This window comes from Diceros bicornis, chromosome 28, assembly GCF_020826845.1.
Source record: "Diceros bicornis minor isolate mBicDic1 chromosome 28, mDicBic1.mat.cur, whole genome shotgun sequence".
NCBI lineage: Eukaryota > Metazoa > Chordata > Mammalia > Perissodactyla > Rhinocerotidae > Diceros > Diceros bicornis.
Window position 1 is genome coordinate 18,697,146 of NC_080767.1, and position 144,179 is coordinate 18,841,324.

A 144,179-nucleotide genomic window follows, 5' to 3' on the forward strand; every position below is an offset into this window, starting at 1 on the left:
AACAATTTTGCATCTAAACTCTATATGATATTTCTTAAGATTTTAGATGTTAAAGTATCCTTTCAAAAACCAGTAGTGAAGTTTGAACTAATCATTGTCATCTTTTCCTAATTAAAATTCTTTCTCTTGACTTTATAATTTCCGTTAAAAACCAAGTAGGCAGTTCCCTCTTTTACCAACAGATGGCAAGTTCAAGGCCAAGAAATCAGTTGAATAAAAGAGAAGTTACCTAAGTGGAAATGCTGGCTAAACTAAGCAATGAGAAGGGAACGGTTGTAGAATTCTCCACTTCACATGATGATGTTGTAGGTTGAATGGGTGCATGGCTAGGCAGAAGAGTGTGATGAGAAGAAATCTAGTTGTTCTTTTGACCAAGCCTTTTAAGCTGGCTCCAAGTTCTGCTCTTTAGTTTTGTGGGATCAGAAAATCACACACCAACTTAGCTTTCAATACGCTCATCTACAAACCCAAGAGTCAGTTTATTCATTTTACAGTGGATGGACATTGCAGAAGGTTTAATAAATGTTCTCTCTCCATTTAGCTAACCAGTCGGAAAGCCTGAATGTAAACAGAATCATGATTGGTGACCTTGAAGTCTGAGCCAGAAGAGAGTTTTAATATCTAATGACGTTTGAGATCAGATCATTGATTTCTAGTCGGGATGTGTCTGCTGAACAAACTCAGCATTCAAGTTGGCTGGAGAGGCAATTGGACAAAGCTGAGTGCACTCCTCCTTGTTGTTTTATACTTGATCACTCAGGTTTTACTCAGGTGGTCAGGTTTTCATGCAGACCACCTTCCTTTTCTTTCCTCACATGTATAAATAGCATTTGTTCTGCAGCAGCATTAAACAGTAATTATAATCGAACCATGACCGAGATGGCATTCTCATTCCGTAATAGAAAAAGCTCATCGGATCCCCATTTGCAAGTGATTTTCCATAATTTAATTCTCAAAATGTCACCTTCCTTCTTAGTCTAATCTATATAAAACCTGGCACCCTGGTGATCCAGTTTCAGCGTGAAGTCACGTTCAAAGAAACACAGACTAGAAGGCAAAAGTCCAAAATCCTTACTGGAGTCTTGGAGAACATCAAAGGGGATTCATTTTCCGAGCCACCGTAAAATATCTTAAGATTCTCTCTCTCTGAGCTTCTGGTCTTCCTATCTCAGCCCCTTTGTTTTTAAACTCTTGGACTTCAAAACTATCCCCAAGCCCTTTCAGTTCTTGTTTCTTCATGCCTTCTCTCCTTTCCTCAATTTTTGATTTTCCCCCTGTCTACCACATCCCCATTCCCTTTCCGAGTGCAAGCTATTTAAACAGTCTGGTTCGGGCAGTTTTTCAGCAATCTGCCCCTTTCTCTGGTTCTGCGTGGCAAAAGCCTAGGGACCAGCTGGCTCAAAGTCACTTAAAGTCTTGTGTGAAGGAGAGGGACGCACAATTCCCTTGAGCTCACAACAGGAGGTGTCAACGCAAAATTATCTTTATCTAGAAGTATCCGGAGAAAAGATTGCTACATTTAAAATTGAACGTATTTTCTTTTTTTCCCCTCTCATCTAAATTCTAGGGTATCTTGATGGCAACAGTGCTTTGAGTAGGTCTTCTGGTTCCTTCCCACTGCTGCGCCTTGGGGCTCTAAGTAGCAGCCCCCATCAGAATGGGCCTCGGTGGAGGAAAGGAAATACCATAACTCTGCTTCTTACTGCCCTCCTTGCTCAGCCTCGTCCCCTCTCTCGCTGTTTCTTGCAGACTCGGTTAGGAGCCCACCCCCAGCCACCACCTTGCATTTCCCAATGTCTGGGTTGCAGCACAGGTAGCAGGAGAGGAGAAGAGAGAGTCTGCCTGAAGGGTGGACATAGGCTTCCTAACTACATTTAATGCCTCTCTTCCCATCATACTTATTAACCGCCTTTGAACAGTATGCTCTATTCGGTATGGGTGCTCCTTACTATGCTGAGTTTGCAGTTTCATAATGTTGCAATACTTCCAGAAAATCCTTGCCAGGAAAATATATAATTTACAGAAAGACATGAAAGTGGCTTGCTCGGCCTCCCAGATAGTGGAGGGATCCGGAAATCTTCCTAATGGATTGAGATCATTTCATTCCAGATGTCTCTGGAGGCCCATTCCCCCTGAATGGTTTGCTACTGTCAGCTCATTATGCTTTCTCTGGAATTTCCACTTCCCCCAGCTTTCTCCCCAGAATGAGCTTTCCATGATTCTTTCCCAGAATTAGCTTTTTCAACTCTTTTCTTATATGCATAGCAATAATGGTCTATTCCTTATGGGCTAAGGTCTTCAACAGAAAGACACTTCTGGTTTTATGGACTGATGGCTAATGGGTTTTCAATGATATATTTTACTGCCATTGAAATCATGAGTGCAAATTCATAATGCATTTGAGTGAGGGGTATGGACAAACAGAAATATGATCAGAGAAGAGCAAGTATCTCATTCAGAGATACTTCCTTAGCATCTATTACATGTCTTCATCAGGTAATGCTCTAGGCTTTAGAGATGCGTCAGCCAAGATCCTTGTCCTTGAGGAGCCTATAGTTTGGTAGAGGGAGAAGATGTGTAAACAGTTAAGTGTATGAAGTGCTAAAGTGCTCAAGGTACTAATATAGAAAGATCCACAGCCTTTGGAGGAAGGAAAAAGGGAGGGGGTGATGAGTTCTATTTGGAGGGAGCAGAAAAGCCTTCTGTATTTGTCAGTACTCTGAGTTGCAAGTGACAGAAACACCGTTCAACCAAGCTTAAGCAGAAGGGAGATTTATTAGTGTATATAATTTCGGAAGCCCGGGGATGGTTCTGGCTTCATGCATAACTAGATGTGGGACTGGATGTCATGAGGATCCTTCTTGCTCTATCTTTCAGCTCTGCTTCTCTCTGTGTGTTGACCTCTCTCCAACATGGATGCATTTCTTCCATGTGGCTTGGAAAATTTGCCACTCAGATTTACATCATCCCAGCTTACCCTTAGTGGAAAGAGAGCTTTTCTTTCCTGGTATTCATTTGTCTATCCCTAGAAATGTCTCTGATTGGGCTTGCTTGGGTTGTTTAGCCACCCCTTGGACCGATCGCTATTGCAGCGAGATAAGGTAGTATGATTGGCCTAACCTGTGTCACTCGCAAGTCCTGATGGCAGGGATGAGCCGGGCTATATGTGACTACCCATGACTGGCATTCCCACCAGCGCCATTTACAGTGAGGGTAGCTGGGTTCTCTGAAAGAGGGAAGACTGGGCAGATGATTTGGCTTCATTGATATTTAGGCTGTGTCGTCAAAGAGGCGTCATTTTTTGTCAGATGGAGCAGTGAGGGAAATCCATTATTGTTAGAAGAAGAAGTAAGGGCAAAACCAGGAAGACATGAACCACGCTGGCAGGTCAGGAAACTGCAATTTATTTGTTGAGGTTGCAACATATGGTTGAGGGTTCATGGCTTGAGATGAAGCTGTGAGATAGAGAAGGGCCTCATTGGCCGTGCTAAGGAACTTGGTATTTGCACAGTAGGCAATGGGAGACGTTATGAGATTTTAGGCAAGGGATAGAGATAGTCAGATTTCCATTTCAGAATATCACTGTGGCAGCAGTACAGAGGGTGACTTGCTCAGAGCCAAGACTCAGGGGAGGAAGACTAGTGAAGAAACCACGGCAGTAATCCAGATGGAAGTGGGGTATAAACAGTTAAGTGCTGAAGAATGCTAATGATACTAATCTAGAATAGTCTACATGTGCAGTGGGGAGATAAAGGAGGAAGTATTAAGGTAGTAATAAATGTTATAATGGAGAAGCAGAAGATGTGGAAAATGATAAGCAGAATCAACAGGACTTAGTCTTTCAAGAAAGTGAAGTGTCTAGGATAACTGAGATTTCTGACTTGAGCCGTGTCATTTGCTGAGATGAGGAGTACAGAAGGAGCAGATGTGAGAGTTGGGGAGGTGGGATGGCCAAGATGATGATCTCAAGGGCTGAGTTTGAGGGACTGGATATGAACAGTTGGATATGGGAATCTGGAGCTCAGAGGAGAGATCTAGGCTGAAAATATAGATCTGCGATTTATTAGCTTGTAGGTTGTATAGTTGGTGAGAGCAAAGGAAATCATGGAGGCTGAGTGTCTGGAGTGAGAAGAGGGCCCAAGAGGTAGTGGTTTAGAGGTCTAGGAAGCCAGGTGAGGAGCACAGCTTGGACCTCAGCAGTCCAAGCAAGCAAGTGTCGGGAACCCAATGGTGCCCTGCTCCAGCCTGCTGTACCTTGACTCATATCTAATTCTGTACAGAGGCTGATTGCACATCTTGCCTCTTGTCCAGTTAGGAGCGACATCAGGACCTAACCCCATCACTGTGGAGGGGACTCAACTCATCAAAGAATCCTGTAACAGCCATAGATGCACAAAGGGTCCTTGTGATGGGGCCGAGCCCAGAGTCTTCATCAGACACAATGTAGATATGAACATGCTGATGCTGATGCCCTGTTGCAGATGTTAACAACTGTTTGGTTTCAAGCTCTAACCCAATAAGGAGTTTCCTCAGGGAAAGTATGAATACAGCACAAATGGGGAAGCACTGCTTTCCCACTATGCCCCTTTCCTGCACCTGCACTCTCTGGTCTGTGTGGCTCAAAACCAAGACATCACCTTGCCTCACCCCCTAGATCCTATTAGTCATGAGCCTGCCTCATCAATTCTGGCTCTTATATTTGTCCTTTTGTTTCCATTCCCATCAGACAGCTCTAAGCTAGCATGGGCTTGTTAGTTCATCCATCCTCACCTCACCCCAGGGTGAATGTAGCATCCTCCTAAGACACTTAATGGTCTTTTCATCCAAAGGTCAGCAAACTATGACCATGGGCCAAATCTGGCCCACTACCTGTGTTTGTAAATAAAGGTTTACTAGAACACAGCCACACTCAGTCATTTTTGTATTGTCTGAGGCTGTTTTTGCACTGCAATGGCAGCGTTGAGTAGTTGCAACAGAGACTGTATGTCCCACAAAAACCAAAGTGTTTACTATCTGGCCCTTTAAGGAGAAGTATCACGACTCCTATTAATCCATCCTATACACCAGTGCCAGATTAATGTTCCTAAAGTACCATTTCACCATATCACTTTCTCACTTAGAACCCTACAATGACATTACATGGTTTGTATAATAAAATCCAAACCTCTTGGCCTGGCATTCAAGGCCCTCAATGGTCTAGTCCTAGCCAATCTTTTGAATCATTGATCTCTATTCCTAAGGCAACCTCTGCACCCCAGTTATATTTCCTTTCTCATTGTCCCTGGAATATGAAATATATTTCTAACCTGGCTCACACAGTTCCCTTTGCATGGAATGTGCTGCCCATTAATCTCTATCTACCTAATTCCTACCCATTCTTAAAGAAGTAACTTAAAACCGGCGTCTTTCGTGATCATGTCTGTTCACAGTGACCACCAATGAGTCTACTGCTCGATCATGTAAGGGTTCACTGCCTGTAGCATCTGGTAATATGTCTTCTGTTCAAGGCATGGTTCACCAATGTGATGGTGGGCAACTCTGGAGGGAGGGCTTCTATATGAACAGAGGCACAGAGATGGGAAAGCCTAGGAAAGGTTTGCAAATGACCAGATGTGCAATTAGAACACTGTCTGTGTCCATTCAGCCTTCTATAACGAAATACCGTAGACTGGGTGGCTTAGAAACAACAGAAATTTATTTCTCACAGCTCTGGAGGCTGGGAAGTCCAAGATCAAGGTGCCAGCAGATTCGGTATCTGGTGCGGGCCTGCTTCCTGGCTCATAGATGGCCTTCTCGCTGTGTCCTCACATGGTGGAAGAGGTGAAAGAGCTCGCTGGGGTTTCTTTTTTGTGTGTGAGGAAGATTAGCCCTGAGCTAACATCTGTTGCCAGTCTTCCTCTTTTTTTTTTTTTTTTTTGCTGAGGAAAATTGGCCCTGGGCTAATCCATGCCCATCTTCCTCTACTTTATATGGGACGCCGCCACAGCATGGCTTGACAAGCAGTGCGTTTGTTTGGCACCTACTATCCCAACCTGCAAACCCCGGGCTGCCGATGCGGAGCACATGAACTTGACTGCTACACCACCAGGTTGGCCCAGGGGGTCTCTTTTATAAGGACACTAATCCCATTTATGAGGGCTCCACCCTCAGGACCTAATCACCTCCCAAAGGTCTCCCCTCCTAATACCATCACCTTGGGGATTAGGTTTCAACATTGGAATTTTGGGGGGACACAAACATTCAGTCTATAGCAAGCACATAGCACTCAGTTAACATTGTTGGAAGTACTGAATCATCAGCATCTCGTATCCGTGACATACTGTATCTTGGTTCTGGATTTAAATGCAGGACAACTAAGTATCTTGATAGTCATTGGGAATGAATGATAAAGTCCAGTCAACCTACTCTTGAGAAATCCTAGAATAGAGATAGTGGCTGGTTCTGGAGGTCCTTGCCTCATCATATGGTACCTCTGAGATCCTGGATAGGGGGCTCTCCTCTCTGAGTCTCACTTTTCCCATCTACTGTCATATATAGTATGTTCTTGGACATACTCTGGGATTAAGCAGCATCAATGATGCACCATTGATTGGAGTTCTTTGGTAAATGGTAAGTTCCTAAAATTTTGGACCTCACTTTGGCAGAGACGTTATGTCCCTGACTTGGATATTATGTCCCAGTGGCTTGAGATTATAAGCTAATATTTCTTAAAAGTCTATGCATTGCACACAAGAACTTGGATATAACACAAATTATTACTATGTTGATTTGAATAGCAGTAGTGCAAGCACATCCACAGACACGTAGCAACTACGTAAAATAAAAGCTTCCTTTAACACAGAGCACAGCAGCTGGCCTTCTATGTTATTGTCTTCTCCAGGATTTGGTTGTTGTTTTATAAAATGCCATTATGTCTTGTCTAACAAGTTTCTCCCTGCATCTGTGAGTAAAGGAAAATAATTCAGTGCAGTAAATGGCTCAGTACCACCCACTCTCCTATGTGCATTTTGGAAACAAAACATTGAACAAGTTTGCTATCATAAGAGAAGGCCTTTCTATTCTTAAATTAATCACATTTATATGATGTTTGTTGTCTGCATTTGAGAAGTATGGAGAAGAAAAGTATGAAGTGTGCACGCCAGTGGAAAGGTTATGCTGTGAATATGAGGGAAACGCATCCCTTTAAAACCAGTTTTCAGGCATGACCTAGAAGTAAACATGTGGCAATAAGAATAATAGCAAATAACATTTATTGAGTGTTTACTATGCACCACGCACTGTTCTAGGTCCTTTCCATGTATCATCTCGTTTAATCCATGCCCCAATCATATGGTACAATTATTACCTCCTCTTGATGCAAGAGGTTGGATCCAGGCAGACCAACTCCAGACTTCATATCCGCCATGACCTCAGTGAGCCCCACCCACATGCAGTGCTCTCTCAAAGCCCAGTTTAAGCAAGACCACCCATCTAATCTGCATTGTTTGGAATGTCTAACTGAACGATTTGTCTTACAACTTTTGAAATTATGTTGGCTTATTTGTGTATATGACTTTGATAAAAGAAATCTACCGTAGCATTTCCTACTGTTTTATTCTATCATATTTGCAGTTAATGACAACCTCTGTCTTCGATTGAGACATTTTTTATTCTTTGTCTCCAAATTAACACCGCACAGAACATGACTCTGTGTGTGTATGTGTGTGTGTGTCTGTGTGTGTGTGTGTAGAAACCGCCTTTTCTCCTGGATTAAATTGTTGCAGCTTGGCTGAGTGAGGAGAATTTCTCCCACTCACCGAGCCCACAGCAGACATGTTAGGAGAATGAAGCTGCTCGCAACACACCCCAAGACGGAGGGACAGGTGACACTGCGTGTGTGCCCAGCGTCTCTGGAAGTGTCTCTACAGATGTGTGCTGCTGCTGCTGCTTCCTGCCTTAAAATTCCTGGAGCCAACACCCACCCACTCTTATAGCCTCTCTCTCTTTATTTTCAAGGAAAAAAGAAAGAGACAGACTGAAATAGAAGGCAAGCGACAGGAGCTTGACGAGCAGATACTTCTGCTGCAGCATTCCAAGGTAAGCGGCTGATCCCACGAACCTGTTCCATTATTAGACATGCAGATCACACTCCAGAGAGATGGGCAGAGCCTGCCCTGGCATGAAGGCGCTGCCGCTGACTGAACCAGCCCTTTTTCATTCAGTCAGGAAACCATCTCTTGGCTTTCCTTGTGAATTTCTCAGATTCAGGGCATTGTTACAGCATTCCAGTTTCTGCAAGCCAGATGAGATTAGAGTGTGCATGTGGACGGGTTTGGGGGGTGGTGTGTGCATGCGAAATGTGGCGGCTATATATAGAAATTGGATGAGAATTTCCACATGGTGGGTGAGGCGGTGTACCGGGGCTGTCTCTCCAGTGCATAGGTGCTGTGTGTTCGTTCACAGCTTCCAATAGATACTTTGAACATAAGGTTCTTTTTTACATTAAAAATATTAATATTTTCTTTTTTGATGTGGAGAAAAGGGAGATAAAAGCAGCATGATGTGATAAAAGAGCAACCTTGTGTATTTCAGGTTACTCATTTGCTTTATTTCTACTTCAACAGTTTTGAAAGTGTTCTATTAGAATGAGCAGCTGGTGGAAAGATGGCATTGAAGTGATTTGACTTGGTTGAGTCTCCATTGCACCATGTTAGAGAGGGGGAGAGAGAGAGAAAGAGAGATGTTTATTTATTTATTTTTCTTTAAAACATAACGCACTTAAGCATCGTAATTGATTACAGCCCGGGAGAAAGGTCTGTCACTGTCACAAGGACTCCCCTGGTTGCAGAATGTTGCTTTGTGCAGGCTCAGGGAATAACGCGACCACGTTCCCGTGGCCAGCCCGGAGCTGCTGTTTCCTTCTACTGCTCCTAGGCTTTTTCAGGAAAGCCTTCTCCTGCTCGCTTCAAGTGGCTGTAACATTGCACATACAGAATTGCATTGCTCAGAGGGCTGGTTGTGAAGGTGGGGCTGTCTTTTAGGGTGATGCTAGGTATGGATTATTTGGATTTTTTTAAGCAAGAAGAACCTTATGGTTGCATTTCCCGTTCTTCTTGGAAGACAGTGTTGTGCTAAATGAATCCTCAAAATGAGAGCCATCAGCAGGCTAGCTACTGATTTCAAATAGCATCATGACCTGACTCTGCTTACCATATTTATCAGTTTGCCGTTAACTTTAACTAGAGAAATGCGTTTAAAAGGAAGAAAAGCAGCATGATACTGAGAATATTGCCTGTTTCTCCCCGCTCATCATGTAAATCCATTCATGGACCTTCCTATGTAGGAGCTTGCAATATATCCCATATGCTGTTTCTCTTTCCTTACAGCATTCCTGAGGGAGGCTTGAGGCTAATGTTAGTATCCTCTTCTTACAGAGAGGGGGGCTTGAAAACACTTAATAGAACCAAGCGAATGTTCAAGGTCAATCTGGATAGAGCTGGGTCTCCGGCTCAGAGTATAGTCAACTCACTCCTTATAGGAAACCAAAATGTACTAAAACCTCAGTGAATTCTTGATTAAAGGTGAACTTGTTAATAAGAGGACTGAAAGAATGAGAGGCTGTTTTTGACTAGAGAGCCTTTCTCCTCTGGAAGCTCAATGTGGTTCTGTGCTTTTGCATTCCTTGAATCAAAAGTCAGGCAATAAACATATGTCAGAAGATCAAGTTACTTTTGTTCCTCTTACCAGTCTGGGTGCCAAATAAGACACCAAGGACTCGATCATTGCTGATGTCCAGTACAGTATTACAACATTCTTTTGACATTGCATCTATCCATTTTTCATCCATCCATCCATCCATCCATCCATCCATCCATCCATCCATGTATTCATCCATCTATCCATGTATCCATCCAATCCACAGAAACAACAGTAAAAACGACTTAGTATTACATGGGGGAGCAGTGAGATTTCTTCAAAGACTTGGAAAGAAGGGAATCAGATAGTTCTTTATGGTTATTGTGCTAACATTCTCACACAGTTGATGAGATTGGCTACCTAAAGGAATGCCCAGCACTTTCATCAAGATAATCTTGGGAGGAAGGACTGGAAGTGATGGCAATTTACTAAGTGGAGACCAATGCATCGTAATTTTTTCTCTCTGGGGAAGGCCTGTGTAGACAGAATGAGGGTGGATCACTAGCCTTGAACAACGAAAAAGGAAAGCTCAGAGGTCCTAAAGGCGATTTATCTGGTACTGTGCTGGAGAGAGACCCCAGCTGTGGGAGGTACCCAGTTTCTATGCTCTGAGGAGGTGGCGTCTGCGGGAAGGCAAGGAGAGTCATCGGGCCTCACCCTTGGCCCAGGTGAAACTTCCCTCATGACTCTGCTTCTCTTTGTTCTGAGTCCAACCTCCTCAAAAGAACTGAGTTATTTTACACTAAGGAAGGTGGTGCCCGACTGAGAGATAGGATCACTTCAGGCACCAGAGAGGAAAATGTTCTACTTTACCTCAGTTAACTGTTGACTGAACTTGAATAGCATGAGTCATCTTCCCTGTGATCATTCAGTTTCGAGCTTGGCAGCCTCACCCCTGGATGGTAGTAAATTCATTGAGGTTATAGTTCTTCTGGGAGCCTTTTGGTGGAGACTCAGCCAGCTTCCACCTGACAGCATGGCAGCCTTGTCCACCCTCGATAATAATCATCATTTTTTTGAGTTTCTAATATGTGCTCTGGTGGTTAAGATTTGGCGCTCTCACCGCCATGGCCTGGGTTTGTTTCCCAGTCAGGGAACCATACCACCCATCTGTCGCTTGTCATACCGTGGCGGCTGCGTGCTGCTGTGCTGCTGAAAGCTATGCCACCGGTATTTCTAATACCAGCAGGGTCACCCACGGTGGACAGGTTTCAGCGGAGCTTCCAGACTAAGACAGAGTAGGAAGAAAGATCTGGCCACCCCCTTCTGAAAAAATTGGCAATGAAAACCCTATGAATAGCAGTGGAGCATTGTCTCAAATAGTGCTGGAAGGTGAGAGGATGGCGCAGACAGACTGGGCAGGGTTCTGCTCTGCTGTACACAGGGTCCCTAGGAGTCGGAATCAACTCCGTGGCACTAACTAAAAAACTTTAAGTACATCCCCTCAATAATGACCACAAAGTAGATATTACTCTCCCTGTCTTACAGGCGAGGAAACAAACTCGTGAGGCAAAGTAATTGACCCAAGAACGTAGAGACTATAAGTGGGGGGGGCCCAGTTAAACCCCTGGGCCATCTGCCTCCATAACCATACTTTCTCCAGGAAACTGTTTTCTTCAAGTGAAATGTTTTCTTTTGAATAATTTGTCTCGAGAGATGCCAATTACTATCATCACTGTCTCTTTTACTCTATGTATATTTTCATGGACTCCAGAAAATTTAGATGGTGTGGAGACATGCCACAGCGATTATTGGTAGTTCCTTGAAGTAGAAAATATTAAGAAATATGTCAGTAATTAATATTTATTTCACCAATTTGCAAAATCCCAAATGCTCTCTAAGAAAAAGAAATACTATTCTCAGTGCAAAGTTAAATGGAAAAGCATTAGAATTAGATTTCATATTTAAGATATAATTCTCATTATCAAATAGTCTATGGATACATTCTCATGCAATGAGATATGAATTATTTAAACAGATTCATTGGTCTCTTGTCAAAGCAAATAAATAGAATGCAAGACAATAGTCTTGATACTTGTATATTTGATTAATATACTTGCTAATTGCAATATTTACGGCTATACAGTAACTCCACAAAATAGAATGCTGTTACTTTATATATGGGTGATAAGCAAATTCTATAATGGAATGAAGGACCGAAGTATGAAATGTTGAAATGTTAGCTGTTACACCCCAGTGATTAGGAACCTTCCGGATACTTTGAAGTCCTGGCCAAATTCAACTCAGATCTCTTTTTACAAGATCCTTAGCTATGTTCAGTATCTTAACTTTGTGATGTAAGAATTTCCGAGAAATGCTCACATATGGGACCAGTAAGCAAATTTAATAGCTGTATTATTTTTGCTGATTATATAAGGAAGGAATGTACGATCATTGCAAGAGTGAAATTTAAAAGTACAGAAAAACATAAAGAAAAAAACATAACTTATATATTCACCACCCAGATATAACCCACATGGGGGTATATCCTTCTATACTTTTTCCCCAATATATTTTTATAGATTAAGATATGTAACTCTTGTTCACAGGCTTCATCAGCTTGTGAGTAAAATGAAATTATATTAACATTAGCACCCAATATACATTAACCCTTACCTCTTTTTTGATTTTTGTATATGGATTCTTTTAAATTCTCATACAAAACTTTATAATATTTATGAAATCATAGCTAATATTCTTTTACTTTGTGATTTCTGACTTTGATATCATCCTTAGAAAGAACATATCCATGTTGAACACTTACCTATGATGTTCTTATACTTCAACACTTTTGTGTGTGTCTGTGTGAGGAAGATCAGCCCTGTGCTAACATCTGCCAATCCTCCTCTTTTTTTTCCTGAGGAAGACTGGCCCTGGGCTAACATCCGTGCCCATCTTCCTCTACTTTATATGGGATGCCGCCACAGCATGGCTTGCCAAGCGGTGCATCGGTGCGCGCCCGGGATCCGAACCTGCGAGCCCCAGGCTGCCGCAGTGGAGCACGCGCACTTACCCCTTGCACCACCGGGCCGGCACCCTCCAACAATTTCAGTCCATCTAGCATTTATTTTCAGGGGCCCGCCCCGTGGCTTAGCAGTTAAGTGTGCGCGCTCCGCTGCTGGCGGCCCGGGTTCGGATCCCGGGCACGCGCCGACGCACCGCTTGTCCGGCCATGCTGAGGCCGCGTCCCACATGCAGCAGCTAGAAGGATCTGCCTCTATGACATACAACTATCTACTGGGGCTTTGGGGGAAAAAATAAATAAATAAATAAATAAAATTATAAAGTAGAGGAAGATGGGCACGGATGTTAGCCCAGGGCCAGTCTTCCTCAGCAAAAAAAGAGGAGGATTGGCAGATGTTAGCACAGGGCTGATCTTCCTCACACACACACACAAAAAAGATAGAATTTATTTTCCTGTAAGGTATGAGGTAGGAATAACTTGACTTTTTACTGATGGTGAGCCAGTTGTCTCAACATGATTTATTGATTAATTCATCCTTTTCCTCACTGATTTAAATGTCTTCTTTATCACATACATATTTCTCATTTATACTTGAGTCCATTTGTGGATTCTTGTTATTCCATTAATCTGCCATTCCTATGCCAATACCATCCTCATTTAATTCCTCTAGCTTTTAAATATATTATAATATTTCCTAAAGCAAGAGCCATCATTATTCTTCTCTTGAAAAATGGCTTGGCTTTTTATTCCATGGAAACAGTTATTTATTTTTACTGCTTTTATTATGTGACTTGTGATAATGTGAGTTTAAAAAAATAAATCAACTATTGTATTATACCAGACAGACTGAATTTAACAGTCCCTTCACCTGTTGGTTGAATTGCCAGAGATTTTCTATTTTATTGGTCTGTTCAAGGTCCCAGCACAGAGTAGGCGCTCAGTACATATTGTCACATGAATCTCTTTGGAACTGTCACATTTATAAATGTTTGTATGACAGAGTCAGTGCTGTCAGAATCAAATTGCGAATACCATATCTTCAATACATAAGCTGCTTTTGAATTATTTATTCGTGAGCAGGGAACCTTGACTAGAGTTTTCTTCTAATCCAAGCTATAAAAATTGTCACTATATTTTAAAAAACCACAGCCTTTTCTTTCAAGAAGACTGAATGAAAAAAAAAATCAAAGACTGAATTGTGACCCTGTGAGATATTTATTGTCAGCCCACCAAGGTCATTTGCTGAATACCCTGAGGGTGTCAAGATTCTTGTTGCAAAGATATTACAGTGTCTCTCACTATTGAACCTTTAGCACTAATTTTAGAATTTTCGGTTATTCGTATGTGCGTACGGCCAATTTCAAGTTTAAAAATATTGGACAGACGGGCAGGGAACATTAGAGTAAAGGAACTTTACGTCTTATCCTTTTTCCCATCGTGGCTCCCCTGGCTGTGTAAACAGAGCTTGAGTCTTGGGTTGGCTTCTGTCTATGTGAAGTAAATCAGGGAACAAAACCTCAAAACCAAACCAAGACCTCATTGGGAGTCAATGGGGAGGAAAGAAAGTGTTCCAGGGAAGGGAAAGGAGAATGGAGCAGGGAGGCTCCATAGAGTGTTTGTGAACACAAACACAACTATTGCCCTACCCTGCATTTAACCCATTTTCTATTAGAAAATTGAATTTAGCCGGATTCCAACCATCATCCACTAGGGCAGCCAATGTCAGCTTCAGCCAGATCACAGGTGAATGAAAGATTTGGAGTAAAAAGTAAAATCATAAAAGTATAAGAAAAAATGACAGGTAAATATTTTTATAGTCTAAGGATGAAGAAGTCTTATCTAAGTATAATAACAAAGCCAGAACTATAAAGAGATTGCTAGGTACGACTTTATAAAAATTATAAATGACCAGAAAAAATGTGGAGACTTACTGATTCATCTCTCACTTCCCACTCTCCCCCACCCATCCCAGAAGCTTCTCACTGTTTACCTGGATCACCTGGGAAAGTTGCTTAACCTCAGTTACCTTGTCTGTAGATCTAAGAGTTTTGATTAATCACATTGTACACTTTAAATATATGCAATTTTACTTGTCAATTTATACCTCAATAAGGCTGGAAAAAGTTTGATTCGATGATCTCTCAGATCTTTTTAGCTTTAATAGTCTTAAGATTTTATATTTGCTAAAATACAGGGCAAGTGCATGGTTTTTGATCATTCATTCGCTCAACAGGTATTTATGATCGCTAACTACAACCTTACGTGTTAGTGTCTGTGGACGAATAAAAGATAGAGCACCTGTGGGGCCAGCCTGGTGGTGTAGTCGTTAAGTTCGCGTGCTCTGCTTCAGTGGCCCGGGGTTTGCAGGTTTGGATCCTGGGCACAGACCTACACACCGCTTACGGAGTTATGCTGTGGCGGCATCCCACATATAAAGTAGAGGAAGATGGGCACGGATGTTAGCTCAGGGCTAATCTTCCTCACCAAAAAAAAAAAAAAAAAGATACAGCACCTGACTATAATGGACTCAGGGATAAGTGAGAGAGAGATCATCAATATGGGACTCACTGTTGGAGAAGCTGGAAAATAGTTATCCATGTTAGGGAGTAGGTCAGTGGTGCCTGATGATTCTGTAAGTCCTATTTGAGAAAAAAATGATTCTTGAGTGATCTTAGGCAGAAGCAGGATAGCAGAGCACACCATTTGGCTTCAAATCTCGGATCCACACCTTACTGGATGTGTGACCATGGATAAGTTATTTCATATTAGCACCTACCTCTTATCCTGCATCCCCATCTCAGGAGCAGTGGTACCCATCCATTGCCTACATGCCAGGCACTGTGCCAGGCCCTGAAGACACAGCTTGGGAAGTCCCTATGCTCACTGAGCCACCGCTCCTGAGATGGAGATGCAGGAGGAGAGGCAGGTTTGCGGGAGGATGAGGAGTTCTTTTTGGATCAGTGTGTTTGGCCAGCGAGTAGGAAAGCTCATGCATATTCTTCAGGCATTTGGGTAGTCACAGGTTCTCATGCAGTACTACTCAAATTGTGGTCCTCGGACCAGCAGCATCAACGACAGCACCACCTGGGAGCTTGATAAAATTCAGATTCCCAGGCTCTGCACTGGACTCACAGAATCAACCTCTCTGTGGATGGGGCCCTGGAATCGGTCTTAGCAAGCGCTCCTAGTGATCTTGGTGCCTACTGAAGTTTGAGAAGCTCTGTTCTAGTTTTGTTTTCCAAAGCTGGACGGGCCCATAGAGCAAGAAGCAGATTTTCTTTAGGAGCTCCCTCCATCCTGCCTTTCAGGGGCCCCTGCCAAGGCTGTTTGTCCAGCTGCCAGCTCTCCATCTCTTCTTTCCTTGTCTCAGCGCTTCACTGTTGCATCTACTTGACACCTGTGAAGTTTTGACAGTTCTTAGCACCTGTAAGCCATGATACATTTATTTGATAGATGTTATTTGGACAATAAAGACATAAAAAAAGAAAACTCTTTAGTTTTCGCTTCTGCTGAGCTCTGCTTGTCACACAATTCTGAAACACTCAGGCAGCCGTTGGGAAACCTGTGTTTTGAGGAGTGTGTGTGATCAGTGCACACAAGTGCGTTGTATTCCAAGACCCTAACACAGTTGATCCTCAGAGACAGCACGAGGGATCCGGAGTAGATTCAAGAAGCCTTGGGAGGCAAATGTATTTGAATTGGTGGTTTCCCCTGACAGCCTCCCATTGGGGCCAAGTGAAAAATCACCTATGCTTTTTTGTTTTCTTAATGTCAAAACACCTTTGTGAAATGGACTTCCCTGAGACCAGGCCTACTGCCTTGTTCTGTTAGATCCTCTCTTCCCGACTGCAGTTGTTGGGGATGTTGTTGGTGATGTCACTGCTGTATCCAGAGGAGACACAGCTGGGGGCACATGTGCTTTCAGGGTTTATGGTCACGAGGCTGCTTTTGTTGGAGGTACTGACCGATGGTGGTGGTTCAGTCAGCCAGAAATGAGGGGACCCTTCTCTTGGGGGCAGGCAGCACTGTATGAAGAACGTTCCCAAGAGCAGCCACTTCCTCGCATCTCAAGAAGCCCTGGCTGCAGGGCATCCCTGCTGGGGCAGAGGAAACCAGGACTGTCGGCGGCTGCCTTTCCAGAAGGGTCCACACACAAGACCAAAGTTGTCAGCATATTCATCTCCCAAAATCCAGTAAGGTTTTTACCTTCAGTGGGTTGAACTAGGTTAATGTCAAACATTGCAGCACAGGAGGCACTCTGAAACTGTGACACCCCCTCCCAAGTAATTAGAAGGGAAGAAAATCGAGAATTTTCCAATTCACCTATTTACTCATTCATTCACTGGAACTGGACTGGGTGTGACGATGAGATGCAAAGGTGAATACGGGAAAGTCCTAGCCTTTGAGGAGCTACGAGTCTAAAGGGGGGACAATAGATAGAAAAAGAAATAATTTGAGGACAGTATGAAAGTGCTCTAGAGAATGTTCTCTGCCATAGGAGACAGAGCAGAATGCCACTGAACCTGCCAGCAGAAGTGGAGGAAGGCTTCTCAGGTGGCATTTTACCTGCTCTTGCTCAGGTGAAAGGAGCAGAGGCCAAGGGAACAGGATAAATAACAATAATAAACATTTCTAGAACATTAAGTATGGATCCAGAACTTTTAGTGTATGAACTCATTTAATCCTCATAACAACCCTCTGAGATGGGCACTGTTGTTGTGTCCATTTTACAGATGTGGAAACTGAGGCCCAGTGGGGCTAAGGAGCCTGTCCAAGGTCACATAGCTAGTAAATGGCAGACTGGCTTCAGGCTGTTAACCACTGTTCAACACGGTCTCGCAATATGCGAGCATGATCTCTCTGCGGAATTTTGAGTGGCTTGAGTGGAGAACAGTGGTTCTGAATTTTTTTTTCTTCTATAGCCCACTTAGGAAGAGCAACCAATTTGCCCCACCCATTCCCATTTTCCAATAGAGAAAACATCTTGATGGTAAAGCTTTGGAGAATTTAGTGGTTTGCCAGGACTGCCGTAACAAATATCTTAGACTGGGTGGCTTAAACAACAGAAATTTATGTTGTCCCAGTTCCAGAGACCAGAAGTCCCAGGTCAAGGTGTCAGCAGGGTTGGTTTCTTCTGAGACCTCTCTCCTTGGCTTGTAGATGGCTGTCTTCCTCAAGTGTCTTTACATGGTATTCTTTCTGTGTGTGTCTGTGTCCTAATTTCCTCTTCTAATGACACTGATCACATTGGATTAGAGCCCCTCCTACTGACTTCATTTAACCTTAATTACCTCTTTAAAGACCCTGTTTCCAAATACAGTCACATTCTGAGATACTGGGCATTAAGACTTCAACATATGGATTTTGGGGGGAACACAATTCAGCCCATACGAGAGAGCAACCAACATAAACAAGTTTTACTGTGAGCTCTTACACATGATTTTATGTTATTAAACAATGCCCTATACATTTTTAAGTACTTTTTCTTTTTTGGTGAGGAAGATTGGCCCTGAGCTAACATCTGTGCCAATCATCCTCAGTTTTGTATGTGGGAAGCTGCCACAGCGTGGCTTGATGAGTGGTGTGTATGTCCACGCATGGGATCCGAACCTATGAACCCCAGACCGCCAAAGCAGAGTGTGCCAACTTAACCACTATGCCACGGGGCTGGCCCCCTTTTTCAGGTATTTTTTTACACTTTCCTGGGTGGTAGTTACAAACTAATTATATGTAACACATTTACAGGCAACGTGTTACCAATGACGTGTAACCATTTAAGCATATTGGCTCGAGGGGGTGGTTCCTGTCTACAATCACTTCAGCAGAACAGTTAGGAATTACTTATGTATGAACAACCTCGTGTCTTTAATTAATGGAAAGCTACAGGTCAAGTGCTATAAATATGCCTTTCTATGCACTGTAAGAGTAACCAAAGAGATCTCCACCAACAATGATTTATAATTGAAAAGCAAGAATAACACCAGTGAACACCATGGCTACCTGGACACCACACTGATGATGCGTCGCTAACAAGAGGTCCACCCAGAAGTGCAGGAATTCCAGCCATCAGAGCTTGCTCATGCGCATCCAGCAGGGGGTCCACAGTCCTGAATGGCCACTGGGCTTCTCAGTAGAATGGCGAATCAGAACCATTAGTGCACTCTAACTTACTGCTACTAAATGTTAGTCATTTTTAGTAATTCAGTTTATAGGTTTATGATAAGTAGCACTAATCCCACATAAAAATGGGTCTATGGAATTGTGTATGTTTTGCTCATAAGAACAATAGAAAGGAAACTGTAGTGAATATGATTTTGTATCTACAATATTAAAGACATATCCCACTCTCTCATTTCTGTAAATCGTATTTAATTGGCTCCAAGCCATGCATGACTTGGCTCTTAGTCATTATGAGAGTTCCCTTTCCTTTCACCCTGCTCACCCCGCTTAACGAGGTCAAACAACATTCTGACAGTGAGGACGCCAGGGAACCCAGCCCTTACTCTACCTTGCCTGGCTTTGTGGCCGTTATTTCTGTCCTTGCTGGGAGGAACTGGTCATGTGCCCTGCTTCTGGCAGACTGGGCAGTGTGTCCTCTCAGTGGTCCATTCCCATGACCACTGACCTGCCCTAGGGGATGCTCAGCCGTGATGGCCAGGGTCCAGCCTCTGCCGACATCCAGTAGCCGCCGTCTGCCTTCTAGTGTCTATGTAATGGAACCCAAATCAAAAATCCTCGCCCTCACCTTCTTTGCCTTGCTCTTCATTTTAGAAAGTTTCAACATGCCTTTCTCTTGAGCTGTTTTCATTTCCCTTCTCAAAGCAGTGATTGCTTCCACCCAACCATTGACCTGAAACACAAAAACTTTTTATTTCACTCCTCAGTGTATTGCGACACTGGCACAGGTGGCGTGCATGCTTTTAATACCATTTAGAGACCACTGCTGAGGAGGGTTGGGAGTCTTCCAGAGTTTTTAAGAAGCGGCATGACAGATTAATCTTTTAAAAAGAACACTTTAAGATGGACTGGACATTAGGTGTTCTTAGGAAATTTTATAATGGAACGGTAGTTGCATAGAAAAATGTCCTTAGTTTTTAGAGATTCATGCTGAAATATTTATGGATGAAATGTCATGGCACTTGTTATTTAAATGCTTTGGTGAAAAAATATATTGGAAAATATAGCAAAATGCCTATTTAATTGTTAAATCTAGATGAGGTAACAGAGGCATTTATTATACATTTTCCTCTGTTTTTCTGTGTTTTCAAATTTTTTTAATACTAGAAAATGTAAAAATAAATCCGTCTGGTGGCTGGTGGCACTCTGGAGGTTGGGCTGGAGGGACGTAGGGAGCTTGGTGAGGAGGTGAAGGCAGCAATGCAGGTGAACACTGATGAGGGGCGGAGCTAAAACGGCCGCACTGCCACGGAGAGGAGGCTGTGACCTGAAAGGTATCATCTAGTCTGTTTTCTTCGCTCGTTCCCACAGTCCAAAGTGCTTCGGGAAAAATGGCTGCTGCAGGGTATACCCGCTGGAACTGCCGAGGAGGAGGAAGCCAGGAGGCGGCAGTCTGAGGAGGATGAGTTCCGAGTCAAACAACTTGAAGATAACATTCAGAGGTAGGTGGTCTCCAGCCCAGGGCTCCCAGGCTGTGGTTTTACAGTGCAGTAACCACTACTCTCCTCTAGGGGGCCTTTCTCAATGCCATCGCCTTTTTGCAGAGCCTTAGAATTATCTTCCTAAACAGAGTACATTGATTATCATTTAAACTTTTCCAGATACCCAGAGTTATTATTCTGAGTACTAATTATTGTATGGGGCTTTCATACAGTACAGTGATGTCTTCATGGACCAATGAGGTGTTGTAAGCAGCTTATCCCTTCACTAAATGCCCCTTTTAAAATTCTTCTATCAGCTTTTGTCTTTTTCCTCCTTTGGGTCAGGCAACAGCTGTTATTGCTGCTGTAGTAGGTCTGTTTACAAACTTGCTACATTTGATCAATTTGAAATGGGAAAACTGTAGCCAAGCGTCTTGGAATTGAAATGAATTGTATAGAAGTGCTGAATGAGCACACCTGTGGGTTATGAGCCTGTGTGCTAAGAGTTAACTTTGTATTGTCTGCTTTCACTGCTCAGAGGGTGGGTTGCTGCCTTTGTGGTTCTCAACCAGGTTGTGAACATTTCAGTCTGGGAGATAAGTGACCTTCCTGTGACCAGTGGCTGGCCAGGTTCAGACAGGAGCAAAAATGTAGATTTCCCCTTGGGAACTGTAGCCAAGCCAGCTCCCAGGACACCTAGCCAGAGATATGACATGGGGATGAAAGGTGCCAAGTGTGGGTGCCTTAGAACCATATCTCCCCTCCACCCATCCCACCAAATCCTGCCTGAAATCTCACCCTCGGAGCTTCATCTCTCTCACCTGAGGTTATGAGCTCTTTTAAAACACAAAGAGTAAGCGCTAACTTGCTACCGCCATTTGTACACCAGAGTAAATAGAGACTGTGAGAGTACCCAGGGACTCCAGTGGTGTCATCAAAGGGAATAGCAGACCAACTGTAAGTCCCAAAGGCCAATGTCCCTACTTTGCTTGGAACCTGATGTCCCTTAAAGAGTTCTCAGAGCAGCTTGGCTAAACTTTGCTTGTGGGAGAAACTGGCTAAGAAAAAGTTTGTATGGGATATGCGTGTGTGTGTGTGTGGATACATATACATACAAACACACATACATGTGTGCAAATATATACACACATCTGTGTACGCAGACACTTTTTCTTAGAATACAAAAGATGAAGGCTGAACTATTACCAACTATCATGGCATCGGAAGAAGAAAATTTTAATCCTGTAAGTACTGGCATCCAGCTTGTAAGGACAGGTTCCTCTGGGAGCCCAGAAAGAAGGAAAGGTAAAGGACTTCCTGTTGGAAGCCCAGAAGATAGAAATGAGAGGGGGCAGGAGGAAGTCACTCAGGCCTGAACCTCAGGGATTCCCTCTGCTTAGCAGTGGCTCAGCTTGCTGCATCGTAGACAAGAGGAGCAAGCTAAGGATTATTGGAAATATTGACGGTAAATTGGAGAGGAAAAGGCAGCTCTGAGAAATGGTTTTATAGGAATTTTGTTTATAAGTCTCAAAGTGGCAAGTCCATGGTGCTTTGAGCTGCAGTAACAGCTGACACGATTCAGCTTCTCTTTGTCTTGACTCATGTTCAAAGTTCCGGTCATTTCCCTGCCCCTTTATTACATAATCACAACAGATGGGTCTGGCACAAAGCAGAGGCTCCCTAGCTATTTGTTGAATGAAAGAATTGGGACTGAGTGCACCGTACGTCGGGACCCCTGCCTGGCACAGAAAGCCTGGGAGATTACTCTCCAGTCCAACTTGGCAAAATCCTAGGAACCAAGTGGCCTGGGCACAGTCTATTCACAGCAAGAACCGCAGGTCGGGTTCAAAGTGGGCCAGTGTTGTGCTATCGAGGAGTTCCAAGAATTCCAGGATGAGAACACCCCTAACGTGAAGGGAGACAGTATACACCGATGGGCAGAAAATTTTATTTAAAATCGTTTCTTTAAAAACAGGATATCTTTTCTCATTGAGCCTGACATGTGCATTCATTTCATCTAATAGGTGTTATTATAGATGGGAGGCAGAAAGGATTTGGAAAATAGGCTAAAATTAGTTATATGACCTTTTCTGTTTTTCTTAAATGGCATTGGGAAACGTGGTCTTCCAATCAGATTGGCAGCTTCACTCTGGCTTGAACACAAATACATTGTTGTTCTGGCCCATGGGTGGTAACTCTAACCTGTGGGATGAACCATTCCACGTGGAGGGAAAGTCTTATGTCGAGATTCACTTTTGGCTAAAATGACCATCGGAGTGAGGTGTGAGAGTTAGAGAGTTAGGGGCTGGTTTATTATTCGAGTGGGAGTGATCATACTCAGAAAAATAAAGAAAATCTCTTTTTACCTCTTGAGTCAACAGAATGAAGAGCCTACTCATGTATACAGGCAATCTCTTGGAGCCTGTTTAAGAGATAGATATCCAAGCCAGAAGGAAAGAGATCATAACAGCCTAGGGTTGGGGGTAGGGGTGCCTAGGCCTGGATTCAGGGGACATTTCTTTCTACCACAGTCATGGCTTTGCTGGGCATTGGCCATTTGCTGGGAGATGAGCTGTGTTCTCTGGACCTGCTTTTCTGTAGGAGCAGGACTGCCGATGGGCATCGTTTACTCCTCAGGGCCTCCTAGGGAAATGTTTCTTCCTACCCTGCAAGTCAGTGTCTGCTTCCCCTCATCTTACTCGCATCTTCTCTACTACAGCGGCATCTTTAAGCTCCAGTCCCAAGGAAAGAAAAGATCTGTCCTCCCTCCTCCCGTAGAGGATACTCAGTCATCTAAGCCACTTTCCTGGAGTCAAGCATCGTTTAGTTTTCCTTCATAGTCATAGTCGTTGGAACAGCTCTAAAGGCTTATTGTAAACATAAGTGTCCTACAGTGTTACAAGGTCTGTGTGGATTGACTGCCCTGGCTCTGCGAATTTCAGTTAAGTGACTCAAAGCTGTAGGTTAGATAAGTTGCTCTTATTTTCCCTGCACTAATGAGCTAACCATGATGATTTCTTTTTATGGCAAAGGCAGAGGGGCAAGGGGGCTGAGCAGAAACAAGACATAGGCTCAGAACTGCCCCTGAGCCACCAGCCAAAGCAAGTCAGTGGCCACGCCCAAAGCCAAAGGGAGGAAACAGACAGTCAACCTTTAGTGGAAGAAACTTGAGAGTTATGTGGCAAAGGACACAGATTCAGGAAAAGGTGAACACGGGGGCTAATACTTCAGTCTTCCAGAAGCATGATTGTGCAATTGAAAACTGCAAGCATTAGGGGAAACTGACCAGCATTAGGGAAAGTACAGAAAGGCAAATGAATGAGAAAGAAGACAAACCAAAACAACTCAAGGATTCAGAGGGAAAGGAAGAAGAGAATACGAGAAAATAGGGGTGGCTTCGAGATCAAATTCAGAATCTGATCTTTGTATAATAGGAATCCCAGAAACTGTCTACAGATCAGATGCAGCAGAACCACTAAAGACAGGAATTCTAAAGGTAACTTTCTTTGTTTGAAACAAAGCATTAGTCTGCAGATCTTTAGATTTGGGTCCACTAGTCTAAGTCACTCCCCAGCAATAAATTAGATTCTTTTAAAGAGATATATGAGCTGTTTTCAAACTATAAAGTGTGTTAGTACAGTTGTGCCCTGAAGGTATTTTAGTCCTTGTTGACAAACCAAGAGCAGCTTGAAGAATCTGAAGGAGCAATAGACAATAGTAATCAAAGAACAGGGAGAATGCCTACAAGGAAAGAGTAAGGGAAATTTGGGGCATTTAGTTTAGAAGAAGAAAAGATACTGGCAACCTAACTCAGAACTTCAAGTGTGTATAGGATTTAGGCCACATCTTAATTCTTTATGTCTGGGCCATTCCGAATATGATAAAGACTTCAAATAAAGCATGAGAATTTGCATTTAGATGCATGTCTCTTTCCCTAGATATCTTCAAGAAAAAGGAACACAGCCATCTTTCTAATGCTGATTCTAAAATTCTTTAAGTGCCAGTAGCCATACAGGAATTTCCAGGTTTACGGGTGTGTTTTCTACCAAAATGTTATTTGTCAGTTGGTGGTGGTTTGGAACTGAGAATGTTGTCTCTCTTCCAAAACTGTTATATGTGGTGCTTAGATTTTGAGGGCAGCCCACAAGAAGGAAAGGAAGGAAGGGAGGGAGGGAGAGAGGGAGGGAGGAAGAAAAAATGTAACTAGATTATTAAAATCCTGGGCATTAGAATCACCTGGGAAACTTTTTAAAAATACAGATTCCTGGGCCTCTTTCCAGGAAATTTGGATTCAGTGACCCAGGTAAGGAACCCTGGAATTTATGTGGGTATTTATTTATTTATTTTTGTGAGGAAGATTAGCCCTGAGCTAACATCTATTGCAAATCCTCATTTTGCTGAGGAAAATTGGCCCTGGGCTAACATCTGTGCCCATCTTCCTCTGCTTTATATGGGACGCCGCCACAGTATGGCAGTGCGTAGGTGTGTGCCTGGGATCCGAGCCTGCAAACCCCGGGCCGCCAAAGCAGAGCGCGCAAACTTAACCACTACACCACCAGGTGGCCCCTGGAATTTATATTTTTTAAAGAATGCTCCAGATAATTCTTTTGCATGGTCAGGTTCAAGAATGATTGCTGTAAATGGTAAAAACAATAAACCATAAAATGAAATCTCGTTTTGATACCTAGAAACCCCAAGGGAAGTGAGGAAATAAATAGTGTTTATAAGAAAATCGATTTCACATTAATGGATAAAGAAGGACAACCCTGACCATTGATTTCAGACTGATTCTAAGTCTGAGAGCTTTGACTTAAGGAAATTTGAAACCTGCTTTGGGGACTCCTGTAAGTGGGAATAGAGCTGTGTATCTGGCATAGAGCTAAGGTTTTGCCACCACAGGCCTCAGAGTGGAGTGAAATCAAGTTTCATTTGAACTTGATTAGAAGCAGCCTTGGTTTACCAGACTGAAAATGATACAGGTCAGGAAAGCTGGCTACTTTTCCAAAGGCCAGAAAATTCTACTATTTTTCAAAGATTTCTGGCTGAAATTAAGAACACTGTAGCCTTGAAGTGATGACATCAAGGTGGTGGGGAAGGAAGAAGAGAACTGGTCACTACAACGGATAGATTGTCCTTCTTTTGCACAACTTTTTCCTGGGTGACGTCAGGATGGCCAAGTCTATTGGTTATATTCTTGGCTCACTAGAAACGGGAAGTACAATAGGCTAAACAAGGTCAGAATTGTGGAAAGCAAAATTTCTACACCGGTTTCTATTTTTAATTTTCTTGTTTTTTAAATTTCGAATGTCACATCTTCTGTAAGCTTTATTTCCCTTTGGAGTGCCATATTGAAAAAGCCCAAAGGATTGTTCCTAGCCTGGGCCCATTGTCAACCGTTGTCCATGCCTTCACTGTATGTGATGGGTCCCTGGGGGCCACACGCAGGCCTCACGTTGATGCTCTTGGAGATTTTAGACAGCTAGATTTTAGACATTAGCCCTCTCTACTTCATGTCTGCTCCAACCAACAAATCTTGTCATTTGCCTTGTGATTTTCCCACTTAAGATTCTCTTTCTAATTTCATCAGGTTTTATTCAAGTGTTTGAAATATATAGTGTTCTTAACTTTCTTGATTAGTGAGAAATATGGGAAAACTTTGTCCCCCTGACCCCTTGGAATTACCCCAATGAAGATGAGAAATCTCAGGGAGTAGTAAACGAAAATGGAACAAGCTGTTACAAAGCCAGGGTATTGATTCTAGCTCTGGTGATAATTTGCTGTGTGACTTTGTGCAAGTCTCTCAGTCTCTCTGGTCTCCATTTCCTCATCTCTTCAATGAGAGGTCTCTCAAGATCTTCCAGCTCTGGTATCCTGAGATTCTTTAATTTGGGCAGTTGGCTAGAGATCCCTTTTCCGAGCAAATATACCTGTGCAGAGAAATGTCACTGTTGTGGAAGGAAGTGGTTTTGGAGACAGGCCAGAATTGGGGAAAGAAGTTAAGTTCTCAGGAAACAAAAGCTCTGTGTGTGAGTAACTGACTCATCCCAGAGGTGACTGATTCATCTGAACAGCTGTCACTTCTAAAATATGTCACATCAGATATTCATTGAATAAAATATTGAAGTCCTGGTTGCTCACCCAGAGAGGGCCATGCAGCTTTTTCGAAAGAAAATTCAAGATGCAAGTGGACTGCTTCATTTCTGCTTCTGACTTAAGATTCTCAGAGTGCCTCGGGTGGCCTCTGATGGTTCCCAGAATTCACTTAATTTCCACATTCTTAAGAGACTCAAAGCAGAAGACTGGAGCCATCAGGCATCAACATGTGTGTGTTATGGGATTTTTGGCAACCAAGAAGATGACAGGCATCCACAAATAACTGTTCTAGAAAAGGCAACCACAGAAATGTTCATTGGAATCACAAAGGACACTTACTGGGGATTTGTTGTGCTCCTCCTACTTGCTGTTTTTAACTCTGTGATGCTCTGTTCTTTTGTGGGGTGTGGGGCACTCCATATCTGGGCATTCCACATCTGGCCTCGCCCAGCCTCGCTCCGCCCCCGACAGCCACATTCGGCCGCTCAGCCCTGTTCTATTTCCCATTCAGTTTCGTTTCACCAAAATAAAATGATATATACTATCAACTGTATAGTGATATAGCGGTATCACTTCATCATCTAATATACACTGGTCTCTTACTCTGTTCTGGGTACTGACCTAGCCTTATGGCCTCCATTTGATTCATTAATCTTCTCATTTCATCCTCATAACATTCCCATGAGGTAGCGATGATGACGATGATGCCCATCATACAGTTGGGAGAACTGAGGCTTAGGAGGTAAAGTCACTTGCTGCCTCAAATGACCCCATGAATAAGTAAAAAGAGGAAGTATTTGAACTCGGCTCTGCCTAACTCCAGAGCATGTTCTCAAAAATCTCAACAGAAGTTGTTATTTTAGGCTAAAAATTTTTGAACCTGTGATAGTCAGTGAAATCACACTCAAGTTCACCTCATGGAGTAGGTGGATGGACAGGTAACATGCTCCTCCCTCCTTAACCCCCACAAATGCCTCTTCAGGAAGCGGTGTAGCAAATGTGCCCACCCCAGAGGGGCTGGGCTTGTATGCCTTGTGAGTGGTCGTCCTGACTGTGAGGCTGCCCCCTTCAGGTTCTTTCAGGAAGCACAGGTTCCATTTTGGGCTTGGTTCCTTTGTCTCTTTCCGAAGCCCTTTGCTTCTGAGTGCGCTTTCTTGGCTGTATCCAGCCGAAGTGTCTGCTGGAAACAGTATGTGGTTGTGTAAAGGGCTCCCAGCATAGCATACTGATTAGGAACCTGGACCTTAGGGTCTGACTGACCCGGATTTGAGCCCTGGTTCTGCATTTATGAGTTGTTTGATCTTGGACAAGCCATGTCACCTCTCTGGACTTGAGTTTCCTCTCCCGCACACTGGGGATAACAATGCCCACCTTGAAGAGTTGTCGTAATGTGCGGAGACCATGTGCATTTGTGAAGTGCCAAGCACAGTAGGCTGTCAGTAAGTAAGAGTAGTGCTGTTGTTATTGTTTTCTCCTCCATCCTTCTAGAGCAGGGTTTCTCAGAAGCAGCACTATTGACATTTTGGGCTGGATAATTCTTTGTGGTGGGGGTTGTCCTGTGCATTGCAGGATATTTAGCAGAATCCCTGGTCTCTATCCAGTAGATGCCAGCAGCACCACCACCACCCCCAGTCTGACAATCAGAAATATCTCCAAGCATTGCTAAATGTCCCCTGGGGGGCAAAATAGCCCCCAGTTGAGAACCACTGCTCCAAAGCCTGGAGTTGCAGGTTTGATACTGAGATGAAAATCAGCCCATCAAATAGCCACAGAATACAGAATCCTAAAAAGATTTATGAAGATTACATTAATGATTCTTGGTGCAGAATGACCTAAGTGTTTCAGTTGCTTGAAAATATAAGGCTTCTCTCAATCACTGAGCCATAAAAGTCAATTCTGAGTTAAAAAGAAATGGTTGCCTTTTTTTTTTTTTTTGACATCCAATGCTGCACTGATTTTGCAAAGGCAGTGATTTTATGACAGCTCATAAAACCATAGAATCTTAGAGTATGCGTGACTGAGGTGTTGTCGGGATCAACTCCTATCTGAGGCTTGAATTTGCAATGAACCCAGTGAGTGGGAGTCAATAGACAGACTCTCCTCAAAGGCTGAAGGTGACAGGAAACTTAGTTCCTTGCAAAGTAACACCCAAGTCCACGCTGGAACAAGTCTCATTATTACCAAGGATCTTCTCCTGGGATGAAGGTTACGTTCCCTGCAATTTCCACTGGATCTCTGGTCTCTACCCTGCCCCCCTGGGACCTGCAGAAAAGTCCCTCTTCACAGACTCTGAAATCTAGATGCGTGTGGTTTGTGGTCAGCTTTGGAAGCTGGGCCAAGTAAGGGAGGAGTCACTCTTCAGTGGCACTCATCCATGTCAACAGTGCTCGTGTGTTTCTTGGTGGCAGCCGCGGAATAGCCTACGGCCAGATGGATCCCCAGCATCTTGCCTTACTCGGCTTTTGTAGGCTCCATTATAAGCGCCTCCTATTGGTTAGGTAAATTGGGTTTAAAGTGTCCACACCTAGGAAAATAGTGGGAGAATTTCATCAGTACACTGAGACCACCAAAGAGCCACATTTGGGGAATGCTTACATTTTCCAGCCCTTAGAACCATTGCCGTAACTGAAGGAATTATAGTCAACTTTCAAAGTCAACTTTCTTGACAGCTGGTCCCAGGCTTTCTGGCCTATGATTGCCATGCCTCAAGTTTCCCCTCGACAAGAAGCTTTGAAAATAGTATTTTTCTGCCCCAGTAGCTTGTAATGTGGTCGCTCCTAACCCCTCTATATTCTTGATGGAACAAAAACAGCAAGTGTCCTGTTGATATTTTCTTCCACACTTTTCACCAATTGTGCACTAATTGGTGCATTCTGAACACAGTGGATGGTCTCTCGGGTCCTTTCCCGGGAGGACAGTGTACGATCTTACAACATGGAGGCCTTATAGTCGAGTCTGGTGGCCGTGGTCCGGTGGCCATGGGGACCAGGCAGGCTGTGACGGGGAGCAGAGATGCTTAGGCAGGCTGACTTGACACCTCCATCACCAGGGCCTGGAGCCAATTCGATCTCCTGGGCACAACCCAACTTTGTATCCCCCTCTTTCCACTGCTTAGGCCCAGGAGAAGCATTCTGTGGGACCTGAGGCTGCCTGAGACTTGTCTCTGTAGGCCTTGCCTCTACCGGCCTTTCCAGTTTCTCCTTCCCACAGGTGCAAGCCTCGAGCTCTCCAATGCAGTAAATGGGAGATAAGATGCACAAACCATCTCCCCTTCTAGAATTCCAGTTCCCTAGGAAACTCATACAAGGATGCTAGAAGAAGCACCTCTCTTCTTTCTCCCACCCTAAAAGCAACTTCTGCCATCAAGGATTCTTTGGATCCCTCACCCAAAGTGTAAACCTTAACAGTGGGAATTTCAGGCTAGGTGAGAGGGAAAGGGGACCCAATAATAGATGAGTTAGGTTTGGGATTGCCTACATCCTCGTTCCCATCTCTTTTTTGAGATACTATTTTTAGCACCTTTGGAGCATATGTGCAATTATATTTGCAAAATGAAGAATTAAGATTTATTGTGCTCACGGAGTCTAAGTCAGGAATTTGAACAGAGAACAGCAAAGATGACTTGTCTTTGTTCCACAGTGTGTGGGGCCTCAGCTGGGAAGATGCAAATGGCTGGAGGTGACTCAAGGGGCTAGGCGCTGGAATCACCTGGAGACTTCTTTACTCCCATGTGCAGGGCCTGACATGAGAGACTAGGAGTGACTCAAAGACTGGACCTAATGTCCGGGGCCCCTCCATATAGCCCCTCCACGGGCATGGCCTTCTTGCTGCGTGGCAGCTGGGTTCTGAGAAGGAGCACCCCAAGGGGGCATGTCTGGAAAGCAAGCATTGCAAGAGGCCCAGGTGGAAGCCGCAAGACTTCTTCCATCCTTGCCCCTCGGAAGTCTCGTAGCATCACTTCTGCTGTGTCTTATTGGTTTCAACTGTGCCACTAAAGCCAACTCAGAGTCAAGGAAGAGGGAAATTAGACTCCACCTCTTCCTGGGAGTGGCAGGGTCACATTGCAGAAGACCACGTGGGATGGGAGATATTTTTGCTGCCAGATTTGGAAAATACCGCCTTGAGTCTGTGTTGTTTGGCGCATATTTGAAGTCTAGTCTTTATAATTATATATTTTTGTTTGAATATTCTTTTTATTATTATGTCGTGTTCCTCTTTATTTTTATTAACCTTAAAGTCTTTTTTGATGCAGCTAAAAAAACAGGATTAAGGAATAGAGGCCTAAGTGTGACTTACCTAGAGCCACGCGTGGAGTGATAAGACCACTGTGCTTCCTGCTGACTGAAAGCATCTCACGCCTCACTGCCTAGCCTTTCCATCTCCTTTCAAATAGAATCTCTGTTGGAATAATACCCACTCCAGGGATTCTGGAGTCTTGTGTGTGTTCCTCCCTTATAGAAAGGCAAAGGAAAAAAGTGGATAATGTCTGAATGCTGCCAGTGCATAGAGAATATCTGTGAGGGTTCAGGGACACTTCTGCCAGCATAGACTGTTGCCCCAATCTGGGTGCCTGGAGAAAGGCTTTTAAGCACTGCCATGCTATGTGGCATGAGTGTTGGTACCCTAGCCAGATTCTGGCTGGAAGGACCAGACATCTCTAAACACCAGTGGCATTCAGGGGCATGGCTGGGCCACATGGTTCCTTTGTGCAAGTTAGAAAATGTGGCTCCACATGAGGCCACCACTTGGAAAGAGCACTGGCTGGACTCCAGTCCCCTTTGCTCCCTCGGCCGGCATCCTTGGGCGGAAATAAGCTGCATGAGCGTGTGCAGTGGCCCTGCTCCCTTCTTGGTCTCCGCTGGCCTCCTTCTTCTTGGTCATTCAGGTATTCCCAATTTCTTCCCATTCTTGAATAATCTCAAGTAAGGCTGGAGGAGATGAAGATGACGCTTTTTTACAGGCCACTTGGGAACACCGACAAATAATTCATCAACTATAAAGCAGTGGGAATGCTCCTATCATGGAAGTTCAGAAAGGGTCTATGGGAGCATATACCTGGGAAGGATACTGAGCAGCCAGGGAGTGCAGGTAAGACTTCCTGGAGAAGGTGAAGTTGGAGGAAAATGTGTTTTTCAGCTGTTAGGCAAATGTTTTTCTCTTTTCTTATTACATTACATTTCATTATGTTACATTATATTACATTACATTACATTACGTTCTGTTTGTTCCTGACTAGGATGTAAAATCCATGAGAGCAAGAACTTGATTGATTATTCTCTGTATTAGTTTCCTGAGGCTGCTGTAACAAATGACCACAAACTTGGTGGCTTCAAACAACAGAAATTTATTCTCTCACAGTTCTGGAGGCCAAAAGTCCACAATCAAGGTGTCAGCAGGGCTGTGCTCCCTCCAAAGGCTCTAGGGGAGGATCCTTCCCTGCTCCTCCAGCTCCCAGTGGCTCCAGGTGTTCCTTGGCTGTGGCTGCATCACACCAATCTCTGCCTCCATCTTCCTATGGCTTCTGCTCCTCTCCCTGTGTCTTCTCTTCTGTTATAAGGACACTTGCCATTGGATTTAGGGCCCATCCAGATAATCCCAGATAATCTCATCTTGAAATCCTTAAATTAAGTACATCTGCAAAGACCCTTTTTCCCAAATAAGGTCACATTCATAGGTTCCAAGGGTTAGGATAGGCACATATCTTTTGGGGGGGGGTCACGATTCAACACACTATACCCACCATATGTATCCCGAATGCCTAGAATACTGCCTGGTTCCCAGTAGGTTGCTCAAAAAATATTTTTTTAATTCAATTGATCTGCATCAGCCTTAGATCCATAAGATTGTCATGAGGTTCAAACCAACGTTTACATCTAGAGACAGTGCAGGGCCATGGTTACGGGCATAAGCATCAGCTTTAGACCTGCTGGTTCAAGTTCAGGGTCTCCACTTGCTGCCTGTGTATCTTAGGCAAGTTCCTTTAGCCTCTCTCTACTTCAGTTTCTTCTATAAAAAGAAGATAATACTACTGAGACAAACTTTATTGGGTAGTGGTGACAAATTAATATATGCAAGTGCTTAGAAAGTGCTTAGAACTGTCTAGGACTTGGTGCCCAGTAGGTTTTAGTTTTTATTATAAAAATGAAAGAGTGATGTGACAATGTACAATATATGAATAACTCAAACTTTCTCTCGTCTTTCAGAAACAGCTGAGAGGGTTGCCTTAATCTTAGCATGCTGCTTCAGAAGTCAGCTGCAGGTGGACATAGGAGTCCAGTAGTGGCTTGGAAGCATCGGTCCTCACCACGGGGAGGTCCAGGGCAGAGGAGGGAAAGGAGGCTGGGAGCACAGTGCTGAAAGTGGAGTGGCTGCTGCTTTACCAGGGCAAGAAGTGGCTTCTGTCCCCAGGGCAGCTGCCCGCCTCTCAGGTTCCCTCCTACTCTGTGATCAGCTCATGTCTGTTACCTTGAGGCCCTCAGCAGGAATTCCGGGGCCTCCCCAGGGCCTGTCAGCTTAAGTAGAGGATGAAAAAGAACAACTCCAAGGGCAGATGAAGTAGGACAATGTGATAGATGGATTTAAGAAGAATCTAGACCAGTAGACCAGGTTGCATAGGGTGAGAGGCTGGAGTTATCTCAGCAGGTTATTTAAAAAAAAAAAAAAGTAACTTTGTGCTTTCCAGTTGCTTATTTAAAAAAATCATCTAGGTTGTCTGAATGATGCCCTGCTCAGGTCCTTAGGGGACTTGCTTTGTTACAGAAAAATGGCTAAATCCAGCGCTATTCAAAGTATGGTCCATGGACTGTTTATCACTAAGGTAAGAACAGAAAATGCCAGTAAGGTGTTTGAACTTTAATAGCAACTTGACATCACCATCACAACCAAGTGAGTGGTCAGTGGATCTGTCTCCCTGAATAGACCAGTTTGGGGTTGTCACATTCCCGTGGTGAGTTACATGTGTCATGAGCCGAGGGCTAGTATTGGTCTGTGATGGGTTGGGATAAAACCCTAGTCCTTGACCGCAAAGAAGCTCTGTTGCAAATCAGATGGGGAGAGATGAATATGTGCCCCAAGACCACATGTTTTGCCTAAATGTGTAAATATTGTCATTATCGTCTTTTTATACCATTTGTCTTTAGATTTAGAAAAGAACTTGTAGAGTCTTTAGAATAAACCCCTCCCCACACTTCTCACGCCAAAGGTGAAGAATCTGAGGCCAGGACAGACCACGGGACTCTCAGAATGACCCAGCCAGCCAGGGGTCTTTCTGGAACTAAACCCAGGAACTGAACCCACAAATTCCAAATTAATGCCCCAGAATGATATGGTTTTCTTGGGAGCAGCTGTTTCATGAACACAACTCAGGCCTTCCACACTGGATAATCTGCTGGTGCTAGGTCTGCTCTGTTAAGCAAAGGATGGGAATCTAAGACACTGATGTTTTAACATTAGCCACACAGATGTCTTGGTTTGTGATCTTGAGAAAATCAGTTAATGTCCCAGCTGACTCTGTAAATAGGAACAAGAATAAAATTTGCTCTCCCTGGGGGCACCCTAAGAATTTTGTCAGGCTACAAGAAGAGGCCCAGAGAGGTGATTTGTTCTGGGAAAACAGAAGTTAAAACTTGGCTCTTCATTCTGTATGACTCTCCATGGTTAAAAAAATCATCCGAGAGCTGGAAGAGACCCTTGGCGATTGACTCGTTAAGCCCTCTGCCTTCAGATAGGACTACACTCACACCATTTCGGGGTGATGCACATTTCTCCTATTTTTAAAGATGGGAGGGAAGATTGTACAATTGAGTGGCTTTCCCTGTGGCCAGCACTGTCATGGCCATGACAATATTGATGGCATCAGGCAGGGAGGAAGCATGGCTTCCTCAGGGCACAGTCCCTACTGGGGGAGCGTCCAAAGGGACATCCTCGTATTCTAAAGATGGAGGCACTTAGGTTCCAATGTGTCCTGTGTCCAGCAGAGTCAGAGGCAGCGCTGATAAAGAACGTTATGCAGATGCTCCTTGGGCTTCTCTTTAGATGGTGCAATCTCACTGCCTTTCAAACATCCGAACTGGAATTTTCCCCAGCCCTCTTTTCTTCACTTAGTAATCAGCCCCAAGTTCTTTTTGCCACTCCTTAGATGTGACTCCCATGCTACATACAGAATTGTAGTAACAGGAAGTGTGGATTTTCCGCAAGGTTTAAATATTTGCCACTCACCGTTTTAGCAGAGAGTACCGAGGCCACCCTGGCATCCTTGGTGGGAGGTGGATGGTATAGGGTCAAAAACAAGCATTCTCACTGGACTCGATCTCCACTTCACCACTTCTTATGGCCCTGGACTGCTCACTTAATATTTTGTGCCTTGGTTTCCTCATCTGTAGTATGAAAACTCATAGTACATACTTTGAGGATTGTTGAGAGGATGAAATGAGTTAACACACAGAAAATGCTCAAAATAGTTTCTAGCAATGGTGATAGCTGCTCTTATCGACCACGACCCAAAGCCCATGTTTGTTTCAAGCAAATGGAATGATTCTCAGACCAAATTTTTTCAATATCCATTGAAAAAAGGGATACATGGGGGCTTAATTTAATTCTGAATTATGTTCCAAATCAAATTCACTTTGTTCACTATAAAAAATAAGTATAGGGGGCCGGCCTGGTGGCGCAAGAGGTTAAGTGCGTGCAGTCTGCTGCGGTGGCCTGGTGTCCGCCAGTTCGGATCCCGGGCGTGCACCGATGCACCGCTTGTCAAGCCATGCTGTGGCTGCGTCCCACATAAAGTGGAGGAAGATGGGCACAGATGTTAGCCCAGGGCCAGTCTTCCTCAGCAAAAAAAAAAAGAGGAGGATTGGCATCGAATGTTAGCTCAGGGCCGATATCCCTCACAAAAAAATAAAATAAAATAAGTATAGCTGTATAGTTGTTTTTTCTTTTGGCAGAGGATTGGGAATGATTCCATAGCACCATTTGAGAAATGACCTTTGTGCCTCATGCTGCTCATCTCTTCTCACCAAAATTCCACTGCTACCAGCTCATTCAATATAATGAGGGGTGTGGAGGGACCCACATTCTGTTTAGATTAAATGTTCTTTAATCACTGGAATATGGGAATTTGCATTAAAATAAATTCTCAATAATCACATTAACAAACCAAAAAGATTTATGATTTAATTGAGTAAAAAAAATAATTTACTTAAAGTGTCCTCTGAAATCCGTTTGTGATTGTTTCTTTTCTCTAAGGAGAATTAATAAGGATACACCTTTACAAAAAAGAATTTGAACATACAGGTCACATAAAAGCAGTGGTACCTTACTTCCTTTGCAACAATTGTGTCTTCACACCTGCTCCAGGCCATAGCAACATCAAGGTCAAGCTCCCAATATTTCGAGTAAAAGTATAACTTCACCTCTGCACACACATGTGCATACGCAGTCCCATTCTCCAAAGTTTTCTCTCCATACCGTTTTACAGATGAGGAAACATCTCAAAAGTCCTCTCTCTCTCAGCCATTTGAGGACATATTTTGCAGAGTGCTAAATGCATGGTTCTGCCTTTATATATGTTAGAAATATCTCTTGCCTGGACTAGTTTATGTTCACAGTCGTGGGAGCTGCCAGCTCTCTCCTGTATTAAGACATCCTCAACATGGCTTGTTGAATTATTGCACCTTTTCAAAGTCAGTCTAGAAATTAATAATTAGGAGTCTTTATAAAAACAAGACAGTACTTGGTGAAGATCCTAGGAATGTGTAGCTAACTTTGGAATAGCGATTTGTTATAAAATATTCTTCCCATCCTCAGACAAACTCCATTGTCTCCCTACTCTCTCTTCACTGTCTTCTCTCTCCTCCCCTTCAGCCCATATTTCTTGGAGCAGTTGTCCGTGCTGAGCATCTCCACCTCCTCACCTGCCATTCATTCCCCTACGTGTCCTCTGACCCTGCACTTGCCCAGTCACCAGTGACATTTAGTGGCTAAGTGCAAGGGAGAGTTTTTACTCCTCGCATTAGTTGGCTGTTGAGCAACAGTTGAGACTGCTGAATGCCCCCTGTTTTTCAAAACATCCTCCCTCCTTGGTTTACTTGACGTGACAATATGAGTGATTTTTCTAACTCCTCTTCCTCTGTCCATCCTTGAAACGTTGGTTCTTTGAGGTTCTTATCTTGGTGTTCCTCTTATTTCTACATTCTCTCTGAGTGATATCATCTGTTCCCATGGCTTCTGAAATACAAACATTCCTTCATCCCAATTTTTTCTTCAGAGCTACCTGTACAGCCAGCCACCTCCTGGCCGTATCCATTTGGATCTCCCCCAAACACCTAAAACTCAACATGTCAGAAATTGAACTCATTACTTTCTCTAATTTGTTCCCTCTCTTTAGAGTCTTAATATCATTGAAAAGCACCCCTGTGTGCCTAGTTGCCCAAGTCAGAAACCAGGGCATCATCCTTGACTCCTCTCCCCTTCTCAACTCCATATCTATTCAATAATTTTATATCACAAATATTTCTAGAATCCTTCGGCTCTTCCATTCCCACTGCCGTGACACTAGCCCAGGCCATCATTGCCTTTCACATAGATTACTGCAACAGCCTCTTACGCAGTCTCCCTTCCCCCAGCATGTGTCTTTCTAACCCAAACTTTACCTAGCCACCAGAAGTATCTTTCAAAATTTATATCTGCGATGTCACCTTCCAGCTTAAAAGCCTTCACCCGTTCCCCTTCGACTGTAAGATAAAGTCCAGACTCCTTTATATTTATAATCTGACCTCTGCTTGCTTCTCCAGCTGTAACTCCCACAATTGGCCACCCCAGTCGCTCCCTGTAGTTCCCTGGAGGTCCCAAGCTCTCTCTGTGTCATGTTCTTTGTACATGCTGCCCCTTCTGCCAGGAACACTCTTCAGCTCCTCTTTACTTGGCTCGCTCTACTGATCCCTCAGGGCTTTGTTAAGACACCACTTTCCCTGAGCCATGGATACTTGTTTAATGTCCCCCCGGGGCATTTTTAGCCTAAAACTTACTATATCATAGCACATATGAAGCTGTTTTCTCTCTCTATCCTCCTCCAACCTCAGCTTTATGGAGAGTATAGTATTCACTTTCGTATTCCCAGATGCTAGCACTCTGTCTGGCACAAAAGACTTTTGTATGTATTTACTGGAAGGAGGAAGAAAAGAATGAAGGGAGCACAGGTGATACACCCACAGTTGCTCTGGATATAAATGCTTGTAAGACTTCTTTCTGCATAGGCATTTCCAATCGAAAGTTTGGCCGTTGTCTTCTTACTTTGATTGACATGTAATTGACATGTAATCATGACATGAACTAAAGGAAGGAAATCATTTTCTTGACATGGTTTCATTTACCTAGAAGTATGGACAAATGCTGTAATGAACAAATGTCCATGTTGACAACTAATTGCTCTGTAGTGGTTGATATAATATTCATTTGGAACAAAATTATTAAATAGATAATCATTGAGTGTCATACATAGCAGTGGGCAAGGTATTGGAGTTATGGGGAAGAGGTCGAAGTCTTCTCCCCTGCTCTTATGGATTGAACAGTCTAGGTGCCTGATGGATGGAATAGCATACGACAGGTGCTGAGAGATGTCGTACCTGTTCTCAAGATAGTAGAAGTTCAGGGAAAAGAATGATTAGTGAGGACCTTAGGATTTGGGCTTTTCCCATAGTGGGATTAGGCTGAGATGAATCTTTCTAAGATTTATTCATTCATTCAATAAACATTTATCAAACCTTATGATGGAGGCCAAGCTAGGTTAGAGATACAGAGATGAAAATGACACACTTGTTACTCTCAAGAGACCTATAATCCACTAATTATATTGGGAGACAACTCGTCAAAGTCCCTCAACTTAGGGTATTCAGAGATCTGAAGCTTCTGGACTTATGTTTCTATTGCTCATGAGTCCCGTCATTTGATGTTAGAAGGTCCCCTTCCAAGAAATATTTCTTACCACCGAGAGAGTTAACTTTGTCTTCAGACAGTACATTATGATCCCAGCCTAGAACTTTCAATGCCTGAATCTTTTAAAGCAGTGATGGTTCCATTTAAGAAAAATAAAAGATACTAAGTCAGGTTTAATATGCTTCAAATAATTGGAAGGAAATTCCGGGCTCACAGGAAACGAACTATGAAGGCTGTGTTGGGATGTGAGCTGAATGGCTGTCACTGAGATGGAGCCAGTGCACATGGATATCATTAGATATAACCAGACTGGAAAATGGGAGCCCTTCCTTGGCCTCAATGAGGCTTTGGCCCCTTTCAGTCTCAAGTTGGATCCCAGTGCTAGAGCTGGACTTGACTTACTGGATGATGCAATCATTAGGAGACTGTGGCCACATGCATATTGGAATGGAACTTCACTGCCAATGTCAGCTGGTTGTCATGGATGTGCCGTCCTGACCAGGCTCCCTTGGCTCTTCGCAGCTCAGCCACCTGTTGTAAACAGCTGAAGGGGGCCTGGCTCCTTTGGAGGTTGTCACTCTGTCTGGTATGTTGTCTCTCCCTGGGAAGGGAGAGGAGCATGGAAACAGGGAGGGCAGTGAACAGTCCATTGCTGCTGTCAGAGTCACTGTCTCCATCAGGAGCAGTGGTCCAGGCGTGGCCAGCCATAAGGGGGTCCTTCTGCAAAGGACCTGCCACCTCTTTGAAGACAGCATAGTCACAGACCTAACTATAGAAGCAGCTCTGGAGAAAAGACTAGAATAGTAGGTTAGAACCAGATCATAGAGGGCTTTGAATGCTAAGCTGAGGGACTTAGAATTTATCCTAGAGGCCATGGAGCAGATTGAAAGTGTCAGAGCAGGGGAGCTGTAATAAACCCAGTGGTGAAACTAGGATGCTGGTCATTTCTACAATTAAAGAAAGGAGGAAGTAGAGAAATCCAGGGTAGACTGGGAACCAACTAGGCAGGGAGCCAGTTTAAGTTGAATTGGGCAGGATTGAGGAAGACAATCTACCAACAGAGGACGGACCAAGACACCAGAGGGCAAATAAAACAGGTCCCACAGGGCTGGCCTGGTAGCGTAGTGGTTAGGTTCGCACGCTCTGCTTTGGCAACCTGGGATTCGCAGGTTTGAATCCCGGGCGTGGACCAATGCACTGCTCATCAAGCCATGCTGTGGCAGCATCCCACATACAAAATAGAGGAAGATAGGCACGGATGTTAGCTCAGGGCCAATCTTCCTCAGCAAAAAGAGGAAGATTGGTAACAGATGTTAGCTCAGGGCCAGTCTTCCTCACAAAAAAAAAAAAGTCCCACAAAATGCCAAGATCCTCCCACCTGGGCCAGAGGAAGCATCAGGCAGAGGCAGCCCAGGGCTCTGGAGAGTTCCCAGGGAGAGGCGTTGCTGCACCGTGAAGGAAAACTTCCAATCTCAGAACCAGTTCTAGACCTGCTCAACTCTGTCTTTTTTTTTTTTTAAATCTCAGCAATATCTTGGGCCTGAATAGAATTCTAGCATGAATCGAGGGTTCCTCTTCCCCCAGAGTTCCAAAAGGCTGAGCAGGGGCTTATTACAGATGCAGTGAAAAGAGTATGTTCTTCTGCATCCACCGACCTTGGTGGATGAATGCCAGCTCTGCAGCTCATTAATTGCGTGGGACCTTGGGCGGGCTACTTAACCCATCTGTAAAGTGGGAATCAATAGCAGGTATCTCATTTGGCTGTTGTGGGTCTTAACTTAGTTAACATGTGTAAAGTGTCTAATCAATACCTGGCACATAATGGGTCCCCAGCTCCTGTTGGTATCCTTTTGTCTGTCTCTTCTTACAGCACAGAGCTTGTTCTCTGTGGATCTTGTTCCTCTCTAGCCAAAGGCAGAGCATTGATGGGAGGGATGTGATCAGAACAGTGCATTCTTTCCTTATGAAGTCAATTCAGCCATCCCTCATTTTACACTGTACTGGGGCCCTTTTTGTAGGCCTCTGTCAGGTGAGATGTGTCATCATTGAATTCTTTTGTATGTGCTGATTCTGTTGAGTTCAATTCATTCATAGGTGGATCGTATCTATGGACTTATTTAGGTACTCAGCCACTCCTCAGCTAGCACTCAGAGTAGAAGGCCCTATGGCCTCACAGCAGAGCCCGACTGTCTCTCCCCAGACGCTTACTGTGCCCTTGGCCCTAGCTGGACTTGGAAATCCAAGGATGAACATGACCAATTTGCTTTGGGAAGAACTCCCTGTTCAAAAGGGAACACAGCTATACCCTTACCCTGGCCGAGCTGAAAGGAGAACATGGGGGAGCAAGCATGCACATGGATGCATGCCCCCATTCAATACTGCAGGTACCCAGGGTCTACTGTGTGCAGGTCCTTGTGTTGGGTGCTGGGGTTCCTGAGATGACGTAGGCCCAGCCTCTGCACTTGGAACCTCACAGACTTCATGAACCTCTTCTTGTGCTTGACCTCATGAGCCAGATGTCATTCCTGGCCCTGGCCCCTGGGATACCAGATGTACAGGTGAAAGAATTGCTCCTTAAGTGAAGGACTGTGCTCCTTAAGCGAAGGGCCAGGGACACACTCGTGCTGGAGAAGTGTGCTGAGCCAGCCTTGGGGAGGGAGCATGCCTTGCAGGGCCTCACTGTTGCAGAGGCGCAACAGCCATGGGCCTTGGGGTCCATATCAGCACAGCGACTGGCTTTCAGTGGTGGGGAGGACATGTGTGTTGGGAGGGGTTGACCATACTGGACCACAGGGTCGCTGGTTGGGTTGTTCATAATTGGCCTTTGGGACACCTGCTGTAGCCCATTGATGGTGTCTTATGTCTTGTGGCTCCTATAAAAGCAATGGTCTCAGTGAAGGTGGTTGAAATACTCTCAGCCACTTCTTCCTGAAGGCTCGAACTTCTGCACCTTCTCAAGCAGCTTCTTTCCCTGTTATAGAGCATAGAACAAGTTAGGTTCACAAGTTACGTGGATCGGCTGGAGATTTCTGCACACAACACTAGGGGCAAGTGTACTGTTCCTTCGAGAACAAGGAACAAAGTGTTCAGGATGTGGACATTTTATCGTTGATATATTAGATTTCTCTTTCCAAGTAACCACACAATACCAAATGCACAGAACGACAGTAATTTCCTCCCGAACACTTGACCTAAATTCCCAGATGGCCTTAGTTACTGGAATATGACTTTACCTGCCACTAGATGGCCCCCCATGTGCACATAAGCCTCTCCCACATACAGAACGCCAATTAGATTTTCTGGATTTTTTTACCATATATGCAGAGACACACACACACACACACACACACACACACACCCTTAGTTTTCACCATCCTTGAAGCCAATAATCAATTCTTTCACTTTCCTTTTAGCATTCAAATGATAAGATTTATTCACATTCTCTGGGAAACGGGTTTAATATAAGAATCGACAGGTATTCTTAAATCTTATGGGCCACAAACCACATGATTAAGAAGCTGAATTTGAATTTATCGTCTTAAATAGTCTGGTTTGGTTTGTCTTGTAAAGTAGTCCATGCAGGGTTTAACAGAATAGTCTTTAAATTCAATTTTTTAGAAAGCCCTAGAGGAGAAAGGAAGAACATAAACATGAAATAGTGCTTACTCCTTGGCAGGCAGTATTCTGAGATATCTTAAATATTAACTCATTTCATCTTCATAGCTTTGAAATAGCTCTTCCAAATGCATCATATAACCATCTTATAGACGAGGAAACTGAGATGAAGAAAAATGAGGAGCTTACTTGGTGCTCCACCCAATGGATGGCAGACTAATCGACTGCCTGATCCTGGCTCATTTGCAGGACATCCTGCTGCCTCCCACTGGTCTAAAACAACCAGGAGAAGCTTCCCAGACATCAGATTGTGGCATGAAAGGCATTTGGATTCTGATTTCTCTTTTTTCCTTCCTCTTGTTTTTCTTACCTATAACATAGAAATAAAACAACCCCTAATGGGTGTGAAAGGACTTCGTAAGCTCTAAGGTATTACACAAGCGTCTGCTATTGTGGGAATATGAGAACTCTCCTACGTGCCAAGGAGGCTTGTGATCCTTCACTCATTCACTCAAACAACATTGATTGCCTCCCATACTGAGGGGTCTGCACTATTTCAACAAAAACCAGGTCTGCCCTGAACACTCGGTTACGTTGAGTGTTGCAGTGTGGTTTCGTTGTGCTGTCTTCAGGTCATTCTCCCTTAGCCTCAGGATCCAGAAATAATAGACAATGTAGGACAACTTCAGGGGTGGGGCCGCAGCTGAAGAGGAAGATGGCCGGTACCCTTCTGCGCAAGCCAAACCACCAGAAAGAGGCGGATTGTTTTTTACAATTATTATTTTGGAACACAATGTACTGTTTCTATATCCAAGAGTTTCCATTTCAAATGGCCAAGCAGATCATCTCTTTGTCAGAGGGCTTCAATTAAAAGCACAAGTCTCTGGATAAATTGTAAAGGGCGTTCTTCTTTGGACCTGATACAAGCCCCTTTCGTGTTGCTTCTAAGAGCTTCTCTAATTTGGCTTAAGTGATGCTGCACGACCTGGGCTTTGATCCCTGCCTGTGAATCATTTTGTATTTGGAGGTTCTCGTTGGCAGGCTCTTGGTATGAGGAAAATTCTATTTTCCTTCTGGACTTGAAAACCCAGAAATAGGCATCATTCTCATTTGACTTCTCAATACACTAAACTGTTGTAAAACAGAATCAGGGCTGATAAGTCTATAGGGATAATGTTCATCAGAGAGAATATTTGTAACTTTATTTTTACTTCCTAAAGTTTTTCCCAGAGCTCAGGCCAGGTGGGCTCTTCCCCCAAAGCCATGCTGTCCCTACTGCCCAGCCACCAGGGGGCATGCATGAGCCAGAGCGGGGGGATGTCGCTGCTTCTGCCTCACAACCATGGGCACCATGGAAGGACGGCCCCGTCGGGCCTTCTTGCTGGCATTTTAAAGACAAAGTGTCTCTATTTTATCTGCAGATGCAAAAATGGCAGGGAGATGCCAGAAGGACTCCTGTGAATGTGCCAAAGAGAAACCAACAGTGCAGGGCCACTTTGCGCCTGCGACCCACACAGGACACTCCAGGAGGATGAAGTGTTCAGTGTTGACTCAGCCTCTGGCTATAAGGGAGAAGGGAAGCCTCAGCATTTGCCCAGACTCTGTGATGCTCCATTAGTCTGTTATTCCAAACCCTTTCCTGCTGTAGACATGTGAGGACAGTGATGCGGCTCATTAGGCTAAGGGCTGGTTTTCCTTGTAGGAACTCGTGGGTTTGAGACAATTCAACCTTTGGAACATTTTAAATTAGAGCCTCAAGGTTTAAACTCATGTCCTGGCCTACACTGTACCATAGACTATCAAACAGAGCAGAAATGGCTGGCTTCAGCTGTATTTCCTCCCTTTCTCCAAGAAGAGGAGCCTTCTGGTACCTCTAACAGTGGGCAGTCACAGGGACATGGCCGAGAGAGAGAGAGAGAGAGAGAGAGAGAGAGAGAGAGAGAGAGAGAGAGGTGGGGGGAGGAAAAGCCAAGAGTCTTGTTAACCCCTCACAAACTCTAGCCACCGGACTACCTCACTCTACTTTTGCTCATAGTTTCACAATTTAACGTCACTCATTTTTTTCAGCCTAGCCTGTGGGACAACACCAGTGCAAAAAGGTTGACTTAGAAAGTCCTCAATGTCATTATAATATAAAAATCCATAAATGGAATCCTTCTTTGCTTCCCACAATAGTCCATGCCAAGCACGGCCTCCTCGGCTCTTGCCTGGACAACTCCTAAATGGTCTTTCTGCTTTCGTTCTGCGCCTCTTCCACACATCCACATCCATTCTCACACAGCTGCCAGAGAGATCTTTCTAGAACATAGCTGATCTGATCAGTCCCTTAAAACAAACAGGTAGACAAACAAGAAACTTAAATGGTTTCCTGTTGCCTTCAGCATCAAATCTAAATTTGATCTCATCCTGGACCCTCCCCTCCTTGTCACTCTCTTCCCATCATGAGCAAAGTCCTACAGAGGTCCTTACTCATGTGTCTGAACCCTCCCTGTACATTTCTGCCTCAGAGCCCCTTTGTCCATGCTATTGCCTTGGCCCAAAATCCCTTGATACTTCTTATCATCCTTTAAGGATCCTTTAAGATCCTACTGCAATGTTCCAAGCTCCTGAAATCCTGCCCTGCCTGCCTTCTAAGCATTTAGTTAAGCTCTCATCTTTGCATGCTCACAGCATTTTGAATTTCCAGTTTGAGATCTACTGAGCACTATTTTATAATTGTTTATATTCCTGCCTCCCTCATCAGATGATGAGTTTCTTAAATGTAGAGACTAGGCAACTATCGCTGTTTCTAGCTCAACACATGCTTGATAAGTAACTGATGAATGATCCAGAATATTTCAAACCTCTCTTCCAAAACCAGAGAGACCCAAACACTGTGGTTTCTGCTCTAGCCACCTGGGCCAGCTCTCGCCCCTATTTTCATTTCAGGCCATTTTCTCCCAGCCAGGTGCCTGATCTCTGAGTCTAGTGTACCTCGATCTGAAGCTGTGATCGCAGCCCTGAGAGGAAGGGGCGGGGCTCAGTGGCTGCGCCTCTGAGAACATGCTGGAGAACAATAGCAGGAAGTGTCCGAGTGGGAAACAATCGGCCAGCACAGCCCATGTGGAGGAGCTTCCTGATTGGCTTGATTTGTTCTGAGCAGGAACTCTTAGAATAACTTTGGAATTATCCCAGTGGGATGACAAATTTCTCCACCAAGGAGGAGCTGTCACCTGGTAATGTCAAGTGTGGAAAACATGGTTAGGAAAAAAAAGCCTAAGAGGAAGGTGCCCTTTAGGATGATCCATTTGGATTTACCAAGGCTCCCAGCCCCTGCCACAGCTCCCCAGGCCAGCCTCCTTCTGAGTCTCTGCTTCAGGCACAGTGACGCTGTCACCTGGACCTTCCAGATGGATGGCATTCTTCCCACTAGGGCTCAGAGGCCAGAGGTGCTGTTTGTCCTTTGGTGGCCCTCTGAGCAGCTCATGGAAGCCTAGGCTATAGGTGGCCGCAGGAGGGAATGCTCCCTTTCATAACCACACTCCTGCAGTAGACTTGATTGAGCGCTGGCTGTGTACAAAGCACTCTTGGAAGCACCATGGGGTTCCTAGTCATACATCAGATGCTCCTCCTCTCTCATGGAGCAGTGGCTTCTCAACCACGTTCTGTTCTGTGGAAGGACCCAGCTGAGGCAAAGATGGAGTAGGAGAAGAGGGAGGGGCTCCCAGTCTGCTCATGCCTCAACCAGAACAGCTCTGTGTGATCAAGACATTGGAAAAGAAAAGTCTACACCAGAAAAAGAAGAGATTGAAAACCTCTGGAGTAGGAACCATTTCGTTTGCTCTTGGAGGGAGGCAGCACAGGGCAGCCCAATAGCTGGGCTCCAGCAACAGCAGACCTGGGTTTGGATCCCAGCTCTGCCACTTACTGGTGGGAGGTCACAAGTTACTGAACCGCTCCCAGCTGCCTGCCTGTCATCTGTCAAGGGTAGATTATAGTAGTAGTTACTCTGCAGATTGCAGAGAATTCAATCATGCTTACAAGCCGTTTAGCTCATTGTCTGGCTCATGGTAAATGCTCGATAAATGTTAACTGTTTTTACCACTACTGCTGTTGGACATTAAATAATTTTTTTTGATGAATGACTCAGTAGACACTAAATCAAGTATCTTGAAACACCATCAGTCTCCCCAGAGTGGTGTTGTCCAACATGGACAACAGGCAAAAATGTGTGGATTCTCACAGTTTGGGCATTTATAAAAGCTGTGGCTGAAGCTGTGTGGATGTGTACACACACACACGCACACACACAGAGGCTAATGAGAAGCTCTAATTCGGCAGGAAAGCTGTCACAGGGTGCTGGATTTAGGCACAAACAATGAATAAACAGGGATTTGGAAGAACGGAATGCGCCACATAAACAATTTTCACAATCTGATATGAAAACCCAGATGCTTCCTGCATGAAGGGGTGAACTCAGAGAGAATCACAGGGCGAAATGAAGTAAACGCTGAGACTGTCTGTCAGTTCTGGCCCAATTCCTGCATATCTGTGTGTCCTCCAACTGTGGTTTTATTTAGGGGAGCCCAGAGTAAATAAGAACAGTACATTACATACACACACACGCACACAGGGTCAGGTGAAATGATATATTTAAGGTATTTAGGGAAAAGAGTGAAAAGTCTAGAAAACAGAGCAGTTACCTTCTGCATTATCTTATCTCAGAGAAAGCAAATAAGACAAGTTTCTTTTTAACCAGTTCTTTTTACTAAGTCTAGAGTTGCCATTATCTTAAATTTGTTCTTTTAAGAATCATTTTTGACTGAAGGAATTGAGCCAAAGAGTGAGTCTTGAGGCTACTTCCAGTTGAGAAACAATTTATGTATTCGTTTACTCAACCAACATTTCTTGAGAACTTTCACTGAGCCAAGTTTCTAGATGCAAGCTAGCTGAATGCTAGAACCATATTCAAAGAAAGATAAAGAAGAAATGGTTATTATGCTCAAGAAGTTTGCAAATGGAAGTTCAATATCCATAAAGGTGATTAAAATATAGTGGAATAAAATTGGTGATAGAAATATGTCCATGAGATATGGCGGCAAGGAGGAAGGGCACTTTGATGGGAAAGGGACCAAGGAAGACTTCCAGAAAGAGATGATACCTGAGCAGATTCTTCAAGAATGAGTAGTAATTCCCAAGGGGACAGGGAAGGGAGAGAACAAGGGCAATTGAGGCAGAGGCAGTGGTATCGGCAAAGGCATTGAGGCAAGAAAGAGCATCCTGTGTGCAGGAATCTGCAAGGAAATCATTGTTCCTGGAGGTAAATGAGAGGCTAGGAGTGTGTAGACTAAGGAGCTCAAAGCGGAGAGCCTGTGAGGGGTGTTCTGCAGGGGAGTGCAACTGTGGTGTGTCTAGGCACATTCCGGATTTGAGAGTCATGAGGCTGGGTAGAGGTAGAGACATTGGTTAGAAGCTTGCAATGGGCGTTTAGGAGAAAGAAGGAGAGAGCCTGTACAGGGCTGAAGAGGAAGAAGCATGAAAGAGATTTGTGGGGCAAATTGGCAGGACTTAGCGGCTGATACATGTGTGTGGTGGTTATCAGAGAGGGGCAAGTCAAAGGTCAAGGCAACATCCAGGTTTCCATCTTAAGTAGAATGGATTGGTGGCAGTACCAGGAACTGAGCTAAAGAATGCCAGAGGGAGAACAGCTTTGTGGAGAAAGATGAGTTTGGTCTTGCATATGTTGAGTTTGAGTCCCTGTGGACCATCCAGGTGGCGACATTGAATGCACTTATATATAGAGCCTGGAGTTCAGGAGAGAGGCTGAAGATATAGGTTGGGTAGATGTCAGCATGTAGGTGGGAACTAAAGCATGAGGCTGGACATGGATAAAATGTCGAGCAAGAAGAACAGTGAGCCAAATAAACGTTTGATGAAGGAGTAGGAGAGGGGAGCCCATATTGAGAATATGGTGTCCTGGTCTCCGAAGGGGAAGACAAGTGGTCCACAGTGTTTTAAAAAACAAAGGAGTCAATAGATTCACATCAGAGAGCATCCATTAGACCTGGCAGATAGGACATCATGGACTTGAACAAGGCTGCACACAACAGAGTGGCAGGGGCAGAAGGCAGAGTGGAGTAAGCCGAGGGGTGATTGGGGTGTGAGGAGGTTGAAGCAGCTGGAGGCCGGTGCTGTTGGGGAAATCTGGAAGAGAGATTCAACAGCAACTCGAACAGGATGCGGGGTCAGGAGAAGTTCACCTATTTTTAGTGTGAGAGAATTTTTTCTTGTTTATGGACTAAAGAGAAGGAGGCATCTCAGAAAAAGGTTGAAGCTACAGGAGAGGGGATAATTGATGGAGTTCCAGCCCAGAGGAATCTGTACAAGGTCAGGTGCAGAGGTGAGGCACTGGCCTGCAACAGGACAGTCTGTGCGTCGGAGGCTGGAGGCAAGAAGGCTGGATGTGACTTTGTCTCTTCCTGCAGAAAGAGACATTTCTTGGGAAGAAAGGGTTTAAGCCACTGAGAAAGATACTGCTTTAAAAGGAGATCCTCTCACTTTTGTATAGTAATCAGACTCAAACAAGAATCAGACCCAAGAAATCAGGGCAAGCTTGGAAATGATGACCTGTAGTAGAAATCAACTTGCGTGGATTCTGATGGTGTGAGCCATGTGATTCCAGATGGAATCAATGCACAAGAAAAGGAGAGAGAGGCTGGTCTCCATGGGCTAAAGAAAATTTACAGAGAGAGAAATTTTCATTCATATTTATTTGGGATTAAATTTGATTGCACCTCAATCAGTAATGAAAAGTACTACTTTGTCCCAGCTGTATATTTAGATAAAGATACAAATCAATATAAATTTTTTTTCTCAATGAATATAGACATTAGTATATTTGTGGGGAAAGCAGCAAAACCAAGCCAAGATTTTTTTTTGCTGAGGAGGATTGGCCCTGAGCTAACATCTGTGCCAATCTTCCTCTATTTTATATGCGGGATGCCACCAGAGCATGGCTTGATGAGCGGTGTGTAGGTCCGTGCCCAGGATCCAAACCTGTGAACCCCGGTCCACCGAAGTGAAGTACGCAAACCTAACCACTATGCCACTGGGCCAGCCCCACAAGCCAAGATTTTAAAAATGGTATTTAATATCATCATTTCCAAGATAGTTTCACTCTAGAATCCTTTGAAAGTGTGTTCTTGCTTTGCCTTGTTTTCATTCCCTCAACAAATATGTACAGGGAAGAATATGAGGTACTGTAATAAAATAAAATATAGTCCTATCTCTCAATAAGCCTGTACTCGAGAGAGGGGTGGTACAGCTCAGACTGGGAAGGATAAATGCATATATAACGCTCTAATACCAGGCAGGGTATACCAAGTACCTATGAGGGCTAAAAATGCTGTGGGGATTTGGAAGGAGCAAACACATCAGGTTGAGAGGACTTAAGGAAAACCTTACTAACGAGACAGAGTTCAGTCCGGGCTTTGATCACTAGGTGTGTTTTTAGTCAGTGGAGTTGGGAGTGGGGAGTCATTCCTGGCTTTTTCATGGAGCAGCATGCAATCTGTTCTGGCTGGAACACAGGATAAAGTTTAAGGCTAGGGAAGGGTTAGAACAGAGCACTGAGGGTGTGAACTTCCAGCCTAAGAAGTCTGATGGGATTCGGGAAGGAGGTGATGGAGAGCCATCAGGAGCTTCTCAACAAGGGAAAGGATGTGAGCTGTACTTTAGGAATTCTTAAAGGGACCATTCTGTTCTCTGCCATATATCTGTCTCAGTGAGGATGTGGGGAAAAAAATGAAACGGGCTTGAGTTTCCACTGACACCTTGCAGTCAAGGAAGGTCCTGTTTTTTCATAAAGAGAAATGGAAATCCTCTGTTTATTTAAGGGCCATTAACCTTTTTTTTAACAGTAAAATACCAAATGATCTGCAATGATTCCAGACATACTCATCTAAATAAAAAGAAGCTATTTCCTTGCAAATTGAGTCACAGATAATAAATATTTGGGGAGTGCCATAGAAACAAAAGCACCATCTTCCTGAAATATGGAAAATGAATTTTATAGCATCTATTTCTGTGAAGACAAACAATATTCTTCCCAGTGCTCTACCTAGAATATAGAAACAGAGCGATATTGAGATAGAGATGGAGAGATAAAGGGAGAGAGAGAGAGAGAGGAGGCTAAGAATTCTTAGAATGAAGGGAGAGGTCAGATAATCAAGTCTGAGGCAGAATTGGGGACCCAGGCAGCAGGAACCGATGGGACAGTCTTCAAAATCCTGCCGTGGGAATGATTCACCCACGGTTATTCTCCATTCTTGGGTCACTCCTCTCGAGACGCAGATTACTGGGCAAGAGTCCACTTGAGCCAGGTTGGTCATATTTCTACTCCTTGGCCAGGGATGTGGGGCTTTCTATTCAATAGTTTCACCAAATCCACAGGGAACTCCAGAGAGATTGTTTCCTGGTGGAGGAACTGGATGTTGTTGCCAAATGGAAAGTAGTGGGGATCCTGGGCAGGCAAAATGAACAGCTGCTGGCCCCCACACTCCCTCCTGAACCACATATAGTGTGTCTTCTTCTCCCACCACGTAACTGAAACTTCAGTGTCATGAGTGAGCCCCGTGTTGTTAAGTCTTATGCATGGGGGTGATTAGCTCACTGCACTGCTAGGCTGGGAAGGTGCTTAAAGGGTATAGACAGCCCATCTTGGCTCTTTCTGATGTTAATTCAGCTGCGAGTGCTCTGGTTGTGAGACTGACACAAACATCACAGTCACAGCACACCAAAGAGATGCTAGCAGTGGAGGATTGTCATTGTGCAAAGATAGGAACATCCCTGCTGAAACGTCCAGTGGGGCATAGATTTGAGGGGGGAGGGTGGTGAGGCACAGCTCCAGCCGAACCCCATTTCCAAGAGTTGAATAGCAGTCATGAATTTCAGACTTTGCAGTTGCTAATTTTTTTCTTCTGCTCCTGCTGAGTCATTAATGAGTCTCTTGGTTGTGATTAGCTATGGCCCCACTTCCTCAGCATACTTCTAAGAGCATTCATTCAAAATTCAACAGTACATGGTAAATGGCTTGTATTAATTAGGATTAAACGTGGATGCAAGTAAGAGACCCACAGTAACAGTGGCCTAACCAAGATGTTTATTTCTCCCTCCAGTAAAAATCCACAGGTAGGCAGTCAAGAGCTGTCTGGTGGCTGTGCTCTGTGAATTCCTCAGGGACTCAGGCTTCCTCCAGTTTATCCCTCTCGTATCCTTGTCCTCGGAGTCTAAGATGGCAGTTAGAGCTCCACTTGCACACATGTGCTTTTCAGGCAGAAGGATGAAGGAAGGGCTGAAGAAGAAAGGGCTAAAGAAGGTTCTAGAAGCTGCCCTATAATGCTTTCACTTATATCCCTTTGGCCAGAATACGCCATACGTATTCTGATGAGAAATGTAGACATCATTCTGTGTGGCCATGTGCCCAGCTAAACTTGAGGGATTGCACTGATATGAAAGAAAGGGAGGACGGAAACTGGTGAACAACTAGCAGTATCTTTTACATTTTTCCTTATGCTGGATACATAAAGATGTGGGCAGGTCTTCTCTCTTTTGAGCAGCATTCTTCCTGAGGTTCTTGTTTTGGCAGGTTGGCCGGACAGGCACCCCACTTGACTGCTCAACCATGATCAAGAGAAGAGAACAGGTCTGAATTCAGCACTTTCGGCCAGTCTGCCAGCATCTCCTTCTGTTCTGGCAGAATTTACTGAGCTTTAAATGCATGCCGGCTGAGCGGCAGTGTTTGGCCTCTTCGTGGTTTGTGTGTGTGACCCTCACCATGCCCCTCAACAGTGAGGAAAGTTGTAAAGGCTCACTTCATTGTCGGGAGTAGACTGGTCTTGCTCAGAGCTTGCTCAGAAATATACTTAAGGTCCCGAAGATTTTGTGAACGCTTCTTTACTGCTCCTCTAGCCTCAGCTTTTAGTCGGTGCTAAGTTCACTCCATGAGGAAGCCGAAAAGTCCTCCTTCCTCTTGGTCATTCCACCCCTTTCCTTTTCTCCTCTCCCCACCAGCCCCCCCACCCCACTCAGCCCCAATTCTTATCACCAGTGTTCCCCATTGGGTAGTAAGTTTTGTTTGCCTGGGTCTTGTCATTTCCCAGAATGGAGCTCCTGCAAGTCACATGTTTGCTAAACTTGACCTCTGCACTTCCAGCTCAGACAATTGGTGAAAGCTACAGGGAAATGACCTTTGTCTAAATCTGTGAGCACGCGTTCTGGTGGTCGACACTGTTCAAAGAGGGAATGGGCTGCCTTGGGAGGTGGTGAGGTCCCCATGTGTGGAGGATTTCAAGCAGAGATAGGTTAACTGATGGGTGGAGTACAGTTCAAGGGCTTCATGTTTCTGAAAAGCAATTAGATTACATGGCTGCCATTCGCAGCCTGACCTTCTGTGGTTCTATGAGCATGAAAAATACATTATGTTCACTATGCATTCTTGAGGAAACGAGGGAAAAAGAGGAAGAGGTCCTAGGGAGGTAGTCAAAATTAGCGGCAAAGAATACTGGTTCTCCAGCCAGACCTCCTGGGTCCAAGTCCTGGCCCCACGTTATCTTTGTGAGCCTGGGCAAATCAGTGACCTTTTTGTATCTCAGTTCCTTCATCTGTGTGATGAGAGTTAAAGAATTCCTGCTTCATAGTGAAGACTAAGGATCATAATGCATATAAAACACTTAGGGCCTAGACATTCAAAAATCCTAATCATTATTATTGTTGTTGAATAAAGCAATATATACATAACAAAGACAATATAAGAATTATTAGTATTATAATTATTATTATCGTCATCATTGATAGAGAAAGAAAAATGAAGCATCCCTGAGTTTATAGGCAAAGTCCTCTCCCAACAGTAAGACTAGGGAAACCCAGTTCGTATTAGTCTCTACTCGTTTGAATTCAGCTGAGAGATGCCCACGCAAAGGAAAGATTTATTTGCTCCTGTAAATAAGAAGGGCAAATGTGTAGCAGAGAATCATGGGAAGCAGTAGCTAGGGAATCAGTGGCCCAGGGTCCATCTCCCTCAGCCTCTCTTGTTCTCTTCTCTCTTTGTTTGAGCCTTGTTTTCTCCCACTGCTGAAGAGGGAAGGTAGGCTCTCAGCACGGCCTCAAAGGCGAGGTGTTTCTGAGCCAGGCAAGGCACAGCAGAATGAAAGCACAGAACGAGCTACGGGGGTGAAGGACAGGAATGTGGAGGCTCTCCCTGAGGCATCACGCTGAGCTGTGTCAACTGGAGGGTAGAGCATGCAAGGCCACACGCTCCTGGGTGAGCGTAGGGACATGTGATATTCTGGGCCTTGGTCCCTGCTGTCTCCTCTGCTTGGCACACTTTCTTCTCTTTTCCACCTGGTGAATGCATCCTTCAAGGCCCGGCTACCACTTAGTCAAGTTTTTCTCACTACCTTATATCAGTTGGGAATTGCATTCAGCTGTGATCACAACAGTGGCTTAAACTCACAACACGAAATCTGGAACCAACAATCCAGAGCTGGTGTAGTCACTCTGTGATGCCATCTAAAACCCAGGCAATCCTCACCTTCTGTACACACAGCCATTCTTAGCATACTCATGCCTCTGTAGACACAAGATGACTGTTCCACCTCGAGCATCATATCCCTTCCGGTAGGCAGAGTAATGGACCCCCAAAGATGTCTACATCCTAATCCCCAGAACCTGTGAATAAGTTAGGTTACATGGCAAAGGGGAATTAGAGTCACAGATGGAATTAAGGTCTGCAAACAGCTGACTTTAAAATAGGGAGATTATTATCCTGGATTATCTGGGTGGGCCCAGTGTAATCACAAGGATCCTTAAAAGTAGAAGAGGGAGGCAGAAGAAGAGCCAGAGGGAGATGTGACTGGGGAAGAATGGTCAGAGAGATGCACCATTGCTGGCTTTGAAAATGGAGGAAGGGGGGCATGTGGGTGGCCTCAGGGAGCTGGAAAAGGCAAGGAAATAAATTCTTCCTTAGAGCCTCCAGAGGGAAACACAACTTTGCCGACCCCTTGATCTTAGTCTAGTGACACCCATGCCGGACTTCTGACCTGCAGAAATGTAAGATGATAAGTTTTTTTTGGGGGGTGAGGAAGATTAGCCCTGAGCTAACATCTGTTGCCAATCCTCCTCTTTTTGCTGAGGAAGATTGGCCCTGGGCTAACATCCAGGCCCATCTTCCTCTACTTTATATGTGGGACGCCTGCCACAGCATGGCTTGATAAGTAGTCTGTAGGTCCGTGCCCGGGATCTGAACCTGCGAACCCAGGGCCGCCGAAGTGGAGTGTGCAAACTTAACCACTAAGCCACCAGGCCACCCCAAGATAATAAGTTTATATTGTTGTGAGCCGCTAAGTTTGTGGTCATTGTACAGCAACAACTGGAAACTAATACATCTGTCTAGCCCCAAGTCCCTGTACTGGGCAGGAAGAAGAGTAAAAGCAAAAGGTATAGGGCATATGCCACTTAAGTCAACCCTCTTCCTTTTAAGGAGCTTTCCCTGAAGTCACTCCCAACAATTTTTACTTACATCTCATTGCCAGAGCTGTCCTGTGGCCGCTTTTATCTGTAGTGGAAGCTGGATGTGTGCATTTTCAGGTGAGCACATCGCCACCACCAGCAAAGTGAGGATTCTGTTAGTTTGGAAGAAGGGGAGGAGATACTGGGCAGGCTGCTTTGGAGTCCCGCCACACTCCCAGGCAGAACTGATGCTTCAAGAACACATCATTCTTTCCTCTGTTATTGCTCTCTTGGGTTGTATTATAATTTACATGTTTATTTGGCCGTTCTCATCACTTGACCAAGAGCTCTCAGGAGCAGACATGTGGCTGATGTAGCTCTCTGTCCCTGAAGCGCAGCACAGTGCCTGGTGGAGAGAAGGTGCTGGCATCAAGTTGGATGGATGAATGTATAAATGGAGTTTGAAGTGAGAGAATGATCGATGCACTGCACAGAGCCCTAGGCCCTTTGTATTCTCCTGAGGAAAGTCTATTGGGGTTAGGCAGGTTTTATAAGACCATTTGGCCGTGATTGCAACCTCATTTACAGTAAATTAAACCTACGCAGCTGCAATGTGTCACCTTTCCTTACAGCCTATTACAGTCTGCTTTTTGCTCAGAAGAAACTGAGCAAGCTGGTCAGAGACTGTTATGTGCACCTGTCTTAGGCTAAAGAGCCTCGATTAACCTTGTGTATCAATTACACTTTCTGCCCATTCTTTATTTTTAGCTCAGCAATATCTACTCGACTCCTCCAGGAAAGACTGCGTTAGATTTCAATCATGAAACTACAAAACAATGGCATTTCTAGCCCAGCCGGGATGACTCTCATTAACCCCATGACACTGTTTCTTGGGACGCTCCTCAGCCCCGGCCTCAGGTTTTCCACAGAAAGATAGTGGCCTGGCCATCCAGCACCCTCAGGACCTGGCCAAGACCACATGTGCATTTGTAGAGAAATCTATTACTTGGATCTGACTTGCTTAGACTCACATAAACTGTCCATTTCCCGCATTCATTCCCTTTGGGTGAAACTCAGTTGTTGTTATCGTGAAAGTCTAGTTTCATTGCTTTTTTTTTTGCTTTCCCTCTCTCTGTTCCTTCTCAGTTACGCAGTATCATGACCCAAATCTTTAGCACTTGAACTGTATAGCTGAGAGCCCTGAAACCCGGAGGGCCAGGGCCAGGTTGTGGAGACAGTCGGGCCAGCCAGTGGGCATCAGGTCACAGAGAATCCTTAACCACTTGGGGCTGCTTCACGGGGAGGAGTGAGTTCCTTAGACAGCCTTTTTTTTTTTTTTTTAGTCAGCCATTTTTAACATGATCTTGTTTATTTTAGAATCCCCTGTAGTGCCTAGCTCTGAGTCCAGCCAAACAAGCTCCATGAACGTTGGTTGAATTGAGTGTAAATCGATGATGGAATGCCCCATTTAACCCTCTCCCTTGACACAAGAAGAGCTGAGGCCCTGGCTCCTTTCCTGTGCCACCGCCTATGAAATGCTGCCTTCTCAGCACCAGACCAAGGAGGGATTTTTGAAAAGCAATTAATTGTTTCTATTCTGGTTGGATAAGGAATCCATGAATTTTTTAAAATTGGGAAAATATGGAAAATTATAAAGAACAAAATTAAAATCACCCATTATCCCATTACCCAGAGACAACTACCACTAATATTTTTCTGTTTTCTCATGAAGGGGTGCCCTTTGTCCCTCCAGGTTTCTCTGAGGATTGGGGGAAGTCGGGAGAGCATAGCTCATAGTCTTTCTAATCTTTTAGCTTCAGCTATTATTGAGATATGTATATATATATTTTATGTACATATATTGTATATATATTTATATTATTAGGATATATACACACATATATATCATATAATGCACACATATATAATATATATCCCTATAATATATAAATATTTGAGCTGTAGCAGTTTGCTATTGCCACAATAGTGCTATATGAAAAACCATTCTCCAACACAGTGGTTTATAACAAAAATCATTTATTCTTGCTCACACTTCTGTGAGTAGGCTGAGTGTTTGCTGATCTAGGCTGGGCTCAGCTGAATGGCTCTAATTTAAGGTGCAGGCCTGACTAGGCATGGCTTCTGGCTCCGAGTTGGGTTCTGGTTTACTCCCCGTTGTTCTTTCCAGGGCCCAGGCTGAAGGGACGGCAGTGGCCCAGAGAAGCTTTTCTCTTGCTGCTGGCAGAGGCACGTGAGGAGAAGCCCAACTGGGCAGGCACATTCCAAGCCTGTGGCGTGTCTGCTGACATCCCATTGGCTAAAGCAGGTCACATGACTGAGTCCAAAGTCAAGGAGCAGGGAAGCACATACCACCCACCATGAGGCTGAAGCAAATCACACGGCCAAGACCAGCATTAGTGGATCAGGGACGTGTATGCTCTTCCCATGGAGGTGAAGGGGGCAAGGAGGGAATATGTTTGAGAAGAGAATCTACCCAAATCCTAAGTAGCTGCTGGGGTACTCCGTCCTTTGAGATTCAAATCCACTCAGAGCTCACCTTGCAGGTACCATCATCCAGTCTATCCAGGAACCTTCTGGCCCAGGAGCTCCTCTACCCATTGAGTTAGTTCAGCTTGCGGAACATTTGGCTGTCCCGTGTGTTGTCCCTCTTCCATGCTCATATCCTTTTCATTAATTCCCCCCAAAATACTTTACACAGATATGTGTAGAAGGTTTTGCTGAACATTTGGAACAGCAAGGGAGTTTTATATCTCTTTGTTTATATGTCTATGTCACTTGGCTCTCTCTCCTCTAGACTCTCTTTGCATCTCAGCCCACACACACAGCTTCTCAAGTCAAAGCTTGCTGAAGAATTCACTCTGGTCTTAGAAATCCTGAAGGTCTCGTCTTGGCTGAACCACACCTTTTTGCAACTTGGTTTCATTCATTCAACATACGTGTACAGTCAGGTGCTGCATAACGATGTTTCAGTCAATGACAGACAGGCGGCCCCGTCATATATGATGGGATTAATCATATATGACATAAGATTAGAACCATATAGCCTTGGTGTATAATAGGCTCTGCTATCTAGGTTTGTGTAAGTACACTCTATGATGTTCGCACAACAACAAAATCACCTAAGGATGCATTTCTCAGAATGTATCCCTGTCGTTAAGCGACGCATGACTGTATTGAGCATTTGTGCCCTCCCTGTGATGAATTTATAATCTAGGAGGGGAAATTAATCATTTATGTGTACTCTAACACAGGGTTTAGAGTTACTAAACCTCAGTGCTATTGGTATTTGGGGCCAGATAATTCTTTGTTGTGGAAGGTGTCCTGTGCATTGTAGGATGTTTAGCAGCATCCCTGGCCACCAGTCACTAGAGGCCAGTCGCACCAACTCTACTCTCCTTGAATTATGGACAACCCAAATATCTCCAGACATTACCAAATATCCCTGGGGGACAAAATCACCTCGGTAGAGAACCAGTGGTCTAACATAGAGTCAGAGGAGGGCAGTGTTATTTCCTGGTGGTGAATCCATGAAATCCTCATGGGGCAGGTGGTATTTGAGCTGAGACTTCAAGAAGGTTAGGGTTTTGAGATGGGTTTCTTTTTTTTTTTTTTTTTATAATTTTACTTATTTATTTTTCCCCCAAAACCCCAGTGGATAGTTGTATGTCATAGCTGCACATCCTTCTAGTTGCTGTATGTGGGACGCGGCCCCAGCATGGCCGGAGAAGCGCTGCATCGGTGCGCGCCCGGGATCCAAACCCGGGCCACCAGTAGCGGAGCGCGCGCACTTAACTGCTAAGCCACGGGGCCGGCCCATGAGATGGGTTTCTTGGAGGAGGCAAAAACATGGGGCACAAATGGATGAAGAAGAAGTAAGTCTGTTTGACTAAAGCGTCAAGTGAAATAGGCATGGTGGTAAAAGTGGATGCCATATGGTAATGGGAGGCTAGATGACAGATGGCCTTGTAAGTCATTATAAAGACTTCCACTTTTACTGTGAGTGAAAAATAAGTAGATCTGAAGCTGTGTTCATTTGGAGGGTGTACAGTTGGATGTAGAGTTTGTCTTCAAAATCCAAAATAATTGCTGCAAAGTCTCATCCATCCAGAGGTCATTTTTCTGACACCCAGGAAGGAAACAGAAAAGGCCTCTGAGGGGCACAGTGCATCCCTAAATAAATCCATGTCTATATCTTGGTGTTCCGTACCCCTTAGAAGATCTCCTTCTGAACTCTTTATTTTAGGTCTTAGTCTAATAGACTTGGGTAACCAGTCCCCAAGAGCAGGTGAGAAGATGGAAGAAGAGGAGGAGGAGGAGGAGGGAGAGGACTAATATAGGCAGGCACAGACTCTGCAGCAAAGCCTCCAGCACGACGGAAGAGAAAGACACCAAAAGCAAAAGTGAATGAATAAAGAAATAAAATCAGACCAAATAATTCAAGAAGCATAATAGTCTGGAGTCCTTTACCAGGGGACCATCTATCCCTTTGTAACGCCCAAAGGCATTGCTGCATAACGGTGCCGCCCTAATATGCCAACGTGCTCAATGTTTAACACAGCAGGAAATAGGTGAAATACTGCAGAATCCATGTGGTAAGAATTTAGCCCAATGGTTAGCAGTAGAGTTTAGAGTTAGACTTCCTGGCTTGAATCCTTGCTTCAAGGCTCTGCAACAGTAAAGTAGCTCCTTAAACTTGGCAAGCCTTAATGATCTCATCTGGAAAATGGGAATTCCTTATTCGTAGGGTCATTGGGAAGGTTAAATAAAATAATCCATGTGAATTCTTAGCTCTGTTCTTGGCACAGATTTAGTGCTCATTGAAAGAATGGTTCTTACCATTATTTTATTGAAAGAATACAGCTGCTGAGACGTCTTCCAAATCATAACTGTAGCTGCTGTTCTGGAATATTCCCAGAGTCTCCTGGCAGTGCTGAAATTTCCCTTCCAGAAAATATATAGGATGGCTGTGAAAGCTGAGGAAAGTCCCAGAAGAGTAGGGGCCATTATATCAGTCCACTCCATTTCCCCTCTTTTTGGCAGTAGAGACCAGGCCACTGAGGGAGATGACAGCAGGCTCCCAAGGGTACTGGCCACTGGCCATTTCTTGGCAACATATTTCCTTTGAGCAAGACTGGCCTTTCATCTTTTGACAAACCTCACAGAAGAGCAGTTATTTTGAGATAGCTAGGAGAATATGAAGATGTTTTCCTTCAGATATTATGTTCTATGCTATGTAAAAATAATCTACCTCCAAATTAAAAATGTGCATATTAATAGAGTTGAAGAGGAGACATCACAGCATATTGCAAAGTGATGGCAGCGAACTAGTGGCAGTAGCTCTGGGTTGTTTTCCTTCGACCGATGTCTGCTTGGTGGCAAAGCTGAAAACACAGGACGCTCTGTAATGTAAAACCTTGGCCTCGTACCTCAGCATAATGTAAAACGGAGACTGCCAGGAAGTCACCAACAGGAAGGAGCTGGTCTCTGACCTGGGGATGGCGCGACAAGAAAGTAACCTGTCCTCTGTTTGTGTGTTTTCCAGGCTGGAGCAGGAAATACAAGCGCTAGAAAGTGAAGAGTCCCAGATATCTGCCAAAGAGCAAATCATCCTAGAGAGACTAAAGGAGACAGAAAAATCATTCAAGGACTTTCAGAAGGTGAAGAAAACGATTGTGACTTCTCTAAACCATAGCCGTGGGGAAGTAAGCACTAGCGAAATGGTGCCAACTGGAGAAAAGGCCTGTTGGTATTGATGAGGAGTTTGAGCCCCACACTCTGTGAAGTGAGGACCAGCACCATCTCTGAAGCTGAGAGTGGCCTGTCTTCAGGTGTGGGACCACCTGACCTGCCAGGAAGCCCAGAGAAGAGTCATTAAATTAACCCCCTCTACTCCTGTCCAAACCCTTTATAGGCCTAGTGCCTGAAAAGTCGTCTCCTGCTGGACTCTAGAATTCTGAAACCAACTTTTATTAAGCAGATTAAATATGCTCCCTGTGGCTTTAATTTAAGTCTTTCCTTTATAAAAAGGCCAGAGGCAAAAAATGGACATGACTTCCAAGCACAAATAGTGTAAATACATGAAATTTTACTGTCTATAAAAGCAGATGGTGCCATGTAGCCCAGAGAAGAGACTCCATAAAGCCAGCAAGCTCTGAATATGTTGGGACCTTCCCTCTGTTTTGTAACTCCTGGTTCCTCAGGTACCCATCTGTGATAGGAATGCGGTCTAATCAAGTTAATTCTCAGATGGGATTTTCTGATATCATTTCTCTAACACAACCAAGTGTATTTGCTGGATAATCAAAATAAATCTCTATTGGGAGAATTTGGTGTAAAGTGGGAATGGTAAACCTTTCCCTTACATTTCAGGATCCCAAATAAATTTCTCAGAAGAAAAGACAGCATTGGGTTTGCCCCTCACAGTCAAATTCTGGGCCTGGGCTGGAGGAGAAAGATGGGTTAAATGAGTAAGAGATTATCTCCCCACGTGTGTAGTAACTCTCTGCCCTGTTTTTTGTGTTTCCACAGAGCTTCTCCAGTACGGATGGAGGTAAGCATGAGTGCTCTCTGCCCCGTCTGTAGATGAGTGTTTTTATCCCGGTCAGCTTAGGGGGTTTCATTAACACACCAGGAGATGTGATGTGTTGGCTTGTAAGGGCATCAGAAAGAAAGCAGCGCTGTTTGCAGGGCACGGAGGAGGTCCACATCCCAAGTCTTCTCTGCCTCTCTTCGTCAAGGGCTGTTTCTTGACTCACTGTTTCTAGTCTTATACAGTCGGCCTGCCTCTTCTCCTTCGCTTTCGGTCCCCAAGGTTCACTGCTTGGCCCTTTCTTGAAAGATGCTCAGCAAAGAGTGCTAACATCAGGACCAGGTCCCCGGCAGGAATGAGCCCATTTGTGCAGGTGGTTAGGTTTCCAGGACACAACACACATCAGAAGGCCATCATCTGGTGTTGAGAAAACCTTCCTAAGGCCTCTGGTTTTGCCTTGATTCAGAAAACTGCAGTTTCTCCAGCCTTCCAAGGAAACGGGGCTGGGTAGAGCTCCCTCCCTGTGGGGGGAGAGTTGGCCCGGAGCGTGTGAAGGTCGGAGCAGGGCCCTGGCTTCCTACCCCTATCCTGGCAGGAGCAGGCGTTCCTCCTGCCCTCCGCTCTCCTTACCGGGGGCCATGGGGATGACCTTAAGATTGTGTGCTTCTCGTCCTTCACTTTGCTCCCCTAACCCCAGCTACAAACTCATGAAAACCACTCGATTCCCACTTGCACTCTGACCCTCAGCTCGGCCTGCTTAGAATGCCGGGACTCGTTGGAAGGATCAGATGCCATCTGCTCACCTGGTTCTTATAAGGTCAATTTCTAAACCAGGAAGACGATAAGGAACCAGAGTAAGAGTTGGCCTCACTGTTTTCCCCATGTCATTTGGAAATATATGGGAAAAAATTTAAAATATATTTAAAAAGATTAATATATGGGATAGTGCATTTTTCTGGATTAGCAAAGACAGTTGCACTAAGCATAATTCTGACCTAAGAAAAAAGAATAATAAGGTATTGTGGTGTTTTGTTTTGTTTTTCCCCAGCAAGTAAAAGGCAGGGGATCTGGATTTTGGCTCCCTGGGTGAGCTTTGGGAAGGTATTAAATTAAACCTCATGCTCTCCGCACATGTGGGCAGTGACAAGTCAAGGCTGAGTCAGCAGGGACTCCAGGAAGAGGACCTGTGACAGTTCTAGAGCATTCTCTAGGGTGTGCCCAAATCAGGGCTCTTGTTCTGTGCTTTTGGACTGAGGAGGTGGCCTTGTCTGTTTTGGGGGGTTGGGGGTGGCAGCATGGGAAGGAGAGTGGGCTTCCCTGGTGCTAGGGAAGACCTGAGGTGGTGCACATAATCAGCAATAATGCAATATGTGTCAGGCTGGGATGGGGGTGTGGGACATTGACCCACAGACACCCACTTACCAGAAGGGTGCACATTGGCCTTTCGTGCTTTCACTTCTTTCTTTTCTCTTCTCTTCTAAAACCAGGACCTTTCCTAGACTTCTCTCTATAATTGAGGAAGGGAAGGAGGCTACATGTCATGTCCCTGGGCAGGCTTTGCGGGGCACGGAGAATGAAGCTACATTGTACTCTCTTGCCACTGTCTTTTTCATTTTCACTCTGAACTTCTCTCATTTCCTTATGAGTTCCTTCCCACTATTTTTGCCTAGGCAGTTCATAGAGGTGGTAAGAAACCTGATCATGACTGAAAAGGGAGCCTGCAGAGAAAATTGCCCTCATGACTCTATCCTCTGTGCTTTTTGACAGGATGGGTGAGCTCAGACTTAAGAGGATGCAAAAGTCTTAAGGATGCCAAGAAATGGCCAGGGAAAACTTTCTATGGTCTTACCTCTCGCCCTGGATTAGGATTCTTGCCATCTCTGGTTATAACTAAGTCTGAAGTGACCTTTCCATCACACCACATCTACTGGCAAAGGAAGAAGTTGGAAGGAGGGAACACATCCTCCCAAGAATGGGGTCAATGTTCAGGTTACACTGTGGTCTGAGGGTAAACACTGAAGCATGTCCAGTGGAGGGACTTTGGGATGTCTGATTATCTTCTTCTTTGATTTCAAAAAGTTGCCAAGACCCTCTTAGAATCAACCAACTGTTGTTTCTAAGAACGAACACAAAATTATTATAGAATAATAGTGCCTTAAGTAAATACTCAACTTCTGAGCCACGATGATTATAGAATCTAGAACAAACTAGGATTATATAACTGTACAAGACGCTGCAGATAGTCTGCAAAAGCATCCCCAGTTTAATGAGGGGCCAAGGAGATGGCTGCTGGTGTGTGCATGTGTCATGACTCCATTTTGGGTACCCTGTGCATGTCACCGTATGCATGTCAGAGGACATAAAGGTACTGTCCTGCTGGATCACCAGTGGCTTTTGATTACATGGTAGCCTTGGCAATCAAGAGCAATGTATTCCAATCTTGAGTAGAATTTCCTGGCCAGATACATTCTGATCCTCCCTCACTTCCTCCCTGCCCTATATACACACTTTATCAATTGGGTGGGTTGTTTTTACTGCCCTAAATAGGCACAGTGTTCTGTGTAACTATAAATTGCATATAGTGCTAACTCTGTTCTTTACCCACTGAGGAGCTGGTGTGAAACCCTAGGCCAGAACTGACAAAGGGCAATGTCTGTCCCGGGCCCATCTCAGTGTTTGTTGTATGACACTGAGCTGCTTAGGTTTCCAGCCCATCCCAGTTTGTGGTGGCCTGGAACCTTCCCACATCAAAACCTTCATACTGATTGTTGGGAAATCTCAATGTGTCTTCAGTTGCCCAGAAGTCACATTTTCAGGAGAGTTTTCATCAACTTTGTTTCTCTAGCTTTGGCTGTTTATTCATAGATTTCAGCAGTCCTGGAGCTAATAAGAAGGACTTAGCTTAAATTTCTGCTCTGTAAGTGGCTGTTCTCTACCTTCTCTGACAGCGGGAGGAATAATGATAGACCACTCTGACTTTGGCAGGAAGAGGACAGTTTACCGACTGAGGCCACATGAAGAAATTCTTCCCATAGAAGCTTCGGATGCCCTGTTTCTTATTCCTTATGTTGGTCTGTCAGACCCCTCCTAGCTGTATAACCTTAGGGTTTCCTGTTTAATGATATATTGAAGGGGCTGCCCTATCCTCTTCCTCATGCCCTACTCCTCACCACTCCCTTATCTCTTAGCAGAAGCCATGCAGCCCCAGCCCACCAAGAGCTGTAGTCCTCAAGCTTGTAGCCAGTGAACACTGGGCAAAGCAAACTCCATCACTCACTCACATCTGGCAGAGAGCTGCCTCCTGGGGGAGGCTGAGACATAAGAACTAGGAATCACATGCTCTTTCAGATGCAGAGTTCCCTGTGAGTGGCTTTTGTTTCTAGCTGCTGAAACTTTCAGTAGGCAAAGATGCCCTAGAAACTCTATACGTAGCACAGAATGTATTAGGCACATGTAAGACCAGTCCGTGAGGTCTCGCCTGGTCCTAATGGCTTGAGCCTCCATCTTATTTGAATGCAGAAAGTTAAATTTACCAAGATACCATTCCACAGATTTCTGGAAATCCTCAGGGAAACTCAGAAGTTCTGCAAATCTGCTGTGGTCATGTCTTGTGCCCTGCACTGTCCCCCTAGCCCCAGATTGCTGCTCCATTCCTCCCATGGACTACTGTTAGCAATTTACTCCTACCCCCACAGCACCAGCTTACCCCAAGCTGCTGCTCTCTCTGGTCCTGCCTTGTGCTGGTTTGGGGCCCAGACCCTTCCCACAGCTCCCCATGGTGAGAGTAAAGTCTGCAACCTAAGTTCATGAATACTGGCAGGACTGTTCAACACAGAGAATAATGTGCAACTTCAGATATGTGGCTACACTCAGAGCCCCTGGCTCAAATCCAGGCCCAGCTTCAGGGGGTCCCCACAGGCTCCTTCATGGCCATCTTCCAGCCTACCATCATCTCAAAGGCCCAACTTCCTTCCTTGCAATGGAGGATCTTCAATCATGTCTGCCCGACCCAGGGTCCGAGCTCCAGCACACGTAAGGCCCCAGAGAGAGACAGTAACCCGAGCCTCACTCCAACCTAATGCCTGATTGCCTACTCCTGTTTTCCTGTTTCTTCTTCCCAAATGGTTGATGTGGGAAAATCCATTCTCCTGGAGAAACTCCACCCCTCCTTACCCACAGAGTGTGTTCTTTGCCCTAAGAACATAATGGTCCATTATCAGTACCTTCTGGATTGTTCAGAATCACATGTGAGTCAGCAATGGTCTAGTTGGTAGAACTGAACTAATCCTAATTCTAATCCTAATCTAGTGTCTATTCATGATCCTCTCCAGCATGAAATTAAAGAAAGGAAAAAGGAAACTACCAGAACTAAGGTGGTATTGACAGGGATACAGAGGACAAGACAGATGGAAGAGATGTAAAGGAGGCAGAGGCTGGGGGACTGACTGGACACTGGGAGGGGGAGTGAAGGCACCGCCCAGGATCCTGGATGAATTGTGGCACCAATGAGTAGAGATACAGAGTACAGGAGAAGCAGCAGATGAGTGAAGATAAGAGTTCCACTCTGGACATGCTGAGTTTGAGGTGTTTGTGAGATATTCAGTGGAGATATGCAGTAAGCAGTTAGATGCAATTATTGATGAGTGATTGACATTCCAGGATTCTGGGACATGGTTGTGACACAGAAAAGAATCACTTCATATAGAACCCAGCTTTCTAGAATGTTTCTACACTTTCCCCCTTTTCTCTAGGGGAATATACAGATTCTTCTCCTTCGTGGTTTCCTCCTCTCTAATACTTTGGCACACCTGCTGATGTTCATGCTCTCTAGGGTCTCACTTCCCTAATTGAGGTTTTCCCAGGGAGACCTGGTCTCCCTCTTTTACACAGCCCCATTTCCTGCAACTGAGCTAATGGTGAGTTCACTGGGTTTTATTATTTGGAATCTTAGGATTTTCTGGCTGAAACACCAGCCCGAAGTATTGAAATTGTGGAATAAATTCTGAGTTTTATTTTTTAAAACGCCTATAAAATTGGTCTTCTGAATGAATCAGGCACATAAAGCTATATTTCCAGTTCAGAGAATGAGCCCCAAATTTATTTTCAGTACTGTTTACGGCACATTTCTAGTTTGATGTCCCATATTTGGTCATTCCCACCAAGTTGATAATGGCTCTCAACAGCCCTTTTCTTTTTTTACCCTTGAACTCATTGTACTCTTAGAATCTAGAGCTTTCTGGTGAATCTTTTAATACAGAGAGCAGTTCTGGGGCCTGAGCTCTCTGGCCAGGATCCCTCCTACCTCAGCTACTCTGCTGAATACCAGTCACTGGGCAAATGCTTGTCTTTGTTTACCCTGATCCTCTTGTTCAGTGGCTGCCTCCGCGGTCCATTATGTAGGGCAGACAAGCTGCTGTCTCGGCAGCGAACCCATTGGGCCTCCCAACACTGTGCCTAATTGTATTCCCTGTTCTCTGCTACCAGACGCAGTAAATTACATTTCCTCCCAGCTCCCCGACCTGCCAATCCTCTGTTCACGAACAGCAGAACCATCACCTGGGCAGGACGGGACCAGCAGAGCAGTTGGTAAGTCCTGGGGAGCTATTTGGTTTTGATGCCAGGACTGGCCATGGGGCTTGCATTTCTCTGAGCTTTATTAATGCGAAATGCCCGCATATCCTTACGTATGGGGATCTTGTCTTCAGCCCAGCCTCAGAAACAGAATTTACAGTGGCCACACAGGGCAGGCACTGGGCCCTGATGGGTAACTGAGGACCGAAGGGGAGGGAGTGTTGAGAAAATCATGGAACGTTTTCCCTCCAACTTCAGAGGAGTCTGTCTTTCATGTTTGTGGTCTTTATGTCTGTCCTGATTCTCAAAGTTAACCTGCACTCTGCCTCCAGGGATTTTTATGTTCCATACTGGATTTGCACAAGATCAAATGAGCTATGAAGGAAGCTGAGTGGAAATTATTTTCAAAACTTATGAGTATGTTGCCGGAATCCTTTGGGAATCAAGCTGTTTATATATTATGAATACATATTCCCAAGTCTTCACATTTCTGGAGTTATTTCTTAGCTACTGTGACTTATTTGGGGGAAAAAGTAGCAATTTAAAGAATAACTGTTTCTTGCTAATGTTTCTCACCATTGTGGATTTCAGAAAATAATGCATTTATGAGTATAAAGTATATAGAGAGCTATATTTTGCTCTGTTCAATGTGAATGTGCCTCAGAAATCAGAACTGAACAGACGTGAAAAATAAATCTCAAAAACCAACCTTTTTGCTTTATACAGAAATGTACTGAGGGCCCGAGGGTTAAATGAAAAAATGAATTGCCAAGTTTGCAGTTAGTGACAATGTAGGTGAATTCAAATATGAATGTCAGATTATGCTTTACATCATCTGGGTAAGTTTATGTTTAAAATAAAGCACATAATGACACCTTTTATAAAACAAATCAATCATGGACTTTCAAGCCAGAGGAAATCTTTTATATAGGCCAACCGGAATATTTTATGAAACAAATAATCCGCCCTTATTTTAATGTAAAGGTAAAATAAAATGGCAGTAAGTATTGATGTAGTTGTCATGTGCACTGACTAAGTGTCTGCTGGGTGTCTCTGTAAACATCATTGCATATTACCTTTACATACGGACTCTCCGAGTTCTAGAGCTGGGTGGGACTGTAAGTGATGTCTGGTCAGACCCAGGCCAGGTCCACCTAGCCCTGGACAGTTACAGGATGGATAAACCTGAACTTGCAGCCTGCAGTTGCGCTACAAAGGAATCAAGGGCAGTGCCTTAAGCTGTGGACTCTTAAATGCTCCAGGGTGCACTTCTGAGATCAACTTGGGTAATAACTGTTCAAAAGTCACTCCCTTTCCCCTTGTTACTAGAGACTTGGGTGTGGATCGTTCCCAATCATTGTGACAGCTTTCCAGCCTGTCTCTACATGTTCCTGCACCTCACAGAACATGCAATATAATCCAACAAATGGATCAGCTCATGGATGGGGTAGGGACAGTGTGTGAGAACTCATTTTTAAGAGATATAAAAAGGATTTGAGTAGCGTTGGTTGTCAAGGAATGTAAAGTTCAAGAGCAATATGTTAATGTGATTGCAGTGCTGTGTATGTAGGAATACCCTTACTGTCACAGCCTAGCATCCTTTGTATTTGAAGATACTGCAAAAACATAATGATCCAAATAGCAAATGCATTTTTTAAAAAGTATTATGTCATCTGAATCTTCTAAAAAATAAGTTTACATGAACTTTCCTTTAGTGGTTAAGAACTAATGTACATAAATGTGTCTACTGTGGAAATACATAGAAGCAGAGTTGTGGGAGTTGCATTTGGTGTGGTTAACTCCTTCCTCCAGACTGGTTTGGGAATAGAGTATCCAGATGCATGATCAGTTATGGTGAATAGAGACCACACAGAGCATGGATAGCATACCAACTAATGACACTCGCCACTGGAATTCTTTCTCCTAGATATAATCCATCTTGCTTTAGGAACATCCTTTTGGAAATTTGCACAGTCTTGGGGCCATTATAATAAATGTCACTTGTCATTACTCAGTATTATGACAAATATTCTGGTTGTTTGGAGTTTGGGAGGTTTAGGATTCTGTATAAATGGGAATTTGTTTAGAATCATTGCTTTTCAGAATTAGGAGGCATCTATTCCAATCCCTCATTCAAACATGGAAGCTGGAGTATAGCAGCCCTGCAAAGAGATCCTCAAACCACGGTCACACAGCTTCGAGATTGGCCCTTAATCTCCCTCCAGGTGGCCCATTCTTTCTATAATTGGTTCTAACTACTGGGAAGTTCTTCCTCTGATGGAGCTGTCATTTGTCTGCCTCCCTCTTCCACCCATTGGTCCTTATCCTGCTCCCTGGAACCACTCAGGACAAACCTAAATTCTGATTTCCCCTTAAGTATTTGAAAATGACTATCATTTCCTGTCTTTCCCAGATCCCCACTCTAAATCCCCTTAACGCCCACAGCCCCAGTCTCTTCAGGGTCCTGACATGATGAGATTGCTCTGAGACACCCTCCACCATCCCTGTCCCTTCCTTCTGAACACTCCCCACTTTGTCCCTAGTCTTCCTGAAGTGCAATGCTCAGAGCTGCCCCACGCACTCTGGGATGGCTGATCACCCCACAGAGCAGAGCGTGACACCACAGACCATGTGACACTTCACTGGTGTCGTGGCCTTTCAGGTTCTAAAATAAAACCTCAAAGTCATTTGACATGTGCCACTGCTTAGCTTCAGTTCCTTTATCCAGTGTAGTCACTCATTTTTCCAGAATCATTTCAGTTGAAACATGCAGTCTGTTCTCCCAGTTGTGCACACACTGCTTCACTGTCCTTCATATACAGAAGAATCTACAAAATTCTTTACTACTTAATCTCAAAAGGCAAAAGTAAGGATGAGCTGTGTGCCTGTCTGTCCTTTGTGGATTTGACATGACTGTTAAATTTCTCTTGTTAGATTGTCCCTCTTGAGTGCCGGGGGTCCCGTGGGGTCACCGAGGCTCCACAGTAGAGGGTGGGGAGAGGAATGTGCAGGAAGATTTGGCAGTCAGGGCTCTGATCTTCTCTCCCACTTCATACACAGGAACTTCTCCGTGCTTGTGTTTATGTATTATATTTCTGCATCAGATTTAATTTGGACAAAGGATTTAACAGTTTTGAAGGTAGAAAACCCTCTATTGTCAGGATCTTTACAGTGCGTGATTGTGGCACCTCATAGCCTCACTTTTCTTCTCAGTTTAGCATCACCTCAGATCTGAAAAGCAAGCTTTTATTATTTTTCATGATTTTACTGATAAAAACATTGCAGAGTTGGAACCAAAGTCAGAGGCCTGAGGCACACCGTTAGGAGTCTCCTGGCCTTTGGGAACCCTAAATCGGCACCTATGGGGCATGATCTTTCAGCAGTAACAAGTTCTGACAGTTGTCCTGACACCCAAGGCACATGTTTCTGTCTTCTGCCTGGGAACATAAGGACTTGATGATGATCCAGATATGCTGTCTGTATCTCTGGCATTTGCCTAATCTGTCTATAGACCTTGAACAAAAAAGAAAATGAGATTAATCTGCATAGCGTCTGCCTGATGAACCCATGCTGGCTCTTGGTAGTTTCTACTCTTTTAAAATTAACTCTAGAATTTAGCCAGCTGTGATGTCAAGCTCGCTTCTAGGTAGTTTATGGAATTCCCTCCTTCCCATTTTCGAAAATCAGAGCTGCAAATCTCTGCCTCCAGCATCTTTCCTGGTGTATGAGATCCTTGAGACAGTTGTCGATAAGGGAACTGGGGCCCTGGGCCTCAAACACTGAGAGCATTTGTATCCCTCGTGCTTTATTATTTTCCAATCTTCTCTACTCATCTGGGCTTCAGTTACCTCATAGCAATATTCTTCCCTGCTCTTTTCAGACTGAAAACTGTCCTTCTCAGCCAAAAAGATAGAAGCAAAATCAGATATGAGAAATTGGCTTTTGTTTTTGTTATCCATCAGCATCACACCCATGCTGATTTATTTTTGTTAATACTAAGGTATCTTGGGAAAACAATTGCTTCAAAGAAATTTTTGATTGCTGGTTTTTGAAGTTAGAGGTTGCCCTCTGGCATGAGAGGGAGTATCCACTCTGAATTAATGTCCTCATTTTCATTGTTATTGACATCACAATAGCCATTTTATATTTCCAACCTCAAGAGAAGGTGTGAACATATATGTATATGCATAATCATGTGCCGGAAGGGACAAGACTGCACATGTTTGTTCGTTCGATAAGCCGAGCATATGCATGGCTTCTCTTCCGCATTCCAGGTTCAGTGCAGCTCCATTATATGGGGATGATCTCACTGCAGGGTGATGGTCATGATCTGGCTGTCTACTGCCTTCCTATTGTACGTTACACATCACTGACTTACGAGCCACACGGGCTGTCCACAGCACGATAGAATATCGAAGCTGGATACCCTTCATTGCACAAACGGGAAAAGTGAGGCCCCAAGATAGAGTGTCATCTGGATAGAAGTTCAGACCCACTGTCTTTCTCCCTCCCCCTGACACCTCCCATCTCGCTGACTAATGGCAGTGGGGCATGTCATTTTGTACTCTGCATGTGGACCCTCAGCTTTGTACCTCCTCCCACTGATCACAGCGAGTCAGAGGAAGTGCGTTGGGAGAAGCCTAAGTCCAGGGATTTAACGATGATTGAATTTCCCGTCCTTAAGGAATGTGTCTCATTTTGTATGCTCTTGGCTTGATTCTGAAATGGAATCATGTCAATTGGTCACCTCTCCCTGTTTCAGGTGCTCTTGTTTCCTCTTCCCTAGGCTACTTAAAGCCCTTACAGCTGCTCTGTCTTTGCCAAAGTTGAAGGAAACAGGGCACAAGAGAGCCCATGGAGCCAGGGAGAGAAGTTTGAACTGGAATCGAGCATTCTCTGCTCCTCAGCCCCATCCCTCTGGGCCCTGCAGCGCACCAGCCACGGTGGCTCCTCATCCCACCCTCACTTTGGTTTCTAGCAGATAACTTCCCCGGGGGCCTCCCACACCTGGCTGTTTTTAGAACCTAGAGACTGGGATTATCAACCCTCATTAGAGTGTCTCTGCTCTTCAAGGTGGTTCTTCTATTGATGAGAGAGCTATGGGGGAGCAAAGACCAAGAAAACCCAACACAGAGGCCCAAAGTCAAAGCATCGACTCAGTCATTCATTTGTATCCCTTTGCAGAAACTGACCCCTTTGGTTCTCATTCTTCATTATCAAAATGAACATAGTACTCTGCTCTCTCCCTGGGTTATCAGAAGGAATGGTAAACATGCTTTATGTACTCCAATCTTAGTGTCATCAGTATATAATGTTTGGAAATCAATGATTAAATATATCATTTTATAAAAACGTAGTTCCAGACTTCAGTCATCCTGTCATTGGAACTTCCATTGGACTGTCCCCTTTCTTTTTGCTCTGTCCCCAGGTCCTTTCTCCAGGCTTTTCTTCCAATATTTTTCTTTATGTCCATGGGGCTCTTTCAAAATCTCTTTCAGGGGCTCCCCAGAGAGCCTCCTCCCCTGAGATGCACCCCCTCCTCATTTTTTTTTTTCAATAAGATGAGCACAGGACCCTCATCATTACACAAACTCTAGTGTACCTGTGGCATGGAGAAGCTTGAGGGAAGAAACAAGAGAGATCAGAGAGTATTCTTTGTGGTTAGAGATGAGGGCATGATGTAAATGAGAGGTCTTTGGTATACACTACTTGGCAGCAGTAAAAAGCAGAAGAGTTTTTTAAATTGTGTGTATGTATCAAAAACAAAATGTTGAATTCAAAATGTAAGTCTTATTTTCCTACTGGTTCATATCTACCTAATTCACATTTGAAATATTATTGGCTGAGAACTGGAGCAAAATAAAAATGCTTATTCATTAGCTACACATTTAAGATGAACATCCACACCTCCTTTATGGTTTTCTGAATGTCTGATAACGTTCTCATATGTATATCCTTGAAGTCTAAATATTGCCTTTGTGTTAAGCCAGAGCTTCTCAAAGTGTTCACCTAAGTACCCATGACTAGAGAAGAGAGTGAATGCAGACAAGGAGTGTGAGACCAAACCCTGAAGAAACCTACTAAAAATTTGTGGTTCCTTTGAAGCCTTATGTTTTATCTGGGGGAAAAAAAAATACGTGTGAATGTTGTATTTTACAGAATAACATATATAGCTTTATTTTTTTATAAAGTTGTCTTAAAATGTTCTACCCTTGTATTCTAGAAATATTGAAATAACAGTGTATAACATGTAAATATAAATATTAATGTGTAACCCTAATGAAACCATGTCACATGTGGTCCAGTCCCAGAACCATGTCACATTTAATGAAATACAGCTTAAAATCACAGACCACACACACAAAAAAGCTGCTAAAAAGGAACTCTGTTCTTTACCTATTTTTCCTGAAGGATATGACAAGGGATCCAGTTCATAACTCCACCCAGAAACACTTCTTGTATTCTCTTTTTTCCCTCCACATTTCACTCTCCAAGGCATCATCCACCACCAAAATGTCCCCTCTCTGTCCATCTCCCACATGGCTTTTACTCTCTTCCACTACACGCCTTCTTTTTTAACTCTTTATTGTGTAGCTCCACTTAATTATTCTAGCAAAGAACTTGTCATCATCCTTCCTTTCTGTCCAGTCTCTGATTCTAGGAACAGGTAAAGACCAAAGGAGATTGGGGATTAGGGTGGTGGAGAAGGGGAAATTGGATCAACAAGACAGCATTCTCTTTGGTGAGCACAGAGCGAGGGGTATCTCTAAAGACTGCCATGTTCATAATTTGTGTCCTATCACATATGCATATAAAAACAGAAATATTTAATTCCAAACTCTGTATTGATTGCAGGTCATTGTGTCATTTTGTTCATATATTACTGGATGTTTGGGGTATAATTAGATATCGTACCTACAACTGACAATCATTATTACCTTCGTTACTTATAAATATGTCCCATGAATGTGTTAATGTTCATAATATTATGATAGGACATAATATTTTAACCCAAAACTGTGCTTTTTAATATAAATGTAATATTTAAAGAACAGGCTTTTGGAGATCATGCAAAATTTTAAATGCCCATTCTGTTTTTTGATGACACATTTTGTGGAAAATCAGGAAATAACTGAGACAAATATTTCTCTTAATCACCATCATTGTGTGAGCCCATGTACCTCTATGACAAATATTGGTTGGCCTCCCATTGTGTCATTTAAGGAAACTCAAGATCTTTGTGCTGAATGAGTAAAACTTTCAAAATGGTGATGATGAAAATCAAGCATTGGATTTTGCTTCAAAATCTTCAGTTAAGTGTTAACCGTGAACAGATTGTATCTTATTACTCAAGCAGATGGAATAATATTGCTGTTTTTTTAAGCCAGTTCAGTGGTGTCATATTATATAAAGTATTTGTGACTAGATTAAGATAACCAAATTAGACTTCTCAATTAGTAACATTTGTTTCACAGGTATGTCTATCAGGTACCTTCTATACAGAAGGCTCTAAGGTAGGTGCTAGCGAGGAGGGGAATCATAGAAAGATGTCAGGCAAAAACTAGCTTTCAAGGATCCTAAAAACCTATAGACCTAACAAAACATTCCCACAAATAATCATACTACTGAATGGAAAGCGTTAAGTGCCTTCCGAGAGGTTTAGAAGTGTTCAGAGAATCTTAAGAAGAGAGGGATGACTTAGAGATGAGAGGATCAAAGAAAGCTTATGGAAGAGGGGGCAGTTGACCTGGGCATTGATGGATGAGTTGTATTTGGATGTACAAAAACTCAGAAGAAGGACATTTCAAGAGAAGGAAATCTTAACAAAAGCAGGACATGTTGAAGCATGGGATGGTGTTATTTGGTTGTGCTAGAGAGAAAAGGGGCAGATAGAACATGTGATTGAAAAGATAGTTTGGGTCTTCTTAACATAATTGGGGAACTTGTAGTTATGCAGGAAGAGGTAGGGACTCAAAGGCAATGATAAGCAGAGATGTGACATGGGGCTCTGGGAGTCTGCCAGTAGAGAAGGGATGAAAGGCAGTCTAGCAGAGGGACAGCAGACACAGGGACAAGTGGTCCTGGAAGGATATTGAGCATCCTGGGAATAGCGAGAACTTTGTTATGGCCCGAGTGTATGTGGAATGAGAGGGGCTACCAAACAAGACAAGAAAGGAAGGTTGCAGACATATTCTGAAGGGAATTAAATGCCAAGCTAAGGAGTTTGGTGTTTATCCTATACAGACATAAGAACCAACAGAAGGTTTATGAGTAAAGTAACTCTGTGGGCAGGGTGGAGTATAGGCTAGCAGGGGTCAGCAGGCTTTTTCTATAAGTGGCCAGATTGTAAATATTTTAGACTTCATGGAGCACATATGGTCTCTGTTGCATATTCTTTGTTTTTTCCTCTTTCCTTTTCTTTTTTTAAAATTCTTGCTTTCCTTCCTTCTTTTTTTTTTTTTTTTTAACAATATTTAGAAAATCTAAAAACCATTCTTCGCTGTCTGGCCATACAAAACCAGGCCTCAGCTCCCATTGGCCCTCTGGCCATGAGAAGACAGAAGTGGCAGGTAAAATTGGACCCAAGGCTATTGTGCAGAGAGCAGAAGAGGGCCTCGTCAAGGCAGCGGTGATAGAGATAGTGGTGAGGAGATGCATGGGGGTAGATCTGAAATAGAATTAGTCTCAGCAATTGTTTGACTCTGGGTAATTAGGAAGAAAAGGACAAATCAGGTACAATTCTGAGGCTTCTCGCTTGAGAGACTAGGTGGTGGTACTGGTGTTATTTGACACCAAGACTATGGTGGAGTTTTGAGAGAAGATGGATTCAGTTTTGAAGCCTCTGAGGTTGATGTATCCATGGGTCATTCAGGGAAAGGGTGCTTGGGGGCAGTTGGCCCAGTTTCCTCCCATCCAGAATGCGTGCCTCGCCAGGAGCTTCTGAGGTAACAGATATGAAAGTATGGAGTATCACATGAGTCTATAGGATGGGAAAGAGCTGGTCCTTGGGAAACTCACACGGGCAGCAGGGTTTGGAATGAGTTGGAGAGGGCGAGCCTGGAGGGGAAGACCAGGTAGGAAGCTCTTGCAATAATCTAGGGAAGAGGAAACAGTGTCTCAGATTGAGTAGTGGCAGTGGAACAGAAAGAAGGTGACAGATGGGAAAGACGGCATGGGGAAGAATCACAACGCCTTGGCGCTGTGTGCACAGAAGAAGAAAGAGCCGTCTGTGATCATCGTCCTCAAATTCCAGTGTCATGAGATGAAGCTACCTCTCTCTTGTTCTTTTTCTAGTTCTCATTTTAGAAACCTAGCTAAGTGACTGGAGTACTCACAGAGCATATAATGTGACTACTTTTGTAGCTTTTCAATTTTTGCAAATATTTTATAATACCGTGGAGGATAGCCACGTCCCACCTGTGAGAACCTTTGCATATTCTCCATTAACAGTAAAGAACATGTAGAAATGTAGAAAAACAGTAGAATACTTGGTGAAAGAGTTAAAAAAAGGTTTACGATGTTGGAACTAGGATACCTCTTAACCAAGGGCTTTAAACTTGTCTCTAAGCCTAGGGTAAGCTCTCAATCAAGGTAGACTTGCATGTTGCCAGCTTCCCTGTAATTCATTACACTGGATCGAAAGAGTCACTTGTGGCCTTATTTTAGTAGATCTTCCTTAGAAGTCTAAGAGCCATTGAGATATGATAACTCTGTATATCTGTCTTCCCAGTGCATTAAGCTGCTGTGTTAAAACACATATATAACCACCTCTGTCCACAATGTGCACTCACTCTAACACTCAAGATGCTTGGCAGTTAGACTAGAAAAGGCACAAAACCTTTTTTTTGTCTGTTTGGCAATTAACCATTCACTGGCTTTTTTTGTTGTAACATGCACTTCCTTTCTCTTGTTTTCATTCAAGCTGTGTACGCCATGGAAATTAATGTGGAGACAGACAAACAAACAGGAGAGACCAAGATTCTCTCTACATCCACCATTGGCCCAGAGGGGGTCCATCAGAGAGGAGTCAAAGTCTATGATGATGGTACCAAAGTAGTCTATGAGGTGCACTCAGGAGGCACCATAGTAGAAAACGGAGTGCACAAATTAAGCTCAAAGGATGTAGAAGAGCTTATTCAGAAGGCTGGACAATCAAGTTTAAGAGAAGGGCACGTGTCAGAAAGGACTGTGGTTGCAGATGGGAGCCTGAGCCACCCTAAGGAACACATGCTCTGCAAAGAAGCCAAGTTAGAAATGGTACATAAGTCTAGGAAAGATCATTCTTCTGGGAACCCAGGGCAGCAGGTTCAAGCCCCCAGCACTGAAGGGCCTGAGGCAAACTTGGATCAGCCAGTCACCATGATTTTCATGGGCTACCAAAATATTGAGGATGAAGAGGAGACTAAAAAGGTGCTAGGCTATGATGAAACCATCAAGGCTGAATTGGTCCTCATTGATGAAGATGATGAGAAGTCGTTGAGGGAGAAGACAGTGACAGACGTGTCCACTATTGATGGGAATGCAGCTGAGCTTGTGTCCGGGAGGCCAGTCTCAGACACCACAGAGCCCTCATCCCCAGAAGGGAAAGAAGAGAGTCTGGCCACAGAGCCAGCCCCAGGTACCCAAAAGAAAAAGCGCTGTCAATGCTGTGTTGTCATGTGACCACTTCTTTCTTCCCTTTTCTTCTGGGCAGCCTCTGTGCTCTTCACCACTTACGTAGACCTCACTGTACCACTAACTGCAATACTGTGAACTGGAAGCAAACACCTGCCTTGCCTTGCAGTTGGATTGCTTTGGTCTCTCTTATTTTTTCCCTTTCATTTTCCTCCAGTTTCCTCATCTGAGAGACAACGTGCATGTGTGTGCTCCATTCTTTGCGAGAACTTGCTTTTCCTCTAAACCTTTCCTTATGTCTTCAAGAGCGAATCAATTCCTTACTGCTCGATTGGAATGGACTCTTCATATCAGCCAGTTATATAGTAGCCTTAATTCACTTGACTGGAATCGAATCCATTGGTACCGGGGGCTTCATTTTGTGGAGGGTTCCTATCATGTAGTCACACATCGCCACGTCGCTGATTTCTCACTTGCCTCCCTTGCTGTGGATCTTTGCTTTTATATCTTGTGTGGCAAAATGCTGTTGGCTCTAGCCGGTTCCTAGTGTAGCCAAAAATGGACCTTACTTAGTCTGTCCAGTCTAGGGTGATGCTTTTTGCTGCCTTACATAAGCTTCCAGATTACAGTATTGTGCATCTATGGCTTTCCTCCTGTTAAAACCGAAATGAAGTTGATGTAAAAGAAAAGACACAGTGCTTGTCACAGCTAAAATGTAGGGACTGATTCCATAACCTGCCATCAGCAGCTGTCTCTCTTTCTATGGCTTAACTGATGGACCCTTTCTATAAGAAGCACCATTTTTAATTTTCTAAGGACATGAAACAAACATTGTTTTAAGCATTAGTAGTGATCTCCAAACTTAGGCAAATCCATAAGCCTTGCTTCTATTCTCAAAAAAATGTAAATTTTTATATTGTTTTTTTTTTCATGGATATTTTCTGATCATGTTAATCTGTTTTCAATGAAGGGATCATTTTGAGGAGTATCTCTGCAGTGACCATAATTTCTAGAACAGGCTTTCTGACCTGCACTGGTTCCTGCGATGCTCCCACTCCATTGTGGATGGTGCTGTAACTGAATTAACTGTTCATCTCACCTGCCCAGTTGATTACAGAGCCTTACATCTGGACTCTTTTCTTTCTGTCCCCATGAGAAACAGAATGTTTCCCATAACGTCCCCGTTTTGAGGGGTTTATCCACCCTTCAAAATAAACTTTAAAATGCAAAAAATTTTTAAAAGATTAAGAAAGACTTGTCTTCTCAATGTTAAGTACTTAAATTCATTCCACAAATATTGATTGAGTGACACATAACTGAGCTTCTTAAAGCATTGTTTCTTAAACTTCTGGAGATTTCAGAACATCAAAGGATAGTTTTTATCTAGAACACAATGAAGAATTCTTTTAAAAAAAATTCTTAGCACTCCCCCAAAGCAAACAGCCACATGTATAGTAAAACCAAAGGGAAGCAATTTAGTAGAATAATACTAGAGTAATGAAATAAAGATGTAAAGTTTTAACTGATTTTAATAACAGAGATATCTTAACTTTGCCCAAATGTTCATAGCATTGTTGCAAATCATTCATAAAATTATCTATGTTCTATAGAACATAGTTTCAAAAAACATATAATAAGACATACTACATCAAGTCTAACTTCTACGGAAAGTAGATGAGAAAAAAAAAGGTAGTCTTAAGAGAATTTTATTATAAGACCAACTAAGTTTGGTCTAAATAGCTTTCTCAGTGCTAAATATAACTATTATTGTTTTAAATTTCTTGGCTTAAAATTATATTTATTCCAATAAGAAAGGAAAAAGTGATATTTTTTAATTTTCCAAGTAAATGTTTCTCAAATAATTTACATTTTTAATGAGCACAAAGTGAATCATTTTATCTCCAATATGTAAACAGAAAAAGTTAAGGGAAAAATAAAGGAGCTAAGTTCTGCTTTCTAGGTGATTCCATCCATGGCTTAGTTTTGAATAGCTGACAGAATTATCTCTAAATCTCAGGATCACCAAAGCAGCTGCAATTGAATAAAACTGCTCTGTTATCTAGAAATAAATCTGGTTTTGCTGCCTATAAATCTCACTACTGTCAGCTTCATGCTCCTCAGTAAACGGTCATTTAGGCATCATTTAAACGTTAAATAAAATGACATGCCAGGTAAACCTATTTACATGGAAAAAAATAGCTTCAATGTTTTGGACAATCTATTATTTTAATAATTTATTTAAGAAAGAAACAATCTAAAAGTTTACCATAGCTTATGTTTTTCTTTTTTTACTCACTTGGGAATTAAAATTATTCAATATGAGTTTTTAAAAGCACAGTTAGTGAGTGGAATGATAGAATTTAGAGCCCTTGGGAGTGCAGTTTGATAACAGAATCAGAGTCTTTCCAGACAGATAATTCCCTGAAATGACCTACCTTTCCATAAGTGAACTAGTTTCTCACAAAGACCTTGATCTGCACCTCTTGCTACAACCCTACACATAAGATCTAAAAGACCAATCATAGTCTGCACTCTCATTCATCCATTATTATTATAGGAATTAGCAAATTATATGAATTTGAGTTCTCCCTATACTTTTACTACTAAAGCTTTATCATTTAATGGGTTTTAAAGTAAGATGTGTTACCTTTATTAAAATGATTGTGGCCACAGTAAATGAAGGTGTGTTTGAATATGGCATATGTATTTGCATGTCTTGCATCACTGACCTATCATAACAGGAGATTCAGGCTCAGCCAGGACTTTTATGGGGTGAGAGCTATAATACCATCTACAGCAACAAGTAACTACCCTTCATAACAAAAATATCCACAGAGTTGTGATTGTGAACATTCTGCCTTCCCTGCTGGTATTTGCATTTTCTCTGTAAAAACTTTATTATGTATGGTATCACGTCCTTTGAAAATACAGGGTATTGACTTACATAACCAGACTAACTAGAGAATCAGTAATGAAGCTGCAAAACCATAGTTGTTTTTGAACTAATAGTTAGTTGAACTTTCTTTTAAAATCATGTAATCAGTTCCCTTTTAGATGGAAAGAGGAGAAAGAGGGAAAGAAGAGATATTTCATTTGTTTATAAATAGATTTTCAATGACATTGAATTAAAAATCCTTTAATGGTTAAAATGATAAAGTTTAACCTTATGTGTCCTAAAAAATCTTGATGACTTGTATATCCTTGACTTTTTCTTTCTTTGATGTGAAATAGGACAAACTAAGGGGAATTTTTTTTTTTTTTTTTACTTTGTACCTCTTTTACCCATAATTATATTATTTTCCTTATATAAGCAAAAGTTAGTTGCCTCTAAAAGTGATTTGACAATGTCCAGTGATGTCACTTAATTTGGGGAGTAGAGAGGATGAGGGCCTAGGGAATTCCTTTCTGACCAAACCCCAAACATGGTTTCGTTAAGCCGCCTGAGCAACCTAAAATTATTCAAAGGCTTTCAGGAAACTCACACAAATTCTAGAGTTCGTTTGGTTTGACTCCTTTCTGAAATGTTAATAGACATCTATCTGCCTCAGATTTCCATCTATTCTATTTTACTTTCTGGTGATAAATGTGTTTTTCCCACATGCAAGTAGACTATTTTATTTTGGCTAGGGTCAAGTTTTTATAAAAGGGGGAAAACATCTATATAGAGTTTTCTAGAGATACAGTATCATCTCTGGAGCAAAACGTTGAGGCCAAGTCTGAAAACAGCTTATTTCTTTTCACTTCCTGCAGAATTTCATTTCAAGGGGTCGCAGAACACCCTTGACAATGACCATTTATTTAACGCCAATGAACCAATGGGTAGCAAAAGAAGAGGAAGGAAATTGGTGATAGAGGCCAAAATCGAACCAGTAAACCAGTTCTTCCTTTTTAAAAAGCGTTAACCCTGTCAATTTAAAACGCAAATAAACATAGATGAAATATGCACCGAAGACTTTTTTGTAGTCTTACTTAAAATCTAGAAGCTCAGCTGTCACTGCCTGTCACTGGACCCACTGTGGAGTTTAACTCACCAGAGGGCCCCTTCCTTGTGGGAATATTCTCATCTTCTGCAATGCTACTTTGTTTACAACAAAAACCATTCCAAGGCGAGCAGTTTTACGTTGTATTTTTGCAACACGCACATTCGGTATTGAAACCACCAATTCTCAGCGTAGTAAGATGTAAGTTGCATAAACTTTGTAAATATGCAATCTTTTAGAAGCTCCTCAATTTACTAATCAAGGTAAATAGAACTCCACTGATGAGGATAGAACCAGAAAGAATCCTTTGTCTTATTGGGTAGAACAACCCAGCATGTACACAAGACTTATGGTATATATTGCAAAATAGCTCAAAGTCACGAGCAAGATGGGATCTTTGATTCCAGCTGCCAGTTCATCTTCATTGTATAGATCTCTTCTGCTCTTACCAGGAAAACTTTTCTGCATTTTTCTAGGGAAAAAGAAAAGTTGGTCTTTTATGAGGAGCACAGTGCAGTTATGTGTCTGTATTTTCATAGCTTCAGCAAACTCCATAATAAAATTCCCATTTTAAGAAAAACCAAAATAGTTATTATTTGAATGTAGAAAAGGACAGAATAAAGATTGCATCTTGAAATTTTCAAAGGGCAATTTCCCTGGGGATGTTTAGACCAGCCTCACTCCCCACCCCCTGAAGTTTTATATGACTTAAATAGGCCTCTGCTTCCTCTCTCCACTCCAGTCAAGCATAAGAAGATCAGAACCATAGCACAAAAAACTTGCTTTCAATGTGAAAATATAACATGTAATTTTGAAGACCGCAGACTTTCTGCATCAAAGATCTGGACAGCCTTAACTTTTGTAAAAAACAGTTTTTCAATGCTCTCTTTTACTAAGCAGGAAAACAAAATGTTTCCTGACATTAATGACTTTTTTATATTTTGTGACTTTTCTAAGTTTCTACAGGTTGAGGTATGAATGGTCATCTCCCCAAATTGTCTCTTACTAGTCACCTGGGGCTATTTTTTGCAAGTCACTGCATTTTTATCAAAAGAAAAGTATGTTTCATGAACCAGAATATTCTCCCTAGACTTCAGGCAGTCCTTCTGGAGCAAAAGAACAGAAATACAGAAAGAAAAGAATTACAGGGTGGCTTTCTTTTTATTTTCCTATGGTTAATGTACTGTATGGTATACATGTTTACAGAATGTACCTGCCTTGTGATGTTCACAAAATGAATGACAAAAAAAGAGTTCTGATGTGCCATTTGAAAGTTTGCCTTAGCATCGCTGTTTATGTTCTTCTTTTCTGTCCTTTTAAAAAGTGCAGGTTGTATTCCAAAGCTGTATTAACACAACATTCTCTTCCCCACCCCTACCCCACAGCCTTCTTCAGAGCTGTGAATTTCATCACAGGAGCCTTGAGGCAGAACCTTGCAGGTCTGGCCCAGGGGGAATAAAGTGACATAGCTTGGGCATTGCCTCTGCCCATCTACCAACCACATGTATTTCTGTGTTCTCATCTGAGCCTGCAGTATCAAACTCTGACATTCCTGGGCAGACCACGTGGAGCATATGACCTCCTGCAGTCTTTCCCATGAACTTGTGGATCCCCTGTCTGGGTCTGGGAGCATATTTTTAAACACAATTGGCATAGCTTGAAAAAGCAAGAGGGTTAAACTCAAATGGTGTGATTGAGCCATGACTGAGGGGCTGCCCATTCGTTATAGTCTAAGATGAGTAGCATGATATGGGTGGGAGTAAGGAGGTGCTATAGAAATGGAATATTGTACATTTATGTATTTTTTTAAGGAAAAATATTTTTATAATGAAATCTATATGCATTATGAAGCTTGAGTTTGAAAACATCCTTGATTGAGTTATTTCTCCATTCCATTAAGGTAACTTTTTAGTGAGTTCTAGAGCACTAGCCCAGACCTTGGGGGGCATAAACAAAGGTCCTGTGACCTGCCCTTGCACCACCACTGCATGGAATCCAGTGTTTCCAAACAGACCTAGGTTGTAAGATCAAGCTTTCTATACCTGTCATTAGATAAACTGTGTTACATGGCTTGGTAGCTCTTTGGGCTATGCCTTTAATAGTATACGATGATCTTTTGGAAGAAGACAGCTATTTTAAATGTAAGCAAAGCCCAGCAATTATCAAAGTCCAACTCTTTCACATATTTAAGGCGTAATTGCTACGTTTGAGGTTAAGGGACCACTCACTATGGTGCGTTTGAGTAATATATGTTAAATGGTGAGTCAGAATCATCTGGCCATCCACAGTCTGTACATAAATGTATAAACCAACAATATAAAACTTACCAAGTATTATTGGCCTTGCAAATATCAATGGGGCTGTGTCATATTTTCAGAGTTAAGTCGAAACAGGAAGGAATTGTCCTTCTCCATCCGTACAGGAGATTCTGAATGTTTAGAGTTTTGAATTGGATTTTTTTCCAATTTCCTGCCAAATTCCTGAGTTTCCATCGCAATCACACACAGTTTCATGAAGATCTTCACCCACACCTGTTCCTCTGTCTGGCTGACAGAGTGAATCATGCCTCAGAATCTACTCCCTACTCCTGTTAGACTCTATTCCCAGGCAGCATCATTTTCTGGGATGGGCTCCTTTTCTACTACCCTGAAAGACAAGATCCTTTTTCCAACAGGGCAAGGTCATAAACAGTCTCTCGGTTTCAAGAAAAATAACCCCTCTGGTTCCCATGCAAATCACTTTAATTCCTTCATCATTAGAATCCCTCCCACAGGCCCAGCTCAAGCCCAGCTGTGAACATTAGTGTCATGGAGACAACTCCAAAAGTGAAAGAACTATGCAACTGCCTGAAGGTGCTAAGGGAGAGCCAGTTTACTCTAGTCTCTTATTCCTATGGGCACCTCTCAGTTTCGAGATGAGGTGGGCAGGGGGACATCCAGTCTCTATGTTTTGCAACAACAAGTCTTTATATACAAAGTGGCCACCAGGCAATGCCTGATCTGAACTATTCTGTGTGCAGCTCCAACCCAATTCTCTAATATCCTATTCTGGCAAGCGGAAAGAATTCTACCCTTTGTGGGGTTCTGGAGCATTCTTACCTCCTCTCAAGCTCCTGACTTAGTAGAGTGAAAATCGCACAGGGGTTCCAGAAAATGTTGTGTCCGATGCAGCTTTTCAGTGAATGTAGGTTGTTGATGGAATTTTCAGCTTTAGCGGCTCACTGGGGTGAGTGACATCTCTGTAAATACATCCATTTTGTGGTTGCTTGGGGGGTGGGGTGGGAGCCTGTCGTGCTTACTCTGAGTTAGACTTGCCGGGCTAGCTGCTGTACTTTGTCACCTGAAGTGTACTTTGACTGTTCTGTTTCCTTCAGATGAAAAAACAAAACAAAAACCGACTTCAGAAATAACACTGCCAGCGACAGCCGATGCTGTACTTGTAGCTTCTCTCTGTTCCTCTGTACAGTATTAATAGACAATAAACTGCCTTTTCACTGCATCTACCTCTGTGTGTCTGTGCCCCGGTTCTTTCCCCTTCTCACCTGCCTCGAGTGGACTTCAGGCCAGACCGCGTTGGGAGCACCTTCGACCGCTCACTAAACCTAAACACTAACCCAGTGCCTTTCAAACTTGAGCATGCTTCAGAACCACCTGGGGTACCTGCTGAGAATGAGGAAGCTTGGTCACACCTCTGGAGCTCACATTCAGATTCCTGGGTGGGGCCCGGTAACCTGCATTTTAAAATGTTTCCAGGTGATTCTGATACACTGGTACCTGGCCCATCCATGGGGTTAGGTACCCGTTGGTGGGACTCCCTGTGGCCTGCCTGTTCCAGCTGGTTTCCACACTAACTAATCCAATCTCCCACCGTTCCCTCCCTCTAACCCTTTCTCGCACATCTGTCTCCACACCTGTCATCCTTTTTCTTGTTCCTTGCAAGCCTTCAGCAGCGGCATTGATTAGGATCCATGGGTCAAGGTCAGGCTGCCCCTTAGGTTAAGTGGTAATCATTCAGTGCAATCTTCTAAACAGGAGCACCTGAAGACACGTGGGGACTTTGTTATTCTTCTTTACCATTGTATCCTCTTTAGCTAGAATAGGGTCAGCAAACTTGTCTGTAACTGGCCAGAGAGTAAATATTTTTGGCTTTGTGGGCAAGATGATTTCTGTCACAACTACTCAGTTCTGCCAGAAAGGAGCCATACACTTCATGTAAATGGATGATTGTGGCTGTGTTCCAATGAACCTTATTTAGAAAAACAGACAGTGGACTGGATTTGGTTCTCAGGCTTGTAGTTTGCTAAGCCCTGGCCTCAAATGGGGCTGGCACAGAGTAGGTACTCAATAAAAAGTTATTGCATGAAAGACTGAGCAAAGGACAAATGTGATACCCCTGTAGAACTGTCACAGAAAGCTATTTTCTTTGAAGATATGGAGTGAATGAAATCAGTTAGTGAATTCTCATCCTTTTGGATTCCATGGCAGATTTTTTTTGATGTCTTTATGCATGGAAGTAACTTTAATGATCAAAACTTGAATGGTGCCTTCTAGACTGCTCAAACTGCCCAGCTGGAATTAACAAGAGTTTCAACCAATAGAAAGTTGAGGAAGTGCAAGGATATCTTGTCCTTGTCAAAGTGCTGGGGAGAGCAGAACTGGGTGGTCCCTAGGCATCTAAGCATTTGATCCAAGTGTTTGTGGAGCTAGGTTTTGTCTTATCCGTCCTACACTTGAGTGACCGGGGGTTCTTTACATTGTTCTCTTTGTTAATTGAAGTACTCTTTAGTGTGTGGACATGTCAGCTGGTACTGTGATAGCACATTACACATCCCACAGCTCCAGGGCGTACCAACGGTGACACATCTAGGAGTGTATGAAAAGCTGTGTGCTTACATCCCTCCCCAGTGTTGTCGTGGAGTTAAAGGAAATTATATTTACCCAAAGCACTTTGTAAGCTGGAAGGAGATGACAAATGTTAGTTTACTTGTGATGAGAAAGTTTCTGTTCCTCTACCAAAAGTCTCCTCTTTGCCAAATGTAAAGATGATAGGCTGTTCAGATGTGTTTCAGAAGGGGGATAAAAGGGGAAGCTGCTTTGCCCTCCCTTGGGTTTGTGACTGCTTTTGTATTATTTTGAAACATATGAAATTGCCATTTAGTAGATCAATAATGTTGAATATGGACAGTTCCATCTAGTGGAACCTAATAATTCTATTGCAGATTTCATTTCCCCTTATGGAGGGCAAAAGATTACCAGATGAACTCTAACTATAGCAGGAGGACTTTGGATGAGAAAATAAGAACTTTGGATGAGAATGTAGCTCAGTACTACCAACGTAGAACTAGGCATTTCCCCTGGCAGGGTAGGATTTCCATTAACCCTCCATCAATCCTACGAGGTAGACATTGCTATTATTCTCCTTCATACATGAAGAAACTTAGTTACGGAAATAGTAACTACCTTGCCCAAGTAGCAGAGCTAAAAATTGGGATGGGCGTGGAGAGGAGCAAGTTTTGAGCTTAGCTGTCTTTACTTTCTTCCACACAGAGGGCTCTATGTCATGAAAGTGGTGTGTGGATGCAGGTGGGACTGGATACAGAAACATTTGGCTAATGGAACCATCTATACAAAACAAGACAAAATGGCACCAGTTCTTATTTTGCACCTTGACCTACTCAAGCAAATGCTCTGTAGTAACACCACCCCCTAGAGGATGGGGGTGTCTCTGCAGCACTTCCTTCCCAAAGGAGAAGCAGAGGATGAAATCCCCTGTTCTCTTATCTGTTAATTAGGAATCGTGTTGTTTTGCTTGACAGCTTTTCCTTCCCCATTCATAAAAGGGATGAACAGAATTGCCCAAAACCACTGTGTGAAGTCTAGGAGTGGCATGTCCATCTCTGAATGAGTGAAGGTGTCTTTGTTGTTGTTGACAATATTGTTATTATTATTATTTTGCCCATATCACAACAGCTATGAAGAACAGCGCCCTAGGGCATTGTGCAAGTGCCTTTTGATCTAGGCTATATCACACTTCTGCAGCCACCGATAGAGCACGCTGTCTTCCCAACAGCCCAGCTCCTCTCCTGCTTTTCTCAAGCGTCGTCAAATCCTCATCTTTATGGACTACACACAAAAGCAAAGATTTACCATTGAGAAGTTGAGGCTTTAAGTCATAAGTGCAGAAGTCATAAGATGGTCATCCACAGGCTGAATCTGGCCTACAGTTATGTTAGTTTTGCCTGCATAGTGTTTTAAAATCATTTTTAATTCATTGCCAAAAATATTAAGAGAATTATCATTTTAAAAGTACAGATTTCTGGCTTCTCTTGATATTTCAGAGGCTCTTTTTTTATTTTAATTTCTCAAAGCAATTATTCTGTACAAGTCTGTACATTGTATATTCTTCTACTCTTGCTTACACAGTAAACAAGTGTTCACCAGCCCTTTGGCTCATGGTCACAGGTTTTCCCTGGAGAAGGGTGTCAGGCCAGTTAAACTCAGGGTGTCTTTCTCTGGTGCCTCTTCCTGGGAGCACTGGAAAGCACCAGGCTCCGAGGGGCACAAGCCAGGCCCAACTGTGTGGGTGTGCAAAGAGCTCCACGCACAGATCTCCATGCCTTGGTGCCGAATAGCTTTACTCTCTGCGACAGTGCAGAGTTTTCTTCAACTACTTAGGGCAAAATCAAGCCCATGGGAAAGAATCATATGACTGAGGCAAGACATCTCAAAACACCCAGGCTGGAGCACGCGGGGTAGGACTGAAGACCAGTGCCAAGAGGAGCTGAGGGGTGGTGTGAGCATCGCTGAGAAACTTGGTCCAAAGGACCCACGTCTAGGAGACTCTGAGAAGGTTAAGGGGTTGGGGGTCTGACAGGAAGATGAGGGAGAAGAAGCATGTTAAGAGGGAATAAATTAAAGGGGAGAGAAGTGCTAGGAATAAGGGGCTTGTACTATCCTTCAATTGTCTTCCTAGCTGACAATTGCCTGGAGCTGATGGTGGCTGCCCGCTTTGGAGGAGCCATCCTTTCTTATTCATCATCACCACCACCGCTTCCTATTATCTTACTCCTGGCCATCTTCCTTTGTTTATATCAGCTGCCTGGCCCCTGTTGGCACCGGAGTGTGTTACTCCTAATCTACCGTAACCTACTCATTTTATGGCTGGGTCAAATGTGTCCGAGGTGGAAATGGGCCTTACCCGTATCAAGACAATAGCTGAGCCAGAACTAATTTCATCTAATTTATGAACAGGAGGAAACTCGAGGGACTGAAGATATAAAGTGGAAGAAGTGGCTTGAGGCCAGGATGTGGAGGGACAGGGTGTTCCTCATGGAAGAACGTGCAAACCGAAAGTTCAAGGGCAGGCCCGGCGATGTATTGTATGCCTTTACTGACGCACACAGGGTATTTTGTTTGGTTTGGTTTTAATTTGAGTTTATTTATTTATTTATTTATTTTTGGTGAAGAAGATCAGCCCTGAGCTAACATCCATGCTAATCCTCCTCTTTTTGCTGAGGAAGACCGGCTCTGAGCTAACATCTATTGCCAATCCCCCTCCTTTTTTTTTTTTTCCCCAAAGCCCCAGGAGATAGTTGTATGTCATAGCTGCACATCCCTCTAGTTGCTGTATGCGGGATGTGGCCTCAGCATGGCCGGAGAAGCGGCGTGTCAGTGTGTGCCCGGGATCCGAACCCGGGCCGCCAGTAGCGGAGCGCGTGCACTTAACTGCTAAGCCACGGGGCCGGCCCCTCCAATTCTTTTATATGTAAATTTTATAGCAAAGATTTGATATACCGATGAACTAGAGATGTAGTCTCCTGAACTCTTTTGGAAGAATGAGGCTTTGTACTGTGTTTGGATTTAAATCTCATAGAAATATTTTAAAGGTTGAACAGGCTATAAGTAGAAAACCGATATCAGAATCTGGTGCTTTTGCTTTTTAACTGAAGAACCCACATGATTTGTGTGATGGCAGATTATCACATAGCTGGCGGGCTCATTTACAACTCATTTACAACTACAGAGAGCATCCTTTTCCTACGACAATTTATGGTGCATAGGTTATACTACTCTATATTCCTTGGGTTAAATGAACAACGTAATGTTTTAAGAACTTTGTGGTATCACGTACTTTGTGGTAAAAAGTTTCATTCCTGGAAAAATAAACAAAAACTTTGTATTGGTAGTTGAATAGTTCTGGAGGCTTCGTATTTCTTCTTAGGAAAAATAACAAGAGGCGAATCCTGTATACATTTAAATTTAAATTTACATGTGATCATTTCTCCCCTCCTAATCCTTAGTCTTTTATCATGCTCCGGAGGTCATGTGGTCACAGAATAGTAATATTCTCTAACGTTCACTTCCTTATCTTACTGAGAATAAGAATCAGCAGAAAGCTGGACAATTCAAAGAACTGAGAAAATAGCGATCTTTCCTCCCATGGCTCGTCATCAAAAACCAATGTGATCTAGTATTTTCTTTTTTAAAAATTTTAACTAAAGGCTAATCAAATTTAAGATGATCATTGTATTTCCCAACTTTTTTTCCATTCCCAAGTCACTGAACACTGAAAACATGAGCAGCAGACCTACTCTTTAGGCCAGGTTTCGTAGGGCAGCCTGAGGACAACCTGAAGGTGAGATCAATTCTGCAGTCAGTGTGAGTCGTCCATGCTGTCAGAACACGCAGTCTCAAATTTGTGTCTTAGAGAGCTTGCTTCAAACCAGAGGACACGGACAGGTTCAGTCGTTTCTTCTTTCCCTGAATTCTGACTAAGTCCTAACTATACTCAGTGTGAGATTCTGTCACATGCCTTACCTCCGTTTTTCCTAAACTTTGACTTTGGGGTATCACCTTAATTATTTTTGTCCTGTTTGTATACCATCTGTGGACCATCATTTACTATTTTAACCACTTCTTTGACTTAAATTGACGTAAAATGTAACTTTGTAGCCCTACTTTAAATAGGTTGCACATACCATAAAAGTAACTGTCGAAATAAATGTAAATCAATGTTATTAATTTCCAGCTGCATACAATTGCCTAATAGTACATACAGTTACCTGAGACCAGCTGTCTCATTGTTAAAGGAAGGAATAGCCAGGTTAGAGAGGTGTCAAAAATCTACCTCCGTCTGTTTAATCAGATGGCATGAAAGAGAATCAAAGTGGTAATAACTTGCTCGCTTTGTGGTTCAGTGTTATTTAGTGCCATGTTCATTTACCCCTAAAATTTGGGAAACACTGCCTTGCCTTATTGTATTTCCTTAAAAATCCCAATAGCTCATTTTGAAGATTAGGGTGAGAAATACAAAGTGACTTGCTCAAAGTGACAAAAAGAGCAGGGACACAGAGCTGGATTCAAACCCAGGTGGGGGTGACTTCAGATTCTTTCTGTTATGCCAGGTGCCTGTCACGCTGTTCCTTTTGTAAGGAATGAATTGAATACATCAGCAGCATAGTTAAACTCTCCGGTAAAGACCTCTGTCATTTAAACAAACAAAAGTAACATCTGTTCCAACTAGAGCTGTCTCTGGCGTAAGCAGTTTTTCACTGATGGAGGCCAGATCTCCTGGGCTCCTTCTGCCTTATTGAGCAAAGTTACATGACCAGATGTGAGTTTCCAGAGAGAGCCGGAAAGTGATGCAATATACAAGCATGTCGGCCCACTGATGGGCCCAACAGCTGGCTCCACTGTAAAGCACCCCTGCCTTCAGCTTCAGTACGTCTTCTGAGCTCTAGTAAGCTGACTCCTGCTCAGAAGACTTTGGTAACTCTTGAAGAGACACATTTAGTCAATGCAAGCTGTAAAGCTGGCTCAGCACTAGAGAATAAGCAGACCTTAATGGAAAAAGAACCACTCAGGGACATCTCAACTTTTCTCTTGTCTTCTCTTGTCTCGCTTCACTCTTCACTGTTCCCTCGTTCTTCTTTTCTCTATTCTTTTCTATTGAATAAGCCTGTTTTTTACATGAGATGCACTCCCACCTATAGGATGAGTTGAACTTCTCAAAAAGTCCATGAATTCTCCCAGGAAGCACCATGCTGTAGCTCTCTGGTTCTCATTTCTTGCTTGCTGCACATTAGAATCTGGGACATTTTCTTGAAAATATAGTTATACTAGGGCCCCAGCCCAGAAATCCTAATTCAATTGATGTGGGTGAGGCCTGGGGCATTTATTAAATGGCTCCAAGTGATTCTAATGGGCTGCTACGGTTGGAAACAACAACACGGGAGAGCCGGGAGCAGGCAATGTAGGCTTTGGAGTCAAGATCAAGGTCAATTCCCAAGTCTGTCATTGGCCAGCTGAGTAATCTTGGACAAATGATTTCAATTCACCAAACCTCAGTTTCCTCTTCTGTAAAATGAGAATAATACCTACTTTGTAGGGCTTCTATTAGGAATGTTTTAAAGACTTTTCATTCTGATTTTCCTTTCTCTTTTCTTTCCCATTACAAAGAAAAGTATTTGAGGCAGTTTATAGAAAAAAAAATCACAGAAAAAAATAGAGAATCAGTTCAAGAGAAAAGTAAGATAAAAGTGGAGGACTCCATCTAGTACAGATTCCTGAATATTTATGTTTCTCTCTCTCATTTGTTTGAGCAGTTCAGTTTGTAAAATGTACAACATAATACTACTTTATCAGTTAAAACCACTGAATTCCAAGTTCTTGAGTCTGTTTTGAAAACAACAAAAAGAAGAGATTGTAGAATCAGCATTTTTGAGTGAGGGGACCCATGGCCTGGGCTCTGTCCCATTCATTGTGCGACTTAGATGTCCTTTTTTGTCTCTTGGCCCCAACTTTCTCATCTATAACATAAGTAATTTTAATAGATGACCATTAAGGCAATTCTGGGTGACATTCTAGGTAGACATCAGCATCAAAGGTATTTCGCTATAATTAAAAAAAGAAAAGAAAGGAAATACATCAAACTCAGGAGTGTTTTTCCTGAAAGGTCCTGAAATCCCTGGCCTTTATAAGCCAACGTTGACACAGGCAATCTGCTGTGACCCTAGCCTGGCCCTGAGGAGTCCCTGGGCAAACTCTCCATCACTGCCTTGCTCTAGGATCTTACCAACCCAGGGTCTTTCCAAACCCAATGGAAAACCAGTAGCCATTTTGCTGTGTATGAAATCCAGTGGGAGAACACCTGACTTACCAAGACTTATGGTTCCATGTTGAAAATAAGAGTTTGGATTCCCTTTAAAAAATATAAACAGACTGGCCTTATTAGGGACTAATGCCTGACATCTTCATGCCCCACTCTCTCCTGACTCTGAAAGTCTTGGAGAGTTAGTAAATACCCACCTTGTGTCTCCTAGGAGGTGAGTACACACACCGCTGCTCATCTATTCTAGATGGTTTCTCCAAAGGAACCTCGAGTATTTGAGCAACAGAATGACAGTGCTTCTCCCCCGGAGACAGTGGATGCTCTGGGTAAAACACAAGCTCCTTCTCTTGTGCCCCATAGCTGCATGTCCAGTGTAACTGAATCTGAAATCAGTGAACCAGTTCTGCTCCTTAATAGCTCTGTGTCTTTGGGCTGTTCACTTAGCCTTCATGCTCTGCAGTATGCCACAGTTCACTAAGCATAAGCATATTTATATTGATGCAAAGAGCTTTAGAAGCAGTAGATAAAATGCTAGTCATGCAAGTTCCCAGTTGAATGGGGTTAGTTGGCTAAAGTTTGGCTGAGGATAGCTTGGTTTCAGGTCTTTTCATCTATGAGGAGAAAATTCCCCTCGCTGAAAGTTGGAAGAAGTGGGAATTCTCAGATCATTTCCTGAGGCCATGGCTGGGTAATCGACTCCTTCCTTGCAAGTGTAGAAGCATCCATCAAGTCGTCACCAAGGCCCTCCCTGACTTAATAAGAACAGAGAAGTGGGGCTTTATTCTTTCCTTCCGGAATTAAGATTGAACTCTTCTCGGAAATTCAAAATTTGCTAAAATGTAACACCTTCTCCTCCATCTCCCCTCTCCACCAAACTCAGTTCCTACTAATTCCTAACATAAATTCTCCTGTTTAATCAAGGACCCCACCCCGCCCCTCACTGGCTACGTTCACCTGTAGCTTTGCTCGCGCTGTTTTGCACACATCTAGAACAGTCCCTCTCCTCCCAGAATTTAGCGAAGTCTTAGTCATCCAACTCGGCCCTTCATCTCATGCCACCCGTGACCTACCTCAGCTCCCTGGTCATCAGCCCTCCTCTGCCCTCTGAACTCCTGCCCTCCTTATATGTGACTGAGCCTTTACTTGGGCCCTCTGTATTCCTACGATGAAAGACTCATTTTCTAGCTCCAGAAATGGATCAGGAGCAGCATGTTTTCTCTCTAAATGAGTTGATTTAACCCAGAGACACAGACTTAAAGACTATGGGTCAAAAACCACAATCAAGATTTAATGCCACCTCTTGGCTCCCAAGACTCAGAGGGAAGGATGAAATGGGAGTCCTTGCCAAAAACAGGAATTGTTGTTTTAGTTTCTCCCTCGTTGTCAGAAAAAAAGGGATTGGTGTTATGCTGACAGCCATGGGTCTACTCTTGTTAGGCAAGTGGAGAAGTCTGAACTTCCATCAGCAGGGTCCAGGCAAGTTTAACAGCAGAGCATAGACAAAATAGTTTTTCTGTGCCCCATATGACAGGGGTATGTGGGTGGGTGGGTGCTTACTACTTTTTGGAAGTGACTAGGCAAGCAGACAACAGACAGCCAAATCACCCTGAGAGTGATAAGCCATTTAGGGATTAGGCTGCAGAAGTACACTAGTTCTGTCTGGTGGGTTAATGGGACTGGAGTTTCCCAGCAGGGCTACAGTGTATGATTGTTCAGGTTGCACATTGCATAATCCTAGAGGGCTCCATTCATGTAGAGTACCATGTGAATGGTGCCCTTAGAGTTGTGCAGTGCCCAACATGCGCACTGTACATACTCAGGCATGTACATGCTCAAGCAGTGTGTAAGTTCTTTGGAACACAGAGCTAAAAATCAATCAGAAACTTACATTACAAACAAAGCATTAAACCTATATTAAACTTCCTGTACTGTGTCAAGTTGCAAAAGCCAATTTTAACTCTAAGGACTATAGAGTTTAACTCCTTGGAACCAGTAACAAAAACGTATTCCCAGGAACCAGGCCTATTCTTCCTTGATTTTTTCCAGTTAAGTCTAGCGTGGTATTAAACATATGGGGTAGGACAAATGTTTCATGGTGTTGTAGCTGGGATCATGGACAGAATGAAAAGGGCAGGGCCAGTGACTCTTCTCTCTAGGGCACAGCAGTATTGCCCAGGCATGAAACTTTACCAGTGGCCACTTAGAAAGGTTTCTCTGACTGGGGTGACCATACATGCCAGTTTGCACATGTTTTCCCAGCCGAATTCTCAGTAGTGGTCCAGTTTGGATGATAAAGCTTATGGTCAGGCTACCTCCAGCATGTGGATGGATGTCTCTACTTTGTCAGCCGTCCCCACCCACACCTGAGAGCAGCGTTTCCTTTTATTGGTCCTTTGGCAGTTCCCCGTGATGTAGAACAGTGCTCAGGGCACAGCAAGAGCTCTTTACCCAAATAGATTGTTATGAGGGATCAGACCGGGCGTTGTGGGATAATCAGCCATGACATCAAATCATTTCCTTTTTTCCTTTTCCATTATGACTGGTCTAATAGCCCTATGGGCATACAATGAAGAGGAAGAGTTAAAGAAAGAAAGCAGACCACTATCACACCTAGTACCTACTAGCCAGATACAGACTCAACAGAGGACACGGGCTCTTGGCCTGTACCATTGGCCTTCTGTCCACAGTTGTTGATGGAGGAGTTTCACTGTTGGGTGTGTTCAGTAGTTACAATTACCACTAATGCATGGGAGGAGGAGGGTGACTTAAAGTCCTTTGCAAATGCATGTTGATCCAACACAACCACAAAGCACACACAAGACTGTGCAGGTGCTACCCAAAGCCTGAACCCCTGCTGCACGATGGCTGAGTTCTGATTCTCAAGTCCAACTGCCAATTCCTTGTGCCTCAGTTTCTTCATGTATAAAGTGATGATGAGGGTTAAATCTCCTATAAAGTGTTTTGGACACTGCCTGGAAAATATGAGCACAATTAAGGTGTTAGCTATTAGTAGTGGTAACAGCAGCTTTGAGAGCCACAGAATAAGCCCTAAGAATGGTATGAAGCAGGGGTCAGTAACTACCACCCTTGAGGCAAATCTGGCCCTCTGCCAGTTTTTGTAAATAAAGCTTTATTGGAACACAGCTATGCTCATTTATTTACATATGGTTTAGGGATGCTTTGTTGAGTAGTCAGGAAATAAACCATATGCCTGCAAAGCCTAAAATGTTTATTATATGGTACTTTACAAAAAAAGTATGCTGGTTAAAGCATAAGTCAGTTACTCAAATTCACTTTCCTATTCTACTAGCATTTACTGAGCACTGATTAAATGTGCTAAACTGTACGAAATATTTTAACATATATTATCTTATTTAACTTTCACAAGAAGTAGCTCTTCAAGGTCAATGGAAATATTGTCCCATTTTACATATGAGGTTCAGAGCACTTATGACTTGTGTAAAATTGCAGAGTCAGGATTCATACTCTGGTCTCCTGACCCCAGGTCCAGAATTTCAGGAGTCATCAGGGCGGACGTCTTGAAGGAGTTGGGTTTCCACTTGCTCGTGAAGAATGAGTGTGGTTGTCAGGAAGCAAGGATGTGACCTGGGGGAGGACATTCCAGACAGAAGGAACTCACTGATCAAAGGGCATGAGGTGGGAAGCTCGGGCTGCCTGGTCATCTAATTTATGAACAGGAGGAAACTCGAGGGACTGAAGATATAAAGTGGAAGAAGTGGCTTGAGGCCAGGATGTGGAGGGACAGGGTGTTCCTCATGGAAGAACGTGCAAACCGAAAGTTCAAGGGCAGGCCTGTAGATGTATTGTATGGCCTTTACTGTACTGACTCACACAGGGTATTTTGTTTGGTTTGGTTTTAATTTGAATTTATTTATTTATTTATTTATTTATTTATTTATTTATTTATTTATTTATTTATTTTTGGTGAGAGAGATCAGGCCTGAGCTAACATCCATGCTAATCCTCCTCTTTTTGCTGAGGAAGACCGGCTCTGAGCTGACATCTATTGCCAGTCCTCCTCCTTTTTTTCCCCCAAAGCCCCAGTAGATAGTTGTATGTCATAGTTGCACATCCTTCTAGTTGCTGTATGTGGGACGCGGCCTCAGCATGGCCGGAGAAGTGGTGCGTCGGTGGGCGCCCGGGATCCGAACCTGGGCCGCCAGTAGCGGAGCGTGCGCACTTAACCACTAAGCCACAGCGCCGGACCCTTAATTTGAATTTATAACCAACAAATTCTACAATTTTATCTTCTCTTGGAAAGCAAAATATCTAGCCACACTGGACCCACATTCCAGGAGGCAGGAATGAGATGCCTCCTTTAGATGGGGCATCTGCTTTCCTGTGGGCCTGATGAGTACCATCATAAACCCAAGCAAGAGGAGCCCCTATCCTGGGCCCTGGGCTTTCAAAGGGCCTTGCTCTGGTCACATGCTTTTCCATGGGGTGAGGAGTCTTTGGGCCAGGGGATTTGCCCTCTCAGAGCCTACATCCCTCTCCTGCTCCAGGCTGTTCTTCAGATGCCAGGACTCAGAATTCCCTGCCTGAATGGCCCAAGCCCACTTCTAGGACTTAATGGGCCTCTTCCCTAGGTCTGTCTTCCCAACGGTGGGCCACACTGAGGGAGGTACCAAGGGGAACAGATTGCGTTGAGGGGAGGGTATGTGTGGATGGAGCTCTGAGGTGCAGGCTGGGGTGTCCACCATGGGCTGCCAGGCCCCTGGAGGTGCAGGACAGAACCAGGAGTGAGAAGAGAAGGGACTTGGGGAACAGGCCAGAGGACTGTGTTCGGCACCACCAGGTCTCAGCATGGGACTCCTAGGAACCAAGAACACAATTTGAACTTGGCCTTCTGAGTCAGTATGAAGTGTATTTGCCAACTTAGGAGGAGAGAACATAGTTTATTTAACAATTTTGAGCTTGATTTCCAACTTCTAAATATTGAGACATATGTATGGGGCTTCCATTTGTGTACTTGCTCCAAGCCTCAAAAATGTTTGGGGTGGCCCTGGCTCCAGTCCCCACTGGTTCCTATTGCCTTACACCAGAGCTGTGTCCCTCATTGACATGACCTATCTGGTCCTTATAGACATAGGAGTTTGTGGCCCTTGCTGTGAGCAATTTGTGCGAAAGAAGGTTGAAGATTTTTGTTTGGGGCAGCAGTATGCCAAATGGACTGCTGTAGACAGAGAATGAGGCGAGAAGACCAGTTAGGCGGCTACTGCAAAGGTCCAGCTAGGAAGTTATAGGTCTGAACCAGTGGGAACAAGAAAGGAAGGGAGAGACACAAAAGTAATTTTTTTTTCTTCTGCAATGATCTTTAGGTTATGGTGGCCGATTTATCCCAGTTTTCCTGGCCCTCTCTTGTTTTTAGTTCTGAAAGCTTACATCCCAGAAAACCTCTCAGTCCTGGTGACACTGGGAAGGTTGTCCCCCACCTACTGCCTAAACATTAGCCCCCGTCACATTGAGATCTTACTGTACCTGAGCTGGCTCAGAAGCAGGGGCATTGGACCTGAGCACAACTTTGTTCTGGAAGCAAACTGTCCGTCTATTTCCATTCCTTAACCCTAAATCAAAAACTCCTCCTGACTGGGGTGAATAACTCTCAGACCACAGAGGTTTCCCCTAAGTGCTGCAGAGTCAGTTCTTCGAGGCAAAGGTGTGTCAGGACCTAATTAACTCATCAAGAAGCTTAGAATCCAGATTCATGCTGGAAGAGAAGAAGGGGCGTCCCAGTTCACCCTTGCTGGACACAGGATGTCATTTCGCTACCTGTTTCTAGCCGTTGTCATTACACCAGCATAAATGGAGATAACCTATAGAACCTTGAATATGGAATCCTTACTAAGTTAGATCCTCATCCCCTCTAGGAAACGTGTTTAGTAGTGAAATCAGAATCCTAGGAAAACAATATTTAAGCCCCAGAAGTACGGCCTTGGACAAGTGACTTAACTTCTCGGAACCTTCATTTTCTTCATCTATGAAGTGACAATCCCTACCATATTTGTTCTGGGAATAAATTTTTAAATGCTTCATGCACAAAAGAGTTGAAAGCAGGGACTTGAACAGACATTTGTACACGCGTGTTCACAGCAGTGTTATTCCCAATAGCCAAAAGGTGGAAACAACCCAAGTGTCCATGACCAGATGAATGGATAAACAAAGTGTGGTCCTTCCACACAATAGAATATTATTCAGCCTTAAAAAGGAATGAAATTCTGATTCAGGTTACAACACGGAGGGACCTTGAAAACGTTACGTTAAGTTTTACAAGCCAGGTAGAGAAAGACAAATGTCGTACGATTCCTCTTATATGAGGTAACGAGACTAGTCAAATTCATAGAGACAGGAAGTAGAATGGTGGTTACCAGGGACTGAGGTGGAGGGGGGAATAGGTAGCTTTTGTTTAATGGGTTTTAGTTTCAGTCTTGGTTTGGGATGATGAAAAAGTTCTGGAGAAGGATAGTGGTAATTGTTGCACAACATTGTAAATATACTTCATGCCGCTGAACTACATACTTAAAAATGGTTAAAATGGTAATTTTATGTAATGCATATTGTAGCCCAATAAAAAGTAAATGCCTCCTGCAGCACCTGGCCATTGAAGATACTCAAAAAAAACAAGAGAGAGAGAAAAGGAGATATTAAGATGCTACTAAGTGTTAATTGAGTTACTTTAAACTACAAGTAAACAAGGAGGGATTTGCCGAGGACCTGGGATTTGAGACGAGGTTTGTAGGACGAGGAGACCAGGTGAGGAGGGAGACAGAGTCAGGCGGGAGGAGATGCGTGAGCCAAGCGGAAATCTGCGGAGTGTTGTGATCGAGGCCCCGCGATGACGTCGTGTTCTCTTCTGTTTTCTTTTGGAGACTAGAGGTGGGTCCAGGTTTCACAGGCCTTGGAATCCAAGTTGGCCTGGTTAGACGCCAGGCAGAGCGAAGGCACTGAAGCTGTTCGGGCAGGGAGGGTGGTAGGAGCGATGTTTGCAGAAAGATTGACCTGGGGCCTTGTGTAAAATGGATTGAGGTGGTGTGACACAAGAGGCTGAAGGCCAGCCAGGGCGCTCTTGTAGGCGTCCTAGGTAAACTAGGATGGTGACCATGCAAAAGAAAGGAAGGGATGAATTGGAGACTAATTCAAGGGAGACTTGACAGACGTCAGATACGGGGGGAATGGGAAGAGGAGGCGGAGTGTTAAATGTCTAGAAGAAGAATAGCTTAGCCCTGGAGCCAGGCCCCCTGCATTCAGATATCAGCTCTGTTGCTTATGAGTTGTGTGACCTGGAGTAAATTACCTAACCTTTCTGTCTCCAGTTTCCTTATCTATAACCTGGGGACGAATGATACAGTAGTACGTCCCTCACAAGGCTGTCATGGGTGTTAAATGAGTTAATATTTGTAAAGGAATTAAAATAGTGTTCAGCACAGAATATATGCTTCCTATTATTATGTATTAAATCTGGGGGGTAGGTATGTTAGGGTCTGTTACGTTATTATTATTATTTTTATCCTCTCTGACTCTTGGTATGGTCAGACTTCTTATTTTTTAATTTATTTTATTGAGATATAATTGACATACAACATTATATTCGTTTTAGGTGTACAACATGATGATTCAATATTTGTATATATTGCAAAATAATCACCACAATACATCTAGTTAAAATCTATCACCATACAGTTACAAAATATTTTTCTTGTGATGAGAACTTTTAAGATTTACTCTCTTAGAAACTTTCAAATACGCAATACAGTATTATTAACTATAGTTACTATGCTGTACATTACATCCCCAAGACTTATTTACTTTATACTGGAAGTTTGTACCTTCACATTATTTTTTGTATTTGAATTTTTTTTAAGCATTGCATTAAAATAATATACTTTAAAAAAAGATATAGAGCGGTGCTTCTTAAACTTGAACATGCATGTGAAACATTTGGCAATTTTGTTAAAAGGCAGGTTTCGGTTGAGGAGGTCTGAGGTGGGGCCCGAGGGTCTGCATTTCTAACAGGCTCCCGGGTGGTCTGATGCTGCTGGTCTGCTCACCACTCTGTGAGTAGCAAGGTCGTAGAGGAATCAAGGTCCACCAGTGTTCCCAGGACTAGCTACTGCCCTGGTTTTCCATTGCTGCATTACAACTCACCCAAACCTAGTAGCTTAAAACAAAAACAATTGTTTATTATTGTTGTTGTTTTTGTTATTGTTATCTCTCGCAATTCAGCTATGCACTTCTCGCTCAGGATGTCTCACGTGGTCGTCAGGTAGTAGCTGGGGTTGGAGTCGCCTTGAAGGCTGCCTCACTGTCATGTCTGGTAGTGGATGCTGTCCGCTGGGACCTCAGCTGGGATTGTCAGCCAGAACATCTCCCTGTGGCCTCTCCACGTGGCAAGAGGCTCTTCACAGCCCAGCGGCTGAGTTCTAAGAACAAGTGGCCCGAGAGAGAGAGCCAGGAAGAAGCTGTGTCACCTTTTCTAGCCTCGCCTCCAAAATCACACAGTGTCACTTCTGCTACATTCTCTTTGTTAGAAGCGAGTCAGGATCTAATGCACAGCGTTGTGTTTATAGTTTACTATACTGTATTATATACTTGGAAGTTGCTAAGAGACTAGATCTTAAATGTTCTCACCACAAAAAAGAAACGAACAAAAGTGACCCAATATGTACTTTTGAATGAAAAGAAGCTGTGCCACTGAGAGCTGCTCTGGTCTTAGATTTAAAACACCAGGGTTGCAGTCCCAACTCTGCCATTTACTGGCCAAGTAACTTCCACACGTGTCATTTTACTTTGAGCCTCAGTTTCTACATCTTATAAAACCAGTTTTCTTCTTTGGCGATCTGAAATTTAAGTGAGATCACATACATGAACGAGCAATGTGCGTGCAACTCAATAATTGTTGGGTGTTTGTTGTTGAATAAGAGATACAAGGAAGAGGTTGGCGTATTTCACATCATGTAGAGGAGCGTGTCGTCATCGCTGATATATAACATTATGCAGGGAACCAATAACTGTTTTGAGTGATTAGGCCAAGTGATCGTCTATCTAAACATTAAAATATATGTAAGTATCAAAAAAAAAAAAGAGAGAAGCATTTCACTAAGGCCAGCCCATATCCAAGGGGGCAGGTAGACTCCACTTTTTTTTTTTGGGGGGGGCAGGGAAGGATTCGCCCTGAGCTAACATCTGCTGCGAATCTTCCTCTCTCTTTTTTATTTTCTCTGCAAAGCCCCCCAGTGCATGGTTGTATATCCTAGTTGAGGGTCCTTCTAGTTTTTCTATGTGAGCTGCCGCCATAGCATGGCAACTGACAAATGAGTGGTGTGGTTCCATGACTGGGAACCGAACCCCAGCCGCTGAAGTGGTGAGAGTGCCGAACTTTAACCACCAGGCCATCAGGGCTGGTTCTAGACTCCATTTCTTGACGGGAAAAGTGTCAAAAAATTTGCAGACATATCTTAAAACCACCCCAGGGGCTTCCTTCAGGAAGCTCTGGCAGGAACAGAAAGGTGAAAAGGAGTGTGCCAGGGAAAGCTGACATGGTTGTGTTTAAGTTCACGGGTTTGAGGTGTTGTGGTGGACCAAATGGGGTTCTTTCTCCAGCAGGCAGGAAGGCGTGTGAATATCTGAGTCTCTATCTCCTCCACCAGATTATAAGCTTCATGAAAGTAGGGACTTGGCCGTTTTCTCTGCGATAGCCCCAGTGTGATAGTCCAGCACAATGCTTGGAACATGAAAGGTACCCAATAAATATTTATTGAATGGATAGATGAATGAATGGATTGATGTATGGGAAAGGGATTAGGACCCAGGCTCTGGGGTCTGGAATTCTGGAAACCTCTCCCAGGACTGGCCTTTTGGACACTGCTCCCAGGGAGGGGGACTGTTGTGTTTGCTCAGAGGCCACTGTGGTCCCAGGGGTCTGGTCTGTGCTGCAGCTTAGGCCCCTGCAGGCCCACGGGGCGGCGGGAGGCCAGGATTTACTGGGAAACCTCCCTCCTGACTTCCACTAAATGGAAACTGAAACTGGAATTTCAGGAGAAGATGAAAATTTCCAGTGACTATTTGGATTATCATGCTATCTCATCTTGAAGAGCTCTCCCCACTTCCTGTTTACAGCCTAAACAGAGCAAAAGTGACAGAATCTCTGAGGGGAAGGCTTTCTCTGGGGATTTCTAGCCAGATCAGCACAGGAAACCAGCCAAGACTCTCTCAAGACAGAAGTCTTCTGGCCAACCCAGCAGGTTTGATCATGCCCCGGTGGGGGGTGCGGGGGGGCAATGTGAGTTTCCGGAAGAGCCTCCAGTTCCATGTCCAGCCTTCAGCATCTACCGCTCATACCCACCTCCCCATTCCCCGCATCCTGGGCACTTCTGTGAAGTCAGTGCAAAGGCGCTGGGGAGGGAGGCCCCAAGTAGAGCAGGTGTGACTTTCAGGGCTGCCTGGGCAGCTGTGTTTCGCTTTCAGAATACCCAGTAGGAGAGGCTGCCTACGGCAAGCCTTCTGTCTTTGCGTGAAGAACCTCAGCATTTCCTCCAGTAAGAGAACAGGATCCCCAGATTTTCAGGGAGTGACCCTAGAGCCTATTCCTGTCCTGGCTGCAAAACTGTGGAGCTTGACCCAGACAGAGGGGACACTTGGGGAATTAGGGGCTGAGAGAAAACAGTGACAGAGAAGCAACTGAACAGTTGCAGGATTGCAAACTGTAAGGCCGTCTGATCCGACATTTCTTCCCTGCACACCCCCCCACATACACACCATACACACATGTGCATACACGCACACACACCACACACACACATACATGTGTGCATGCGCACACAACATACACACCATGCGCACAGGCCTTATACACACACATTCACACATGTACACACATGCGCACACGTACACACCACACACACACACGCCTCCCAGAAAGGCTCTGTGATGATGGGACATTTCAGCTGACAACTGAAACATGAGAAAAGCAACCATTCCGAGAGTATTTCAGGCAGAAGGGACGGCAGTGGCAAAGGCTCGGCAGCCCCACAGCTGGAGTCTGGGCCCCGGAGCACAGCTTGTGGCTCCCTCCACACCCTCCGCTTCCTCACCTCTGGGACCCTGAGCCCAGTCTCACCTAGAATGCCCTCCCCCTCTGCCCTAACCTTCCAGCATCTTTCTCATTCACTGCAACTCCTAAATTCATTCCCAAAGCATAGTGGGTATAAATAGTCCACAAACTCGTGCGCAAGATATCACACTGTATTTATTTATTTTTTTTTGAGGAAGATTGGCCCTGAGCTAACATCTGTTTCTAATCTTCCTCCTTTTTTTCCCTTTTTCTCCCCAACGCCCCAGTAGATAGTTGTATGACATAGTTGTACATCCTTCTAGTTGCTCTATGTGGGACACCGCCTCAGCATGGCTTGATGAGCAGCATGTAGGTCCGTGCGCAGGATCCGAACTGGCGCACCCTGGGCCGCCGAAGCAGAGTGTGCGAGCTTAACCACTGTGCCACTGGGCTGGCCCCCCACTTTATTTTTTTTAATCAAATTATATTGGACTCTGAGTTCCCGTGCTGCTGGCCTGGCAGGCAGTTCCTCAGTCATTTGGGGGATTCCTTCTGAAGGAGCCAGGCTTGTGCAGAGGTGCCATGCTCCCCTGGGGAACATCTCCTTCACTTGTCCTCACTGAGTTGTCCTGGATGCCCATACTCTGGCCCTCACAGCCCCTTCAGGGCTGAAGTCTGTGTGGCTTCTGAGCCATGCTTGGAGACAAGAACCTTGGCCGAGGCCAGGAGCCCTTGGACTCGCATCCAGCTTCCCTACGTGCACTACAATATTGCTGTCCCCCAGCCCTCCTCCCTCCCCTCCCCACCCACCTGCAGCCTAGCTGACCTCTCCCCTCTGCAGCTCCTACAGGAAAGTGCACCCCCACCTCCCCAGGAAGCCTACCTGAATTTCCTCAAGGAATTTTGGCTTTTGCAAAAGACCCTAAGGCCCACTGACCAAATGCAGCTGCTGTCCCAAGCAAGAGAGCACAAAACCCACCCACATGCTATAGAAATGGAAAGGAGGGTAACATAGAGGAAACACCCCCACAGATGTTTCCTGGACCTGGCCATCAGAGTCTCTGTTCTCAGGGATGCAGTCCACCCAGCCCGAGAACTTGAACTCCTGAGAACAATGCTTCTCTCACTCTCTGTGGTGAAGGATCAGATTTGATTCTCTCCTTTTTAATTTTCCAAATTCATCCCCAAACAATACTCTTGTAAAGTACAATGAAAATGAATTATTAGAAAAATTTTTAAAAAGAGAAAATAGGTACCAATTTTTTATTATTAGATTCAACAAATTGCTATAAAAGTTTCTAAACATTTTCTCTCCATTTCTAGACTCACCTTGTCACAGACTGGTAACCAACTGTGGAGGGGCACAAATTGGTGGGCCACACACTTTGAGGAGCACTGCCTTAGAGCACTCAGGAGGGAGGACAGGGTCCCCTCACCCCTAAAAATGTGGAGCTTTGTGAAGTGTAGACTCTTCAAGGGTGAGTGGAAGCTGGGAGCAGGAACAACCATTCCCCAGTGAGCTGAGAAACTAAAATTCTGCCTCCTTTACAGCTGCCTACAATAGGGAGAGACAGGACCGTGGGGGGGTCCAGAGCCCACCTCTGGAGCATACTGCCTGGTGACGCATTCCCACCCTGCCACTTACTGCCTTGACCCAAGATGAGTTAACACCTCTGAGCCTCAGTTTACCCATCTGTACAATTCAGATAAAAGTACTGTCTCGTAGGTTGTTGTCAAGACTGGATGAGTTAGGAAGTGGATAATCACATCGAGTCGTGCCTGCTATTATTAGAAAGTTTCCTTAGAATGAAAGCTTCAGGAGGGCAGGGGTTTTTATTCCCTGATGTTTCCCAAATGCCTGAAACCAGGCTTGGTACACAGTAGGTGCTCAATAAGTATCTGTCCCTGAATGAATCAATCTTCTAGCCCATGCTGAGCTCCAGACAGCCACGTTTATCCCATTCTTAACCCTTCTTGACGAGAAGGGGAGGTTTATTTTCCTCTGTGCTGACTCTCTACCTAGTCTCCATAAGATGTTTCCCAAGCTTCAGGCGATCCAAGGCTTTTGTCTCCAAAGCCCCACACATTCAAGAAGCACTTGAATTGCCTCTCAAGTCTGAGCCCTTCCTGGGCAGGGTGTTTCAGACTGGGCTCGAGATATATTTTCAGAGTGTAAAACCAGATCTTCTTGGCCTGGGAGTTAGAGCCTCCCAGATCTGGTTCCAACTGTGTCTCTAGGCACACGACCCGCCACATGCTGTGCTGCCCCAGCAGGGACCATTTGTCGTGTCCTGAGTGTGCTCTTCCTCCAAGAGGTCCTTCTCAGCTCCTGCCTGTGGAAAGATGACTGATTCTACCAAGCCAGGCTTCAATGCGACCTAATCCCTGATATTCAGCCAGAGTTCCTCTCCCACCTCTACATCTGATCATTCTCTCTTCTATACTCTTTCTATAGAAGGCCTTGTAATCTAGTTAATTGTTTGCATATCTGGCCCTTTGCTAAGGTGGAACTACTTAAGGACAACGGACCACATCTTAAACACCTCTGAATAGCGTCGGTGCTTAACGCAGGGCCGGGCATATAAATAAATGTTCACAGGGTCCAAGCTGTCAGTGGGTTCCCACCTGCAAGTGTAAGGTTAGCAGGCTTCACTTTCAGCAAATGTAAGTGTAGATCAGAAGAGGAAATGAAAGCCCCAGGCCAGCTGCTCCAGTACCACGTTTCTCTCACTCCTCCTTGGTCTTGGCTGTCTTCTGGACAACCTGATGGTGTAGGAGGAGGAGTGGTGCCAATCTGAAGGACTGTGCCAGCTGGGAGTGAGTGTTCCTCAGTCTGGAGCCAGAGGCAGAAGGGACCATGGTTTGTGGGTCTGAAGTCGGGCACATCTGGTTTCTAATCCCTGCTCTGCTGCTGGCTGGCTGGATGACCTTGGGCATGGTTTTCACTTCTCAAAGCCTCCGTTTCCTCATCTGTATGATATGAGTCGTGTTAACACCTCCCCTGCTAGGGGCATAATGAAGGGGAAGCTGAGAGGGACATATGACCCCCCCCCCCACTGCCAGTTGACATTGAGTGCCACGGGTGGGTAATCTTTGCAAATTCTGGCTGGGTGTGGTGGGGAGAGAGGGCTCACAAACATTACATAGCCCCCAGCACCATGTGCCCTTCCTGTTGCAATATATCTCACAGCACAAGTGTGAGGATTAGGCCGGGTAACAAGTATAAGAGGCTTAGCACACTGCTCTCCAATAATGGCTTGATAACCATAAGCAAAAAGACTCAATAAATATAAACTATTAGTTGGAATGAATAATCCATGAAGGAAACTTCATGGATGATGTTTCTAGGTTACAGGCACTGCTGTACTCTAATAGAATGGGTTGCATCCCATTAAAAAAAAAATCCATTTCCTTTTTTTTTTTTTGATGAGGAAGATTAGCCCTGAGCTAACATCCTTTGCCAATCCTCCTATTTTTGCTGAGGAAGATTGGCCCTGGGCTAACATCCATGCCCATCTTCCTCTACTTATATGGGACACTGCCACAGCATGGCTTGACAAGCAGTGCATCGGTGCACGCCCGGGATCCGAACCTGCGAACCCTGGGCCGCTGAAGTGGAGCACATGAGCTTAACTGCTACGCCACTGGGCCGGTCCACTTGTCTTTTATGCCACAAGACACCACCTTGGATTTGTTCTAGTAATTGAACGTCAACCCAAACAAACCAAAAGCACTGGAGCGGTTGATCTGGTAGAGGCCTCACATAATAAATGAATGTTTATTCATTCCACAGAGGTTTACTAAACTCCCGCTTGGTGACAGGCACTGTATATCAGTCAGCTTTCTCTCTAGATTATGCTGCTGTAACAAACAACCCCAGCAAGGGTTTCTTTCTCATTCATGTTTTGTATTGGATGCAATATGGCTGCAGCTCTCCTCCAGGTGTCTTCACTCTAGGACCCAGGGAGAAGGAGCAGCCTCCGTATGGCACACGCCATTCTCATGGCAGAGGGAAAAAGGAATAGCGGAACCATCAATTGGTTCTTAAAGTACATGCTTGGATGTGGCACATGTAGCTTATGTTCCATTGGCCAAGGCAAATCGTGGGGCCCAGCCTTGCCTCAATGGGGTAGGGGAGTGGACAGCACTGCCAAGTCTCTTAGCAATGGGTGGGGATGTCTAATCCTCTTAGAGGGAAGGCAGAAAATAATTGGGAATAATAATAGTCTGCCAAAATTAGATACAGTCTATGTATCTAATTTTAGTCTCATAGTAGCCCTATGAGGTAGATCTTATTATCCCCATTTTACAGAGTGGAAAAGTAAAGCTTGGTAGTTTCCACTAACTTGCCCAGGACATAGCTGGTAATTAACAGGGCTGCCTGACTAAAGCTGGTTCCAATGATGTGTAACCAGCCTTGGCCTGGGCAGAAGCTACTAGAAGATTCATTTTCTTATAGATGTTGTCATTCAATAAAGATTTATTAAGCACCTACTACATGCCTGACACTGTGGTAGGCACTGGAAATGTGGTGATGTGGACGATAGACACTGTTCCTAGCCTCATGGAGTCGAGAGTCCAGTGGAGGAGAAAGGCGAACAGGAACCATGTAAGGGATGGGTGGTATGTGCTTCCACAAGGGAGAGCAGGGCACGGTGAGAGCCCATGGTAGGAGCACGTCTCTGCTGACAGCTCAGAAGCTGAGAGCGGAAGGACTGTGGCACGTGGCTCTTGTCAAGACTCTGCCTGGCAGTGTTTCAGGTTCAGAACTCTAAAGGGCACTCACAGGCACTCAATGCAAATGGGCACGTGCCCAGCCTGTTGATAAGAAGCCTTGCCGTGGCAGTGGTTGTATGGCAGGATCCTACAATCGTGTCTGATCCAAAACCCTTATCGGCCTCTCCTGAGGCTTCGTCCCACCTTGTTCACACACAGAGCCACGCACACGACAAAGAACAAAGACGCGGAGACTTCAACGTGAGCCCAGGAGAGAAAGGGAAACCCAGATTTGATTGATTTTGAGTCAGCACAGTGACACGTTGCTAACTTGCCAAAGCACACGGCTCTCACTTCCCCAAATGGTTTCCATTTTAAAAGCCTGCTAATAAAAAGGAGAAGGAAAGAAATCCCCTGCCATGGTTTGCGAAGTGTATCATAATAGTAAGAAAAACCCTTTTCTTAATCACAGCTGTCTCTGTGCTAGAGCGTAGGGCCCAGCATTAGGCCTGTCTCTGCAAACACAAGCAGTTCTGTAGTAAGCAATTACCCCTCAAACAAGGAAAGCATGTGTGCTGGGAAACAGGCCGCCTCTTAATGAGGCGAAACTCCAGCAAAAAGCTGGCAGAGCCGTGGCCTGGCCCTCCTGGGATGAGAAAGGCATCTGAAATGTGAGCCCATATGTCCCGCAGCAGAACCTTCTGGCCACACCACACATCTCCAGGGAAGTGTTTTGAAAGAAGTGACTCTATTTTCAGCTTGGTTATGGACATACACATCCTTGAAAATTTCAGAAAATATCACAAAGCCGAACATATATATGCATATGTATATATATGAATATGTATAAATACTCTTCTGACCTTTGATTTTTATCTGAAAACTGCAGGTGGACACCAATGTGCTTTGAATTTATACTCCCTTTAAAAATTCTGTCTTGGAGTTTAGAAAGGAGCCCGTGCTGAGCTGATGGACTCGGCCCCAGGCCCCAGGCAGGGAGCCTGCAGAAAGTGCGCTCTGGAGCCCTCTTGCTGACTCGGAGACACATGTGAAATGAGAAGAGCTACACGTTGCCAGGGGACCACAGGGCCTGTGTTTTCAGGGTCGGCCCGGGGGAAGAGAGCAGATTATGCAATCGTGTCCCATGCCCCATGCCTCAGTAATCAAGACGAGTAATACTTTAATGCAATATTAAAAAAAATCAAATCAGCAAACATGGGCCGTCTGCCTGTGTTTGTAAATAAAGTTTGATTGAAACCATTTTTTATTGGAATGATTCCAAGTTTTATTGGAACTGAGTTTATTGTGGCCCCTTAAGTTTTATACCTGAGGTAAGCCCTCACTCACCTCACCCTAGACCTAACTCTGCCCCTATCCGTTCACTCATCATTCCTCATCCATCCTACCCCTACGGAGTGACAGGCATGGGGAGACAGAGCTAACAGTTATTATTATTATTTTTTTTGTGAGGAAGATCAGCTCTGAGCTAACATCCATGCCAATCCTCCTCTTTTTGCTGAGGAAGACTGGCCCTGGGCTAACATCTGTGCCCGTCTTCCTCCACTTTATATGGGACACCGCCACAATATGGCCTGACAAGCGGTGCATCGGTGCACACCCGGGATCCGAACCCAGGCCGCCAGCAGCAGAGCGCATGCACTTAACCACTATGACACGGGACCAGCCTCAGAGCTAACAGTTATTATGTGTTTACTCTATGCCAGGTACTGTTGTAAGCCTTTATACTTATTGCCTCATTTAATCCCCTCAACAATCCCATAGGTAAATGCAATTATTCATCCCATTTTACAGATGAGAAAACTGAGGCATAGAAAGGTGAAGAAGCTTTCCCTAGATCAAACAACTAGGAAGGGGCAGAGCCCGGGTTCATATCCAGGCAGTCTGAGGGTTTTCATGGAAGATGCCCAGCAGAAGGAAGAATGACTCAGGTCTGGGAAGCCATCACAGAGGAGGTGACCTTGAGCAGGGTGTTGAAGGATAAGTAGAAGTTTGCTAGGCAGAAAAAATAAATACAGGCTGCAGTGGTGTGTGTTTGAGAAGAGCAGGTCCCTCTGGAGAGGTCATCTCTGGCTTCCCTGGGCCCAGGCCCTGCCCTAGAATCAGAGCAGCAGCAAAATAATATAAGTACCCAACATTATTGATTGCTTACCCAATGTGCTGGGTACTGAACTAAGTACTTTATGTGTATTATCTCGTTAAATCCTCAAATAACTATGTATGGCGACTACTCTTATTTCTGTTTTCCAGATGAAGAGTCTGAGGCTCAAAGAGGTTAAGTCACTTGCTCAAGGCTATACAGATAGTAAGTGGCTGAGCCAGAGAGAAACCCAGGGAAAGCCACAATGCACCACTCCAGTGGGCACTGTTCACATTGTGGTCCATGCAAAAGCCAAGAACCTGGCGCCAGAGCTGCACAAATAGGCAAAACACTGTGCCAGTGGTTCTCAAACTTCGTCATGCATCCGAATCTCCTGGAGGGCTTGTTAAAACAGATTGCTGGGCCCCACCCCCAGAGCTTCTGATTTGGTAGGTCTGGGGTAGAGCCAATAATTTGCATTTCTAACAAGTTCCCAGGTGATGCTGATGCTCCTGGTCCGGGGACCAGACATTGAGAACTGCTGCCCTATATTGACTCTACACAGTACAGCACAGTACAGCACTGCTTCCTGAGCTGCACTGGGAAACACAAGCACAGGAGGGAATTGAAAGAAAGTGCTTCTTCCTTCTTGGTACATAGATCAGAATCAACCCACTGCTAAGCTTTCCACTTCTCTTTTTACGCCAGTTGCCGTTTTTTTCTCTGATACTTGCATTGAGCTTCTTGATCATCCAGGCTCTTCATGTTGTTTTCTGTTCGTGTGGACTCTGGTGATTTCCCCACATGCTGGTGCTTCTGCGGAATTAGGCAGCCCCACGTCCCACGGCCTCTGTTCTAAGCCTGCTTGCTTCCTGGATTGGTGGAGACCCCAACTATCAACGTGAGGGAGGAGGAGCACGATGCTCATGTATTTCCTGGTGGTTCTCAAGGCTCCACAGGGGTCTAATGATAGCAAATACTAAATCATTCCATGTATTAGTCAGGGGTATTGGGTTTCAAGTGGCAAAAGCCAATCTGAACTGGACTGGGAAAATTACCCTTACTGATTCACAGAACATGGTCACAGAAAGGGTGGGGGTGCAGCTGGGCTGCCGGTGTGACTAACCAGGGCTCCAAGTGCCACTGGCCTCCTCTTCATCCCCTGTCTCTGCCTCTTTTTGAGTCTCAGCATCATCCTTCAGGCAGGCTCTCTCCACACAGCTGGAGACGTGGCTGCCATCGACTCTTAAGCTGTTTTCAGTCCCACCTCAAAATAGGAACAAGGAGACATGGTTCCCGGATTCTGGGAAGAGCTGGAGTGGCCCAGCTTGGATAATTATTCATCCCTGAACCAGAGACCTTGGCCATTTCGGATGTCCACCCACGTCCAATCTGGGATGAAGTGGGACAGGCTTGTAGAGGATGTTAGCTCCCCCTCAAACCATAATGTTGGAATGAGCGAAGGAGCGTTTTCCAAAAAACAGAGGAGGAGATACTGGCAGGAAAATAAAACCCCACAGGTGAGTAGCTGAGTGGATGGAGGATGTGGCCTTCTCAGTATCAGGCGCTGAGTTGGTAGCTATAGTAGATGGAGAGAGAAAAGCCCCAGCCTTCCCAGAGCACACAGTCTAGACAGCAGGCTAAGACATGCCATAGATGTCAGTGAAGCTAGATAGGAATTTCTGTGGGTCATGGCGGGAGGCATAGCAGGGGAAGCACAAATGTTTGAGAAAACCTGGGTTCTTCTGGCCAGGCTCATTTATTCACCCACTGGCCAACTTTTGAGAATCCACTGTGTTAAATAACATGGCTGCACTCAATGAGCTTAGTAAAGTGGAATGGCGTAAGGTGGCATCCAACCTTGCCCCCAGTCAGCCAGTCACTCACGAAGCCGTCTGTAAAGCTCCTGAGAAGGATCACCTGCATCTTAGCTAGTTACTGTCCCCACCCTCGTTACAATGCCGCGTAAGGACTTCCTTCCTGTATCAGCTCAGGCTTTCATGGTCCGAGGCTTTCATCCTCCTGCAGGGTCATCTCATGGAGAATTATTAGTCTGCCCTGTGGTCTTCTATTTACTCTCTCTGGATCCTTGAGTGGAGATTCTTTTTCCATCCCTTCGTGTCATCTCCTTTGACTTCCTTGACATTCTCCCTGGGCCTCCTTGCTATCCTAAGCTGTGGCTCCCAGAGCTGTTTAAAGAAATAGAGTAATCATTGCAAATCCTCCTGAGCCATTTGGCTGTGTCAACAGGGACACCCTTGACTCCATTGCTCTGACTGCGTGTTGAGCTGGCAGATGGTGGCTCCGAGGACAGGAGGCACATGTCCTCGGGCTCCTTGTTTCCCTTTCTGTCTTCTCCTCATGCCTCTCTGCTCTGCGTTTCCTACTTGAAGAATCTGGCCGTGGGGGTGGAGGGAGAATCTGAGGGGCATGGTGGCTTCAGGCACTTCGTGTGGCACTGTGGGGATACCCGTCACCTGCCTGTCTCCTTTTCCAGTGGGCATGCCAATAGCACCCCCCACCTTTGCAGAAATGGAGTAAACCAGGTTTAAAGTTGTCCAGCGTCATCTTTGTACTTGCCACGTTGGCATAACCTTTCTCTGTGCCTGTCTTCCCAGGAGCTGCCTTTTGGTCACTGTCTTTATTATCTTTGTTTCCTTGATGCCTAGCACAGAGCTTGGGCACAACAGGTGTTCAGTAAATGAACTATCCCCACTAATGGAACCGATGGGGGAACCGGCTCAACTCTTCATGTGAAGGAGCGGAGGAGGAACAACATTTATTGGGCCAGTTTCCTGTCATATTGTTGGGTTTGGGGAATGATAATTAACGCCCTTTAAGTCCCCTTTAAATTTAGAATGAATTGAAAAATAAGACACAATGAGCTTTTTTTTTTTTTTTCTTTGGTAAAGCTGATTAGAGAATGTGGTGTAGGTCTGTGTTGTATACATCCCTCACCTGAACTAAACTCTCCTACCTACTCTCAGACAGGTCTGGACAACCACAGGCCTCCCCTGGGAGCAGGCTGCTTTTGGAAGGCCAGAGGAGGGAAACAGGTGTCCTTAAGATGCTCCAAAAAGAGTGCAAAGGCCGCACCACACGTGCTCAGGTCCCTATCACAGTTGCTGTTGTCTCGTGTCCCTGGAGCTGAGGCCTGCTCTGTGCTCTCTAGGCCCTTCCCTGTGCCCCGAGCCCATAGCAGGCCTCTCCACTATTACTCTTCTTGGATCTGAGGTCCTAGGAGCTTTGCAAACAACGGATGCTGCTCTGATATAAAGAGCCAGGCTTTGGGCCGTGGGTCTACCTCTTCTTGGTGTCCTTGGACAAAGTCATTTAATCACCTTGAGCCTCACTTTCCTCAGTGATAGAATGGGAGTGTTATCAACCTTGTCTGCCCTTGGGGCTAAGATGTCCTCCAAATACTTACTAAACTGCTCCACTTCTTTTGTGAGGAGGCTCTTCTTGCTCAAGGCAATTTGGAGAATCAAGTGAGAGGATTTATAAAATTTGAAAAGTGCTCTGCATGTTCCTGCTGGAAACTGAGGCTCCGGAGAGCTAAGCAACTTGCCCAGGGCCTCGCAGTACACCAGCTGGGATTCAACCTCGACTTGTACGTGTCAGTCTCAGACCTGCCTGGTCTCCAAAAGCCCTGACTTCTCACTAGTCACGAGGCTTCCCAAAATGAATCCTATGACCTCCTGGGCCACCTGTGAAAAATGCAAGCTCGTGGGCATACTGAATCAGAATGTCTGAGATCTGGGCCTGGGAACCTGCATTTTAATAGGCTCCCAGGGTGCTTCTTACTGCAGGAGCTCAAGCTGCCTGATTGCAATACACTGGATTGCAATACATGGAAGCAATTCATTGCTTCAAACAATTGAACCAATCGTTCTGGTCCGTTATTTTCATCTCTGCCATTTCAGGAGCGTCTGTACCCGTTTCTATAATGTACAAGGCACTGTCTCAATCATTATTTCATTTACTTGACAAGAAGAACCTTTTAGTAGTTAAGAAGCTAGTTTTGGAGCTAAGCTACTTGGGGTCCAATCCCAGCTTGGGTGCACGCTGGCTACATGATCTGTGTCTCAGGTCCCTTCTCTCTAAAATGAGGATGAACATCGCATCTCACCCATACGGCTGTAATAAGGAGGAAAGACTTCAATATACATAAAGTATGTAGAATAGTGCCTGTCATGGAGTGGGTGCTTAATAAATCTTCATTTGCAAATGACGAAACTGAGGGTGGACTTGTGCAGGATCTCACAGTAGGTGGCCAGACCACAACCCAAACTCAGGTTTTCTGGCTCCACTTCCAGACTTTCACGGACTTAGTCTTTGCTTGCCTTTCAAAGCCACTTAGAATTTAAAGCAGTAAAAAGTGCCTGGAACCCAGTCAACCGACAAGTATTTATGGAATGTTTACTGGTGTGTGCAGGATGCTGAGGGAGGATGCAAATGGATGTGATTAGCCACGACTGAACCTGCCTCTAAGCTGCTGGGATGAACCTGAAGGGTGGTGAGAGCAGAGTGGCGGGAGGAAAGCACCTTTGAAGGGCAGGAGCTGGTCTAGGGAGACGGGACCAGGAGCACAGGCTGAGGCCTGGCTGAGCTGCCCATCTGGCCCCTCCAGCCACAAAGCTTTCATAAAGATGTCCTGATCAGGGAAATGCCTCTGAGGGGGTTAATAAATCATTCACACATAAATATAACTTAGAGAACCTCTCCCTGACATCAACTGAGACAAGGAAGGCAATCAGAGGGGGCAATTGTTTGTTTTGGTTTGGTTTGGTTTTTAACAGGGAAGAGCCAGCTGGCTATGGGCCCGCTGAGGTTCTTTGAGCTCCTCAAAAACCGGACCCCGTGAGTCCTGGAGAAGAGTTAGCAAGATACGGAAGAATAGCACTGGAAGTGGCCTCATCTACTTCAAAAAATTTCCCTAAATCCCTTTAAGCACACAGGAATGGGTAAGAAAAGTGTCCTTTTGACAAAGGTGGGACTTTATAGAGGAGTCCCCACTCTTGTCAAAAGGACAGGCGTGCTCTCAGGCTGACCACACCAAAGTTCAACAGGCTTTTGTGGGCTAGCCTGGAAACCTGAATTTATTCCTGTGACAAACATGTTCAGGGGCTGGCCTGGTAGCGTAGTGGTTAAGTTTGTCACGCTCCGCTTTGGAAGCGGCCCAGGGTCCGTGGGTTCGGATCCCGGGGGACACGGACCTACATCCCTCGTCAAGCCATGCTGTGGTGGTGTCCCACATACAAAATAGGGGAAGATTGCCACAAATGTTAGCTCAGGGCCAGTCTTCCTCACCAAAAAAAACAAGTGTTCATAGTTCTGAACGCCTGGTTAATGAGTTGTTTTTTGTTAATATAATACAAAATAGAAGCTGTTTTCCGCACTCCTGCTCCCCCACCCTCCCTTCTCTCTTTCTCTGCCATCTCTCCTCTCTCTCAGTTCTCTCTCCTTTGTCTCCCTCCCGCCTTCTCTCCCTTTCTCTCCGTTGCATCTATCTGTTCTAATTTTCTTACCTCCGTATTCCACAAATGGTTTAGGGTGACTTGCAGAAATAGAAACTAACATAGCAAAGTATAAATAAAACATATAAGATCCAAACAATGTAGAATTTAGCTTATAAAGCAGTTCCAGGGCTGTGTGGATTCGTTTTTTACGCTCAGTGGCAGATATCCTCAGCTGTGTTGCTACACATCATGAGGTCCTTTGGGCTAACTGATTGCCTATTAAGAGTAGTTCAGTCTAAGAGCTTAGAATAGGCGTGTACACAAGTGTCTGCTACAGTGGCTGAGGCCAGTGTGAGTAGGGAATGATCATTTTGATTCTAGGAAGCTGTTTATGAGCTGGAATTCAGGGGACCTCAAAGTAACCCTTGTATAAAATGGCATTTAAAATAGCTTACAAACCAGGGAAATCAGGCTTTGGATATTTTAATGCTTTATCACCGCAGATTGCAAAATGAGAAGAACATTGCTGAGTTTCTTATTTAATGAATTGTTTTTTATTGTGTGACATAGTCACATGATTGAAAATGAAAATGTTATAAGAAGGTACACATTAAGACGTCTTATTTTGAATGCATGTCCCCTATTCCCCCCTCTGCCATCCCTAAAAAGGTAAACTGCTTTTAGTTGATTTTTTATCAATGTGTTCATGTAAATATAATCAAATTCAAAAATATATTCTAGGGGCCGGCCCAGTGGCGTAGTGTTAAGTTTCCATGCTCGGCTTGGGCAGCTCAGGGTTCACAGGTTCAGATCTTGGGCTCACACCTACACACTGCTTATCAAGCCATGCTGTGGCAGGCGTCCCACATATAAAGTAGAGGAATATGGGCACGGATGTTAGCCCAGCACCAATCTTCCTCAGCAAAAAGAGGAGGATTGGCAACAGATGTTAGCTCAGGGCTAATCTTCCTCACCAAAAAAAAAAATATATATATATTCTATTCCCCTCCGTTTTTTACATACAGTATTTTGTATGTTCTTTTTTGCTCCTTTTTTATTTTGTGCTTAACGACATTCTGGAGAGCTTTCCATGTTGGTACGTATGAATTTATTTATACACACACACAGCTGCATAATATTCCATTGTGTGGATGTACTTTATTCCAACTTCTGACTCTGCCCATTTTATTGATAGCACGCTGTGGCCTCTGATCTTCCTATGGGCCTCAGTTGTGCACTACAATGCATGTAGGGACCACTCAGAACCCCACACTGTGACAGTCAGAGCCCCTTGGACCAGAAGATACCTGTTGTTGCTGAGAGACTCAAAGTTTTGTCTGAGGCCAGGCTCTCTGTAGGTGAGTGTCCTCCACAAGAAGTTTCAGTTTAAAACTCTGTGAGGGCCGGCCTCGTGGCTTAGCGGTTAAGTGCGCGCGCTCCGCTGCTGGCGACCTGGGTTCAGATCCCGGGTGCGCACTGACGCACTGCCTCTCCGGCCATGCTGAGGCCGCATCCCACATACAGCAACTAGAAGGATGTGCAACTATAACATACAACTATCTACTGGGGCTTTGGGGGTAAAAATAAATAAATAAATAAAACTCTGTGAGTCAGTGTGCCCAGTGGCATCGAGGAGATCGTTTATATAGAAAACAAGTATTGAGATATGAATTTGTTGCATAAATACCCATAAATAATGTGTTTTTTTTAATATGAAGAGATGAAAAATCACATAAGAAATCATTCTGATGGGATACTAAAAATTCACTTCGTGTGTGTGACTTCCTCTTTCTTTTCAATCTTGACCATTTTTGGAGCTTCTCTGTTGACTTTGAGATCCTTAATCCTATATATATATATATTTTTTTTTTTGGTGAGAAAGATTGGCCCTGAGCTAACATATGCTGCCAATCTTCCTCCATTTTGTATGTGGGACGCCACCACAGCATGGCTTGATGTGCAGTGTGTGGGGCTGCACTTGGGATCCAAACCCGCAAAACCCGGGCCACTGAAGCAGAGTGCATGAACTTAACCATGCCACCGGGCCTGCCCCAATCCTATATATTTTTAATAATACTATTGGGGTGGCTAAAATATAGTATAGTGAAGTACATCTCTAGTCTCTTAAGTAGATCTTTAAGTAACATATATTCCTGAAAATCTCCTTGTATGTATAATTATTGCAAATCAAATGTCTATTTCCTTAGAAAACTGACCTCTTAAAGGCAATACAAGGTGGCTCCTTTTAGAATTAAAGAATTTATCCTTTACAACTTTGGATATTTAGTATATTAATGTTTTAGAAAGTAGGACACATCTGTGGAATATTCCTGCACTAAACATTTGCTATCTATAATAAGATAAAAGTGTGTTTAGGCTCTTTTTCCCCATATGGAATATGCTTAATTGTCTTTTAACACTCTCTGAGTTTTCTTTTATTTCCCTGCATGCCTTTCAGTTAACCTGACATCTCTTTCACCTCATTAAACTGGCTTCAAGTGGTAACACTTTATCAAATTGGAAAGAAATTTGACCCCCCACCCAAATCCAGATCTGAAAACAATTAACCTTAAGCTATAGTTCAAAATAAAAAGAAAGCTAACATTTAATAAAGCCTTGATATAATGTATTGCTTGAGTCAACGTTTGAGAATTGGAATGACAGAAAGCTGTGTGAAAGCTTAGGGGAAAAAGTGCATTTGATTAAATATAATTAAATGTGTTTCCTTGAATGATTTTGCTGCAGTTCGTAGCAAACTTCCCAATATTCCAGTAATTTTCTTGGCCTTGATTTACTGGTCTGTCTTAATTTAGCTGTCAATACCATAAATAACAGAATTCACTTTCACTGGTGACTCTTGAAAGAGGAATTCCAAAAATAAAGGGCTATAACTGTCTGCTACAAAAATATTCCTACAGCCTTTGCGTCGGACGTGAATTTGATAGGTTTCCTTTAGGTCCGATTTTTCTCTGCCTCACTATTTTCTTTGATGTTTAGACAGATGCAGAAGGTTTTCTCAGTGCAACAGCCTCTCTGACTTAGATTTTCTATTTCCCTTGTGTTTGTGCCAATTAAAGCAAGCCCCAGGCCGTGCTGCTGACATATTTTCGGAAATTCATTGTGGAAGAGATGTTGATAGCCTCCTGCACGGCTTTCCCTGCGTCGTCTTTCCTCACGCCTTTACCATCCTACCCTTTCTCTTCTTTGAAGTCTGTGTATTTGACATGTTTTGAAAAGATCTTTCATGCATTTGGGTTATTGTAATGGGTAATTACATCAAGGGAGAAAGTTCTAAATCTCTGATGCGGAATGACTCGTTCTAGAAGCATTTCCTAAAGCACACGTCACTCCTCCTCAATAGTCATTTCTCTGCCATTTATTTTGTGCAAAAGGTCATATTTCGGGCCTGATGCTGTCTCCTTCCTCATTAACTTTAAAATAAATATTTCAGCTTGAGTCAGAATTCATAGAAACTGAATCTAACGAACATTCAGCAAGAGGTTATTGCAGGGGCTGGCCCAGTGGCATAGTGGTTAAGTTCGTGCGCTCTGCTTCAGCGGCCTGGGGTTCACCGGTTTGGATCCTGGACGCGGATCTATGCACCACATGTCAAGCCATGCTGAGGTGGCGTACCAAGTAGAGCAACTAGAAGGATGTACAACTATGACATACAGCTATCTACTGGGGCTTTGGGGAGAAAAAAAGGAAAAAAGGAGGAAGACTGGTAACAGATGTTAGCTCAAGGCCAATCTTCCTCAAAAAAAAAAAAAGAAGCTATTGCTATGAAGTTGAATTTTCTTATGATCTTTGGTAGAGGCTGTGTGACTATTTACATTGTTAGGATCACGTGCCTACCCTTTAATGTTCTGCTTTTCTTTTTCATAATGTGATTTTCATGTACACGTCTGCATTTTTCAGCTTGGAGTAAACATTTTTAATCTTTTGGTCATCACTTTGATGTATCTTCTCCAAAGTGAATTATTGGGTCAAAGAATACAATTTTATTGTTTCCTGGAGTGCTTTTGCTACCAGTGACAGAAAATCATACCTCAGTTGGCTTAAACAATAAGGAAGCGATATAATTGCCCATAATAAGAACTTCTGTGGTGGGGCTGCTCTAGAGTTCTTTAATTTCACAACACGGTGACATTCTCAAGGGCCCGGCTTGCTTCCTTGTTTCTGTTCTGTCATCCTGAGAAGGTCATCTCTGTCATCAACCAGCTATTCTCATGGCCACAAAATGGCTGCCATAGTCTAGGCTTCGCCAGCCCTCACAGATATGACAATGTTCAGTGGAAGAGGAGAGGGAAGTTTTTTCATCTGTGTCTCTTTAAAGAGCGAGGAAACATTCCCCAAAGGTCCCTATCAGGTGTCTGTTTCGTTGTTGATTCAATGTTTCATCGGCAGTGCCTTTCCTAACCCAGTCACTGGCAAGGAGCGTAGGATTTCTGTGGTTGATTTAGTGAAGCACAGGGCCATGTGGAGGAGAGCAGATTACCAGGGCCAGACGGGTTCTGTTCTAGAGAGAAAGGATGGTTTCTGCTACACTTTCCTTGAGTATATTCTGGATTATTATCCCAAGAGGCAAAACCACTTGACTGGTTTTACTGTAGAGGCAGATGAAAAAGTACCAACCTGCAAAGTCTGTGTGTGCTTGTTCTCCGACAAAGCTAAGTTTCTGTCATTTTTACATATTATTATAAATCTGAAGGGTAGTTATATAATGAAAATATTGTTTTAATGTATGTTTCTATAATAATAACCAAGGTATATGCAGTCTCTTGAGTTAGTCTGTTTCCATTTCCTTTGCTGTTTCACATTCATTGAATTTGAAAACTCCAATTTAAGCAATTTTATATGGTAATTGTGCAAGAGCCTTTGCCACTGATTCATTATCCCTGTACGATTTTTGAGTCAGAGACCACATCTACTAAGTAAGCCTATGTTGCAAAAGTCTTCCTTATAAGATGTTGAAGTTTAAAAATAGGAAAAAGAAAGAATGAATGCAAAAGGGTAGAGGAGTGTGTTGGGAGATAGTCACTGCCACCGAATCCTAGGTACTTTGGGACTGAAGGACAGATTGAGTCCAGAGCTAAAAAGACACCTCTTTGGCAAACTGCCAAGGGGCCCTCTCCTAGCGGACCCTCTCTCCCTCCCTTTATCCAAACATCAGATCGTGCCATCCTGTCATCCTGCCCCACCATGACTGGAAAGGCATGCAGCTGGGACACCTACCTGTAGCTTGTCACACATCTTCTCCAACTCCAGAGGAGGTTACAGTCACTTTCTCACTTTTCCTCTCTGGTTGCACTCAATGCTACTCAGACGTCCTCTCCCTTGTGTTCAAGCTGGTAGATAAGTCCTATTTCATGTTGTCCCCCACTTATAATTGTGCCCCTCAGTTCCATTTGCATTGAATCCTTACATTCTTCAGAGTGGAGGACCCTAACCAAAACAACAACAACAACAAGCTTTTTCTCTAATATGTACCACTCCAAATAGGTTATTTCACTAAATTATTCTAGTAAGAGACCCTTCACAGGCGTGCTTACACCTATCAGGGGTAACATGGGCCAGGAGATGGAGAGCTCTGTCACGCCCCAGTCTCAGCTGGCTGTGTGGACATCTGCAGAGAAACTCTGCGAGCTTCTATTGTTGTTCAAACTTGGTCCATCCTTCCTTGTCCCATCTAAGCTGTGAGTTGCTGTAGGCGGTTGCCTCCTTCACCACTGGCCATGGGGGCCCTTGAAGTGTATCTCAATCTGTCTCTCAAGATCCCCATCCTAATCTAAATGCTGGACTGCCACTTCAGTTAAGAATTGATTCTCAAAATATCCACCGAAGGGGGAAAATATGTTTATTTCCTAAATTCTTTCTCAACCAGGATGGAAAGAATTTAGGGAAAAACAAACTCCTTATGTTCACAGCTGCTTAACTCATTGTTTCCTTATGGTTTGGCTCAAAGAATTCCATGTGAAGATACAGCGGGCTGCCCTTCAGTGTGTCAGCACAAGTAGAGGGCGCAGTGCACGCACATATTTCCATGTGGTGTTTGCAAAGCACTTTCCATAAGTGACCCCAAGCTGACGCCAGTCTAAAGATGGGCCCCAGGGTAGAGTCCAGAACCAACTCTTCAGATGCTTAGTCCAAGCTGCAAGAGCTACCTTTAAAATGGCTCAAAAATTTAACTCTCCATCAAAGCAAAAGTGAAGAACACTGGCTAAAAAGGGCAAAGGCAGTTTCTCTTTACCCCAATGGGCATCACACCAAAGCTACAAGTCATTTGGGTGTGGGAGCGTAAAGCAGAATCAATGACATCGCCAGAAATTGGCACATTTGTCAGAACACCTTGCCTTTTTGTTCATTGTGAGATCAGCATGTGCCCAGAATCCTGTAATTGTGCAGAGAAAAAATAAGAAGACAATATAGAAAGGCTTTCTCTCTATTTTCCAAATTTCCCCTCAGCCCTGAGTAATTTGTTTTCCACCAGTGTAGGACTTTATCTTTTGTTAGTGGGGACTTCCTCTAAGGTAAGGCCTAGGGATATGGGCTCCCTGGGGACAATTCCTCCTTCACTCTGGTTCTGATTATGGGGGGAGAGGGGACCTGGAAGCAGCGAGCTTGGGTTGACACCGGCTCCAAGAGAAACATCCCTGCATCCTTGGTTGGGAAAGGAGCCAGGATCTTTTTCAGATGCTGCCTTTTGGGGCCGGCCCCACGGCGTAGCAGTTAAGTGCGCACGCTCCGCTATAGGCGGCCCGGGTTTGGATCCTGGGCGCGCACCGACACACCGCTTGTCAGGCCATGCTGTGGCCTTTATGTGGTCCCACATAAAGTGGAGGAAGATGGGCACAGATGTTAGCTCAGGGCCGGTCTTCCTCAGCAAAAAGAGGAGGATTGGCAGATGTTAGCTCAGGGCTGATCTTCCTCACACACAAAAAACAAAAACAAAAAAACAAAAATAAAATGCTGCCATTTGGCAACCCTCTCTCTATGTGTCATGGTTTTGCTTTTTCCTCTGACAGCTTTTCATCATAGTGTTAACCACCACCATATTTCTTAAAGACTGTGAATGAAAAGATGTCACTTTGGAGGATTCTCAAAGGTAGCAACTGTTACCCCTAATACTGGATTGTAGTCCATCTCACATCTCGAAGAAGACGACGCTGAGGATGCCTTGAATAGTGTAGCTCTGGTGTCCACCAAAGAAATAGTGAAAGTCTCAATGGCTACTCATCACCAGGCTCTGAAAGGCACCAGGATGTAAATGGCCCAGGAACATTAACAAAGAGACTTCTCAGATGGGACAAAATCGCAGCCTGGAATACTTGAAGGGTGTTTTGTAGAGGAAGAAATAGACGTGTTTGACTCCAGAAGGCTAAGTGAGGGCCAGTAGTTGCATAGAGTTAAATTTTAGTGCAATATCAAGAAGTACATTCTGACATGAAACTTGCTAAAAATGGAATGGGCCACGTATTAGTTTCCTAGGGCTGCCGTAACAAAGTACCACAAACTGAGTGGCTTAAAACAACCCTGTTTTTTTCTAGGTTGAAATGTATTCTCTCACGGTTTTGGAGGCTAGAAGTCCAAAATCAAAGTGTCCTCAGGGCTATGCTCTCTCTGAAGTCTCGAGGGGTAGATCCTTCCCAGCCTCTCCCAGGTTCTGGTAGCCCCAAGCATTCCTTGGTTTGTGGAAGCATAACTAATCTCTGCCTCCATCTTTGTGTGGTCTTCTTCTTTGTACATCTGTCTCTCTTCTTCTAAGGACATCAGTCATATTGGGTTTGGGCCCACCCTAATGACCTTATCCTAACTTGGTTACATCTCCAAAGACCCTATTTCATATATAAGGTCATATTCTGAGGTGCCAGGGGTTAGAACTTCAACATATCTTTTTCCAGAGCACAGTTCAACCCATAACAAGCTGCGTCTGTAGGAGTAAGTTCAGTATCCCCACAAGTGTCCAGATAGAATCAGAGTTGTGTTTTCAAGATGCTTAAAGATATTTAAGCATTAAGTAGAGGATAGGACTAGATGACTTCTCGTATCTCTTCCAACCATGGTATTTCCTAATCCTATGAGTTCTGTTTTAAGGGGCCCTACTAAATCCTGGCACCACATTTGGTCCAGTCTTGGTGAAATGTCACATGCACAGAAACACAGTCCAGCTTCCAGAAATCATTGAAGCAGTTCCAATCTTTACTTTTAATTCTTGAAGAACGTCAATAGGGATTCCTTTTTCTGTCCCCTGCAGCTGCTGCTCTTGGATTCTGTCTGTTTTGGTTGGTGCTCTTGAGGTTCCACATGACAGAATCCTGACTCAAAGTAGTTTTCAAAAAAAGACTCTATTTTTGCACAAAATTGCAAAGTCTGGGAGTCATTCTTTCGACTTGGACTCCATTTCTCAGCTTTGCTTTCCTCTCTGCTGGCTTCGTTCTCTGGAAAGCTTTTTCCATATGGTGGCCACCAATACCCCCAGACTTAAATCTTAGCAGGTTAGCAAACTCATTGGGAAAGCTGCCCTTTTCCAGCATTCTAAGGGAAGTCCCAGAGCTGGCTCTCATTGGGTCAACTTTGTCACCTTGCATTTGTCACATGTTCATCCTTAACTCATCATTGGGACTCTGCTCGCCTCCTGAGGAAGGAAGGTGAGGAATGGCGATAGCCGTATCTGAATCACATGGACTAGGAATGGAGGAAGATAGCATCCCCAAAAGGAAATTGGGGTGCTATTAACATAAATAAAGGGGAATTACTGTTGGAGAGGACTGTCCACTATGATTCCTTGATTTCTTCCCTCAAACCACCAGTGTCTTGATAGATAAATAGATATAGATAGGTAGATAGATGGATCAATCAATCAATCGAGATAGATAGATAGATAGATAGACAGACAGACAGATAGGTGAATGGATAGATAGATAAACCTATCCATCCATCTATCTATCTAAAATCGAAGCAGCTTAGCGCTTGTCTTTTGGTTTTCCTTTCCCTTTTCCTCTTGCCTCTCCAGCTTGTCGCTTCCTACTATTTTCCCCAATTCTGAATTATAAATGCTGAGCTACTGGGCTGTCAAATACTGATCTCTCCCTTAAGGGTGACGAAGGAAGCGAAATGGAGCCAGCCGAGACCAGATTCCTTTGGCAGCTGAGGGGAGGGAGGAAGGCAGGAACTCACATTAATAATTTTTGTCCCCGTGATACATCAAATCACCAGAGTGATCCTGTGTCATTTTGAGTTGTGAGTGCTTTACAAATTTGCATCTGTGTCCAGGACAGAAGTAGATAAATTTGCACATGATGGTGAAAGACGACTTTGGGATGTAAATACTCTGATGTGAAGTTATGGATGCATCCCAAAAGTCTAGTCAAACAGTGTCTGTGTTTTAGCTTCCAGACTTCTGTAGTAGGTCAAGCCAAACTCCCAAGTGGGTTTTTAAACTTGAGAAACATCAAGCTTGTTTGTTTCCAATCACACAAGCACTCTTGAATTGAAAACAACACTGCATCACAAAATAATATAAAAATGAATTGAGGGGCCGGCCCCGTGGCTTAACGGTTAAGTGCGCGCGCTCCACTACTGGCGGCTCGGGTTCGGATCCTGGGCGCGCACCGATGCACCGCTTCTTTGGCCATGCTGAGGCCGCGTCCCACATACAGCAACTAGAAGGATGTGCAGCTATGACATACAACTATCTACTGGGGCTTTGGGGGAAAAATAAATAAATAAAAATTAAAAAAAAAATGAATTGATATCTATTACCCTTCTGCCTTCAACACATTCAGCCCCATGGCTGTTCAGACTCAAACCCTTTAAGCAAACCAACCTTCCACGCACAAACAGCCTGCTGAGAGTGTTTCATATTCCAGCCAGGAGCTTTAGCTCTGTCTCTGGAATCCATCCTGACCACCTCCTGTTTCCCCGTCCTGCATCACTGGACTTGCTCCTCCTCACTCTCTGACTCTGAGGGGAGACTCTGATCCCCAGCCCTGCTGTGGACCCGGTTCCAGGAGTTGCTCACTGCCCCATACCCGTCAGCTGCGAGTCAAAGGCTCTCCTGTTTTATGCCCTGACCCTGTGCTACCCAAGTGGATTCATTTGCTAGGGCTGCTTAAACAATAAAAATTTATTTTCTCACAGTTCTGGAAGGTAGAAGTCCAAGATCAAGGTGTCAGCAGGTTTGGTTTCTCCTGAGACCTTTTTCCTTGGCTTGCAGGTGACCATCTTCTCCATGTGTCTTCATATCGTCTTCCATCTGTGTGCATGTGCCCCTGGTGTCTCTCTGTGTGACCAAATATCCTCTTCTTACAAGGACACCAGTCAGATTGGATTGGGGGCCACTCTAAGGGCCTCATTTTAACTTAATTGCCTCTTTAAAGACCCTATCTCCAGATACAGTCACATTCTCAGGGACTGGGGTCTAGGGCTTCAACATAATGAGTTAGGGCTGGAGGAGCAGATAATTCAACCCATAACACCAGGCTAGCTGACTCCCTACCCGCAGGCCCCCAAATATGCTAAAAATTGGGAGTCAGAAACTCCCATGTGGCTAAAGTCATTTCTTCTTAAAACTAATTAAGAACTATGATGATTTGGGGGCAAGGAATGGACCAATCATCGCCACTATTTTTGGAAAAAACAAAGTTAGCTGAACAAGCCAGTAGAGGTGCTAATGATGATCCTAGCCACAAAAGACTTTAGAAGCTTCTATTTAGATCTGAATATATGCGCTCTCTCTCCTGGCAACACTTTCTTAGCCACAATGTGTCTTGGTGCAAATTCCTACAAGTCTTTTATTTAAAAGTGAAGCCATTATAAGAGAATGATAATAACAACTCACTTTTACTGAGTACCTCCTATATTCCTGGCACTGAGCTGAGGAGTTACATGTATTATCTTCATTTAATCCACACCAAAACCCTATGAATTTTCTATTACTATCCTCATTTTACAGGGAAAGAGAACTAAGGCTTCCAAGGTGAAGCAACTTGTTATGGTCATGTGGTTCTCCTGCCAGTTCAGTAATGAGTTACTAACCAGCTTTGGCCCAGTCAACTTTTTAATTGATGGTTTAAATTCAATCTGCTCCAAAAAATCTTCAAAAAAAGAATTTGAAGTGGGATTAGTTCTCAACTTTTCTGAGCCTCCTCATGAGGAACATTGAGGGAATTAAACCAGATTGGGATTGTAAACTCAGATGCCATCAGGGGCCAGACAGTTAACATTAATGAGTGATGTCAACCCACAAGTAAGACAGTAGGGTGTGGTGGAGACTGAGCCCTGGCAGAGCAGGCAAATCTCATGTGAAAAGGCAGTACTAGTTACTCAGCTCTTAGTGGTTACCACCAGGTAGAGCTATGAATACTGGGCCTAGTTTTGCCAAATCTTCAATTTTTTTTCATAGAGAAACTAGATGTTTGGATGTTCATGTAAAGTCTTATGAATTTTAACTATTGGCAATTAAGTCATTTAACACTAAATGAGGCATGTCTACAAGCTAGAAGTGTCACCATTTATAACTTCTGGGCTGATGATTGCCCTAAGAATCTTCCTGAACTTTCCAGAAGTTTCTTTTTAAAACATTCTCTCCTGTTCATATCTACTTGATTCAGGTGGGTTTTCTGAATGGCTGAGTGAACTCCCACTGGTCACCTGATGCCACCACAGCTCCCCCAAGGGAAAGAGAGGAAGTTCTGCTGGCAGGGCGCCCAGAACTCAGGGCGGAAATGTAACATCCTGGCCACCTAACCAGGGAAGGCCCAGTGCAGTAAGGAAAGAACCGGTGCTGGAAATCAGATTGCCTAGAGAGAAAACCACCTCAGATGACCTGCTCTCAGAGGGTCAGGACCAGGTATTTCCATTTGGGTCTTCTCAGCCCAAGCACAGTGCCTGGCACACAACGGAAATACAAGGAAAGAGGTTAAAGTGGGGAGTAATGGGACCACAGTTACATTTCTGAAAAATAATGATGACATGGAAGACAAATCTGAGTTGGGGGACCTCGGAGGGACTGAACTGGCACACTTACAGTGGGGATGGAGGAGAGTGATCAGGCAGGAAAGGCATGGCAAAAACCAGCTTCTTCATGTCTCCAAGGGCAGCTGTGCCTTCAGTCCAGTGGCACCCTTTTTGTGGCCAAGTGAGCAAAAGTCACAGTACACCAACTGGGTGGTTGACCTCCAAAGAGCCCGAGGACCCTAAATATTCTCCTGTTACCACCTGCTGTTATAATGATTAATAGGTCAGTGCATCTCTTTTGCATGTGTTGGGGAACAGGGAGAAATACCGCTCCCCTTTCCCTTAACGTTCTTCTGGCTGGCCAAATAATTAAAAAGGCAGCTTAGCAGGAGAAAGTAAAACAAAGTTTAATAACTTGTATACATGGAAGAGACCCAGGGAAAGTGAGTAACTCAACAAAATGGTGGAGGTTCTCATCTTCAATACTATCTTCAGCTAAAGACAAAGGAGGATATTAAGGGTTGGGGAAGTCAGTTATTAGAGATTATCAGAAAAGCACAGTAAACTAGAGTTAGTTTACTATGCGGATTTAAGGGCTCGACTTCTGCATTGACAAGTTTCTCGAGATGAGGTCATCTCCCCCTCTTTCCAGTACAGAGAGGGAGGTACCTTTACAAACAGAGATTTCCCTTACAAATGTGAATGTTTGGTAAACAGAACTTTGATAAGAATGGGCTTAGCAAGGACCCTCCTAGTCTATCAATACCCAGAGTTGTCTGTGGTGATGGCCTGTCCTGGGGACAGGCCTCTTATCTTAAACTCTTTTAGGCAGTTTGGGGTAAGGTCAAATGTCCTTCATGATTCTTCTGAGCTTTTATTTCTTCAGCTCAAAATAATCCACATACCAGAGTGGCACATTTTGGGGTGGCCTGCCCTGAACCCTGTCACATGGAAACTGGATCCAAGATGGTGGCTTGGGTTTTTATTTAGTTTTATATCACATTGTTTAGGGCCTAAATATCAAATATCTTTCCAGCCTAGTAAAATCAGGCTGGGAAAGCTAATAATACGAATGTTGTGGACAGTATAATAGAATTCTTTATTGGATTGGGGGAGGAGCCCCACTGAATGGTAATATCCGCAGATTAACTTGAGAGTAAACCAGGTTTAAGCTGTTAGTTCTCTAACCTCTGAGCAGGGAACCTGTTTGTGAACAGTCCCTTGAGTTTGCTGCAAGTAGTATGGTTGCCTAAAAAGGCTTTAATTTCTGAGGACTGGTTCAGGCCAGCCAAAACAAACCATTTTCAAAATTGGTTTGGACCCCAAGGGTCTCATAAAACTCATTTTAAACATTCTACCATGATCCTTTTTTGCTCTCATTTTCATGCAGTTGGAGTCTGCTTCCCCCTTCACATACAGAAGGGTGCTTAAAATGCACTTTGGAGAGTAGAGCAGGAGAAGAAACACCAGTTCCCGACCCATTCTCAGGTGCTGTGACGGAGAAAGAATCTTCTCTACATAATGTGCTTACATAGAGCGTGTGCGTGTGGCCAGCAGGTACACGCGTGCACATATCTTCTCAATCTCAAGAGGGGCGTTCCTTCTTGCCCTTCTAAGCAAGGGCACTATGGTTAGCAGAGGTGATTAGCAACAGCATATTGCAGCCTGAGTACTCGAATTGGAGACCCTTATCCACACCCCAGATCTGCTCCTTACCTGTTGTGTGTTCTTGTGCAAATTATTTACCTGTCTAAGCCTCATTTTTGTTATCTGGAAAATGAGGGTAAAAATAGTGCTTACTTCATTTGAGGTTTTTGACTCTTAGTGAGATAATATATGTTAAACATAGCACAACGAAGAGCACATAATAGGCACTCAAGATAGGATAGCTGATATTATTGGTATTACTGTTACTCCTTCTTACCCTGAGCTTACAGAGAGAGATCAAGTGGAATCAGCAAACCATTTTCCAGCCCAGGGGGCTGTAAGTTTCACCTCTTCTCCTACACATGGTTGCCTCTCAGATCACTCAAAGTTTGTCATGGGTTTTTTTTTTTTTTGTGAGGAAGATTGGCCCTGAGCTAACATCTGTTGCCAATCTTCCTCTTTTTGCTTGTGAAAGATTGTCCCTGAGCCAACATCTGTGCCAATCTTCCTCTATTTTGTGTGTGCAACGCCACCACAGCATGGCTTGATGAGAGGTCCTCGCCCAGGATCTGAACCCGCGAACCCCGGGGCAGCAAAGCAGAGCACTCGAACTTAACCACCACACCACCAGGCCGGCCCCTATCCTGGGGTTTTTTTGTGGGGTGTCTAAATCCAAAGTGGAGCTCAGAGGCGCTAGGTGCTTTCATAGTCTTTTTTTTTTTTTTAAAACAATCCAATTTTTTTTTTTTAATTTTTATTTATTTTCCCCAAAGCCCCAGTAGATAGTTGTATGTCATGGTTACACATCCTTCTAGTTGCTGTATGTGGGATGTGGCCTCGGCATGGCTGGAGAAGCGGTGCATCGGTGGGTGCCCGGGATTCCGAACCCGGGTCGCCAGCAGCGGAGCGCGCGCACTTAACCGCTAAGCCACGGGGCCGGCCCTGCTTTCATAGTCTTAATCCTCTTCCATCTTTCCAAAGTTGTGCTGCTCAGGTCACCCTCTGCAGAACTGGATTGTCCTGGGATCCCACAGAACCATGTCTTGGTGCTCTTCCTGCGTGAAAGGAGAACTGCCCCATCCTAGTTGCCACAGAGAGGCTCTGTAGACCCTTAGTAAATGTTTGCTGAATTGCACTGGATCCGGTTCAGTGCCAGCCGTGACTATATATCTCTCTAGGGGCCCTACTATCAAACCTTGATTTGATCTGCGCATTGTGAGCTCAGAAGCCAGCTTGAGTGGGAACTCAGGGAAGAAAATTTCCCCTCTGTGAATCTTGTTGTTTTTCAATATGTCCTCAAGCTTTCTGTTCCCCTATCTCTGAAACCCAAAGAAATATTAATCTTTTGAATGGTAGTAAGGTGTACTGGTTAAGCAAATAGCCTCTGAGGTCAGAGGGCTTCAGAGGGCTGCAGAGTTGAGGTCAGGGTTCCATCACTTACTAGTTCAGTTTTAAGTCTTTTAAGCCTCAGTTTTCTCATCTGTAAAGTGGGGATGATATTGTACCTGCCTCATGTACCTGTATTGTATGAGGATTACATGAGATGATACACATAAAGATCTAGTCCTTGACCCACGGTACATCCTCAGTACACTTTGGCTGTCATGACTGGTATATTGTGACCAGGTTGGCGGGGAGAGCAGTGGGATCAAGAAGTCATGGGGGGACACTTGGCAAGACCTTAAGGTTTTTCTTTTTGCATCTTTGAGCCACCTGAACATCTACCCCTCAGAGGCACCCAAAGAGGCTTCCCATACTTGGGGGCGAATGGGTGGAGGAGGGGGGTCCAATGACCTCTGGGTGAGTTTGAGAAGAATAACTTGTCATCCAAAATGTGGACCTTTCTCTTTCCCAATGAGCTCTTCTCAGGAAGAGGAGCCAAGAGCAGGGGAATGTCCCTGCCATCGTTGCTTCTAGAGGCCCCAGGGCCTGGCCCTTACATCTGTCCTGTTAAAAAACAAAATTCAACTGAGGAAGGTTGAAGATCTAATTGTCTTTATTAAACGATTCATGAACTGGGCAGCATCCCATCTAGTAAATAGAGGGGAGTGCCAAAGCGTTGTACAGAATGGAGTTTTTATAGGCAGAAAGAGTGTAGGAAGAAAAAGTTAAAAGAGTGGATTATTTCAGGCAAAGACACCTTCCCTTAGGGGAAAGCATGGGGTCTTATCAGGCAGATTACCTCACTGGTGTTGATCAGGAAATTCCAGACTGATTGGTTTAAAATTCCTCTCCTGGGAGAGGCTGCAATCAGGTTAGGTATTAAGTCTTGTGGGGCTTAGCGTAAGTGACTCCATTTTGGACCCGTTGTTTCTTTTTAACAGTCCCAAGGAAGAGAAAATTGGGGCTCAGGGACGAGGATGAGCCAGCACCTGGAGTGGGGTGGGCTGGGGTGGGGTTACATCCTGCCCTACTCCTCCAAGCCCCTGGGCAGGGCTTCCCATCCAGAGGAAGCAGGCCCCATCAGCTTATCCTTGGGTGGGGTTTCCCAAAGCCGAGTGTTTAAAGGCAAATCATTGTTCTGAAGTTCCGCTGAGTTTTAATGACCAGCCTGCTGAGAACTCCTTGAAGAACAAAGTGAGATTTTTGAGAGCCAAAGGCAATTAAAAGGAAGAGAAATATCTGGCCAAGTCTCCCTTCCACTGGCACTCTGCAGAGACTTGGATGAGGAAGAGAGCTAAGAGGTGGTGAAACCCAGGCCCTAACCCCATTTTGTTCATTGTGATCAAGCAAAATGATTTCACAATGCATCTATCTTTTGTCTGTAAAATGGAGTTGATATAATTTGGGCCCCAAGAGAAACCCTGGTCTAGGAAATCAATCTTATCACTTTCAGTCCCAGCTTAGCAGCTACTCTCTGTGAGACCTTGGCACATTGTTTTCCACCTCAGGTCCTCAGTCCTCTCACTGAAACATGAAAGGCTGGGCTCTAGACCTCCTCGAAGTTCTATAATGGTCTGGGTCAATGGGCTGATGAGGGTTGAGGCAGAGGTGTGAGAAGGAAGAGAATAGCCAGGATGGATAAGAAGGTTGGAAGCATCTAAAAAGGCCCCACCAGGGGCTGGCCTGCTTTTTTCCCCCTATTTTGCATGTGGGATGCTGCCACAGCATGGCTTGAAGAGCAGTGTATAGATCCGTGTCAGGGATCTGAACCTGCGAACCTAGCACTGCCGAAGCAGGGCACGTGACCTTAACCACTATGCCACTGGGCGGGCCCCCCACACCTTTTTCTTTAGCATTCCTCTTTTCTCCTTTGAGCACTCTCTGCTCTTACCCAGGCCCCATTCTGCAGCTCCTATCCTTCAAACCTGGCTGCCCCAAACTAACACTTCCCATTTAACAGACAGTTGGGTGAGACTAACTGGGTATCAAGCCCAGTCCCTGCCTACAAGTGCTTACAAGCTAGTTGATAAGGGTCCTCTAAGGCAGCATTGGTGGGCAAACATATCAGACAGACACATGTAAGGGCTCTCTCTGCTCAGGCCCTAATGAATGTCCCAACAAGTGGGGCTAATGATCAGGTCTGTGCATTCACAGTGGAGGGAGGAGCTGGAGATGTCACTCTGGGGCTGAGCTGAGACACCATCACCAAGGAGCTGTCACTGAAAGACAAGGCTGAGTCCCAACATCACTGGTGTATTTAACTTAAATGAATTCAAGTGTATAATTCCAGCTAAAATGATGAGAGAGAAAGAGAAGAAAAATAGAAATTTATAAAGTATTAGTGATTCTGTCTACCGTTCCAATTGATGTACGTGTCCTCTTGTGACAGACTCTACTGGTTGCCTGTCCAACAGCCATCAACCTGTCCCCTTCTTTCTTGCCGGCCAAGATCCTCTTTTGTTCCTTTGTTCATCCTCCAAGTGGCCGTGTGCTCAGAGAAGGCTGACACCCTCCTCAACCCAGTGATAAACTTGACTCATTAACTCCAAGCCAATTTTGATAATGCCATTTCCTTTTTCCAGAAGTGGCTTAGGAATAGACTTTTATGCTATGTTTTCAGCAGGTGAGTCTTTGGGGGTCAGCTTGGGTGTGTGGGGAAGGTGTTTCTGTGGAAGGCTTATTTACTCCTCATTTTTCCTGCCCTTGGATGTTTTCATGACGCATGGGACTGCTGTGTCCATCTTGCGACCACAGAGGGAAGTCAAGAGAATTGTAGAGAGGTCAAACTGAGGCCGCGAGGCCATGGAGCCATTGAATTAACCACCTCTGGCACCACACTACCTTGGGACTTCTTGTTACATGAGCCAGTCAATCTTATGTTTAAAGCTCTATTAAATAGGCTTCTTTTTACTTGCAGCCAAAAGCACTCTAAATGATACATCCCAGTGTGAGGATGACAAAGGAGTTGTTAATCTGCTGTTCCTGAAGTTGGTTTCAACTGCTCTTTTCTCTCATAGTCTGAGCATCTCCAGACCCTGAGAAGGTCCAAAGTTTCAAGATCTATATTTTTTGTACATCAAGATCCTTAGTACAAGCCAACAGCATCATCTGGTACTTAACAGAAGAAACGGTCTGTTCCAAAGCTGGAACAAAAAGTGGCCCTGTTGGGCTTTCTGAAGCATAGTGCTAAATTGGACTATATAGGAGATTTAAGCAATTTTCAAGGGCAGTTTTGACTACGCAGGATTATGCCTTTTGTCTCTAGAACCTAAATCCTTCATGAGATGCAACTAACCTATGCCATAAGCACTGGGCACAATGGAAACAGAGTGGCCCCCAAGAAGTAGAAAGTATGGACCATGATAATCTGGTAGAGGAGACAAAATTTAAATGGCAGAATTGATTCAGAGTATAGAACACAAATTTATCTAAAGAACTCTCTCATAATGGGCACTGGAGGTTGATGGGGAAGGCAAGTCTGGAAGAGCTCCTTCCTCTCCTAAGATTGGGCTAGGTTATGCTGCTGTAATAAACAGCCCCCAATCCCATGGCTTACAACAATAAAAGTTTAGTTCTTTCTCATCCTCCTTGGCCATTGTGGGTTGGCTGGGTCTCTGCTCTGCATTACCCTCATGCTGGGACTCAGGCTAACAGAATCTCCGCTGTGTGGAACATTGCCCTTCACCTGGGTAGAGGGGAAGGGTGCTCTGGAGGGTCCTGCATCAGCAATTAAATATTCCAGCGCAGAAGTGATAGATGCCGCTGCTGCCCACACACATCATCCAGAACTAGCCACATGACCTCACTAACTCTAAAGAGGCCAGGAAGTGAAATCTTGTTATGTGTCTGCAGGAGGAAAGAACTAGGAGTATTGGGTGAGCAGCACTAATAACCACCACAATCATCCACTTTGTCCAACGATCTATCTAAAATCTGTGTGGACAGATGAACTAGAACGCAAGTGCCCTCTCTCGCACAAAAGGGTCCGTGCTGACTTGTCTTTCTCTCTTTGTTACTCTGCTTTCCCCTAGGGATGTGTTGTGATTCCCCGGAGTCTGGGTACAGCCAGCGCCCTCCCATGCAGTGCTACCCTCTCCCTCTGGGCCACTGACCCTTTATTTTTATTTATTTTTTAGTACTATCCGGGATCAGAACCGAGGGAGTCAGCCAGTGTTCTCTGGAAGGCCACCAAGCGTCCTTCCCTGCTTGTCTTCTTCATTGCTCAGTCTAGTCCTGTCTCCCTGGGTTCAAACACACAAAGCCATTTTGTCCACAGGTTCCTCTACTCAAGCCCTCATGGCTGCCCTGCTACCAGCCCAAATCCCTCTCCTTGCGGATCCTCGTGTGTGTCCCCGGCTTCTCCAGCCAGGCCCTGAGCTCAGCCTCCTTCCTTTTCTTGTACTGCCCTGTCGACCCCATACGTACTACTCCCAACAGAAATCATAGAGAGAGGGGCCGAGTCGGTCAGCAGAGCGCTTCCCGTGAGCAGAGACCATAGATGTTGGCGCTAGGAACTAGAAGTTTGGGCTAATGGACTTCTTCCTCTGACTGCAGCGAAGTGAGGAGATGTATAAAAAGTAACAACCACAAAAAATTCATAGTGACTGATGTTATTCATTCCTGAAAGATCTTGATAAAACTGTCCCTGATGGAGTATTTATAAGCAAACCCGAGCTTCAAGTAGCCAGGTTTCAATTTCTCCCACTACTGGGAAATGCAAACTTAACAATCTTCTGGAAGAAAGATGTTATTTTTTTCCTGAAGGTTTGATACAATCTTTTAAAAATGAAATAAAAATAGTAGTATTGCTAGGAATTGTAGGAATGATATAAAATATGATTTCTCAAAGAAGTTATAAATAAGAGTTTGAGCAAAGAGAGTCGGGGGGATGTAAGAGAAAATGGTTATTTGAAAGTACAGTGTGTATAAATATATGTGAAATATATATGTTATATGTACTCTACCAAATAATATATATACTTTTATCAAAATTCTTACGTCAAATTCTTTGTATAGGTTCTTCCCCTGAAATCAGAAGTGATTGTGTTTATATAACTAATAATAGAAATACATAAGACTGGAATGTTTTGTCTTTTGCAATTATACATCTGAGCTGTTTTAATGTTTGTGCTTTATTTTTATTATTTTTTTTTGTGAGGAAGATTAACCCTGAGCTACCCTCCATGCCAATCCTCCCCTTTTTGGCTGAGGAAGACTGGCCTTGGGCTAACACCTGTGCCCATCTTCCTCTACTTTATATGAAACGCCGCCACAGCATGGCCTGACAAGCGGTGCATCGGTGCGCGCCTGGGATCCAAACCCAGGCCGCCAGCAGCGGAGCACATGCACTTAACCACTACGCCACGGGGCCGGCCCCTAAATGTTTGTGCTTTAGTTATAAATCATGTGTCTTAGTTGCATGGAAATTCATCTCAGCAACTTGGACATGAAAGCAAATGTTGAAAGTCGTTGATAAAATCCTAGAGCTGAAGGAATCTCAAACAAGCACTGTAAGCTATCCCCCTGCCCACTTGTGGTGCAGTGCATTTACATGTTAGTGGAATGGAAATCACCATTTTGGAAATGGAAGTGGCATTTTTACATGTATAAGCATCATTCTATAAAGAAGTGTCAATCATCTTGCATCTCCAATTCCTCAAGACGAAAGGATCTCTGGCACTTTGGTTTTCAAATAAAATTGACCCATGGCCCTGTCATGTGTAGTATGCAAGTCTAGTACCCTCTCCAAGATTCTTATCATCATGTCCTCCTCAGATTCTACATTTTTTTTTTTTGTGGGGGAAGATTCATCATAAGCTAACATCTGTTGCCATTCTTCCTCCTTTTTTTTTTCTTCCTTTCCCTCCCTCAAAGCCCTAGTATGTAGTTGTGCATAGTTGTAAGTTCTTCTGGTTCTTCTATGTGAGCCACCGCCACAGCATGGCTACTGACAGACGAGTGGTGTAGTTCTGCGCCCAGGAACCAAACCTGTGCCACTGAAGTGGAGCATGCCGAACTTTAACCACTAGGCCATCAGCGCTGGCTCTCAGATTCCACTTTTGCAGGGAGCTCGCATGTGCACATGGCCACTCTCTTCTCTGTACCCTAAGGTCCAAATGTGGGACCTCATTGAGTTTCCACCAAACAATACCAACACAAGGCAGTGGTGTAGAACAGATCTCCACTGAAGGTATGAGAGTGAGGGGAGACTTACATCCTGACACAGCATGATAAAGAATTTAAAATTGATTTTTAAGCTTCACTGTTCTCAAAAATCCTTTTTATTGGCCCCTGAGAATTTCTTCCTGTTGATTCTTGTCCCAACTTCTTTCAAGTTCTCCCTTCTTCTAAATGGACATCTTCCTTTTCCTTCTCCTTCCATGATGTGGGACCCATCTTTTCATACACAAATGATCCATAAAGTTGCTTTGTTCTCCAAAACACAGTTTTCTCCCTAGAAGGAATCTTGCCTCTAGCTTTTAAAATAATATTTTTCTGTCCTCATAACTTATCAAGATTAATAACATTTTTAAATTAAAATGTTATGTCTGTTTTCTCTCACTCTGCCATTAAATGATAGGCTATCTAATTTGAAGTGTTTTCTTGATTGCAGGCTAAAATTCTGAGAATATATATCTATTTATGTCTCCTATCTCTTTCTTTCTTTCTTTCTTTCTTTTTTTGTGAGGAAGACTAGCCCTGAGCTAACATCCGATGCCAATCCTCTTCTTTTTGCCAAGGAAGATCGGCCCTGGGCTAATATCCGTGCCCATCTTCCTCTACTTTATGTGGGACGCCGCCAAAGCATGGCCTGATGAGCGGTGCGTCGGTGCAGGCCTGGGATCCAGGCCAGCAATCCCTCGGGCCGCCACAGCAGAGCTTGCTCACTTAACCGCTGCGCCACGGGGCTGGCCCCTCCTATCTCTTTCTTATGGCCATATATCCTTTAATAAAGATAGTATTACTTACAAAAGGAATGATTGTAGCAGAGAAAAGAGTCTTCCCAAAGTGAGATAATATAGAGAGAAATGGGAATCAATACTTGTAAATGAAATTTTTATGCAACAAAGGGACTTATATTTGCATAGTTAAAGATAAAAGTACTTTATCCAAAATGATTTTCGTCTATAATTTTGGTTATAGGTTGTATCTGTTAGCTATTGTTACAATAATGCTTCTTGACAAATCATCCCCAATCTCAATAGCTTTTATTGTCATGCATAGGCAGCTGGGTTGGGGGTTGGCTGATCTAGACTTGGCTTAGCTCCAGGTCTGCTCCCCATGACTCTCATTCCCTTGCAGGCCAACTGTGGTATGTCCTTCTCAGGTTACAGCAGAAGTGCAGGAGTATCACCACATAAGTCCATTTCAAACTTTGGCTTGTATTATATCCACTAACATTCCATTGACCAAAGCAAACATCAGTGAAACAGGAAAGAAAATTTCTCCCACAGTGGAGAGGAGGGGAATGAATATTTGCTGAACAATAATTCAAACTATTTTATAACTAAATATCATATAATTATCCATCATGCCCAACATCTGTGCCTCTCTGCCAGTCAGATCCAACAGGCATCAACAGTGGCTTAAACCAGGAGGGGCTATTAGTTAAATGCAAGGTGAGTCAGGGAAATAATCTAGTCACATGGGAGCAAAGATTTCTCTGCCAGAAATGTGCATTTAAGACAAAGCTAGGGGCCGGCCCCGTGGCTTAGCGGTTAAGTGCGTCTGCTCCGCCACTGGCGACCTGGGTTTGGATCCCGGGTGCGCACCAACGCACCGCTTCTCTGGCCATGCTGAGGCCGCGTCCCACATACAGCAACTAGAAGGATGTGCAACTATGACATACAACTACCTACTGGGGCTTTGGGGAAAAAAAAAGTAGGAGGATTGGCAATAGATGTTAGCTCAGGGTTGATCTTTCTCACACACACACACAAAAAAAGACAAAGCTAACAACCTCCTTGCAGCAATTCTTGAGAGGAAATTGTAGGGCAAGTCACCAAACTGACCCAATTTCTAGAACCTAGTGAAAGACAGCTATTTGCACCTTGAAATAAATTGTAGTGCATGGATCTTGAATAATCCACTGTGCATGTATCCTGTAAAATGAGGCTCTCAAGGATCCAGAGTATAAAATTTGGTGATGCAACCAATGCTAATCTATTAAAACTTAATTAAATTTATATTAGTTTATTTAAAGTGTCATGTAATTGAAAACAACTGTTACTGTTTCGTCAGCTGGTTTGTCCCATTGATCCTTACAAAAATGTGGAAGTATAGCGATCTTTTCTGTCCACATCTATGGTCTCTTGGTTTAGCAAAGAGGCTGGTACAGCACATCTCATGGGCTAAATCCGGCCCAGTGTCTGTTTTTGTAAATAAAGTTTTATTGGAACCCAGCCATGTCCATTTGTTTACATGTTTTTCTGTGGCTGCTTTAGCTCTACAATGGCAGCTTGAGAAATTGCAACAGAACCAGCATGACCGCAAAGCCTAAAATATTTACTATGTGGCAAACAGAAAAAGTGTGCCAATCCTGGTTTAACATGATGCTGGACAATTGAAATTTTGGAATTTGGGTTATTCACACAGGTCTGGGATGAATATTGTCCTTGAGTTATCCTTTGGGAAAATTATTTAAGGAAATTGATAACGTAAACAAATATTACACAGACAATTTTAACCTGTTTAAGAAAACAATCTTTGTAATACTTTACAGTATGAGCCCTCATATCGAAGCAGGCAGTTATTATACCAATTATAAAATTTGTATCTGCTTGTTCAAGTAGACCCTAAGAAACTCTACTAAGTATTACTTTTTTAGCTTTTAAAGGAGATGACTTGACTTGCAGTAAATCTATGTTTTTAAAGATATGCTTGTCATCACTTCAAACTTTTCACTAAGATAGACCATTACACCTCCATTCGCACACATAATTGCATCTGAATTAGTGTAGTTTAGCTATATTTTGTGTTCATGGTATTTCCAAACACCAGCCCCTGATCTCTTTTTTGAGGTTGGAGGAAGCGAAACCTTGTATCTTGCCAGTTGTCCGCTCTTGGAGATCATCTGACAGCTTAAGAAAAAAGGGACACTAACATTTATCAAGACTTGGAGAGAAAGCATATATAGATTTTAAAAGTGAGTGTCAACTTTGTTATTTCCAGTAGGTGTGTGGACAGTGAATAAGCTTGAGTCATTTCTGTTGGGTGTTGAGTTGGATTCAGATGTGTGTTTCTGTGTTCTGGGAATCACTTTAAGCCCCAAATAAGACCTCAGTATGAGGCTTGGATTCTGGAGGAGTTTATTCCAACCTCCTCTCCACTCTGGGCTGGGAATAGAACTGTCTATAAGATACAGGATTTAGACAATGGGCTCCAAACTTGGAGGGGCTGACTGACCACACTTCTGAAAGGAAGCTTTCCCAGTAGCTGCCAGGCAAGTAAACTGGGGATCATCATCAGTTTCCTTTACAAGTCACATGGGATTGGAATCTGTGAAATGGTGGTTAGACGTCTATCCGTGCCCGTTGAATGCACTTGGCTCAAATGGCATTGTTTCGGTTTTTTTCAGGAGTCGGGTGGGAGAGTGTGCTGCTAAAGGGAGACGACACAGCCTCAGATGCCACAGAAACATCCAGTGCAGACATGACTATCAAGGTAAGGGATCCTTTCTCAAGTTTGATTCTCAAAGTGCATCTCTAGAGGAAAGTAAGCCTGTGGCACACTTCTGGGGGCAAAATAAGCACTGCTCCTGCCCTCTGGTGGGGTTCTGTCTCTATTCACTAAAGCCTCAGTGAGTCAACCAGAATAAGATTTCCTGAAATTTGGGACCTGGGTCAGGAAACCACCTGAATTCTAGAGTCTAACACTTGTGGTTTCCAATGGGCTGGTTGTAGGGTCTTCAGTGAATATCTACATGTAGATTGTCTGCAAGAGGGAACCTGTTGGGGACAGTGAAGCAAATCTGAAAATTCTGAGCTGAGAAACCGGGCCCCACTGTGCATTGTGCAGAAAGGTCAGAGAGGCATAAAGTGGCTTTGATCTTGACTCAAGAGTTCCACTGATGTCAGTGGGAAGGCAGCACATGGCCCGCTCCAGCTGGAAGGCTAATGGCCAGAGGTTTACAAAGTGAGTCATCTGGAAGTCAACCTAATTATCACTGTTCTAATTAAATACATGAATTTGTAATCATTGCCTAGATTAAGGAATCGGTAGCAAAATTTATCAGACTCAACCACTTCCCTTCCATTACTGAAATAGACACAAAGGAATGGTCCTCTTCTCTTGAATTCTGTTTGTGTTTCGGTTAACAGAGGCTGGAGGTGGGAGGACTTTCTAACATTTTTGCTTCAATGAACAGAATTTAAATGTATGCCACTTACGAATTTTTCTTTGACAAACAAAAAGTAGTGTCCGTTTCTATATTAAGATATAACTTGAGATATTTCACTCCTGGACTTCTTAGTACGGTAGTCCCCCCTTATCCGTGGTTTCGCTTTCCACAATTTCAGTTACCCACGGCCAACTGTGGTCCGAAAATATTCAATGGAAAATTCCAGAAATAAGCAAGTCGTAAGTTTTAAATTGCACGCTGCTCTGAGTAGCACGATGAAATCTCATGGCTTCCCGCTCCGTCCCGCCCAGGACAGGAATCAACCCCTTTGTCCAGCGGATCCACACTGTACACGTTACCCGCCTGCTAGTCACGTAGTCATCTCGGTTATCAGATAACTGGTGCAGTATCACAGGGCTGGTGTTCAAGTAACCCTTATTTTATTTAATAATGGCACTGAAGCACAAGACTAGTGATGCTGGCAATTCAGATATGCCAAAGAGAAGCTGTAAAGCGCTTACTTGACGTGAAAAGGTGAAAGTTCTCGACTTAATAAGGAAAGAAATCATATGCTGAGGTTGCTAAGATTTACAATAACTTTTATTACAGTATATTGTTATAATTGTTCTATTTCATTATTGGTTATTGTTGTTCTCTTTCTATGCTTAATTTATAAGTAAACTTTGTTGTAGGTACGTATGTGTAGGAATAAACATAGTATATGTAGGGTTTGGTATATCGGTTTCAGGCACCCACTGGGGGTCTTGGAACGTGTCCCCTGCAGATATGGGTGTAGCAGTTGTACAAAAAATATACAGGATGAATATATTCAAGCTTTCCTTTGTAATATGAAGACTGAACTTATTTTATCTGTGTTAAAAATGTTAGAGAAAGCAAACAAAGATACCACCGTGAAATTAAGTGAAAGATGGGATAGTAGCCTGACTGCTTAAAAATGTCAGCTAATCGGAGCGGGCCCCATGGCGTAGCGGTTAAGTGTGCGCGCTCCACTGCTGGTGGCCCGGGTTCGGATCTAGGGCGTGCACCGAGGCACTGCTTGTCAGGCCCTGCTGTGGCGGCATCCCATATAAAGTGGAGGAAGATGGGCACAGATGTTAGCCCAGGGCCGGTCTTCCTCAGCAAAAAGAGGAGGATTGGCATGGATGTTAGCTCAGGGCTGATCTTCCTCACACACAAAAAAAAAAAGTCAACTAATCTAAATAATAATTATCCAGTGCTGAAAGTTCGTTTGCTTGTAATTATGTTTAACAGAATTTGCAGGACAATAATATAAATTGCAATGATGTATTGGTGTTTCGCTGGCTATTATTGCAAAGACCGAGAAGTCCCTGACCACAGTAGATAGAGATGGATGGATGCTGACAGTAAAACTTGATGGATTTAGATTTAGTGCTATTTTGGAATCTGTCATCATTTTAAGAATTAGTTTCTCAGATGTGTTGCTGGTATAGCTGCAGATGTGGTGCAACCATTTAAGTGATCAGAAAGACTGAAGTTTTATGAAAGCAAATGGCATATTCTGATAGAAATGAGTCTTGCCCATGTCTCATTGTATAAGGTTGCCAATTAATCAGTGTACTCATCCTTGGTACCAGGCTCTTGACTGAAGTTTTATTGGGGCCCATCCAGTTTAGATGCTGTTCTCAATCTTTCTTTCTCTCCTGTTTTAATGAATACCTCAGAATATTTTATAAGAACAGAGGATTTTTAGTTCACAAGAACTGAACCCACTTTGAAGAATGAACACTATACACTTTCAAAAGTTAAGCAAAATAGAAATATATTTAAATACACCAATAATTCCTACAAATATTATTAAGTTTCTCTGTTGATGCCAGTCTCTTCTCAATAAAGAGGTTGTGAAACCTCTAGGTGGATGTAATTTAGGGAAATGCTTCTGTTTAGATCTTCTTTAGGTTGTTTAATTATGCAGCAACCATCAATTTTTTTCTTTGGTATCATGCTATCTCCCACCCCACACTACTTTATGTATCCATCCTGCCCTTGTATCTATCTTTTTCTTTTTTTAAATTGATATATATTTTTTTTAATAATTTTTATTTATTTATTTTTCCCCCAAAGCCCCAGTAGATAGTTGTATGTCATAGCTGCACATCCTTCTAGTTGCTGTATGTGGGACGCGGCCTCAGCATGGCCAGAGAAGCGGTGCGTCGGTGCATGCCCGGGATCCGAACCTGGGCCACCAGTAGCGGAGCGCGCGCACTCAACCGCTAAGCCACGGGGCCGGCCCCCCTTGTATCTATCTTAAAGTATTTTTTTCTGTGTCTATAAGTGCCTGATGTTCATTAATTAACTACAGGCTCCTCATCATATATTTATGTATCTATAGCTATTCCTGTTTCTAATAGCTACTTCACATATCCTTGCAATATCAGCTATTCCTGCCTTGTGCCTTGGGAAAACAAAATATTTCGTTAAAACATTAATTACGATAAAACTTGACACATTGACTCTCCCCAAGGGGAATATCAGCAGAAATCACTAAAATAGTGTTTTCCTCCATATTGCTCTTCTTGTGATAGATGTATCTATCTTAGTGCTTAGAAATTTTCTTTCTGAAAAAGGTGCAAAACTTTTTGCAGTGTCATAATTGTCTAAATGTGGTTTTGTCTACTACCTGTAGCCTTTTAATACCATGTCTTATCTTGAAATGACAAAGTCATGCTTCTAAAAATATACATGACTCAGACAAGTGAATTCATTCATAAACAAACTTCTGTCATTCTAAGGAACATTGAACTAAGAGCATTTATATTAAAAACACCCTCGAGGGCCCAGCCTGGTGGCTCAGTGGTTAAGTGTGTGCGCTCTGCTTCGGCAGCCCGGGGTTCACAGGTTCGAATCCCTGGTGCGCACCGACGCATCACTTGTCAAGCCATGCTGTGGCGGCATCCCATATAAAGTAGAGGAAGATGGGCACGGATGTTAGCCCAGGGCCAGTCTTCCTCAGCAAAAAGAGGAGGATTGGCAATGGATGTTAGCTCAGGGCTAACCTTCCTCACCAAAAAAAAAAAAAAAAAAAAAAAAAACCACCCTCGAAATACACTGATGTAGGTAGGAGCATCATATGGGCCTCCCCAACAGTTATAAATCATTCAGTGTAGCAGGCTGAATTGTGAACTCCTTCCTTTCCCCAAAAATGTTATGTCTAAGTGCTAACCCTGGTACCTGTGAATATGACCTTATTTGGAAAAAGGGTCTTTGCAGATGTAATTAAGAATCTCAAGACAAGATCATCCTAGATTAACCAGGTAGGACCTAAGTCCAATGACACATGTC

The 144,179-nt window shown here is 43.9% G+C and overlaps 1 protein-coding gene across 1 annotated transcript; it reads left to right on the forward strand.

Moving 5' to 3' along the window:
- Nucleotides 1–7,403: 7,403 nt before the first annotated feature.
- On the forward strand, nucleotides 7,404–77,146 carry LOC131393799 (paralemmin-2). Its single transcript, XM_058524824.1, has 6 exons — nucleotides 7,404–7,412; nucleotides 7,996–8,076; nucleotides 20,129–20,259; nucleotides 59,927–60,041; nucleotides 60,913–60,934; nucleotides 76,407–77,146. The coding sequence occupies exons 1-6, from the start codon at nucleotides 7,404–7,406 to the stop codon at nucleotides 77,144–77,146; spliced, it is 1,098 nt and encodes a 365-aa protein (XP_058380807.1).
- The last annotated feature ends 67,033 nt before the right edge of the window (nucleotides 77,147–144,179 follow it).

What these genes read in the sequence shown, in the direction of transcription:
- LOC131393799 (XM_058524824.1), top strand. An exon ending in CTTGAAGATAACATTCAGAG is followed by an intron (nt 20,260 to 59,926) that starts GTAGGTGGTCTC and finishes TGTGTTTTCCAG; the next exon opens with GCTGGAGCAGGAAATACAAG. An exon ending in CTTCTCCAGTACGGATGGAG is followed by an intron (nt 60,935 to 76,406) that starts GTAAGCATGAGT and finishes TTTTCATTCAAG; the next exon opens with CTGTGTACGCCATGGAAATT.